Source organism: Engystomops pustulosus, chromosome 3 (assembly GCF_040894005.1).
Source record: "Engystomops pustulosus chromosome 3, aEngPut4.maternal, whole genome shotgun sequence".
NCBI classification, from domain to species: domain Eukaryota; kingdom Metazoa; phylum Chordata; class Amphibia; order Anura; family Leptodactylidae; genus Engystomops; species Engystomops pustulosus.
In genome coordinates, this window is record NC_092413.1 from 210208922 (window position 1) to 210330817 (window position 121896).

At 46.3% G+C, this 121896-nt stretch overlaps 1 protein-coding gene across 4 annotated transcripts; it reads right to left on the bottom strand.

Moving 5' to 3' along the window:
- Nucleotides 1-65615: 65615 nt before the first annotated feature.
- Nucleotides 65616-118396, bottom strand: CD2AP (CD2 associated protein). Of its 4 annotated transcripts, XM_072143701.1 has the most exons (18): nt 118122-118394; nt 97705-97865; nt 90290-90443; nt 88941-89041; nt 86772-86892; nt 83664-83860; nt 83469-83556; nt 83255-83349; nt 82141-82239; nt 81783-81819; nt 81180-81242; nt 80083-80242; nt 71168-71310; nt 68271-68392; nt 67024-67110; nt 66561-66763; nt 66237-66300; nt 65616-65790 (listed from the first exon to the last, which is right to left on the bottom strand). In XM_072143701.1, the coding sequence occupies exons 1-18, from the start codon at nt 118123-118125 to the stop codon at nt 65749-65751; spliced, it is 1941 nt and encodes a 646-aa protein (XP_071999802.1). In that variant the 5' UTR covers nt 118126-118394; the 3' UTR covers nt 65616-65748. The 4 variants fall into 4 exon arrangements, 3 of the variants coding, with proteins under 3 accessions (XP_071999802.1, XP_071999804.1, XP_071999803.1); XM_072143703.1 differs by lacking the exons at nt 97705-97865; nt 118122-118394 and adding an exon at nt 93964-93993 and having other exon boundaries at nt 65617-65790; XM_072143702.1 differs by lacking the exons at nt 97705-97865; nt 118122-118394 and adding an exon at nt 93869-93953 and having other exon boundaries at nt 65617-65790.
- Between the last annotated feature and the right edge of the window lie 3500 nt (nt 118397-121896).

Below are 121896 nucleotides of genomic sequence, written 5' to 3' on the forward strand. Positions count from 1 at the left end.
AACTTTACCGTATAGTACCGTAAGTGTACCCTGTGTGTATCCCGGTAAAGATTAGAAAGACGGTGTGCCCCACTGATCGAGACCTTGGGGAGAGAGTCATTTGGGGTCATTTACTAAGGACCCGAATCGTGTTTTTCCGGCGGGTTCCGTGATTTTTTCCATTTTGCGCGGATTGTGGCGCATCGGCGCCGGCATGAACGCAACGGAAATCGGGGGGCATGGCCGTACGAAAACCCAACGGATTCGGAAAAACCGATGCATTTAAAAAAAAAGTGTCGTTGGACACGCACTTACCTGCACTTGGCCCGGCTCGGTGAACTTCAGTGCATTCCGAGGAACTTCAGCGCAGCAGCAACAGCTGGTGGACGTCGGAGGAACTACCTTAGTGAATCCCGGCAGAACCTGAATCCTCCGCAGAGAACGCGCCGCTGGATCGCGAATGGACCGGGTAAGTAAATCTGCCCCATTCTGCCATTGATCATCTGTTATCTCTCCAGTATCTGATTCCCATTTAGCGCGGACCCTCAATGGATATTAATGAAGAAATCTCTCCCTAATGTGGAAATAATGCCATGAGATGATCCCCCTAGTGCAGTGGTGGCAAACCTATGGCACGGGTGCCAGAGGTGGCACTCAGAGCCATTTCTGTGGGCACTCAGACCATCACTCCAGGACAGAGTTCACCAAATAGGACCAAATCCGCCAAATTTTCCTGCAGTCCCAGGCAACTTCTCTATTTTAAAGCGACACTTCATTGGCTGTTTGGAAGTGAAGGAAAAGTGAGAAGGTGTTGACAGAACTGCATTATCTTTTGAGGTCATCCTACTGGACCCACTATTCTTCCTCTACAGAGAGACCCTGGAAAGATGCTACAACGAGAGTCTGAATTTGCTCTCCTACCTTCAACTGTATTGGTGGCCTCAGGTGGCCGATACGAATGAAAGATGTGGAAGAACAGGTAGCAATAAGTTACTGCTTAAAATGTCATGCTGGCACTTCACTGTAAATAAGTGGATTTTGGTTGTAGTTTGGGCACTCTGTCTCCAAAAGGTTCGCCATCACTGCCCTAGTGTCTCCTATTGTGCTTACCATGTGTTATACTGGGATAATGGTGGCCTTTTTAATTGATACAGGCAATCCCCGGATTATGTACAGGATAGGTTCCATAGGTTTGTACTTAAATTGAATTTGTATATAAGTCAAAATTATATTTTATAATTGTAGTTCCAGACAAAAAAAAAAAAATTGCCCCAGTGACAATTGGATTTTCAAATTTTTTTTACTGTAATGGGACCAAGGATTATCAATAAAGCTTAATTACAGACACCTTACAGCTGATCATTGCAGCCTGGGACTATAGTAACATCCAGAGGGGTCACCAGAGGTCACAGGGGGCAGAGGGGTCCATCTGTAACTAGGGGTCGTCCTTAAGTAGGGGACGGCCTGTATTGTGCGTTCCTGCTGCGTAATCATATGACGAAGTTGGAGGTATTGATAAAATTCTCTCTGTAGTTGTTCAAATGTCTTCAATATTGTCCCATCAAAAAGATTGTTCATGTATTTAACTCCTCTACTAAGCCGTTGTGTAAAGGGTTCAACTTTGCCTAGTTTTGGGTACAATGGGGCTCATTTATTAGGCGTCGTGCTGCTCACTTTCGTCGGACTGTTCGCAAAAAATTGTGATAAATGTTCCCCTATGACTCTGTGTGTCACAGTGGGCCGGCTCAGTGTTAAGGGGTTCTGAACTGTGGGTCTCTGGATATGTTGGGGGGATCTGATGTATAAGAGTCCTGGTCTATCTATCTATTATCTATACATTATGTAATATCTATGAGCTATCTCACAGTAATCTATGGGCCAGATATATCGCTGTTCTGTGCCTAAGTGTAGTAGTTGCGCCTAAATTCGGGCGCACTGTTGCGCCAGAATTATCACAAGCTACAACCATCTGTGATAAGATAATTTCCTGCCTCTTATTAATCACTTTACTCTAACACAGTTTAGGCGCAATTTTGGTGCAGTTTAGGCGCAATGTTAGATTCGGGCACTTACATGTGATCCTGCTACAAGCTCCTCTCTGCTTCTCCCACATCCCAGAATGAAGATAACACTCACAGCAGCACCCAGGTGTGTGACACCCAGCACCCAGTGATCTCCTCAGCAGGGGCTTCTCCTGGAGGGGATCCCCCAGTGCTGGTCTCCTGCTGCACCCCTGTAATTCTGGCCAGTGTCCCCCTCAGACACCAATGTGGTCATCCTGCTACACGGGACACTTGTCTGTACTGTCTGCAAAATCCTGCAAACTTCTCTTCTCTCCTGCTCTGAGCTGAGGCTTTTGCAGATTGTTTGTAAATAGAAGGTCATGAACTGTAAATAAAGGCTGTAGGTCCCGTCAGTAGTATCTGTAGTATCTGTAGTGTCTGTAGTGTTTCTAGTGTCTGTAGTATCTGTAGTATCTGTAGTGTCTGTAGTATCTGTAGTGTCAGTAGTGTCTGTAGTGTTTCTATTCTCTGTAATGTCTGTAGTGTCTGCAGTGTCTGTAGTGTTTCTAGTGTCTGTAGTGTTTCTAGTGTCTGTGGTATCTGTAGTGTCTGTAGTGTTTCTAGAGTCTGTAATGTCTGAAGTGTCTATAGTGTTTCTAGTGTCTGTAGTGTTTCTAGTGTCTGTCGTGTTTCTAGTGTCAGTAGTGTCTGTAGTATCTGTAGTGTCAGAAGTGTCTGTAGTTTTTATAGTGTCTGTAATGTCTGCACTGTCTGTAGTGTCAGTAGTGTCTGTATTGTTTCTAGTGTCTGTAGTGTCTGTAATGTCTGCAGTGTCTGTAGTGTCTGTAGTGTCTGCAGTGTCTGTAGTGTTTCTAATGTCTTGTAGTGTCTATAGTGTCTGTAGTGTCTCTAGTGTCTGTAGTTTCAGTGGTGTCTCTAGTGTCAGTAGTGTCAGTGGTGCCGGTATTGTCTGTAGTGTCAGTAGTGTCTGTAGTGTCTCTAGTGTCTGTAGTGTCTCTAGTGTCTGTAGTATCTGTAGTGTCAGTAGTATCTGTAGTGTCAGTAGTATCTGTAGTGTCTGTAGTGTCAGTAGTGTCTCTAGTGCCTGTAGTGTCAGTAGTGTCTGTAGTGTCTGTAGTGTCAGTAGTGTCTCTAGTGTCTCTAGTGTCTGTGTTGTCTGTAGTGTCAGTAGTGTCTCTAGTGTCTCTAGTGTCTGTGTTGTCTGTAGTGTCAGTAGTGTCTATAGTGTCTCTAGTGTGTGTAGTGTCAGTAGTGTCTCTAGTGTGTCTAGTGTCAGTAGTGTCTGTAGTGTCAGTAGTGTCTATAGTGTCTCTAGTGTGTGTAGTGTCAGTAGTGTCTCTAGTGTGTCTAGTGTCAGTAGTGTCTGTAGTGTCAGTAGTGTCAGTAGTGTCTGTAGTGTGAGTAGTGTCTGTAGTGTCAGTAGTGTCTCTAGTGTCTGTACTGTCTGTAGTGTCTGTAGTGTCTGTAGTGTCAGTAGTGCCTGTAGTGCCTGTAGTGTCAGTAGTGTCAGTAGTGTCTGTATTTTCTGTATTGTCTGTAGTGTCTGTAGTGTCAGTAGTGTCTATAGTGTCTCTAGTGTGTGTAGTGTCAGTAGTGTCTCTAGTGTGTCTAGTGTCAGTAGTGTCTGTAGTGTCTATAGTGTCTCTAGTGTGTGTAGTGTCAGTAGTGTCTCTAGTGTGTCTAGTGTCAGTAGTGTCAGTAGTGTCTGTAGTGTCAGTAGTGTCAGTAGTGTCTCTAGTGTCTGTAGTGTGAGTAGTGTCAGTAGTGTCTGTAGTGTCTCTAGTGTCTGTAGTGTCTCTAGTGTCTGTAGTATCTGTAGTGTCAGTAGTATCTGTAGTGTCAGTAGTATCTGTAGTGTCTGTAGTGTCAGTAGTGTCTCTAGTGCCTGTAGTGTCAGTAGTGTCTGTAGTGTCAGTAGTGTCTCTAGTGTCTCTAGTGTCTGTGTTGTCTGTAGTGTCAGTAGTGTCTCTAGTGTCTCTAGTGTCTGTGTTGTCTGTAGTGTCAGTAGTGTCTATAGTGTCTCTAGTGTGTGTAGTGTCAGTAGTGTCTCTAGTGTGTCTAGTGTCAGTAGTGTCTGTAGTGTCAGTAGTGTCTATAGTGTCTCTAGTGTGTGTAGTGTCAGTAGTGTCTCTAGTGTGTCTAGTGTCAGTAGTGTCTGTAGTGTCAGTAGTGTCTGTAGTGTGAGTAGTGTCTGTAGTGTCAGTAGTGTCTCTAGTGTCTGTACTGTCTGTAGTGTCTGTAGTGTCTGTAGTGTCAGTAGTGTCTGTAGTGCCTGTAGTGTCAGTAGTGTCAGTAGTGTCTGTATTTTCTGTATTTTCTGTAGTGTCTGTAGTGTCAGTAGTGTCTATAGTGTCTCTAGTGTGTGTAGTGTCAGTAGTGTCTCTAGTGTGTCTAGTGTCAGTAGTGTCTGTAGTGTCTATAGTGTCTCTAGTGTGTGTAGTGTCAGTAGTGTCTCTAGTGTGTCTAGTGTCAGTAGTGTCAGTAGTGTCTGTAGTGTCAGTAGTGTCTCTAGTGTCTGTAGTGTGAGTAGTGTCAGTAGTGTCTGTAGTGTCTCTAGTGTCAGTAGTGTCTGTAGTGTCTCTAGTGTCTGTAGTGTCTGTAGTGTCTGTAGTGTCTGTAGTGTCAGTAGTGTCTCTAGTGCCTGTATTGTCAGTAGTGTCTGTATTTTCTGTATTGTCTGTAGTGTCAGTAGTGTCTCTAGTGTCTCTAGTGTCTGTGTTGTCTGTAGTGTCTATAGTGTCTCTAGTGTGTGTAGTGTCAGTAGTGTCTCTAGTGTGTCTAGTGTCAGTAGTGTCTGTAGTGTCAGTAGTGTCTGTAGTGTCAGTAGTGTCTGTAGTGTCAGTAGTGTCTGTAGTGTCTGTAGTGTCTGTATTGTCTCTAGTGTCAGTAGTGTCTCTAGTGTCAGTAGTGTCTCTAGTGTCAGTAGTGTCTGTAGTGTCAGTAGTGTCTGTAGTGTCTGTATTGTCTCTAGTGTCAGTAGTGTCTCTAGTGTCAGTAGTGTCTCTAGTGTCTCTAGTGTCAGTAGTGTCTGTAGTGTCAGTAGTGTCTGTAGTGTCTGTATTGTCTCTAGTGTCAGTAGTGTCTCTAGTGTCAGTAGTGTCTCTAGTGTCAGTAGTGTCTGTAGTTTATGCAGTGTCAGTAGTGTTTGTAGAGTTTCTAGTGTCTGTAATGTCTGCACTGTCTGTAGTGTCTGTAATGTCTGCAGTTTCTGTAGTGTCTGTAGTGTTTCTAGTGTCTGTATTATCTGTAGTGTCTGCAGTGCCTGTAGTGTCTGTAGTGTCTGTAGTGTTTGTAGTGTCTGCAGTGTCTGTAGTGTTTGTAGTGTCTGCAGTGCCTGTAGTGTCTGTAGTGTTTGTAGTGTCTGTAGTGTCTGTAGTGTTTCTGGTGTCTGTAGTGTTTCTAGTGTCTGTAGTGTATCTAGTGTCTGCTGAGCTCTGGTGCTGGGGATAAGCTGCTCTGCACAAGAGCTCAGTGCTGCCTCTCAGTTTACGCCACCTTCGGGCTGGAGTGTTTTTGTGCCTGAATAAAAATTCGCAAATGATGAATGATTATTAGGCACAGGAAAACATCTGGATTGGTAGGATAAATGAGGGAAAGCTGGCTCTTTTTGCTGCGCGGCTAGCAGCTCTCATATCTATCTATCTCCTATCTATCTCCTAGACATGATTCATACTGTTTGGAGATGCTGCTGGTGTTGGTTCCTGTGGGAAGAACCTGATGATTTTTTCCCTGTTAGGCTGGAGCTTAATCTCCCTGATTCTTTATCTGTAATATGTATCACACTATCTCTAATTCCACTTTCCTGTGAGGCGGGTGGAGAGGGCAGCGCACAAGACCCTCACCAGATTCATATTTTCTCCAAACACAAGTGCGTCTTATTCCCATTATACACACGTAATCCAATTGTGTTCTATGACTTCAGCATCCAAACTCATAAAGAATTAAAGGGACTCCATCATCTCCGGGACTTGTCTTTTCTCATTACTCCGCATTGTGCTGTATTTCTGAATATTTACACTACTAGATGTTACTGTAATAATAGTAAGAATAATCTCTATTTATATAGCACCATCATATTCTGCGCAGACATTCATGTGGAACAATAGGAGTGAGGGTCCTGCTCACAGAAGCTTACAGACTATGAGGATGAGGGGTGACACAAGAGCTTACAGTCTATGAGGATGAGGGGGTGACACTAGAGCTTACAGTCTATGAGGAAGATGGTAGACACAAGAGCTTACAGTCTATGAGGATGAGGAGGTGACACAAGAGCTTACAGTCTATGAGGATGAGGGGGAGACACAAGAGATTACAGTCTATGAGGATGAGGGGGGACACAAGAGCTTACAGTCTATGAGGATTAGGGGTGACACAAGAGCTTACAGTCTATGAGGATGAGGGGGAGACACAAGAGATTACAGTATATGAGGATGCGGGGTGACACAAGAACTTACAGTCTATGAGGATGAGGGGGGACACAAGAGCTTACAGTCTATGAGGATTAGGGGTGACACAAGAGCTTACAGTCTATGAGGATGAGGGGGTGACACAAGAGCTTACAGTCTATGAGGATGAGGGGGGGTGACACAGGAGCTTACAGTCTATGAGGATGAGGGGGGGTGACACAAGAGCTTGCAGTCTATGAGGATGAGAAGGAGACACAAGAGCTTACAGTCTATGAGGATGAGCGGGTGACACAAGAGCTTACAGTCTATGAGGATGAGGGGTAGACACAAGAGCTTACAGTCTATGAGGATGAGGGGTGACACAAGAGCTTACAGTCTATGGGGATGAGGGGGGACACAAGAGCTTACAGTCTATGAGGATGAGGGGGTGACACAAGAGCTTACAGTCTATGAGGATGAGGGTTTGACACAAGAGCTTACAGTCTATGAGGATGAGGGGGTGACTCAAGAGCTTACAGTCTATGAGGATGAGAAGGAGACACAAGAGCTTACAGTCTATGGGGATGAGGGGGGACACAAGAGCTTATAGTCTATGAGGATGAGGAGGTGACACAAGAGCTTACAGTCTATGAGGATGAGGGGGTGACACAAGAGCTTACAGTCTATGAGGATGAGGGGTGACACAAGAGCTTACAGTCTGTGAGCATGAAGGGGGGACACAAGAGCTTACAGTCTGTGAGGATGAGGGGGTGACACAGGAGCTTTCATTATATGAGGATGAGGGGGTGACACAAGAGCTTAGAGTATATGAGGATGAAGGAGGGATGAGGGGGGTGATGTAAGAGGTATAAGAGCTTGTATAATGTTCCAGCCATTCTTTATAAGGGAAAAGAATAAAATTATTTAATAAATAAAAATTCTGTTGCTTGAACCAGTGAATGTGACTGCAGAGAAGCCTGGAGATTGGTATATACCTGGTGTTTGCCGGATAAGAGACGGAAGGAGGACACGGGATTGGTTAGTAAAGAGAGAGTTGAGTCTCATTCAGTTAGTAAGTGTGATAGATCTGTCTACAGAGATGGGTTTGAGCATGTTTGAAAGTTTGGGGATTGGGTATTAGGCTGATAGACCGGGGGAAGGTAATTCCAGAGAATTGGTGAAGCTTGGAAGAAGTCCTGCAGGCTGAGTTTGACAGAGTGAGAGGTTCGAATTAAGGAAAAGAATAATCTAAGATCATTGGCAGATGATCACGAGTTAGGCTGAGATGAGAGAGGAGACGTAGGGAGGTGCAGCATTGTGCAGAGCTTTGTGGATCATTCACATCATCAATTGGGTTTCTCCCTCCTCCCTTTACCCCCCTACTGATAATGCCCCTTTTCGACATTCACATCAAACCCACCCCGATGGCGATACCATCTGGATAACTGTCTGCAGTTGCCTTCCTGAAAGCGGGAACTGATGGAGGATTTGGGAGTCAGAGTAATGGACACCAAATAGTTAACAAAACCACCTATTGGTTTACTAAGGCAAGAGAAGGGATCATAGCGCTTGCACTTTATTCTGAGCTGGTAGAACCGACCCAGAAAATCAATCACTGCAGTTGACTGCATTGAATCTAAAATAATTCTCCTGTACATCTTGGTAAGAACGGCTACTGTCCACCTAGAACACCAGAAGAAGATTAATTTTTTATAGTTGTCATATACATCAGCACAGCCAGAACAATTCCGACTATTAAAAACCAAGATCAGTAAATTATAAAATATAAAAAAAAAATCTAAAGAGTGATGCCAGAAACAAGAAATTGATCAGAGGTTGCGTTTATCACCGAACAGTAACATGTTCAGCACATCCTGCAAAAAGCAAGCGCCCATTTAACCTGATCAATGGAAATATGTCGTGTCTGTATGACTTTTTATCTTATTTTTTTCAAAAGGATGGATTTGTCTTTGAAAAAAGGGGATTTACACAACTTTAAAGGAAACCAACCATTTGATTTGATGCATTATGAAGCAAACATACCCTGAGACTGCTGTAGCTACACTGATGCAGGATCATATATTGCTTAATCCCTGAGCTGAGTGGTTTTGCTGATACAACAGATGTAACATTATGATAATGAAGCTCTGTCGCTTCTATGGCTCCTTCAGTGCTTCTCCTAGCCTTTGAGTTTTTCTCTGCGGGAGAGGATGATGCAATCACTCTTCTCCCTGCCAGACAGAATAATCAATTGCTGCACCATCCCCCAGCTGCTGTGTATGAGTGATCCAGCTCAGGTTGATTAGTCACTTCTTGACTAACCTCCATTTGTAATTACAAGTTCATTGTCTAATGTGTTGATCTAGGCAGCCAGCCTGCCCCAGCTTTCCCAAGCTCCTGAATATTATAATTGTTTTTCAGCAAAACCACTCGGCTCAGGGATTACGCAAGATATGATCCTGCATCAGTGTAGCTACAGCATTCTCAAGGTATGTTTGCTTCATAATGCATCAAATCAAATGGTAGGTTTCCTTTAAGGCCAAATCTGGGAGGCTTAAAGGAAAAACAATCAGGAAAACACTGAGGTATTCCTGATGGTATATATCTTTAAGTCTACTAATCCCTTGATTGCCTTTACCTACACTTTTAACCCTAACGATCTATCTAAAAACATTATTGATCCTTTATGCTAATGAACCTCAGAGGCTACTGGGGCATGGAGAAACCTGGCCGAGTGCCGGTGGCTAAGGCTACACCCCGCCCCAGTAGCCTCTGAAGTGTTACCTCCATGCGCGGACCCGCGGTGCTATTCGATTATTCTGCCTTTGCCCCCAAATGTTCAGTAACTTCTTACTCTTTTCGGCACTGAGTCGAGTTACAGCATATGGGTGGGCACAGGCTTAACAGCTGTATTGGGTGGCTTCCAGAAGTAAGACTTCAGAGACTACAGGGGTGCGGAGTAACCTTAGCCCCCCGTGTTCGGCCAGGCTACTCCATGCCCCAGTAGCCTCCGAAGTTCACCTGCATAAACGATAGATAAAGTTTTTATTTATTTAGGTTTAGGGAAAGGGTTTCGGTAAAGGTAGGGTAGGGCTCAGTAGACGGAAAGGAATCTGTCATCAGGAATACCGCAGCTAGTGTGATCCTGATGGTAGGTTTCCTTTATGTAGATTTTTTAGGTTTAGTTTCTCCTTGTAGGTCTCCTTTAAGATAAGTTATCCTTAGATGTTATTACTTGGGGGTGACATATAAATAACGGTAAGAGCGTGATGCGTGTGCCCTGCCAAGGCCGCATCAGATGAGATACTAATGAATCTCTGGATAATAAGAGAGAGGGTCGATAACGTAACGTGGCAGGACTGACAAGAGCTTCCTTGTTGGCACCATCATATGACCATCACTTAGAAGCCATATCTAATGATGAATTATCTCAGAATAAGAAGGGGATTATTTATCTCAGTCCTGCAGCGGAGAGATCTCTGGATTTCATCTGAATTCATTCACTGTTGGGCGTATTTGCTGAGTCGACACATTTATTGTCAACCACCAAAGATTCACCCAAGATCACTCCATGAAGGTCTCCATCCTCCACCCACAGAGCCCATTCTGCACAATATACACCTCATGGGGGGCAAAAAGGGGCTTTAGGAAAGTTAAAAAGTCATACTCAGCAGTGCCCACATAATATAACCAGATCATCTTCCTAGTCTAATATCCACTGAACCTTACGTGGTCTTCAAATGTTGTTACGAGATAAGAGACCCAACTCCCAAATCAGCCCACACGTAAAATCAGCATTGTGTAGGGCATTTCCAGACATAACTTTCCGGATTTTCAGCGATGGGTCATTTTAGAGGAAATAGAGTTTTTATCATTATGCAAATTAGTTTCTTGGTGCATTAGGGGTGGAGCCACATCTTACAGTGGGCCCTCTTTCTTCTTCCTACAAGTTATTTCACCAGGCTAGGTTATTCAATGTGTATAAAGTGGTGCAGGGTAATAAAAATAAGGTGCACCAGCTGTTGTTACCCCGCAGGTAACCCGAGGCTGTCTCGTTTTATACCATCTATTACAATGTGCAATTTGCACATTGTAATAGATGAGGTGTAAAATCTCCATATACTGCCATACAGTAGTATGGTATATGGTAGGATCAATCAGACAACCTAGGATTAATGTACCCTAGGTCTGAAACGTACCCGAGTCTGAAAAATAGGCCAAAAAAAAAATTCAAATAATTCAAATCCCTTTCCCTGGAACTGATAGAAATAAACCGAAAAAAAAAATCATAAACATGTTAGGTGTATATTACTTTTTTTCCCGTTATTTAACCCCACAATGGAAAATAGCTGAACAAATTCTAAAAAAAACCCACTTTTTTGCCAGTTTGAAAAAAATAAAAAAAAGTCAAAAAAAAGTGATCAAAAGTTGCAAAAAAAATTACACAGCTCCGTACCCCGAAGTATGAAAAAGTTATGAGCACCAGAAAATGGCAAAATGAAGAATTTTCTATTGTACAGGAGGTTTTAATTTTTATAAATAACCTATAAAACCTATACAAATACAATGGGGCAGATTTACTTACCCGGTCCATTCGCGATCCAGCGGCGTGTTCTCTACGCTGGATTCGGGTCCGGCCGGGATTTATTAAGGTAGTTCCTCCGCCGTCCACCAGGTGGCGCTGCTGCGCTGAAAAGCATCGGAACGCGCTGGAGTTCACCGGCTCGGGCTGAGTGAAGGTAAGTGCAAGCTCCGCAACAGATTTTTTGTTTTAAATGCAGCGTTTTTTCTGAATCCGTCGGGTTTTTGTTCGGCCGCGCCCCCCGATTTCCGTCGCGCACATGCCGGCGCCGATGCGCCACAATCCGATCGCGTGCGCCAAAATCCCGGGGAAATTCAGGGGAAATCGCCGCAAATCGGAAAGATTCGGGTAACACGTTGGGAAAACGCGAATCGGGCCCTTAGTAAATGACCCCCAATATCTCCATAATCGCACCGACCCGAAGAATAAAGTAGACATGTCATTTGGGGTGCACAATGAAATCCGTAAATCCCAAACCCAAATGTACCGCAAATGCATTTTTTTCACCAATTTTACTGCATTTGTAAAAATGTTTCCCGCTTCCCAGTACACGGCATGGAATATTAAATACCACCATTTTGAAGTGTAATTTGTTACACAGCAAACAAGCCGTCACACAGCTCTGTACATGGATAAATAAAAAGTTACAGATTTTTGAAGGTGGGGAGTGGGGAATGGAAATGCAAAAACGAAAAAGGCCCTCGACGTTAAGGGGTTAAGCACTATGCATTTTTTTAAAAGTTTTTTTTTTTTTGGTACAGCCATATGGGGGCTTGTTTTTTATGTGACAAGTTTTTTTTTAGATGACATTTGTTATGTTAGCGTTTTTTGGCTAGAGAGAAACAATTCCATCTTTGTTTTTTTAATGTGGAGATTTATCAGGGCTTGTGCAAAAGCTTTCTGGCATACACGACATGATATAGGCACGGTTTCTAGCGTACAGCAAGTTATTGTGCCTGTTTCCCCAAATCTGTCTATTCCACGGTTTGTGTAAGGAAAAGTTCTAAAATTTTCTAACATACATTCTGGGGCAGATTTACTTACCCGGCCCATTCGCGATCCAGCGGCGCGTTCTCTGAACAGGATTCAGGTCCAGACGGGATTTATGATGGCAGTTCCTCCGCCGTCCACCAGGTGGCGCTGCTGCGCTGAAAATCATCTGAACGCACCCGAATACACCGAGCTGGACCAGGTGAAGGTAAGCGCTTCCCAAGCGACACATTTTTGTTTTTTAAATGTGGCGGTTTTTCCGAATACGTCGGGTTTTCGTTCGGCCACGCCCCCCGATTTCCGTCGCGTGCATGCCAGCGCCGATGCGCCACAATCCGATCGCGCGCGCCAAAATCCCAGGGCAATTCAGGTACAATCGGTGCAAATCGGAAATATTCAGGTAACACGCCGGGAAAATGTGAATCGGGCCCTTAGTAAATGACCCCCTCTGTATCAATCCCTCATGGTTTTCTAGATCTCTGCTTGCTGTCCTGCTATAGGAAGCTTCTATTTTTACTCTGTCCATGTGATGTGATGTTACACAGGTGCAGGAGCTATTATTATCACAGAGAGTAATAAGAACTATGTGATAATAATGGCTCATGCACATGGACAGATTGGGGCTCATTTACTAAGGGTCCTGCGGCCGTGATTCCGTCAGGTTTTCTTGAATATTTCCGATTTGCGCCGTTTTGCGCCGAATTGCCTTGGGTTTTTGGCTTACGCATTCGGATTGTGTCGCATCGGCTTTCACGCGACAGAATGGGGGGGGGGGCATGGCCGTCGGACAACCTGACGGAATTCGAAAAACCGCGGAATTTAAAAACCGTGTCTTGTGTCGCAATAGATGCACTTACATGCACCGGGAAGAAGAAGGTGAACTCCGGCGAACCTCAGCGCAACAGCGGCACATGAAGGAAATAGGACGCACGACCTTAGTGAATCCCGGCAGACCCGAATTCTCGTCAGACAATGCGCCACGGGATCGCGACTGGACCGGGTAAGTAAATCTGCCCCATTCTCTCCACTGGAAGTAAACATAGACGCAGGACAGCAAGCGGAGATCTAGAAAACAATGAGGAATTGATACAAAAAGTATATTCGAAAATTCTATAACTTTTCCTTACACAAATATTTCCTGAAAGTGGACAATCCCTTTAACACCCTTTACATGCTGTGGGCAAAACTCTGATGGCGGGTGTTAAGATTCAGGTCGAAACTTTCGGTCAAGGTTTGGCCAAACCCATTGGACTTGAATAGGGATGGGTCCGCTCATCAATAGTAATTATGACTGGTAATATTACCTGTTATTATTTCTATTATTATTAATTATTCATTAAATTGTAATAAATTCTAGAATCCTTGTCTAAGTGCAAATTGGGTTAAACTAGATACAAATCTGTGAATACTAAAATAAGTCTTTATCACTAATCTAACAAGATACGTCAGTCAGGCAGAACAATAAAACTTCAGTTTCTGCTACGATTGACCTATTTTATATGGGTGAGCTTTCTTTACATTGAGGCCAATAGACACAATAATGTTATTTTTCCCATAAAATATGTCTTTTTTTTTTTGGCGGTCCATTGAAAATTTCCCTGCAGTCATCCCACAGTCATATGTAAGGTCCTCACTGTCTGCGCTGTCAATAGTTCACAGAGGAGCCCCCCGGCTGGAGGACACAGACCCTCCTTGTGTTACGTGTTATATCCCGGGAAGATGTTTTTCCTACAGAAACTGGAAAAAACAATCACTTGTCATCAGATAAGACGTTCGCCTCGTGTTCTTCCTCTCATGGTCTATCCATCACAATTTTGCTAATGGTCATAAATAGGATGCACAAAGATGTGTCCAAAAATTTACATAAAAATTATGGGGCCAATTGTATCACTAGTTTTTTCTGTTGTTTTTGTGCCCTTTCATTCAGGCGCACCGTTTTTGCGCCATTTTTGCGATTAACCGCCAAACTAGCCGCGCAGCAAAAATAACCAGCTTTCCCTCATCTATCTTACCAATCCAGATGTTTTGCTGCACCTAATGATATTCATCACTTGCAACGTCTTCATTTAGGCGCAAAAACGGGCGCAAAAACACTCCAGCCCCAAGGTGGCGTTATCTGAGAAGAAAGCTCTGAGCCCCTTTGCAGAACACTAGAACATATAATAGATACATTAGATACTCTGCAGACAGGAGCTGCAGACTCTATTTACAGTTCATCACCTTCTATTTACAAAACATTCTGCAAACTCCTGAGCTCAAAGCAAGAGAGAAGAGAACTTTGCAGAATGTTGCAGATACTACAGAAATGTAATTCTGCTCAGTATCACCAGTGTATCTGAGGGGGGATACTGTGCAGAATTACAGGGGTGCAGAAGGAGATCAGCACTGGGGGATCCCCTCCAGGAGAAGCCACTGCTGAGGAGGTCACTGGGTGCAGGGTGTCACACACCTGGGTGCTGCTGAGGAGATCACTGTGTGCTGGGTGTCACACACCTGGGTGCTGCTGTGAGTGTTATCTTCATTCTGGACTGTGGGAGAACCAGAGAGGAGCTTGTAGCAGGATCACACGTAAGTGCCCGAATCTAACATTACGCCGAAACTGCACCAAAATTGCGCCTAAACTGTGTTAAAGTAAAGTGATTAATAAGAGTCAGGAAATTACCTTATCACAGTTGGTGATAATTCTGGCAAAACAGTGCGCCAGAATTTAGGCGCAACTACTATGCTTAGGCGCACAAAAGTGATAAATGTGGCCCATGGTTTTCTCAATAGTGAACACATTGGGGCAGATTTACTTACCCGGTCCGTTCGCGATCCAGCGGCGCGTCCTCTGCGCTGGATTCGGGTCCGGACGGGATTCATCAAGGTAGTTCCTCCGCCATCCACCAGGTGGCGCTGCCGCGCTGAAAAGCATTTGAACGCGCTGGAGTTCATCGGGCAGCACCAAGTGAAGGGAAGCGCGTCCCAAGCAACACTTTTATTGTTTTAAATGCGGCGTTTTTTCCGAATCCGTAGGGTTTTCGCTCGGCCACGCCCTCCCGATTTCTGTCGCGTGCATGCCGGCGCCGATGCGCCACAATACGATCACGGGCGCCAAAATCCCGGGGCAATACAGGGGAAATCGGCACAAATTGGAAATATTCGGGTAACACGTCGGGAAACGCAAATCGGGCCCTTAGTAAATGATCCCCAATGGGGCATACTTACTTACCCGTCTGGAGGAGTTCACCGAAAGTGCATTGTCCGTGTATAATGCATTGTGACGCGACTCACTAAGATCGTGTGTCCGATATCCTGCATGTGTCACTTCCCCCGCTCAGGTCCGACAGAGTTCACCTTCTTCCTGGTGCATATAAGTGCATTGGATTGCGACACAATTTGAAAGTTAAATCCTGAGCTCAGTCCAAATCAGTTCATCATCCGATGGCCTACCCGCATTTCCGTCGGACTTCCCGACATCTTCCGGATTTGCGCCGCTGTGACAGAGATTTAGCAGGGGATTGTGTCGCGTGCAAACAGATTTTGGCGTAGCTACACTGCTTTCATGAGACAGAAATGGGCGGACGATACGACTGATTAAGACTGAGCGCAGGATTTAAGTTTCAAATTGTGTCGTAAGTTAATGCAGTAACATGCACCGGGAAGAAGAAGGTGAACTCCGGCAGACCTGAGCGAAACATGCAGGATATCGGGCGCACGATCTTAGTGAATCGCGGCACAGGGCATTATACACAGACAATGCACTTTCGGGAACTCCAAGGGACCGGGTAAGTAAATGTGCCCCAATGTGTCTGAGGGGCGAGAGTATTTGTTCTTGCCGCTTATCCTGACCTTGGTCCAGCTTATTCTTTATGACTAATTTGTGCCTGAGCGATACCTTATTACTGTCACTCTGTGCCTTTACCCCATCTACCTGCCAACACTCGCTAATAGAAATGTATCTGATTGTAGCAACTTGGGAATTCCCTGTGGGTGCTATGTGGGTGCTATGGGTGAAGGTTCCCTAGACTTGGCTTCCTGGTTAAGTCCTTGGCCATTTCTCCTGCAGGTCAAGCGCTCCTTGTCCTCCCTTGCCTAGTAATAGAGAGGTGACCATTTGTATAAGCCCCAATTCTCCACCACATTGCATAGAACTTAAGAATAGCAAAGCTGGTGCACAGCGTCATGACAGCTACGCAAAATGTATGTGATGTATAATGTGTCCTTCAATGTGTCATTCACATATGGAATCCACTTTACTTGCATCTCTGGATAGAAGAAACATTAGCCGTCCTTGGTAATACAATATATGTTTTAAAGTGGGCATAATAATAATAATAATAATAATAATAATAATAATAATAATAATAACAATAATATTTCAACACAGAGTGATGTCAACTAGGTCATCCTGGGAAAAAAAGTCCTTAGAGTACTTGTAAAATTATGCAAATGAGCCAGAAGGGCTCCTGGGGGTGTTACCAGAGACCCTCTGTGCTGCGGCTCCACAGGCTGTTACAATGTGTGAGGAGCACCCCCACTGCCTGAGATTACATCAGGTAGAGGGGTGGGGGAATCTAAGGGAGAAAGGAGGAGTGTTTGACAGTCTAACAGCCTGTGAAGCTGAGGCGAGCTATAGAATGGTGCCCTCTATGCCCCATCCCGTAGTAACGTATCAGGTTATTTTTTAGTAAGTGGGTTCTCCACACTCATGCTGACATCAGGTGTGAAGAGACATTGGGCCACATTTATCACTTGTTTTTTCTGTTGTTTTTGCGCCTTTTCGTTTAGGCGCACCGTTTTTGCGCCCGTTTTGCGATTAAACGTCAAATTAGCCGCGCAGCTAAAATAACCAGCTTTCCCTCATCTATCATTCAATTCCAGATGTTTTGCTGCGCCTAATGATATTCATCACGTGCGACTTTTGCATTTAGGCGCAAAAACGGGCGCAAAAACACTCCAGCTCGAAGGTGGCGTTATCTGAGAAGAAAGCACTGAGCCCCTGTGCAGAAGAGCTCATTTCTAGCAGCAGAGCTCAGCCAGACACTGGAACATATAATAGATACATTACGTACACTGCAGACACTAGAACATATAATAGATACATTACATACACTGCAGACAGGAGCTGCAGACTCTATTTACACTTCATCACCTTCTATTTACAAAATATTCTGCAAAACGCTGAGCTCACAGCAAGAGAGAAGAGAAGTTTGCACAAGTTTGCAGATAATACATACAAGTGTCCCCCATGTAATTCTGCAGTGTCTGAGGAGGATGCTGGCCAGAATTACAGGGGTGCAGCAGGAGACCAGCACTGGGGGATCCCCTCCAGGAGAAGCCCCTGCTGAGGAGATCACTGGGTGCAGGGTGTCACACACCTGGGTGCTGCTGTGAGTGTTATCTTCATTCTGGGCTGTGGGAGAAGCAGAGAGGAGCTTGTAGCAGGATGACATGTAAGTGTCCGAATCTAACATTGCGCCTAAACTGCGCCTAAACTGCGGCTTAACTGTGTTAAAGTAAAGTGATTAATAAGAGGCAGAAAATATACTTATCACAGATGGTTGTAGCTTGTGATAAATCTGGCAAAACAGTGCGCCTGAATTTAGGCGCAACTACTACACTTAGGCGCACAAAAGTGATAAATGTGGCCCATTATTTCTAAGTAGCAGGTCCTGCTTTGTAGCAGATAACTGCACCTGTGATGCTGCCCCCTATCTTGCTGCAGGTGGTGCTGCCTGAGGCAAGTGGCTTAACTCGCCTCATAGCTGGTGCAATCCTGACAGCTCCTAACCCACACTATCCGCAGAATCAATTCCTGGAGTCCAATACAGTAGCCAAGAACCACCTTGAATTGGAGCACCATGTAATGGTCGAGAATACAGTTGACAAATCCATAAATTTACTAAGCTCAATGTTGGGTTCATGAACTTACAAACTTTCTAAACTTATACCAAACTATAACTTTCTGACCCCAGCTCTGCATGCGAACGTAACATGCAATAAATAGGTAATAATAGTATCAACACCACGTGAAGGAAAGCAAAGTCACTATAACCCGAGGCTCGGAATGATGACATTGACATATTACCGGCAGATGACACATAATTCATACGGGTGTCAGACGTCTATGAAGAACGTTCTATAATCCTACAGGGAGGGACACAACGAAGACAAAAACCGATGTAGAACTTTTGGCAGATTCCACAAATTTAAAGGACACCCACCATCAGAGAAGACACCTACAAGCTCCTGAGGAACCTTCTTCTTAGAACTTCCTTTATCATTACCCTGTAAGCCTTGATTCCATCCATAAAGAGTTATAGAAATTATGCTAATCAGTCTGAGGTGCTCTGATTTGTGTCACTGCCGCGCTCCTGAACGCCTCGGGTTATCATTTATTTACTCTCCCTGACTTGTCCTGGTCCGTTATGTCACCATCTCAATGTGAATGGACCAGGAGGCACTTGTAGAGTAACGGGGGAGTGGATAAATTATAAGCTGAGGCGCTCAGAGACGTTCCGGTAATGTAATCCAGAGCACCCCAGACTGATTAGCATAATTTCTATATCTCTATATCGCCGAAATAGATATTTAAGAAGAAGGATTCCTCAAGAGCTTGTAAGTAGGACCAGCAGTAAACCTGATGGTAGATGTTCATGGAGCCATGAAGCCGGGGCATCATCCTACTGAAATAGCCAATACTACTCCCATAAGGGGCGTAAATACAGTGGGAGCAGCTGCTGCAGGGCCCACAGTACCAGGGGGCCCGACCACACTAAAGAATGGAGGATGTGCACTAATACATACATACTGGGGATCATTTACTAAGCATCGCGGATCGCACTTTTCTCAGACTGTTCGCCGTTTTCAGGGATTACACAACTTAGACAGGTGTTTAACAGGTGCCTGCGCTCGGATTGTGTAGCATGTGATCGGAGTTTTGCGCCGGCTTCCATGCAACACAAATCAGGGGGCGGGCCGTCGGACAATCCAACTAAATTTGGACTGAGCAGGATTTAACTTTCAAATTGTGTCGCAAGACAATGCACTTACATGCACCAGGGAGAAGAAGGTGAACTCGGTGGGACCGGAGCGGGGAAGAGACACATGAGGGATATCGGGTGCACAATCTTAGTGAATCGCGGCACTGGGCATTATCGTCGGACATTACACTTTAGGTGAACTCAGTTGGACGGGTAAGTAGATCTCCCCTATTATACTACACAGCTCAGATGTATGTACGTGTGTAATAATGAATAAGTATATAAATATATGTGTGTGACTGTATAAACTTCCGTGTATACAGATATGCTATGGGGCCCAGCTAGCTACACCCCTGACTCCCATAGTAGGTGGCAACCCCTCACCAGACCAGCCCGTCTTTTCTTGATTCTCCATGGCTGGTGCACATTGCAGGAATTTTCGGCAGTGAAATGAGGTCAGCGTGAGCGTTACGACTCATCTGTGGCCGCGCAGCCCGGTACAAACCATTGCCTCTGGCTGATTACGTGTTTATTTTGACCCAAAATAGTGAGGGGTTAATATGATATTTTATTTTCCAGTTTTTCTCCAGTTTGACCTTCATCATAAACAACACTAAATATTAATACCGACGTTTATTGATTTCTTTCGACTTTAACACAATCTCACTGCTATTGACTTTAGCACTTTACGCTCCTTCACCGGACAAGACCATTTACACATTTCTGGCTCAATGAATCAGGACTTTCCTTGGGGGTGACATCAGACGAGTCCATTGTGACAGGAGAAGACGTCAATAGCGCCTTAAACTTCTTCCCTATTAATTAATTTATTCTCTTGACCGACTGTCTGAAGCCTCTAATCAGAACCACTAAAGGAATGTCCTTATATATTATGATAAGTAAATTATAATTATAGAAGGATCTCCAGTTACGGAGTCACCACACTTGGAGTAAGACCTACAAACATGAGATTATCCTGCAACATCAGAAGGACACTGTCAGGATTCATGGGTAGTTGACCCACTGAACCAACATGGACGATGACATAGGCCGACACCTGAGAGCGGGGTCTAAGTGGCACCAGGTCTTCACCAGAGCTCGCCGCAAAGCAGGTTGGCTGCGGTGTGGTACTACCAGGTTGCTCCAAAGGGCCATCACTGGAACACGACCGGGTGAGACAGCCAGCCTTGGGGGTCCTATGGACCAGAGAGAGGCACGGGTACACTGCGACCCATGGCATGGGCCGTAGAAGTACCCGTGACAGACACAAGGAGCTTCAGGCTTATAAATTATTCCATGTACAAACTACTTACCAAATCTTAGTTTTTATCTGTTCACTACTGGATAACTATAACAAAGTCAGATGTGGTCCAATGTGTTACCTAAGTGGTTTGGCTTTGGGCAAATTTGGGGCAGGCAGTTTAAGCAAGGGTTGGCAATAGGTCAAGAGCCCAAACGAAGTCGAAAGACGGTAGCAAAAATATTGTGGTGTTGACCATTAACGGAAACCTTTGGACAACTTTTCAATGAAGTTTATGTGAGTCTTTACACCCAAAAGTTTCCTAAATTTTCAGCGTATATATGCTGTATATATATATTACAAATTCTGAGCATACTTTCCTACCACCAATCTTGTATATCCCTCCTGTTGTCCTTTCTATGCACTTGTGGTCCATTGAGATATCACAGTAGACTTCTCAGCAGCTTGGCTAATAAGACGGGTAGGATGACATACAACTGGGGGCAGGACAGTAAAACCAACTCTAAGAACCCACCTTTGTACTCAAGACAAAGGCCTCTACCACCTGTTACCATTTGTAATTTTAGGTCCATCAGGCTCAGCACTGGACCATATGTGAAGCAGCCTGTGAAGCAGATCATCTCCTACTTCACCAGTTGGCTAAATGACTTGAATTCCATCAGCTCAGCAATGAGCTTCAATAATAATGTGATAGATGATGGGATAAACCATCAAAACTAATATTTAGCACCTTGCTATGAAGTCCAAGTGAGGTATATAAATCGATGAAGATATCTATACGGTCTAGCACATCTCTACTGACCTCTCTATATAAGGTCTCAGTCATGTCCTCAATGACCTTGAGCTTGGTCCCCTGTAGATCAGCCATAAGACCATAAAATATTCCCATGGAGTAGAGATCACATTATTCGTTTGGTTCTACCAGTCAGATGGAGTATTCCTGATTGACTGGCTCTTTACGACAAAATTATGAGAAATTAGCTGTAATAAAAAATTGGGAGAAAATCAATAGGAATTTATTGAGACGTATACTGAGGTAGAGAAAGGTGAAGGCTGTAATGATCTTCAGATGATCTTCATAGATGAGATAGATAGAAAAACTACTGAAACCATATTCTTCAAGGGAACCTGTCATCAGGAGCCCTTTATCTGGCTCCCCCATGTCCCCATAGAGAATAGTGTGCACATTGGCAAATAGTTTTTATATTTTTTCCAAAATAAGATAAGTTAGATGAAAGTTTATCTTTCTGTATGCAGAGCTGTGTCCCTAGTCCCATGGGAGGGGCCAGTGAGGAGTGTCCTCCCCCCCACCCTCGGGAAACTGTTCCATCATCTATCAATTTCAAATTTAAAAAAAACTCCCATGACCCCCATTTCCCTCCCCCATTGCTTCCTCCGTCAGGGCGTCATACATGTCTGCCCCCCTCCTCACTGGCCCCTCCCGTGGGACTAAGGACACCGCTCTGCTTAAAGTTTTACTATAAAAACACTTTGGCAACGTGTATCCTATTCTCTATGGGGAGAAGGGGAGCCAGAAAAGGGCTCCTGATGACAGGAGGACCCCTAAGGACGCCTATTTGTGAACACCCCAGGGAAATTGATTCTCATTAACCCTATGATCTAACCTACATGCTAGAGACTTACCAGCTCTGGAAGTAACACTCTCCCCCTCCCCCCACGTGTTGCCTCTTAGAACAAATGAATGTCTAATAGATCTGCTGCTGGGTCCATTCATGACAACTCGCGGTGCTGATGCTTGGATGATACAGATGTGGCTCCTGGCTGAAATATAATTTGCTCTTTCTGTTCTTTTGGCAAGAATTCAGCCCATAAAATGTAAAGAGAGAATGTCATCACGCCACATGCCATCACTGGTGATGAGCCTCCTGGTAAGAAGAAGTCATGAAGACTTCCATCCAGTCTGGTGTGAAATGTAAAACTGGATCCAGGCAAAAACAGTGATGGATGATTTACATAAGAGGTTCTGAGCTTAAACATTGTTTAAACAATAATGGATACATGTAACTAAATGGAATACATTCAACAGTATTATGGAATTCCCAGAAATTTACCTTGTATCAAGAACCGGAACATCCACTTGAGAACCGACTCGTTGGGGCACATTGATCATATGCCGGCGCTAAGTACACCGACGTATGAGTGCACATTCTGAGTGCACGTTCTCTCCCAGTATATATGTATAACACTACCTCCAGTATTTAGGTAGTCCAGCACATACCCCCAGTATATAGGTGGCCCAGCACTTGCTCACTGTATATAGCTGACCCAGAACACTCCCAATAAATAGATAGTCACCACACATGTCCCCTGTATATAGGTAGCTCAGCAAATGCCATCAGTATATAGGTTGTCAAGCACATTCCCTTAGTATAAAGGTGGCCCAGCACCTTCCCCAGGTATATATGTAGCCCAGAAGAGAGAGACACCTATACCAGGAGTGCCCCAGGGGGATACCTTCTACACACGCCTTCCCCCTTCTTGTTTGTTTCACTGTGCCAGCCCAGATAGGTGCAAATGAGGTCTACAACAGAACCCAAGCCGCCATCATAGCAAGCCACTCCAGGTTCCTATGCCCAGGATATTGCCCCACTATATAGGTAGCCCAGCATATGCTCCCAGTATATATGTAGCCCAGCACATTCCCCTAGTATACAGTATAAATGAAGTCCAGAACATGCCCCCAGTTTATATAGCTCAGCACATGCACCCAGTATATACAGTAGCCCAGTACACTCCCACCAGCATATAAGTAGCCATCAGATTCTCTCCCAATACATATGTAGTCTAACACATGCACCCAGAATAAAGGTATGCACAGCACTTGCCTACAGTATATAGGTGGCCCAGCACATAACCCCATAATATAGGTAGCCCAGCACATGTGACCAGTATATAGGTGGCCCAGCACATAACCCCATAATATAGGTAGCCCAGCACATGTGACCAGTATATAGGTGGCCCAGCACATGCTCCCAATATATATATATATATATAGTCACTACACATGTCCTCAGTATTGAAGTAGCCCCGTACACTGCCCTCAGTATATAGGTAGCCCAGCACATGCCGCCAGTATGTAGGTAGTCCAGCACATGCCCCAGGTATATAGGTAGTCTCCAAACATGCACCCAAGGAAAAAGGTAGCCCAGCACTGTCCCACAGTATACAGGTGGCCCAGAACATGTAGGTCTTAAAGAAGCACATACAGTGATTACTATTGAGACCCAGTGTAACAGGCTAAAGCATACCTCCCAACATTTGTGAAAGGGAAAGAGGGACAAAATGGCGGCACGCGTAGCGATCCCCCTAAGCCACACCCCAATCACTCCCTGGCCACGCCCCAAATTTTAGCCATATTATAATAATAAAAATCATCTCAATTAAAAAAAAAAAAAAATGATCCTCATTGGGATTTGAACCCAGAACCTGCAGTGTCCATGTACAATAATGACACAGTGCCCCAACCAACTGCGCTATAATCTCAGCACTTAACAAGGTGGAGAATTTTGGTAACTAAGAACTATGACTAATGTTACACTGTGACACAGATCTAATGCTTTGGTATATAGGGAGGGATCTTCTCAGAGATTATTGTGATTATTGAGACTATTATTATTATTATGGGGATTATTATTATTACTATTATTATTATTATTATTATTATTATTATTATTGAGATGATTATTATTATTTTTACTATTATTAATAATCATCTCCATAATAATAAAAATAATAAAATTTATAATAATAATAATAATAATAATAATAGTCTCAATTACAATAATAACCCCTGAGAAGATCCCTCTCTATATATCAGTGCATTAGTCTGTGTCACAGTGTAAATGGCAGATAACACTTCTTAGTTACCAGAAATCCTCAGCTCTGTATCACTGGGCTTATAGCTCAGTTAGTTAAGCTTCTGTCTATGGTGCAGAGGGTCCCAGGTTTGAATCTCAGCTTGGCCAAAACTTTATGTAATTTAATTATATAAATAGCTTGTGTCTGGGGAAGCCCTGGAGACCATATATGGACAGATACTGATCTGACCTGATGACGTGGTCCCTGCTCTCTCTGCTAAGCCCGACACTTCTCTAAAAGGATTCCCTGCCCGATGTCTGCTCTGGGGAACCCTAGGAGATGCAGTGACCATATATGGACAGATGCTGATCTGACCTGATGACGTGGTCCCTGCTCTCTCTGCTAAGCCGACACTTCTCTGAAAAGGATTCCCTGCCCGATGTCTGCTCTGGGGAACCCTAGGAGATACAGTGACCATATATGGACAGATCTGAAGCTGATGACGTGGTCCCTGCTCTGTGCTAAGCCCGACACTTCTCTGAAAAGGATTCCCTCCCGATGTCTGTAGAAGCCATTCTGTACTGTGAGTTCTGGCTTTCAAAGTATTTACTATGGGGACACAGCGCCGGGACACAGCGGGACCTGGAGGAAAAATCCGTGACAATCTCATAGCTGCCCGTGACGCGGGGCAGAGGTAAGAAAAACGGGAAAGTCCCGTCAAAATCGGGACGGTTGGGAGCTATGCTAAAGTATATCATCATACCAGGCTATGCTTAGGCTTAAACTGGCCTCTACATATCATTTAGGTAAATGTAGTGTAAACATCATGTTTGAATTGAATTAACATAAACGCAGTTTAGATCACTGTGATGTTACCTTATCGTAAACACATGTTTACACAAGTAAAACACATTCCCATAAACATGCTGTAAATACTGTGTTCACATCAAGTTTACATAAATCTAACATGGTGCATTAAATCATATTAGGCTTAGGCTGTTTTATAACCCGGGATGTATATGGCCTACACCAAACTATAGGTATAATCTGGGACATGCTTACTTTGTAGTGCTACTCTGGGGCTACTCCCCCAATTGTTGGCGGCATAGGTAATCACCTACCTATGTCTACCCCTCATTCTACCCTGGGGACCAGGGTTTGGCAAGAAAACCAAGGCTCCCATCAATACAATTATAAAGTGAAACCCTTTTAAGGTAGGACTGGGTATATACATTATATATATATATACAGCTGGCGTTCTTGCATCCGTCACATCACACGATTTGTCACCTTTTATGGGGTCTCGGTGTTCCCCATCTCTATCCATCTATTACATCTGAGCATGATGCAGGCTAGATCAGAACCCCCGGGGGAAACGAGCCGGCTCCATCCTAACACTATAGTCAAGCGGAGAAGGGAAACAGAACAGTTTTAGCAGGAGTCCCATCAGCAGTGTAATGTGCCGAGCGTCTGCTCCATCTTCACGTAGCGTCTGAAGGGTGTTGGTGTAGATGTAACACTTCCACAGTGACGTCCATCCCTGACCAGCGGAGACATCCAAGCAGTGACCTTGGAGGTGCATCAGTGTGAATAATTACATCTCATGCATCTTTTTATGCCCCATTTACAATTATATTATCCTCTCCCCGATTCCTGGAGTTTTCCATCACGGACAACATAATAGATGTCATTGTGATGTGCACTGTCTGCGGTACTACATGGAGGAAACCACAAATACATCTAATGCTGCTCCTGGAAAAGACCATCTTCATCTCATAACATGCAGCTTTCTGACCACGTTCTAAGATAAGAAACCAGAATTTCGTTCTTTCATGTGGTAGAAGAGTGTAAGATCCTCCTCTCTCCGTGCAGCAAGGATGTGCTCATCACAATGTGTCGCTGTCACTGCCCTCTACCTGAACTACATGTCCTGTACTGCTCTCTACCTGTACTACATGTCCTGTACTGCCCTCTACCTGTACTACATGTCCTGTACTGCTCTCTACCTGTACTACATGTACTGTACTGGCCTTTACCTGTACTACATGTACTGTACTGCCCTCTACCTGTACTAAATGTCCTGCACTACCCTCTACCTGTACTACATGTCCTGTACTGCTCTCTACCTGTACTACATGTACTGTACTGGCCTTTACCTGTACTACATGTACTGTACTGCCCTCTACCTGTACTACATGTCCTGTACTGCTCTCTACCTGTACTACATGTACTGTACTGGCCTTTACCTGTACTACATGTACTGTACTGCCCTCTACCTGTACTAAATGTCCTGTACTGCTCTCTACCTGTACTACATGTCCTGTACTGCCCTCTACCTATACTACATGTACTGCCCTCTACCTGTACTACATGTCCTGTACTGTCCTCTACCAGTACTACATGTACTGACCTCTACCTGTACTACATGTCCTGTACTGCCCTCTACCTGTACTACATGTACTGTACTGCCCTCTACCTGTACTACATGTCCTGTACTGCTCTCTACCTGCACTACATGTCCTGTACTGTCCTCTACCTGTACTACATGTACTGCCCTCTACCTGTACTACATGTCCTGTACTGTCCTCTACCTGTACTACATGTACTGCCCTCTACCTGTACTACATGTCCTGTACTGCCCTCTACCTTTACTACATGTCCTGTACTGCTCTCTACCTGCACTACATGTCCTGTACTGTCCTCTACCTGTACTACATGTACTGCCCTCTACCTGTACTACATGTCCTGTACTGTCCTCTACCTGTACTACATGTACTGTACTGCTCTCTACCTGTACTACATGTACTGTACTGCCCTCTACCTGTACTACATGTCCTGTACTGCCCTCTACCTGTACTACATGTCTTGTACTGCTCTCTACCTGCACTACATGTACTGTACTGCCCTTTACCTGTACTACATGTACTGTACTGCCCTCTACCTGTACTACATGTCCTGTACTGCTCTCTACCTGCACTACATGTCCTGTACTGTCCTCTACCTGTACTACATGTACTGCCCTCTACCTGTACTACATGTCCTGTACTGTCCTCTACCTGTACTACATGTACTGCCCTCTACCTGTACTACATGTCCTGTACTGTCCTCTACCTGTACTACATGTACTGCCCTCTACCTGTACTACATGTCCTGTACTGTCCTCTACCTGTACTACATGTACTGTACTGCTCTCTACCTGTACTACATGTACTGTACTGCCCTCTACCTGTACTACATGTCCTGTACTGCCCTCTACCTGTACTACATGTCTTGTACTGCTCTCTACCTGCACTACATGTACTGTACTGCCCTTTACCTGTACTACATGTACTGTACTGCCCTCTACCTGTACTACATGTCCTGTACTGCTCTCTACCTGCACTACATGTCCTGTACTGTCCTCTACCTGTACTACATGTACTGCCCTCTACCTGTACTACATGTCCTGTACTGTCCTCTACCTGTACTACATGTACTGCCCTCTACCTGTACTACATGTCCTGTACTGCCCTCTACCTGTACTAGATGTACTGTACTGCCCTCTACCTGTACTACATGTACTGTACTGCCCTCTACCTGTACTACATGTACTGTACTGCTCTCTACCTGTGCTACATGTACTGTACCGCTCTCTACCTGTACTACATGTACTGTACTGCCCTCTACCTGTACTACATGTACTGTACTGCTCTCTACCTGTACTACATGTACTGTACTGCCCTCTACCTGTGCTACATGTACTGTACTGCCCTCTACCTGTACTACATGTACTGTACTGCTCTCTACCTGTACTACATGTACTGTACTGCCCTCTACCTGTGCTACATGTCCTGTACTGCTCTCTACCTGTGCTACATGTCCTGTACTGCCCTCTACCTGTGCTACATGTACTGTACTGCCCTCTACCTGTACTACATGTACTGCCCTCTACCTGTACTACATGTACTGTACTGCTCTCTACCTGTGCTACATGTCCTGTACTGCCCTCTACCTGTACTAGATGTACTGTACTGCTTTCTACCTGTACTACATGTACTGTAATGCCCTCTACCTGTACTACATGTCCTGTACTGCTCTCTACCTGTACTACATGTCCTGTACTGCTCTCTACCTGTACTACATGTACTGTACTGCCCTCTACCTGTACTACATGTACTGCCTTCTACCTGTACTACATGTCCTGTACTGCCCTCTACCTGTACTACATGTAATGTATTGCTCTCTACCTGTACTACATGTACTTTACTACTCTCTACCTGTACTAAATGTACTGTACTGTTCTCTCCCTGTACTACATGCATTGTACTGCTCTCTACCTGTACTACATGTACTGTACTGTTCTCTCCCTGTACTACATGTATTGTACTGCTCTCTACCTGTTCTACATGTACTGTACTGTTCTCTCCCTGTACTACATGTACTGTACTGCTCTCTACCTGTTCTACATGTACTGTACTGCCCTTTACCTGTACTACATGTACTGTACTGCCCTCTACCTGTACTAAATGTCCTGTACTGCTCTCTACCTGTACTACATGTCCTGTACTGCTCTCTACCTGTACTACATGCCCTGCACTGCTCTCTACCTGTACTACATGTACTGTACTGCTCTCTACCTGTACTACATGTACTGTACTGCCCTCTTCCTGTACTACATGTCCTGTACTGCTCTCTACCTGTACTACATGCCCTGCACTGCTCTCTACCTGTACTACATGTACTGTACTGCTCTCTACCTGTACTACATGTACTGTACTGCCCTCTTCCTGTACTACATGCCCTGTACTGCTCTCTACCTGTACTACATGTACTGTACTGCCCCCTACCTGTACTTCATGTACCATACTACTCTCTACCTGAACTACATGTACTGTACTGCTCTATACCTGTACTACATGTATTGTACTGCCCTCTACCTGTACTACTTGCACTGTACTGCTCTCTACATGTACTACATGTCCTGTATTGCTCTCTACCTGCACTACATGTACTGTACTGCCCCCTACCTGTACTACATGTACTGTACTGCTCTCTACCTGTACTACATGTTCTGTACTGCCCTTTACCTGTACTACATGTCCTGTACTGCTCTCTACCTGTACTACATGTACTGTACTGCCCTCTACCTGTACTACATGTACTGCCCTCTACCTGTACTACATGTCCTGTACTGCCCCCTACCTGTACTACATGTCCTGTACTGCTCTCTACCTGTACTACATGTACTGTACTGCCCTCTACCTGTACTACATGTACTGCCCTCTACCTGTACTACATGTCCTGTACTGCCCCCTACCTGTACTACATGTCCTGTACTTCCCTCTACCTGTACTTCATGTCCTGTACTGCTCTCTACCTGCACTAAATGTCCTGTACTTCCCTCTACCTGTACTATATGTACTGCCCTCTACCTGTACTACATGTACTGTACTGCTCTCTACCTGTACTACATGTACTGTACTGCCCTCTACCTGTACTACATATCCTGTACTGCCCTCTACCTTTACTACATGTAATGTACTGCTCTCTACCTGTACTATATGTACTGTACTGCCCTCTACCTGTACTACATGTACTGTACTGCTCTCTACTTGTACTACATGTACTGTACTGCCCCCTACCTGTACTACATGTCCTGTACTGCCCTCTACCTGTACTACAAGTACTGTACTGCCCCCTACCTGTACTACATGTCCTGTACTGCCCTCTACCTGTACTACAAGTACTGTACTGCCCCCTACCTGTACTACATGTCCTGTACTGCCCTCTACCTGTACTACATGTCCTGTAATGCCCTCTACCTGTACTACATGTCCTGTACTGCTCTCTACCTGTACTACATGTCCTGTACTGCTCTCTACCTGTACTATATGTACTGTACTGCCCTCTACCTGCACTACATGTCCTGTACTGCTCTCTACCTATACTACATGTCCTGTACTGCTCTCTACCTGTACTATATGTACTGTACTGCCCTCTACCTGCACTACATGTCCTGTACTGCTCTCTACCTATACTACATGTACTGTGCTGCTCTCTACCTGTACTATATGTACTGTACTGCTCTCTACCTGTACTACATGTACTGCACTGCTCTCTACCTGTACTACTTGTACTGTACTGCTCTCTACCTGTACTACATGTACTGTACTGCTCTCTCACTGTACTACATGTACTATACTACTCTCTACCTGTACTACATGTACTGTACTACTCTCTACCTGTACTACATGTACTGTACTGCTCTCTACCTGTACTACATGTACTGTACTGCCCTCTACCTGTACTACTTGTACTGTACTGCCCTCTACCTGTACTACATGTACTGTACTGCTATCTACCTGTACTACATGTACTGTTCTGCCCTCTACCTGTACTACATGTACTGTACTGCTCTCTACCTGTACTACATGTACTGTACTGCCCTCTACCTGTACTACATGTACTGTACTGCTCTCTACCTGTACTACATGTACTGTACTGCCCTCTACCTGTACTATATGTCCTGTACTGCTCTCTACCTGCACTACATGTACTGTACTGCTCTCTACCTGTACTACATGTCCTGTACTGCTTTCTACCTATACTACATGTACTGTACTGTCCCCTGTACTGCTTTTTCCTTGCTCGTAGGGTTCTACCTCTATTGAAGCAGATCATGCAATTTCTACATGGTCTGATTGCTTTGGGGCTTGATGTGCCTCTGCCTACATCCTCTCCTGGACACAGACAGATAGATTGTGGCGTTTGTTTCTCTTCCTTTCTCTCTGTTGCTGTGGTACAACCTTCTGATGATATTTTTTCTCTCTCTCTCTCACTAAGCTCTGGGGTCACTCCTATCTGAGAACATCCTTCTTAAAGTGTCGTCTTCATCTCAAACTGTGAACAGCATGATAAGGAGGACTGTCTAAACTTGGACATGTGTAATTGAAAAAAAAAAAAATTTAGGAAAGGTCACACTTAGTTCAAATATAAAGTCCAAATTGCATTTTAGGTCCATTGTGAAATTTTATCCATAAGCCAAATACCCCTCACTTTTTGTGACTAGGGTGTGGCCAGGTCCAGCACAATACGGACCTCCATGTATGTCCATGTCCCTCCTTAGTGACAGTGTATATTAGGACAGCCGCCAGTGCAGACTCCTTCAGAAGACCCTATCATCTTGATGTGTAAAATGGGAGACAGACACAAGGTAATTATCGTCTCGGGTTCATCATAGTATTGGCGTAGTATCTTGCTAATTAAAAACTGCCTAGTAGTGCAGGACCTATTATGGACCGGACCTCCATGGAAACACCATCGTACTCACGTAGTAGTGACAGAAGTATCTGCTAATTATACATCCAGGCCTTCTCTTCATATGGATCTATAATGGTGACGTCATCTCCTCCGAGGTCACCCGAGGTGAAGAAAGCTGGAGGGGCAAATGGATTTTAAAGGACACAAAACTAATAGGAACCACAGGTTTGTATTATGATGTTCTGCAGCAGCTGAGGCTTTGATTGTGAAGTTCCTCAGCAGGTACAGTGTGTATGATGAAGTTCTCACTCCAATTACGTGAAAATATATATTTTTTATTTTCAGACATATCAGATCACAATTTTGAAGTTCTGCAGCAGCCGAGGTGTGTGTTGTGATGTGCTGCAGCAGCTAAGTTGTGTATTGTGATGTTCTGCAGCATCTGAGGTGTGTACTGTGATGTTCTGCAGCAGCCAATGCGTGTACTGTTATGTTCTGCAGCAGCTGAGGTATGTATTGTGATGTTCTGCAGAAACCGAGGTGTGTATTGTGATGTGCTGCAGCAGCTGAGTTGTGTATTGTGATGTTAAGCAGCAACTGAGGTGTGTATTGTGATGTTCTTCAGCAGCTCAGGTGTGTATTGTGATGTTCTGCAGCAGCTGATGTGTGTACTGTGATGTACTGCAGCAGCCAATGTGTGTACTGTGATGTTCTGCAGCAGCTGAGGTGTGTATTGTGATGTTCTGCAGAAACCGAGGTGTGTATTGTGATGTTCTTCAGCAGCTCAGATGTGTATTGTGATGTTCTGCAGCAGCTGAGGTGTGTGCTGTGATGCGCCGCAGCAGCTGAGGTGTGTAATGTGATGTTCTGCAGCAGCTGAGGTGTCTACTGGGATGTTCCGCAGCAGCCGAGGTGTGTATTGTGATGTTCTGCAGAAGTCGAGGTGTGTATTGTGATGTTCCGCAGCAGCCGAGGTGTGTATTGTGATGTTCTGCAGCAACCGAGGTGTGTACTGTGATGTTCTGCAGCAGCCGAGGTGTGTATTATGATGTTCTGCAGTAGCTGAGGTGTGTATTATGATGTTCCGTAGCAGCTGAGGTGTGTATTGTGATGTTCTGTACAAGCTGAGGTGTGTACTGTGATGTTCTGCAGCAGCTGAGTTGTGTACTGGGATGTTCTGCAGCATCTGAGGTGTGTATTGTGATGTTCTGCAGCAGCTGAGGTGTGTACTGTGATGTTCTGTAGCAGCTGAGTTGTGTACTGGGATGTTCTGCAGCAGCTGAGGTGTGTTCTGTGATGTTCTGCAGCAGCTGAGGTGTGTATTGTGATGTTCCGCAGCAGCTGAGGTGATTTGTTCTGCAGTAGTGCTCTTTACACACTATATGGAGGCAGCTTTTGGGCGGTTGCTATGACAATTTTCCTTTCTACATATTGGATTCTTCTCCTCTATGAATAAATACATCCTCTTCCCGCGGCTGGAGGAGATAATTTCCCGCTATCTATATTAGCGCAGGGGAGGACCAGACACAGATAAGCGGCTTTACAAATAAGAAACTCCAAAACTGAGCGTTCATAGAATCGGATGGAAGGATATTAACCCTTGATTTGTGTAATAAAAGGTGCCAGAAACTTCCAGAAAACAGTCTTATATGTGGAAAAAAACTTCATATGGACACTGGTACGAGGGGTTCTACTATATGAGCATGCACACTGCTTACTGTATTATTTAGGCCTTACATAGCGGTATTATATGTCACCTGATAAGACGTGTCCTGCTATGGGAAGTAAAATATTGCTTGCTACATTTTATAAGCATTGTACAGCAATATTATATAGGCACGGACAGGGGCGTAACTAGGAGAGGCTGGGCCCCATAGCAGATTTCTACATGGGGCCCCCTGTTCCCCCAAAAAATATATACATATTTAGGCAGCATTCACATAAACGTGTGCCCGCCAGGCTTTAGCGTGGCAGGCACATGTCTGGCGCGCTGGAGAGGAAGAGAGGTGATCGCGGCTCACCCCTCCCCTCTCCATAGAGAATACAGCCGCATGGCCCTTCTTACAGCCATAGATACGCTCTCTTCCTTTTGCAGCCACGGCTCGAAACAGTGAGTACTCATTGTACTCACCGTACCGAGCCCAGGCGCTATAGACGCCTATGTGGGAAGTATATCCGGCAGCAAATTTGCAGCCAGATATACGTCCCTCACACGTTCTTGTGAATGTACCCCTATGCAGACATGTTTATACAATTACACACATTTATACACTGATATATACATACATTTGTATACTTATATACAAACACAAAAATTCTACACTCATACTTGCACCTATATACATACAAGTATACACTTATACAAGCACATTTATGCACTCTGTTACACTGTATATACAAACTCATAAAATATATACACACATACTGTATATAAACATCACACATACTGCTTACACATTATATACTATATATTCAACACACATACAGTATACACTGACTATATATACACATACATGTAGTATAAAAACGCCATATACACACATGCTGCATATACATATAGAATATACACACATACAGCACACACACACTCAGTATATACAGCATATACATACATACCATATACACAGCATATGCAAAAACACACATACATCATATATGCGCATATATATATGTTTATATAAATATGTGCGTGTAGAAATAAAGTAGATGCATATATACACATATACACAGTATATACTCCAGGAAAATACAAACAGCACACGCAATATAAAATCACGTATACAGACAGCACTCCAAGACGTCCAGCATTGGGTGAAAAAAATGTTCTTCTTTATTCCATGCTTGAAAAAGGCTCCTAACGAGCCGAAATGTGGCCGTACTTTGTTGTACTTGGAACATGGAATAAAGAAGAACATTTTATTCACCTAATGCTGGACGTCTTGGAGTGCTGTCTGTATACGTGATTTTATACAGTATATACACATATATACAGTATATACATATATACACATATACACAGTATACACATATATACAGATACACAGTATATACATATATACTCATATACACAGTATATACATATATACACAGATACACAATATATAAACAGATATACATATATACACACATATTAATACATATGTATATACTTACCTATGTTTTGGGGCTGTATGGGTGACCACCCGGCCGAGGCTTCAGTTGGTTGTTCTGGCGGGTAGGTTGGTGATCGGATGGGTGCTTGTTCGCCCACGGGAGGTGGGTTTGGGGGATTGGGATACACTCTGGGGTAGTCAGGCTTGCTGGGCCGCGTGGGGGGGGGGGGGGGGCGGGGGATGTCGGCCGGCAGCTTGTTCGGCCGTGCGGGGGGGGGGGTGTGTTTCGGGCGGGCACTTGTTCAGGCACCGGGGTGGGGGGGTTTGTTAGTAGGACGACTGCTTGTTTTGCCGCGGGGGGGGGGGGGGGGGGGTTGTATAGTGGGCTGTAGAGTGGGGAGGTGGGGCATCCGTCCGCTCTGTCAGCGGCCGGCTCCAGCATGCAGGGGGATGGGCGGGAGGTCACCTGTGCCGGGGGGCGGTCACCTGTACCATGGGGAGGGCGGGCGTGCGGCTCACAGAGGGAGGGGGTGGGTTTACGAGTGGACAGAGAGGTAGGGGCCCGGGGGCACAATATGGCAGACAACGACACTACAGGGACACACGGAGTCCGTGCATCCCCGGGCCCCTTAACCTCACGGGCCCCGTAGCAACCGCTACGGCTGCTACGGTGGTTGTTACGCCACTGGGCACGGAAATGTAGGTTGAATTACAGACGTTTATAGAGGTATTATAGCGGTATTACACAGTATGAGCCTTATAGGACAGTATTATATTGGGGGTTTTAGTATATGATCTCTCAGATTGCTTGCCGTATTATATGGGCATCATATAGCATTATTATATGGTCACTCGTGCGGCAGGATCTATTATATATAGCACTAGCATTGCTTGCGGTATTATATAGGAAGACATATTGATTCGGACATCATATAGCATCACTATAGGGTCACTCATGTGGGGTGTTCTATAATATGAACACTTATGTCACTTACACATTCTATTCTATTATTATAGTAGTGACAGGCGGTCCCCTACTTAAGGACACCCGACTTACAGACGACCCCTAGTTACAGACGGACCCCTCTGCCCTATGTCCTCTGGTGACCTCTCTGGATGTTACTATAGTCCCAGGATCAGCTGTAAGGTGTCTGTAATGAAGCTTTATTCATAATCCTTGGTCCCATTACACCAAAAAATTTAAAAAATCTTATAGAAAAATAAAAAGTCTAGACCTACAATTATAAAATACACAGTTACGATTTACATACAAATTCAACTTAAGAACAAACCTAAAGAACCGATCCTGTACGTAACCCGGGGACCGCCTGCACATGTAACACACATGTTTCTGAAATTCCCAAGATCAGACAATCCTCCCCTTGGGCTGAGATGGATAGATTTTTAGAAATCCTGGCATCACCCCACTATATAGTAGGTGCCCTATAGGCCCCATTCACAAAAAAAGGTAAAAGAATCTCGCAACAAAGTCATGCGCCTTGAAGAAGATACAAGTGATAAAAGCGTTAAGAGACTTCTGCCGGGAGCTCGCTGGGAATTGTATCCATTTTCACTTTTTACCGTCATCGTTTTGTAACAATTTTTTTCCGTAGTATCTCATCCCTCAAATATATTACAGTGTGAGACTAGAGGGGTCTCTCCAACCATTACTGCCAGTACAAGCCCCCACGGCTCTCTCATGAACAGTATACAGGTTGTATTCTGCAAGATTCAGCAGTATTACCCTTCTGCAGGATCTATTGTTCCTAGTTCCTAGTTGCCATATACAGTAGCTGGAGACTGGAGACAAGCTGCTATCCTGTCCCCCATACACTTCACACTGAGGGGGTCATTTACTAAGTGCCCGATTCACGTTTTCCCGACGTGTTTCCCCGAATATTTCCGATTTGCGCCGATTTTCCCTGAACAGCCCCGGGATTTTGGCGCACGCGATTGGATTGTGTCGCATCGGCGCTGGCATGCACACGACAGAAATCGGGGGTATGTGACCGAACGAAAACCCGACGGATTCGGAAAAACCGCCGAATTTAAAAAAAAAAAAGTGTTGCAGGACTCGCGCTTACCTTCACTAAGTATAGGCCGGTGAACTTCAGTGCATTCCGTCGGGCCTCGGGAGACTTCAGCGCAGCAGTGCCACCTGGTGGACGTCGGAGGAACTACCTTAGTGAATCCCGCCCGGACCCGAATACACCGCAGAGAACGCGCCGCTGGATCGCGAATGGACCGGGTAAGTAAATCTGCCCCATAATGTAGAGGAAAATCTAAAATCTAGTCCTTAACTATCTCTGTCTCTGCCTGTCTCTAAGAGAAGTACTGACCTGTACTTACTTTAATAAAGCCCATGGGGAGAGATAGCAACTTACTATTAGCTCCAGTAGCCTGTGTCTCTGCCTGTCTTTCTATTACTCAGATACATCAGGAGCATATATAATTATCGAGAAGTCCTGACCTGTACTTATGTGATCAAATCACATGGGGTGAGATAGAAACTTACCATAATCTACAGCAGCCTCTGTCTCTGCCTGTCTCTCTCTCTCTATAACTCAGACACATCAGCAGGAGCATATATATCATTATATAGAAGTACTGACCTGTAATCATGTGAATAAAGCACATGGGGTGAGATAGAAACTTACTATTAGCTCCAGTAGCCTGTGTCTCTGCCTGTCTCTCTAAGTCCTGACCTGTACTAATGTGAATAAATCACATGGGGTGAGATAGAAACTTACCATAATCTACAGCAGCCTCTGCCTCTGCCTGTCTCTCTCTCTATAACTCAGACACATCAGCAGGAGCATATATATCATTATATAGAAGTACTGACCTGTAATCATGTGAATAAAGCACATGGGGTGAGATAGAAACTTACTATTAGCTCCAGTAGCCACTGAGAGTGTGTAATTCGTCACTAACTCAGGGTCATCAGCAGGATCATATAAGACTTCATAGAGAAAGTCCGACCTACAAGCAACAAAAAAAAGAGAACTACAGAAAATGTATGCAAGAAGTGGAGTGCGGAAATCAGCTCAGCATTTATAGGACATGTGCTGCAGGTAGAGTAGAATAGAAGCTCGGAGACACGTGAACCCGGGCCGGTCCAGATCAAGATGAAGAGAAAAATATAAAGATGGTCTCCAGCGAGATAAAATCAAGAACTTTTAATGGAACATCTTAAAACAAGTGCAAAAAAGTAGAAATAATACGACCACTGACGCGTTTCGGGCGCCTAAATCGTCCTTAGTCAATGGCAATGTCTTTTTGCTACTTTTTTGCACTTGTTTTCAAGATTTTATCTCGCTGGAGACCATCTTTATATTTTTCTCTTCATACAGAAAATATATGACCACCAGAAAAGTGTCAAAAATATTCACAATCTTTGTAATACACATTACAAAAAAGCAGTAAGGATGGGAAGGGAGGGGAAATTTAAGATAGAGTCACACAGTTATAAATAAGGAGCTGACCTTTCTTCCTGATTCTATATTCATAGTATGGAGAATATAGTAGGAGAGGATAGTCACCCCCCACCCCCAAGATAGCAAAGATGGTTCTGTTTCTATATAGTCATGTGATGTAGTGCTGATGCAGCATGGGATTAACAGAAAAGCATAGAGGAAGAGGATGCAGGAACTATAGGAATTCCCTTCCCTGACTGTAAACTCATGGTATAGAGAATATTGTTGGATAATAGGGGATAATCACTGTGCTCTGCATGTAACAGAGATGGACCAGTTCCTAAATGGTCATGTAATGCTGTGCTGAGGCATCATGGGATCGATAGAAAAGCATAGAGGAAAAAGTTGCAAGGGAAGCATAAAAAGACAGAGAGTAAACATTGGTTGTGGTAAGTACAGGGCTAGAGATGAGCGAGCACTAAAATGCTCGGGTACTCGTTATTCGAGACAAACTTTTCCCGATGCTCGAGTGCTCGTTTCGAGTAACGAGCCCCATTGAAGTCAATGGGAGACTCGAGCATTTTTCAAGGGGACCAAGGCTCTGCACAGGGAAGCTTGGCCAAACACCTGGGAACCTCAGAAAAGGATGGAAACACCACGGAAATGGACAGGAAACAGCAGGGGCAGCATGCATGGATGCCTCTGAGGCTGCTTAATCGCACCATTATGCCAAAATTATGGCCAACAGCATGGCCATGACAGAATGAGGCTAGATAGCATCTAAAACATCCAATAATTGACCCTGACACTATAGGGGACGGCATGCAGAGGCAGCGGCAGCAGCGGCAGGCTAGAGAGTGGCATGGCGACATACCCTAAATGGACTCAGGCTTCAAACCAATGGGTGGCAGAGAGGAACCAAAGGAGGTGAGCAAGAAGCGCTCAAATAATATCGGTACATGATAAAAGTTTGCCAGTATATTTTGTGGATTACACAGCAGGGTGGCGACAAAGTTAACATGGAAGCCATGAAAACAATCCAAAATTCTGCCTGACACAGCTCGTTTGATAAGGGGACCATGTATGGAGGCAGTGAACTAGTAGTAGATTAAAGGTGCTGCAGTTAAAACTATGTTAGTTGTTTCTTGGCATGGAGCTGGCGCTCCGCTGCCAGGCGAGCTTTCGCCAATCCAAGCCCCTGTCTCTAGGCTACTCCCCAAACAGCACTTCTAAGAACCTTTTGTATAAGATCAAGTGTAGTAGTGTTCTTATAAGTTTAGGATATGGCGGGTGAGGGGAATGTAAACAGATGCGCAAGAAGCGCTGAAATAATATCCGTAAATGGTAAAAGTTTGCCAGTGTATTTTATGGATAACACAGCAGGGTGGCGACAAAGTTAACAACTTTGATGTGGAATCCATGAAAACAACCCAAATTTCGGCCTGACACACCTCGTTTGATAAAGGGACGATGTATGGAGGCAGCTATATGGACGACTTTTGGAGGTAGCAATGGAGACAACGTGTGGAGGCTGCTATGGAGACAATTCAATTTGGATAGTGCCTGTATGTGGCAGTCCAAAAAAGTTTTCAAACCAGAGGAGCAGGTAGGTGGCCCTCCATAAAAATGGAATAGATTGAGTGCCTGTATGTGGCAGTCCAAAAAAGTTTTCAAACCAGAGGAGCAGGTAGGTGGCCCTCCATAAAAATGGAATAGATTGAGTGCCTGTATGTGGCAGTCCAAAAAAGTTTTCAAACCAGAGGAGCAGGTAGGTGGCCCTCCATAAAAATGGAATAGATTGAGCGCCTGTATGTGGCAGTCCAAAAAAGTTTTCAAACCAGAGGAGCAGGTAGGTGGCCCTCCAGAAAAATTGAATAGATTGAGTGCCTGTATGTGGCACTCCCAAAAATTGTTTAAAACAGAGGACCGGGTCGGTGGCCCTCCATAAAAATTAAATGCATAAAGTACTATAGCTAGAGCCAGTGGGCCCTGTAAAAAAATAGCCAGTTTCCTCTGCTTTACTGTACAAAGAGGAGGAGAAGGAGGAAAATGAGGAGGAGGAGGAGTGGATAAATTATTCAGGTTGAGCTTCCTTCACCTGCTGGAGATTGGAAATTAGGAGAAATCCAGGCTTTATTCATCTTGATAAGCGTCAGCCTGTCAGCGCTGTCAGTCGACAGGCGTGTACGCTTATCGGTGATGATGCCACCAGCTGCACTGAAAACCCGCTCGGACAAGACGCATGCGGCAGGGCAGGCAAGAACCTCCAAGGCGTACAGCGCCAGTTCGTGCCACATGTCCAGCTTTGAAACCCAGTAGTTGTAGGGAGCTGTGTGATCATTTAGGACGATGGTATGGTCAGCTACGTACTCCCTCACCATCTTTCTGTAAAGATCAGCCCTACTCTGCCGAGACTGGGGACAGGTGACAGTGTCTTGCTGGGGTGACATAAAGCTGGCAAAAGCCTTGTAAAGCGTACCCTTGCCAGTGCTGGACAAGCTGCCTGCTCGCCTACTCTCCCTCGCTACTTGTCCCGCAGAACTACGCACTCTGCCGCTAGCGCTGTCAGAAGGGAAATACTGTTTCAGCTTGTGCACCAGGGCCTGCTGGTATTCATGCATTCTCACACTCCTTTCCTCTCCAGGGATGAGAGTGGAAAGATTTTGCTTGTACCGTGGGTCCAGGAGAGTGAACACCCAGTAATTGGTGCTGGAATAAATTCTTTGAACGCGAGGGTCACGGGATAGGCAGCCTAGCATGAAATCTACCATATGCGCCAGAGTACCAACGCGTAAGAATTCGCTCCCCTCACTGGCCTGACTGTCCATTTCCTCCTCCTCCAACTCCTCCAACTCCTCTTCTTCTGCCCATACACGCTCAACAGTGAAGGACTCAACAATGGTCCCCTGTTGTGTCTCGCCAACATTCTCCTCCTCTTCCTCCTCATCCTCCTCCACCTCCTCCGATATGCGCTGAGAAACAGACCTAAGGGTGCTTTGGCTATCAACAAGGGAATCTTCTTCCCCTGTCTCTTGTGAGGAGTGCAAAGCTTCCGACTTCATGCTGACCAGAGAGTTTTTCAACAGGCCAAGCAGCAGGATGGTGAGGCTGATGATGGCGGCATCGCCACTGACCATCTGTGTTGACTCCTCAAAGTTACTCAGCACCTGACAGATATCAGACATCCACGTCCACTCCTCATTGTAGACTTGAGGAAGCTGACTGACCTGACTACCAGTTCTGGTGGAAGTTGACATCTGGCAGTCTACAATCGCTCGGCGCTGCTGGTAAACTCTGGATAACATGGTCAGTGTTGAATTCCACCTCGTGGGCACGTCGCACAACAGTCGGTGAGCGGGCAGTTGGAGGCGGCGCTGCGCTGCCCTGAGAGTGGCAGCATCTGTGCTGGACTTCCTGAAATGCGCACAGATGCGGCGCACCTTCGTGAGCAAATCAGACAGATTGGGGTATGTCTTGAGGAAACGCTGAACTATCAGATTTAACACATGGGCCAGGCATGGCACATGTGTCAGTCTGCCGAGTTGCAGAGCCGCCACCAGGTTACGGCCGTTGTCACACACAACCATGCCTGGCTTCAGGTTCAGCGGTGCCAGCCACAGATCAGTCTGCGCCGTGATGCCCTGTAATAGTTCTTGGGCGGTGTGCCTTTTATCGCCTAGGCTCAGCAGTTTGAGCACCGCCTGCTGTCGCTTAGCGACGGCACTGCTGCTGTGCCTAGAGCTACCGACTGATGGCGCCATGCCCACGGATGGTCGTTCGGAGGAGGAGGTGGAGGAGGGGTGGGAGGAGGAGGAGGCATAGTAGGCCTGAAACACCTGGACCAAGGTAGGCCCCGCAATCCTCGGCGTCGGCAGTATATGACCAGCCGCAGGGTCAGACTCGGTCCCAGCCTCCACCAAGTTAACCCAATGTGCCGTCAGCGATATATAGTGGCCCTGCCCGGCAGCACTCGTCCACGTGTCCGTGGTCAGGTGGACCTTGTCAGAAACGGCGTTGGTCAGGGCACGGATTATGTTGTCTGACACGTGCTGGTGCAGGGCTGGGACGGCACATCGGGAAAAGTAGTGGCGGCTGGGGACCGAATACCGAGGGGCGGCCGCCGCCATGAGGCTGCGAAAGGCCTCGGTCTCTACTAGCCTATAGGGCAGCATCTCCAGGCTTAGCAATCTGGAGATGTGCACATTAAGGGCTTGGGCGTGCGGGTGGGTTGCACTATATTTGCGTTTCCGCTCCAGCATCTGGGGTATGGAGAGCTGAACGCTGGTGGATGCTGTGGAGGATCATGGAGGCGACGATGGGGTTTTTGTGGCAGGGTCCTGGGCAGGGGGCTGACTATCAGCTGACACAGGGGAAGGAGCAGTGGTGTGCACGGCCGGAGGTGAACGCGCTTGTTGCCACTGAGTGGGGTGTTTAGCATTCATATGCCTGCGCATACTGGTGGTAGTTAAGCTATTAGTGGTGGAACCCCTGCTGATCCTGGTTTGGCAAATGTGGCACACCACAGTCCGTCGGTCATCCGGTGTTTCCTTAAAGAACCTCCAGACTTCTGAAAATCTAGCCCTCGCCGCAGGAGCCCTCGCCACGGGAGCTTCACTAGTTGACACATTTGGCGCTGATGCACCAGCTCTGGCCCTGCCTCTCCGTCTGGCCCCACCACTGCCTCTTCCAACCTGTTCTGGTCGAGGACTCTCCTCCGTCTCAGAAGCACTGTGTTCACCCGGCCTCTCAACCCAGCTTGGGTCTGTCACCTCATCATCCTCCGATCCCTCAGTCTGCTCCCCCCTCGGACTTCCTGCCCTGACAACAACTTCCCCACTGTCTGACAACCGTGTCTCCTCATCGTCGGACACCTCTTTACACACTTCTTCCAGTACGTCAACAAGGTCATCATCACCCACAGACTGCGACTGGTGGAAAACCTGGGCATCGGAAAATTGCTCATCAGCAACCGGACAAGTGGTTTGTGACTGTGGGAAGGGTCCAGAAAACAGTTCCTCAGAGTATGCCGGTTCAAATGGCAAATTTTGCTGGGAGGGGGCAGACTGGGGGGGAGGAGGCTGAGGTGCAGGAGCTGGAGGAGTGCCGATTTCAGTGACATGGGTGGACTGCGTGGAAGACTGACTGGTGGACAAATTGCTCGAAGCATTGTCGGCAATCCACGACATCACCTGTTCGCACTGTTCTGGCCTCAACAGTGCTCTACCACGAGTCCCAGTAACTTCAGACATGAAGCTAGGGAGTGTAGCTCTGCGGCGTTCCCCTGCTCCCTCATCAGCAGGTCGTGTCTCACCCCGCCCAGGACCACGGCCTCTGACCCCTGCAGTAGTTGGACGCCCACGTCCCCGCCCTCGTCCTCTACCCCTAGCCCTCGGGTTAAACATTTTGAAAATGAGAGTTATAACTTTAATTTTTTTTTTACCTTTTTTTTGTGTTTTTTTTTTTTTGTGTGTTTTTTAGTTTTTAAAACCAAACGATGCTATCCTATTGCTATGGCTATTTTCTAGCCAAGTATGAAAGCACACTGCTATGCCAGATGAGATGACGCTGAGTTATGAAAAAAATAAACGTAAAATAAAAAGGAAATGGCAGACTGTGCCTAATTGAAATACAACCCCGGGCCCTAATAAATTTTCCCACTTCGGTCTTTGCGATGGATATGTGCGTCACTAAGCGCAAAACACAGTGGTCGCAAGTCTCACTCCAAATTGCTCACAATTTGCTAGTAGATGCACTGAAACAACTACAGCCACCAGCAGATCAACCAGAAATCAAATATATATAACGCTACTGTAGGCGTAAGTAAGACGTTTGGATTCTCCTATGGCTATTTTCTAGCCAAGTATTACAGCACACTACTATGCAAGATGAGATGACGCTGAGTTATTAAAAAAATAAACGTAAAATAAAAAGAAACTGGCAGACTCTGCCTAATTCTACTCAAACCCCTAATAAATTTTCCCACTTTGGTGTTTGAGGTGGATATGTGTGTCACTAAGAGCTAAACACAACGGTAGCAAGTCCCCCTGCTAATTCCTCACAATATGGAACTAGCTGCACTACTAGTGCCAGCAAGCCCAGCCACAAGCAAATAAATAAAAAAAGTATAACGTTATTGTAGCCCTAAGAAGGGCTGTTGGGTTCTTTGAGAATCACTCCTGCCTAACAGTAAGCTAATAGAACAGCCTAACGCTTTCCCTGACCAGCAGCAGCTCTCTCCCTAGCGGCATCCAGACAGAGAATGATCCGAGCAGCGCGGGCAGCGGCTAGTCTATCCCAGGGTCACCTGATCTGGCCAGCCAACCACTGCTATCTACGTGTAAGGGTACCACGTCATGCTGGGTGGAGTGCAGAGTCTCCTGGCTTGTGATTGGCTCTGTTTCTGGCCGCCAAAAAGCAAAACGGCGGGAGCTGCCATTTTCTCGAGCGGGCGAAATACTCGATCGAGCAACGAGCAGTTACGAGTACCCTAATGCTCGACCGAGCATCAAGCTCGGACGAGTATGTTCGCTCATCTCTATACAGGGCGGTCCCCTACTTAAGAACACTCGACTTACATACGACCCCTAGTTACAAACGGACCTCTGGATATTAGTAATTTACTGTACTTTAGTCCTAGGTTACAATAATCAGCTGTAACAGTTATAAGAGGTGTCTGTAATGAAGATGTATTGTAATCCTGGTTCTTATTACAACCCAACATTTTTAAAATCCAATTGTCACAGAGACCAAAACAGTTCTGGCTGGGATTACAATGATAAAATATACAGTTCCGACTTACATACAAACTCAACTTAAGAACAAACCTACAGACTCTATCTTGTATGTAACCCGGGGACTGCCTGTATAAAATAATATAGTTTTCTGTTTTCATGTGGGAAGGTGTAGGGAGGGAATGTTGTGATAACACTGGAGGTGTCTTCTATAAAAAAGTAGGGAGCACTTAGTAAGTGGCACTTGGTGAGAGCTTGTTATATCTGCTCTACTAGGGGAGACTTCCCGGGGATCCAGAACTGCGCTCACTGAGACTTAAATAAGCCAAATCCCCTGTGGTTACAAGTTATATATGCAGTGCGGGCGATCACTAGTCTAGGCATTGCATTGTATCACATAGGACACTGTCACGTGGTCACATCCTGGAGATGTGGTTCCCCTGGTCTGTCATTGGAACAGAGCAGGTTAAATAAAAGTACAAGGGAACCTGTCAGCAGATCTTAACATAAACAAACTACTGCCCCCCTCAGGTAGGGGATGAAATGTCCTTTCTACAAATTGAATGACATCAGCCCCGGCCACAGGACATGACTGGTCTCTCACATGGATCTGCTGGGATCTGCTCCGCTCTTCTTCCAGTCTCTTCCACAGTGCTGTGAACCAAGGATATTCCAGAGGATTTAGATCAGGACTCTGGGTTGTGGACATTTCATTATTTCAATGTTTTCTGTTTCAAGGAACTGCTTTACCCATTTTGCTGTGTGACAGGGGGCATTGCCCTGCCCGAAAATTACTGGATGATTGAGTGAAGAATGCAAGGAAGGAACCACATGTTGCTGAAGGAGGTTCTGATACACATTTGCATTGATACAGTGATTTATCCATAGGAGAAGTCCAAAATCATTTCCCAAACCATGGCACTTTCTCCACCACCTTTCACTGACTTCTTTACACACTTTCAGTCGGTCATTCCCCAGTTTGTCAACAAACATGTTTCCTTTCAGATGCAAATAAATTATACTAGCTTTCATCACTTGGACTGTGGATCCATTCTCCTCTGTCCACACAACTCCACACGCTCCTCAGCAAAGTGAGTCTAAGCTTTTGAATCTTTCTGCAAATGAGAAGTTTGGTCACAGAGGTTTGGGCTTTCAGTCCCAATGCTTTTAAAAGTGGAGACAAAGAGGGTCATTTACTAAGGGCCCGCTTCGCGTTTTCCCGATGTGTTACCCAAATATTTCCGATTTGCGCCAATTTCCCCTGAACTGCCCCGGGATTTTGGCGCACGCGATCGGATTGTGGCGCATCGGCGCTGGCGCGCACGCAAAGGAAACCGGGGGGCGTGGCCGAACGAAAACCTGACGGATTCGGAAAAACCGCTGCATTTTAAAAAAGAAAAGTGTCGCAAGACTTGCACTTACCTTCACCAGGAATAGGCCGTTGAACTTGAGTGCGTTCCGATGCTCTTCAGCGCAGCAGCGCCACCTGGTGGACGTCGGAGGAACTGCCTTAATAAATCCCGGCCGTACCCGAATCCACCGCAGAGAACGCGCCGCTGGATCGCGAATGGACCGGGTAAGTATATCTGCCCCAAAGTGTGACGAGACGGGTCCTAACGCTGTTCAGTGCGGAACTGCTGATGAGTTTGGGATGTTGTAAAAATGCAATATTCTAGAAATCACAGAAAGATCAACTTATTTTACTATGGATGATAATGTCAGTGCTGTGGCCTTCATCTGGACAACATGTTGCCACGGGGTTTCAATCACTTTGGAATGGGGCAACAGTTTTGGAAACTCAGTTTCCAGTTGGGCGCCAGTTACATAGGGGTCAGATAATTTAATTGAATTCAATTCATAGATAATTCAAATTCATAGATACTTTTCATCAATTGATAAAATATATACAGTTATACTGTACATAGTAAGTGAGGATATATGCACATAGGACGACACCGTGACCTGGACATTTAGAAAATTGTGTCTTCTCTTTTGAGAAGCGAATATAATTTCTATATTAAAAAAAATAGACATATGGAGACAATAGATTTCAAAGCAGTTCATAGTAATGTCAGGAGGAGCTGAGCATCAGGTACATATTTCATTAAAATTCATATAATTTCTATATGATTTATACTAATGTACATCACCTGAGTGGTGCCATCTGCTGGGGGCTCACAGACATAACATCACATCTCTCACTATGATGTATTATGATCTGACATTGAGGTCATTGGGGGTCATTTATTAAGGGCCCGATTCGCGTTTTCCCGACGTGTTACCCGAATATTTCCGTTTTGCGCCGCTTGTACTTAAATTGCCCCGGGATTTTGGCGCACGCGATCGGATTGTGGCGCATCGGCGCTGGCATGCGTGCGACGGAAATCGGGGGGCGTGGCCGAACGAAAACCCGACGTATTCGGAAAAACCGCCGCATTTAAAAACCGAAAATGTGTCGCATAAGGACCGCTTACCTTCACCTGGTCCAGCTCGGTGCATTCCGGCGCGATGAGTTTACTTTCAGCGCAGCAGCGCCACCTGGTGGACGGCGGAAGAACTACCTTATTAAATCCCGGCCGGACCCGAATCCAGAGCGGAGAAGCCGCCGCTGGAACGCGAATGGACCGGGTAAGTAAATTTGCCCCATTGTGTAGTGCGGCTCCCCTGCTGGACGCCTGTCACTAATGAGCGCAGACGAGGTGACAATCAATGATTCTGATCAATTAATAATCACATGAGTTAATGTCAGAATCAACAATACACAAGTATCTGAAGAAGAGCAGAAGTGTGTAAAACGCTGGTTGCTGTCTATATTATTAAAAACTATATATTCTGCAGTTCACAATTCAGCCACTAGGCTTAAAGGGGATGTCCTATTTTCAGCAAAAACATATTTCTGTTTGAATAATGAAGACTTATACATTTATATTTTCCAATATACCTTCTGTATGGGTATTCTAGATCTCTGCTTCCTCTCATGCAAAATGAATCTTCCATTTGTTTTACTTCCAGTGGATAGAAATCTGTCCCTGGTCATAAGGGTACATTCACACGCGGTATGCCCGCCGTGCGGGCATACCGCCGTGTGCTGGAGGTGAGGAGGAGGTGACCCCTCCTCCCTCCATAGGAAATAGCGGCACACGGCCGCACATCCGCCGAAAGATAGAGCTTGCTCTATCTTTTTGCGGTGTGCGGCCCAGATCGGTGCCACACATGTGTGGCACCGGATCCCCGCCGTGCCGCTATTGCCGTCTATGGGGACGTACATGCGGCCGCAAATTTGCGGCCGCATGTACGGCCCCGCAGACGGCAGTGTGAATGAGCCCTAAGATAGACAGGCAGGTCCATTAGCTGTTATTATCACATGGCTCTGGTTACTCTCTTGTGCACCTGTGTGACATCACATGGCCAGGGATCTCCTCCTCCTCCCTGTACAATGTCCTCTATATAGATAACACTGACCCATCATTACATCACTACTGACAATAGATGATGTCACAGCTTATCTCCTCCCCCTACTGTACAATGACCTCTATATAGATAACACTGACCCATCATTACATCACTACTGACAATAGATGATGTCACAGCTTATCTCCTCCTCCTCCCTGTACAATGACCTCTATATAGAGAACACTGACCCATCATTACATCACTACTGACAATAGATGATGTCACAGCTTATCTCCTCCTCCCTGTACAATGACCTCTATATAGATAACACTGACCCATCATTACATCACTACTGACAATAGATGATGTCACAGCTTATCTCCTCCCCCTCCCTGTACAATGACCTCTATATAGATAACACTGACCCATCATTACATCACTACTGACAATAGATGATGTCACAGCTTATCTCCTCCCCTTCCCTGTACAATGACCTCTATATAGATAACACTGACCCATCATTACATCACTACTGACAATAGATGATGTCACAGCTTATCTCCTCCCCTCCCTGTACAATGTCCTCTATATAGATAACACTGACCCATCATTACATCACTACTGACAATAGATGATGTCACAGCTTATCTCCTCCCCCTCCCAGTACAATGACCTTTATATAGATAACACTGACCCATCATTACATCACTACTGACAATAGATGATGTCACAGTTTATCTCCTCCCCCTCCTGTACAATGACCTCTATATAGATAACACTGACCCATCATTACATCACTACTGACAATAGATGATGTCACAGCTTATCCCCTTCCCCTCCCTGTACAATGACCTCTACATAGATAGCACTGACCCATCATTACATCACTACTGACAATAGATGATGTCACAGCTTATCTCCCCCCCATTGTACAATGACCTCTATATAGATAACACTGACCCATCATTACATCACTACTGACAATAGATGATGTCACAGCTTATCTCCCCCCCATTGTACAATGACTTCTATATAGATAACACTGACCCATCATTACATCACTACTGACAATAGATGATGTCACAGCTTATCTCCTCCTCCTCCCTGTACAATGTCCTCTATATAGATAACACTGACCCATCATTACATCACTACTGACAATAGATGATGTCACAGCTTATTTCCCCCCCATTGTACAATGACCTCTATATAGATAACACTGACCCATCATTACATCACTACTGACAATAGATGATGTCACAGCTTATCTCCCCCCCCCTGTACAATGTCCTCTATATAGATAACACTGACCCATCATTACATCACTACTGACAATAGATGATGTCACAGCTTATCTCCTCTCCCTCCCTGTACAATGTCCTCTATATAGATAACACTGACCCATCATTACATCACTACTGACAATAGATGATGTCAAAGCTTATCTCCTCCCCATTGTACAATGACCTCTATATAGATAACACTGACCCATCATTACATCACTACTGACAATAGATGATGTCACAGCTCATCTCCTCCTCCTCCTCCCTGTACAATGTCCAATATATAGATAACACTGACCCATCATTACATCACTACTGACAATAGATGATGTCACAGCTTATCTCCCCCCCCTGTACAATGACCTCTATATCGATAACACTGACCCATCATTACATCACTACTGACAATAGATGATGTCACAGCTTATCTCCTCCCTCTCCCGGTACAATGACCTCTATATAGATAACACTGACCCATCATTACATCACTACTGACAATAGATGATGTCACAGCTTATCTCCTCCCCCTCCCTGTACAATGACCTCTGTATAGATAGCACTGACCCATCATTACATCACTACTGATGATAAATGATGTCACAGCTTATCTCCTCCCCCTCCCTGTACAATGACCTCTATATAGATAACACTGACCCATTATTACATCACTACTGACAATAGATGATGTCACAGCTTATCTCCTCCCCTCCTTGTACAATGACCTCTATATAGATAACACTGACCCATCATTACATCATTGCTGACAATAGATGATGTCACAGCTTATCTCCTCCTCCTCCCTGTACAATGACATCTATATAGATAACACTGACCCATCATTACATCACTACTGACAATAGATGATGTCACAGCTTATCTTCTCCCCCTCCCTGTACAATGACCTCTATATAGATAACACTGACCCATCATTACATCACTACTGACAATAGATGATGTCACAGCTTTTCTCCTCCCTCTCCCTGTACAATGACCTCTATATACATAACACTGGCCCATCATTACATCACTACTGACAATAGATGATGTCACAGCTTATCTCCTCCCTCTCCCTGTACAATGACCTCTATATACATAACACTGGCCCATCATTACATCACTACTGACAATAGATGATGTCACAGCTTATCTCCTCCTCCTCCCTGTACAATGACCTCTATATAGATAACACTGACCCATCATTACATCACTACTGACAATAGATGATGTCACAGCTTATCTCCTCCCCCTCCCTGTACAATGACCTCTATATAGATAACACTGACCCATCATTACATCACTACTGACAAAAGATGATGTCACAGCTTATCTCCTCCCCCTCCCTGTACAATGACCTCTATATAGATAACACTGACCCATCATTACACCACTACTGACAATAGATGATGTCACAGCTTATCTCCTCCCCCTCCCTGTACAATGACCTCTATATAGATAACACTGACCCATCATTACATCACTACTGACTATAGATGATGTCACAGCTTATCTCCTCCCCCTCCCTGTACAGTGACATCTATATAGATAACACTGACCCATCATTACGTCACTACTGACAATAGATGATGTCACAGCTTATCTCCTCCCCCTCCCTGTACAATGTCCTCCATATAGATAACACTGACCCATCATTACATCACTACTGACAATAGATGATGTCACAGCTTATCTCCTCCCCCATCCCTGTACAATGACCTCTATATAGATAACACTGACCCATCATTACATCACTACTGACAATAGATGATGTCACAGCTTATCTCCTCCCCCTCCCTGTACAATGTCCTCTATATAGATAACACTGACCCATCATTACATCACTACTGACAATAGATGATGTCACAGCTTATCTCCTCCCCCTCCCAGTACAATGACCTTTATATAGATAACACTGACCCATCATTACATCACTACTGACAATAGATGATGTCACCGCTTATCTCCTCCCCCTCCCTGTACAATGACCTCTGTTCAAATAACACTGACCCATCATTACATCATTACTGACGATAGATGATGTCACAGCTTATCTCCTCCCCCTCTAGTACAATGACCTCTATATAGATAACACTGACCCATCATTACATCACTACTGACAATAGATGATGTCACAGCTTATCTCCTCCCCCTCCCTGTACAATGACCTCTATATAGATAACACTGACCCATCATTACATCACTACTGACAATAGATGATGTCACAGCTTATCTCCTCCCCCTCCCTGTACAATGTCCTCTATATAGATAACACTGACCCATCATTACATCACTACTGACAATAGATGATGTCACCGCTTATCTCCTCCCCCTCCCTGTACAATGACCTCTGTTCAAATAACACTGACCCATCATTACATCATTACTGACGATAGATGATGTCACAGCTTATCTCCTCCCCCTTCAGTACAATGACCTCTATATAGATAACACTGACCCATCATTACATCACTACTGACAATAGATGATGTCACAGCTTATCTCCTCCCCCTCCTGTACAATGACCTCTATATAGATAACACTGACCCATCATTACATCATTACTGACAATAGATTATGTCACAGCTTATCTCCTCCCTCTCCGTGTACAATGATCTCTATATAGATAACACTGACCCATCACTACATCACTACTGACATTAGATGATGTAACAGCTTATCTCCTCCTCCCTGTATAATGTCCTCTATATAGATCACAGTGACCAATCATTACATCACTACTGACAATAGATGATGTCACAGCTTATCTCCTCCCCCTTCCTGTACAATGACCTCTATATAGATAACACTGACCCATCATTACATCACTACCGACAATAGATGATGTCACAGCTTATCTCCCCCTCCCTGTACAATGGCCTCTATATAAATAACACTGACCCATCATTACATCACTACCGACAATAGATGATGTCACAGCTTATCTCCCCCTCCCTGTACAATGACCTCTTTATAGATAACACTGACCCATCATTACATCACTACTGACAATAGATGATGTCACAGCATATCTCCTCCTCCTCCCTGTACAATGACCTCTATATAAATAACACTGACCCATCATTACATCACTACTGACAATATATGTCACAGCTTATCTCCTCCCCCTCCCTGTACAATGAGCTCTATATAGATAACACTGACCCATCATTACATCACTACTGACAATAGATGATGTCACAGCTTATCTCCTCCCCCTCCCTGTACAATGACATCTATATAGATAACACTGACCCATCATTACATCACTACTGACAATAGATGATGTCACAGCTTATCTCCTCCCCCTCCCAGTACAATGACCTCTGTATAGATAACACTGACCCATCATTACATCACTACTGATGATAGATGATGTCACAGCTTATCTCCTCCCCCTCCTGTACAATGACCTCTATATATATAACACCGACCCATTATTACATCACTACTGACAATAGATGATGTCACAGCTTATCTCCTCCCTCTCCCGGTACAATGACCTCTATATAGATAACACTGACCCATCATTACATCACTACTGACAATATATGATGTCACCGCTTATCTCCTCCCCCTCCCTGTACAATGACCTCTATATAGATAACACTGACCCATTATTACATCACTACTGACAATAGATGATGTCACAGCTTATCTCCTCCCCCTCCCTGTACAATGACCTCTGTATAGATAGCACTGACCCATCATTACATCACTACTGACAATAGATGATGTCACAGCTTATCTCCTCCCCCTCCCTGTACAATGACATCTATATAGATAACACTGACCCATCATTACATCACTACTGATGATAAATGATGTCACAGCTTATCTCCTCCCCCTCCCTGTACAATGACCTCTATATAGATAACACTGACCCATTATTACATCACTACTGACAATAGATGATGTCACAGCTTATCTCCTCCCCTCCTTGTACAATGACCTCTATATAGATAACACTGACCCATCATTACATCATTGCTGACAATAGATGATGTCACAGCTTATCTCCTCCTCCTCCCTGTACAATGACATCTATATAGATAACACTGACCCATCATTACATCACTACTGACAATAGATGATGTCACAGCTTATCTCCTCCCCCTCCCTGTACAATGACCTCTATATAGATAACACTGACCCATCATTACATCACTACTGACAATAGATGATGTCACAGCTTTTCTCCTCCCTCTCCCTGTACAATGACCTCTATATACATAACACTGGCCCATCATTACATCACTACTGACAATAGATGATGTCACAGCTTATCTCCTCCCCCTCCCTGTACAATGACCTCTATATAGATAACACTGACCCATCATTACATCACTACTGACAATAGATGATGTCACAGCTTATCTCCTCCCCCTCCCTGTACAATGACCTCTATATAGATAACACTGACCCATCATTACACCACTACTGACAATAGATGATGTCACAGCTTATCTCCTCCCCCTCCCTGTACAATGACCTCTATATAGATAACACTGACCCATCATTACATCACTACTGACTATAGATGATGTCACAGCTTATCTCCTCCCCCTCCCTGTACAGTGACATCTATATAGATAACACTGACCCATCATTACGTCACTACTGACAATAGATGATGTCACCGCTTATCTCCTCCCCCTCCCTGTACAATGACCTCTGTTCAAATAACACTGACCCATCATTACATCATTACTGACGATAGATGATGTCACAGCTTATCTCCTCCCCCTCCAGTACAATGACCTCTATATAGATAACACTGACCCATCATTACATCACTACTGACAATAGATGATGTCACAGCTTATCTCCTCCCCCTCCTGTACAATGACCTCTATATAGATAACACTGACCCATCATTACATCACTACTGACATTAGATGATGTAACAGCTTATCTCCTCCTCCCTGTATAATGTCCTCTATATAGATCACAGTGACCAATCATTACATCACTACCGACAATAGATGATGTCACAGCTTATCTCCCCCTCCCTGTACAATGACCTCTTTATAGATAACACTGACCCATCATTACATCACTACTGACAATAGATGATGTCACAGCTTATCTCCTCCTCCTCCCTGTACAATGACCTCTATATAAATAACACTGACCCATCATTACATCACTACTGACAATATATGTCACAGCTTATCTCCTCCCCCTCCCTGTACAATGAGCTCTATATAGATAACACTGACCCATCATTACATCACTACTGACAATAGATGATGTCACAGCTTATCTCCTCCCCCTCCCTGTACAATGACATCTATATAGATAACACTGACCCATCATTACATCACTACTGACAATAGATGATGTCACAGCTTATCTCCTCCCCCTCCCAGTACAATGACCTCTGTATAGATAACACTGACCCATCATTACATCACTACTGATGATAGATGATGTCACAGCTTATCTCCTCCCCCTCCTGTACAATGACCTCTATATATATAACACCGACCCATTATTACATCACTACTGACAATAGATGATGTCACAGCTTATCTCCTCCCTCTCCCGGTACAATGACCTCTATATAGATAACACTGACCCATCATTACATCACTACTGACAATATATGATGTCACCGCTTATCTCCTCCCTCTCCCTGTACAATGACCTCTATATAGATAACACTGACCCATTATTACATCACTACTGACAATAGATGATGTCACAGCTTATCTCCTCCCCCTCCCTGTACAATGACCTCTGTATAGATAGCACTGACCCATCATTACATCACTACTGACGATAAATGATGTCACAGCTTATCTCCTCCCCCTCCCTGTACAATGACCTCTATATAGATAACACTGACCCATTATTACATCACTACTGACAATAGATGATGTCACAGCTTATCTCCTCCCCCTCCTTGTACAATGACCTCTATATAGATAACACTGACCCATCATTACATCATTGCTGACATTAGATGATGTCACAGCTTATCTCCTCCTCCTCCCTGTACAATGACATCTATATAGATAACACTGACCCATCATTACATCACTACTGACAATAGATGATGTCACAGCTTATCTCCTCCTCCTCTCTGTGCAATGACCTCTATATAGATAACACTGACCCATCATTACATCACTACTGACAATAGATGATGTCACAGCTTTTCTCCTCCCTCTCCCTGTACAATGACCTCTATATACATAACACTGGCCCATCATTACATCACTACTGACAATAGATGATGTCACAGCTTATCTCCTCCCTCTCCCTGTACAATGACCTCTATATACATAACACTGGCCCATCATTACATCACTACTGACAATAGATGATGTCACAGCTTATCTCCTCCTCCTCCCTGTACAATGACCTCTATATAGATAACACTGACCCATCATTACATCACTACTGACAATAGATGATGTCACAGCTTATCTCCTCCCTCTCCCTGTACAATGACCTCTATATACATAACACTGGCCCATCATTACATCACTACTGACAATAGATGATGTCACAACTTATCTCCTCCCCCTCCCTGTACAATGTCCTCTATATAGATAACACTGACCCATCATTACATCACTACTGACAATAGATGATGTCACAGCTTATCTCCTCCCCCTCCCTGTACAATGACCTCTATATAGATAACACTGACCCATCATTACATCACTACTGACAATAGATGATGTCACAGCTTATCTCCTCCCCCTCCCTGTACAATGTCCTCTATATAGATAACACGGACCCATCATTACATCACTACTGACAATAGATGATGTCACAACTTATCTCCTCCCCCTCCCTGTACAATGTCCTCTATATAGATAACAGTGACCCATCATTACATCACTACTGACAATAGATGATGTCACAGCTTATCTCCTCCCCCTCCCTGTACAATGACCTCTATATAGATAACACTGACCCATCATTACATCACTACTGACAATAGATGATGTCACAGCTTATCTCCTCCCCCTCCCTGTACAATGACCTCTATATGGATATCACTGACCCATCATTACATCACTACTGACAATAGATGATGTCACAGCTTATCTCCTCCCCTTACTGTACAATGACCTCTATATAGATAACACTGACCCATCATTACATCACTACTGACAATAGATGATGTTACTGTTTTTTATCACCTCCTTTTGTACATAGAAAATAACATTTTGTTAGGATTCCATTTTATATGGGAAAACACTATGTTTTTCCAAACTAAGAAGAAAAAAGGATGAGGTGGGTCCGAGTGTCTCAGCAAACATTAAGGACCTATTCACATGATGACTACAACATGTTACTAGAACTTAACATGGAAAGTCCTTGTCTGTCTGTGATCCGAAGATCAAAGTAAATTGGGGAGAGCCACATTACGCTGATCTAAGTGACAGGAACTCCTCAAGCAGAAGAAGTCTTTAAGCAGTGGCCAAGTGGAGTCTTGACCTTGGATACCATCAAAGGAGATTAGGACATTACTAAGCATTAGGTTCTAGTACTTGAGTGTGATGGACTGGACACTCTCTGACAGCGGCACACGTCTGACCGCATGAGCCATAGGTTACCATGAGTTCTTCTAGTTTTTTTTAACCACAGTGTTGTGTCTCATGGAGGCTCCTGCTAATATTAAACATGGATCCAGTTGAGGTTGGCCTGACCATGGGTGGTGTAAACAGGTAGTAATGGCTAGAAGATCTGTAAGGTCATGTGTCCTGGAGTTGGGCCATAAATTTAACTCTGGAATTCTTTCCATAGAGATCTGATGGGACTCATCACCCCATTGGGGAACCTCAGGTTTCCAGGTATTTAGGGCCTGTAACACTCAGGATCCATTATACTGTATATAAAATCCCTTAGTTTTGCCGCCTGGCACAACACCCCCACCAAGTGTCGAGAACAGGCTTGTTGTTGTAAGTGTTTAGTCTGACTCTTGAGATTAGCGTGTCTCCTGAGATGTCTGGAGATCACAGTATGCTGATCTAATGCAGCATAGCCAATCCGGCTCACAAGAGATACTTGCCAGCCAAGCTGACCACTGGTCTAGGCTGGGATTCCTGTGAGACAAACACTTTTCATCTGGAATGGGTTGTCAGCCAGGTAACTGCTACAGTTCTTTCAATAAAGGAAGCATGATTTTCAAGATTCCAGTTTGCTGTGTGGTTCACTGGGCGACCGTTAACATCATGGGCCTCACTCATACAATTTTCGCGTATCCCCCCACTCTTCTTGCTTCTCCTTGCTGGCCCGGATGGATGAGGTCTTGCCTAGGACAAAAGGCTCGCACCTGCGGCCTGGCTGCCATCAAGCCAACCACTCCTCCATCTGTCCCCATATAGGGGCACATCTACTAAGGGTCCGAACACCGCATTTTCGTCGGATTTCCCGACTTTTTAACGTTTTGCCCTGAACTGCCCCAGGCTTATGGCGCATGCAATCGTGACACAAATCGGCGGCGTGGACGTTGGACAACCCGACTGATTTGGACAAACCGCGGAATTTAAAAACAAATTGTGTCGCAAGATCAGCACTCACATGCACCGGGAAGAAGAAGGTGAACTCCAGCGGACGTCAGCAGGGGAAGCGACACATGCAAGAAATTGGACGCACGATCTTAGTGAATAGCGGCAGCTCCGAATCCTCGTCGGACATTCCGGATCAGCAGCGTCAACGGGACGGGTAAGTAAATGTGCCCCATAGTGTCAGCCCCGGTTGGGCATGTTGCACATGTTCATGGTTAAGGTCAAGTTCAGTCCGACAAAGGTTGGGTATTGAGAGAGATTGTGTACCTCAAACATTCTGATTACTGAACCAGCCCCGGGGTCATACTACTCTCTAGGACAGGGATCTGGAACCAATAAAGTGGAAACTGATTCAGTGTCTTAAATTCTTCAAGAGTTGGGAATCTAGGTAGGACAATGCATGTGGAGCTCTTGATCATGGGATGGACGGCTAACGAACTGTAGAGTATGGTAACTGGTTCCATGGTCATGCCATTCGTTCCTTCCAAAGTTGGAAATTTAGGAGGGACCATGTGCCAGGACATCCCAAATTTGAAAAAAAAGCTGGAAGCACCATGACGACAACTGGATGAGGAGCTTTTACATCTTAAATGGGTTTGTCATCAGGGATGAATAAAGGAGAGGACAATGGATGATGTCAGGGATGATGGTGGTGGTTGTATCCAGCAGTGGGGTGTAAACTAACTGCAGAATCAAATTAAGTATAATTAAAGGGACTCTCCACTTCCATCTGGCCAATCACAGCCATGCCTATTTGCTTGGGGCATAACGCTGCCTGATTGGCTGCTCTGCAATCCATCAAGCAACATGTCCAGATAAGGCCGAGCTGCCGAACCGAGGAGGCAGGATCTTAAAGGGAAACTACCACCAGGATGAAGAACTTTATTCAAATGAGCACGAGGGGCTCCAGGCTCCATAGATGATAATAAAGCCTGGAGCCCCTCAGTCTTTCATCCTAGTGGTAGATGCCCTTTGGGTCTGCTCACCACACCATGACCATGCACAATAGACCACAATGGCGGCCATGAGCTGTCATGTGCATGAGCCCTTAGGGTTCACATATTTTGTACTTTAATGGCCTACAATTCTAGAAAAAGTTTACGGGAAACGTGTTTATGAGTGGCTAAAAATATGTCGGTACATGACGTTCTCCTTCCGATGACATTCAGATCATATTTAGGAATCGGTCATGTGGAAATGTAGATCATTCTGAAGCACAAGTGCAGCGATTACGGGAGACGGGAGGAGGATGGGGGGGTGGGTGAGTCAGACGTCTCCTACTTGTCACATACTTTGCTTTGGGGACTTGGATCTTGGCCGATGGAGGATGAGGAAACGTGGAGGGGAAAGAGCACCACAGGTTTCACATCATATCCGGATAAGCGGAGGCGCTAATGGTCTATCCATTAAATTTCCCACCGCGACAGCAGCTTGAACTATGACATCACACGCAGCATGGCGCCTCCCACACACGTCTACGGGAGACAAGATAGTAATGTGCAGGTTGCAGTCAGGAGACGTAACCCATCTATAAGTGTTACACGTTACATTGTGTCCTATAGACCGTGCGGTGGTGCCCCCCCCAGTGATTGTGACACAGCTACCCCTCTCCGTACACTGCACCTACCGGACAGCGAGCAAGACGCTGCAGATGGCGGTACACCGGCGCCATCTACAGGTGGAGAGCAGCAAAGGCACAGGAAACTCCTAATACTGAACATCTATTTGTGCTTGTTGAAAGGTGATATATGTTAACCCCTTAACCCTTTCAGGACCTGGCCCTTTTTTGTTTTTTCATTTTCATTTTTTACTCCCCATGATCAAAAATCCATAACTTTTTTATTTTTCCATGTAAAGAGCTGTGTGACGGCTTATTTTCTGCGTAACAAATTGCACTTCATAGAGATGGTATTAAATATTCCATGCCGTGTACTAGGAAGCGGGAAAAAAATTCCAAATGCAGTGAAATTGGTAAAAAAACGCATTTGTGCCGCCTTCTTGTGGGCTTGGATCTTACGGATTTCACTGTGCGCCCCAAATGACATGTCCACTTTATTCCTTGGGTCGGTACGATTACGGGGATACCAAATTTGTATAGGTTTTATAATGTTTTCATACATTTAAAAAAATTAAAACCTCCTGTACAAAAATTTTTGGGGGGAATTTTGCCATCTTCTGGCGCTAATAACTTTTTTATAATTTGGTGTACTGAGCTGTGTGTGGTGTCGTTTTTTGCGGATTTTGATGATGTTTACAATGTTATCAATTTTAGGACTGTACGACCTTGTGATCACTTTTTATAGAATTTTTTAATTTTTTTAAATGACAAAAAAAGTGCCATTTTCGAATTTGGGCGCGATTTTCCGTTACGGGATTAAACGCAGTGAAAAACCGTTATCATATTTTGATAGATCGGGCATTTTCAGACGCGGCGATACCTAATGTGTTTATGATTTTTACTGTTTATTTATATTTATATCAGTTCTAGGGAAAAGGGGGTGATTTGAGTTTTTAGGGTTTTTTATTATAATTTTTTTTTTTTTAACTTTTTTTTACTTTTAGTACTTTTCAGACTCCCTAGGGTACTTTAACCCTAGGGGGTCTGCACGATCCTATCATATACTGCCATACTACAGTATGGCAGTATATGGGGATTCTACTCCTCATACATTACAATGTGCTGATAGCACATTGTAATGCATGGGTTAACCAGAAGTAGCCTCGGGTCTTCGCGAGACCCGAGGTTACCATGGCGACGGATCGCCGCTCCCCGATGACGTCACGGGGAGCGGCGATCCTCGAAAAGATGGCGGCGCCCACGCGCCGCCATGCTTTTGAGGCCGCCGGCAGCATTGCCGGCGGCGATCGAGGTGAAAGCACCTCGATATGCAGCAAAGACTTACCGGCTATGGAGAGGGCTCAGCGCGTGAGCCCTCTCCATGCACCCGCGGCCGACCCGTGACGTGCTATTACGTCACGGGTCGTGAAAGGGTTAAGGACGTAGAGGGTTTTTTTTGCTCATTTTTTCCGCTTTCCACCATAACGTTATCATTTTTCTGTGCACAGAACTGTATGATGTTATTTATTATCCCATGTCGTGTACTGGGAAGCTGGAAAAAAATTCCAAACCTTGAGAAATGGGCCAAAAAAAAAAAAATATGCATCACGTTCTTGGGTGCTCAGTTTTTACGACTTTCACTGCGTGCTCCATATAGCACGTCTGCTTTATTCTTTGGGTTGGTACAATCACGGTGATACCAAATTTATACAAGTTTTGTGTTTTAATACATTTTCAAAAATGTAAAAATTTTACAGAATTTTTTTTTTTCCATCTTCTGAGGCTAATGACTTCTTATAAGTTTAGGATATGGCGGGTGAGGGGAATGTAAACAGTTGCGCAAGAAGCGCTGAAATAATATCGGTAAATATCGGTCATTTTTTGGAAGACGAGTCAACGTTTCCACTCCAGAGGTCTGTGCGACCTTTTGGTCACTTTTTATTACATTTTTTATGTGATATAAAATGGTGTAAAAGTAGCAGCGTACGGGGTTAATCTGAGTGAAATGCATTCAGTTTTTTTCCGTCAGGATGATGTGCAGAGTGTACATCCATGAGCAAAAAATTTGGGGGGGGGCGTTACCAATTGCAATGAAACAGAGGGAAAAGTTTTAAGGGGTCCTAATACTTTCTGCACCCACCATGGATACAATAACAGAACCAAGTTGAACAGTGCAATTTTTTTTCTCTCAGTAGTCACCCTTTGCAATGTCTAATCGTATGAAATTACAGCAGTGTCCATGGACTTCTACACCTCCCCATCTTTCATGGAGGCTGCTGTGATTTCATGTGATCAGATTTATACATGGGGTAGACTGTGCAAATGTAACAGGACCTTGGATGACATCACCTTAGATGGTCACATGACATGAAGTCGCCAATGGTGTAACACAAGTCTCCCAAAGTTCCACAAAGCAGTTCTGTAGCAGTGAGACCTGTCAATCAGGAACAAGGAGGTTGTGCAATGCAAGTCACCACTGAATATGCAGGGCCTCGTTGGACTCAGTGTCATTGCACTCATATCAGGTGATTTGCATAAGTTTACAAACTGATTTTTAAAACATTGCAGCTATGGCTACTACATACCACCAAACTGTATGGCACCTGCAGTCCTTGAATACCCCTCACTTCTTGTCAGCCCCTCGGCTTTCTGTAGTGCCCGTGAATACCCTCTTTCTTAATCCCCATTCTAATTTAATCTAAAGAGCACAATTCTCAGTTCAGTCATTCTGCAAATAGTTTAACCATTAGAGGGGGGCCTTATTAGCGGAATAACTACCAAAAAAAAACCTGCACAAAAAGGTCAGGGGTAGCTACTGTACCTATCAAGGGCGAAAGAAAAATCAGAAAAATCCACCGTGCCATCCTCGTGTTAATAAATGAATGAAAATGAGCTGCAATACCGCACACGGCCTGTAGATGAGGGTGGCGCTGTTCTAGAATTTAAAAAAAAAAAAAAAAAACACATTTAGCAAATCAACTTCAGAACACAATTCATTTATCAGTAATGCAGAAAGACACAGAGGGGCAAGTGCAGGGGATTTAATGAAGACTCGAGACGATTTTTTTGGAAAATTCAATCATTTTATTAACTGCCCTGAAAGCATTGCATTATATTACAGCACCTGTAAACAGTCCATTCATATGCAGCTTTGTGGGATCTGGAATGTTCTCGAAACGGAATTTCATGTGGCACCTCCTCCCGTGGCTGGAAACATTATAGCAGCTTACAGAGAATCACCTCCCCGCCCCCATTGCACTTTATCGGATTTATTGCTACATGAAGATCATCATCATCATTACTGGACTGATTGTCTACATGCGGACCTGGGTCCAGAACCGGCCTGAGCTTTATAAAAAGAGATGAGCAGCTTGGGACCTGACTAGAGCACTACAGATCCCAGCAGGCTAAGGCTGCTGATACTTGTAGTCCCTCTCTGGTTTACCGCTGGTTAGCTACAACCACAGCTAGTGGCCCATATAAGCCACAATGGTCACATCTGAACCTGGAAAAGCAGAGGATTGCTCAGATTTTAACTACAGAGCATAAGCCCAGTAAATACAAGTCCATAAAAGTGAATTATTTTTCTGGAATGACAATTTTATAATATATTATATCAGCTTTGGTGCAGCCACCACTAGAGGGAGCTCATGAGCTCATTGCATACAGTTTATACATTGAACTTTATGATACTGCAGTATGCGATAAGCTCCCTCTATTGGTGGCAGCAGGAATACAACATTTCATCATGACTTTGCAGAGAATTTTGAGGTTGGACCATAATATTGGGTGACAGTCATTGCCATATAATAATTTTCTCAGATTCCTGAATGGTGATGCAGCCATGTTGGAATATGATCAAATATTTTGGTAATTTTACCGAGAAGCGGCTGAAAAAATTCAATGCGGGACAGAAAAGGGCGACTCATAGCCTTGCCCTTTTAAGGGAATAGCCTTGCCCTTTTAAGGGAATAGCCTTGCCCTTTTAAGGGAATAGCCTTGCCCTTTTAAGGGAATAGCCTTGCCCTTTTAAGGGAATAGCCTTGCCCTTTTAAGGGAATAGCCTTGCCCTTTTAAGGGAATAGCCTTGCCCTTTTAAGGGAATAGCCTTGCCCTTTTAAGGGAATAGCCTTGCCCTTTTAAGGGGACCTGACATTTCTCATGTGTCTTGTCTTCCCCATGAATTTACAATCCTGGAGTAACTTCTCAAGATTGTGCCATTCCACTGTTATTCCTCCGTGAAATTTACAATAAATAGACACTGGGATCTAACCACATCTGGGGAAGGTGGACATTGTCCAATGAGAGCTGACAATACTAGATATGAACCTGCCCTTTTGACAGAAGGACTTTCAATTTCTTTCTAAATTTCCAGTAGGAATAACAGAGTAACGATGGACAGCAGAGTTATAAGAAAGACAATTATTTAGTTCCCAGATTTTGGATAAGCGCTGCCGATGTAAGAAATATAAAAATACAACAGACGAGACGCCGATCACCGACACACAGACAATCATAAAGACATCAAGACAAATTGCGAAAACCCCAAATATTTATCCAGTTTCTTGAAGTTTTTTTTTTTTTTATATTAAAATACACATATTTCTAGATCTTAAAGAAATTAACAGGTTTACATGTTTTCCTTGGGGAAAGGGTTAAAAATCGTATAAAGTATTGCATAGTGTGGAGTCTCTGATCGGGGGTGGAGGGGATGGCGATGGCTGGAGTGAGATTTCTAGGTGAATTCGGGAATAATCCAGTTTAAGTGCAATGCTACGATCGATCTTATGTGGATCGAGTGCACTCCGCAGGGGTTGGGTGTACTGTAAGCAGGGGCGGGGCTACACAACATGCAAATTATCTAGTTCCAGCAGGAAGGCGTAACACTCCAGCCCTAGACACTGTATCAAATCCTCATCGATCTCTGCTTGCTTTCATGCAACAGGCATCCTCATTGTTAAAGGGGATGTACTACAGACACCTTAAAGGTGATGTGCCTAATTGATTTGGGGGTGGTCTGACTGCTGGGATGCCTCGTCATGTGATTGGGGGCCCTGTATGGAAAGGCAAGTTGTATAGTCCAGCTACAGCTTCATCCATTCTCTGGTAGTAACTCCGCTATCTGTGGCTGCCCGGCAGAATCAAAAAAGAGGAAATGCATTCAAATAGGTGGATTCTGCACCGACTCTTGTGTTTAGAGGGTATCCCAACATAAGCACCCCCCCAAAGACCAAGAGACAGATCACTGATACTTTGTTGCAACCTTGTCTCCATCGTACAACGACCAGGCCAGAACTTTTAACCCAAGGGGGGCAAATAACGGATGCTTACATTAAGCCACAGCAAGCAGAGATATTTAAAAAAAAAAAGAAAAAAAAAAAGTGAGAGATTGATACAAAAATGGTAAAAAAAAAGTCCTTTTAGGACTCGTCACCAGTCCAGGAGAAGCGGGTCTGTGTGCTGGTTGTATTTCGGGGACTCTCAGCATCGCATAATTTGACGCGGCTGTGAATTTAGGGGGTCATTATCTAAACCCACCTGTAACGGATGCAGATTGGCCACGGATTGTAGACAGAGGTGGTGACTATCGACACATTGACTATTTTTGTCAGACCCTTTGGTGCTTCTGAATACGCGCAGACATACTGCGCCCCCATGTGGCGACATATGGTGGCACGATTTTGCACCCATTCGTCACCACATAGGTTAACCCCGGTGTGCCACCTACTTAGAGCACACTCCTCCCAAAATGCACCCATCCACAATCCCTTGTATACATCCTAGTGCAAGTCCAGGTATATACACACACACATATATATTTATATACATATAGAATTTTAAAAAATGCATATATGAGATGCTTCCGACATCCAGTATATTAACATAGAACTATGTCATAGAAATCCAATTATACACAGCTTTGTCATTAATACCTTAGCCGCGCGCAGGCACAACCGGGACCGATTCCGGGTAAGAAAGCTAAAATATACAAAAAAAAAAAAAAATCTATATATTTCCCTTTCCAAGTGTAGGAAAATATCGGCTAGCGATGATCTAAAGGCTACGGGAGCCCCTGGATAGGACTATATTACAGATCATTTGTAAAGGACATCCCCTCATTTAGAGTATAGACAGGTTTTTTTTTTTCTTTTTCGTGTTTTTTTTATATATATATATAAAATTACAACTATAAGTATCTCATAAAAGTCTGATACACAACCCCCCCTCTCTCTCTCTTTACATACAAGTTCAGTAGTATATTCAAGCAAACCCAGTTCTGCGCGGGAGGGTCGCCGATCCAGCACAGGAAGTTAAGGCCCCTTTTGTCTTATTGGCAAAAAAAAAATTCCAAAAAAATAATCCAGGAAAATAAATCGTCTTCTGGGAAATAGGAAAATCCGTGTAAGGTAATGGGGTTTAATCATGCCGCAGGGAATGTGGAAAAGACAGAAAATATCCGCATGGGACTAGAAAGTCTGAGGTCGCAGAGGACGAGGGCCGGAGTCTCACGATAAATGGATGGCCTTCTTCAGCTTGTCGATTTCACTCTGCAAGGCAAAAACAAACAGTAATGAAGGGTTAAAACTTGTCAGGTCCATGAGGTCATATAGAGCTAGGGGTGGGGGATCCGCGGCACGGGTTAAAGGTCATCAAGCAGCCTTTGCTTTGGTGGAGGTGGCCGCAATGTAATACTAAATTCTACCTATAGAGGCCACTGCAGGGAAAGTGTCTGGACTTCCAGAGATTTCCCTGGTGATGACAGCCGATTAATTCTGGTTTCTAAAATCAGAATCCTACATAGCTTAATGAAATATCATAATATAGATAGATAGATAGACAAGTCGGCAAGGTCAGATAATTGAGGGGAGGAGCCAACTATGACCGATACATTAGCAGCAGGACATAGGAGGATCTGTATACAGAGCCGCTCTAACTGCACAATATGGAGGTTCCTAAACCAATTAGATGGCTCCTGGGGTAAGTTTCCCCTTACCTCTAAACTGCTCCGCAGCATCCGCTCCTCTTCTAGGTCTCTCTTCATTTTATCCAGCTCATTTCTAGGGGTGGGAGAGAAAAGACCAATTAGATTCAGGAAACATTGCAGATCAAAGAGGACGAACGCCATCAACTCCAACACTTTGCATCCTTTGATGAGGTGTGCTTCTATCCCCCACTGGCTGCTATATACATTATATATACTGTGTATATATAGCAGCTGGCACCAGGTGTATACGGCAAGAGACAGCCCGATGACGGATAGCTTATAGAGGATAGATAGATGATAGATACATAGATAGAACATAGCCGGCCCAGGTACCTGTGTTCTTTCCGGAGCGCGTCCACTATGATGAGCAGTTCGCTGATCTGGGCTCGGAGCTCCTCCACCTCGCTCTTTTTTCCATCCAGAACATCAAGCTTTGGTTTGGTGTCCACAATGACGGGGCTCAGGGGTGCAGGACTGGGTTTGGACACGATAGACACGGGTGTCAATATAGGCGTGGAGGCTGCGATCACTGGCGGCTGAAAGAAAGGTACACGGGTACATTAGAAAACATTTCACCTTGATGTGATGGGGTCTGCAGGAGGTGGCGCTGGTGCGCAGGGGGTGGAGTTATTGTAGCAGTCCCGGTGATCACATGATCAGTGGGTTTGGGAGCAGGTAGCTATGTTGTAGCTTCCTGCCCCTTGTACACAGCATTGAGCATTGTCCTTACACACATAAGGACCGGAGAGCGGCTGATGTCTGTAGTAACAGGCGGGGAGCAAGTATCACTCAATACCTTCTTCACTTCGGGCGTCAATGGTTTGGCACTTTCCTCCTCTTCCTCACGATGTACCTTTGGTTCCTCAGTCAAGTCTTTAGTTTGCTACAAGTAGTAAGAGGGCATCCATTAGCAATGGCCGAGTACCATAGACATTATTGGTAGTTGCTAGACCTGACCCTTATGCGGGGTGGACACAAGGCTGGAAAGGTAAGGGTAACCAGCTGGGATGAGCGGAGATCAACTGCTCTTTCCTTGCACCGCCATCCAGCCTAGGGGAGGTCACATTAAAGGAGCACTCCAGTCATGGCGGATTCATTGCCGAGCGGGTGGAGAAGGACTCCAGGTTCTAGGAACACAATGAGAATGAGTCCTGCTCCTCCCTTCAGGCCCTGTACCGTGCATTATACAATGGATTAGCTGTGACTGGATTGTTCCTTTAAAGGAACAGGAGTTGCCTGAACTGTCCAGACAGGACTAAACAACCTGAGCTGGATGATTCGTGCACAGCAGCTGGGGGATGGTGCAGCGATTGATTACTTCTGTCAGGGACAACAAAGTGATGCCGTGTTCTCGGCTTATGCTGGGCAGGACAAGGCTGGAGCAGTGCATAATTAGGGTAAGAGGAGAGCACCGGATCTTTAATTTTATAATTGTATTTCAGCAAAACCACTTAGTTTAGGGATTAAACAAGATATGTTTCTGCATCAGTGTAGCTACAGAATTCTCAAGGTACAGTATGTGTTCGGTTCATAATGCATAAAAGCAAATGGCAGATTTCCTTTAATCCTTACACAGGCAGTTTTACTCCTAGGAGAAAGAAAAAAAAAAAAAAAAGGCTTATGCATATAAATACACATGAGACTTTTCTCCTCTCTCCCAAGCTCCTTCACTGCTGCTTGCGGCACTGATGCTGCGGTCATGCAAATGGAGCTTTGTGAGTACAGGCAGCTGATGCTGCGGTCACATGACCTTCTACAGATGCTGCAGTGGTATGTAACCCTGCCCGTTCCTGCACACATTACCATCAGGGGGATCAGGGAACTGCACCGACAACCTGATCATGCAACAAGGAGCCTATATACCTAGTCCCCCGTCACGGCACTCACCAAATCTAGCGCTTATACTGAGCCCAGTGCTCGCATTGGATCACAGGGATTCTCAGAACAGATGAAGGTGAAATGCATGGTGGGAAGATGTCCCATCATAATGGGATACGCGATCTGTGTGACATAACGTACACAACGCACTCCCTGCGTACTTACAGTATGCACACCGTTGAAGCGTCCCGGTGGTCTCTTTCCGGCCATCTTTGGTCTGCTGGCAGTGGGGTGGGACAGGTTCTCTGAGGTAGGGAGCACATCGTCAAAACTGTTTTCGGAGTGAGCTGCAAACGTAAGCAGAGCACAGAGATTACCCCCTCTGCAGTGAGAAGCTGCATGATGGGGGTTTTGTGGCCCCAAAATTGTAATCTTTGCCCTTAGGCCATTCACAACTCTTAAAAGGGAAAATTTAAAAGTTTTTTGTTCAGGAGAAAGAGGTGTAATAGCTGTAATGCCGATACATGTAGTCACCCAGCTCTCCAAGAATCAGATATATAAAGTGTAAGAAAACCACCATGAGGGCGCAGCTATGCAGAGAGGATGTGAAAGTAGAAAGACAAATGCAAACTTTAAGGCATTTTGTACACAGAACTTTTTGGATGTCCAAATAGTGTTCCAGTTTTATACTCCCATGAACAGATGTGGTAGAGGTAGGACCCCACTAGTAGTAACATGAGAGTAGATTCCAGTGAAGTAATGGGACAGGGTTGAGCTGCAGTACCAGTCACAGCCAGTGGACCGGAGTGGTGCTGGTCCCGAATTAATAATTTCACCCATGCCCTTAAATATTGGGTACATTGCCTATAGAGCAGCTCTCTTCTCTACCACCTAAAGCAAGCGTGCGCCTTCCCAGCAGCTACAGCCAAGCAACAGCGCAAGCGAGAGTCAACGTCTGCACAAGGGCGGCCATGCTAACAGCTTGCCAAGGAGAATTACAGAGGAGGGGAGGAAGGTGGGAAGGGATAAGGGGTGCGGGATCTGTGTCTAGTAACAACCCCAATCACCATAGACAAAGACTTGTGGTGCGCTGCTCCAAAAGTACTGGTAATTGCCGGGGATGTGCACTCGTGGATCGGCCGCTGATACCAACTAGGATATAGGTAAAGCCCATTTTCACGAAATGAGTCAAGTGCACAGGGGTAGTGTCACTTCAAAAGCCTCCCGTTCTTCTGTTCTATAGCACATAGAAACATGCTACTGGTGTCATGTTAAAGATACGATTCTTGTCTTTCAGAACCCATCAGGCTTGTGGTTCTATAAGCTACAGAACTGGTGATACAGGCAGCTAAACGGCATCTACCACCAGGACGAAAGACTGTGCAGCTCACATTTTAGTCTATGCCCTTAGCTCCCTCTATCTCGGGGTCTGTAGATAAAGTCACAAGTGTGAGGAGACCTGTAATATTTCATGACACCAGAAGCAAGTTTTTAGGTGCTATAGAACAAAAGATGGGGGCTTCTGAAGTGACACTCCCTCTGCAGCCTCTAAACTTGACTCATCTCAGGAAAAATATGACTCTTTACCTAGCTTTAAGATTTAAAAAAAATAAATAAATCTTCCCTAAAGTCATGGTGGAGATTGGGAAAATAAGCAAATGGGTGAGATTTTACATAAAAGAAGGAATTCTAGAAAGGACATTTCATCCTCTACCTGAGGCGGCTGCTATTGTACTGGTAAAATCTGGTGACACGTGCCCATCAGCTATCCCATAGCTATCCTGGCAATAGGTCATGGTACATCCCAGTTATCAGTGACCATTCTATGGTGACCCTCGGGATCACAGACACATCCCGCAGCAATGACCCTCTAATTCATCTAAGCAAACGGAGGACTCCGGCGAGAGAACATGATCTTACCAAGATGGAGGAGAAGGGTAGGGGAAGTTCCTGATACGAAAGAAGGGATACATGGCAAACAGGAGAGGAAACAAAATCTGGAAAGAAAAGTCAAGGAGAGGAATGTCTAGAACAAAGATCGTGAAACCAAAAAAATTACTTGGCAAAGCAAAAAAACATCAGAAGAAAAGAAGAATCTGGACATGCAGGACGCAGACTGATGGAGGAGAACCTATCCAACCTGGAGGCGCGTGGTCATGTTATGTAGGATCTCCACAAGCCCCGCCTTCTGAGTGGCTGCAAGACAACCAGCTGTAGCAGCAGCCGGCCCCCTCATCTTCTGAGGCTCCCTCTACAAATCTTCCACAATTCAAACCTCTGCTGGTATTTACTTCCTGTTCTCGACAGACAGGAAGTGACCACTCAGCCAATCACTGGCTGCAGCAGTAATGGGCGGGCACTTCCTGTGCGCTCAAACGGGAGCAGGAAGTTAAGACCAGCAGAGACGGGTGAAGCCACGGCAGTGACAACGGGGGTGGTTACAAGGAAAGCACAGATTTTTATATCGTTTTATTTATCAGTGTTTTTTAGGTTATCACCCCAGACAATTTTTAATCCCTCCCACCCGTAGAGATGGTAACCAAACTCCTGACACCTGACTTCCCCAATAAATTAGATGCTAAGGCCTGAGAAGGGCAAATCGACTACCCTATATTTGAGGCCTTATCTTGTAATGGACTCCCCAGCGCCCTCTGTAGGACAACTGATAAAATGTGATTTAATAGACACCACACAAAATTAATCTGCCACGCATTGTGTTGGGTCCTACCCCATCTCAGAAGGTGACAACCTACTATATAAGTGTAACCTACCTGCGGCTCCAGGTGAAATGCTCATAGTGAGTGTGCATGCATGCCAAAAACCTTAGCAAGAAGAGACAGATGAGGCGCATGCTCTCCTCCATGTGCGAGCCACGGTCACATGAAGCATGCAGACAGAAATAAGAACCCGGAGGAGTCAAGCATCGGGTGTTATGGATGAGGGTAAGATCACTGGGGCAGTACAGGGCTGGGGTATTTGTAATCCTCCAACATCAGAGGGTGCGGCATGAAGAGAGCAGTGATGGTAAACACGTCCACTCCGCACACAATGGTCATGCACAAAGAGACGGGCATCCTCCAAGGCTCCACATGAAGACATCCACCATATCTCCAGTTACATACCCTGCTCTCTCGGGCTTTTCACTGCACTCGGTTCCAGCTCTGCAGATTTCGGTCGACTCAGAATATATTCCAGATCCATTTTTGTTTTACCGAAAGGCTCAGGTTCAGACTTTGGTCGACTGAGAGGGGAATCTCCATTAGGCCTAAAAATAAAGTATATTGTCATGTATGTGCACAGTGACTGCACCAGCAGCAGAACAGTGAGTGCAGCTCTGGGGTATAATACAGGATGTAACTCAGGATCAGTACAGGATAAATAATGTCATGTATGTACACAGTGACTGCACCAGCAGCAGAATAGTGAGTGCAGGATGTAACTCAGGATCAGTACAGGATAAGTAATGTCATGTATGTACACAGTGACTGCACCAGCAGAATAGTGAGTGCAGCTCTGGAGTATAATACAGGATGTAACTCAGGATCAGTACAGGATAAGTAATGTCATGTATGTACACAGTGACTGCACCAGCAGCAGAATAGTGAGTGCGGCTCTGGGGTATAATACAGGATGTAACTCAGGATCAGTACAGGATAAGTAATGTCATGTATGTACACAGTGACTGCACCAGCAGCAGAATAGTGAGTGCAGCTCTGGAGTATAATACAGGATGTAACTCAGGATCAGTACAGGATAAGTAATGTCATGTATGTACACAGTGACTGCACCAGCAGCAGCAGAATAGTGAGTGCAGCTCTGGAGTATAATACTGGATGTAACTCAGGATCAGTACAGGATAAGTAATGTCATGTATGTACACAGTGACTGCACCAGCAGCAGATAGTGAGTGCATCTCTGGTGTTGCTCGTTACCTCGTTATCTCTCTGTTGCTGTGAGAGGCTGTGTGCTGCTGCTGCTCCTGAGCTCCAGGGAAAACCACCTCCACCTGGGGCCTGCTCTCTCCTCTCCCAGGGAGGGAGTGGGTTTCCAGGCATGAGCCAGGGCAGCAAGTCCCAGGCTCCTGCTTCCCGGTCTAGGCCGGCGGGAGGCAGGGGTAGCCAGGAACCGGCCAGCGCTGCGGAAGCCTTGGGGGTAAGAAGATCTGCAAGGAACAGCAGCAATGCTGCTCCAAGTACCCCCAGGCCAGCTAAGGCTTCAAAAAGCAGCAAGACCTCAGAAAAGATGGATACCTCGGGAAAGCTGGGTACCTCGGGAAAGATGGATACCGCAGGAAAGCTGAGTGCTCAGGGAGGTGAGGCTGACCTCAGTGAAGAGGGCTGGGGAATGCTGAGGACCCGGGAGTCTATTTCCACCTATGCCTCCCGGGCTCTGGGCCACCTCTCTGAGTACGAAGAAGCCAGCAAGACGGTGAGGAGACTGCGGGAGGAGCTCCGGTGCGCCCATGCCAGGGCAAGCTCTGCACCAAGGAGGAAGAAGGACCAGATTATGGCAGAGATTTCCAGGCTCCAGACTAACATCCAGGCCTTGGAGGAGAGGAAGGCTTACCTGCTGGAGAGGAGTGGGCCATTTAAAGAAAAAATTCTTAATGATGAGCGGTTCCGGGAGATGGAGGAGGAAAAGCAGAGGCGGCTGATGGGGCTTCAGCCAGAGAGTCAGACGGAGGAGGAAAGTCCGGTACCGTGCAGTGGGCCCCCTGCAGGACAAGCGGCCATGTCATCTGCCTGCGGTTCTGCCGGCCCGGGTGAGGATAGTGACAGCCACCAGGGAGGGGCGCTGATGGAGGAGATCCGACGGCTCGAGTCCCCTGTGCACCTCCAGGACTTTACTTTTGGAGACGATCTGCCGGAGGATGCACCGGGGGGCAGCAAACCACGAAAGAAGAAGACCAAATCCGTGGAAGTGGTGAGTCTAGTCTACAGCCCCCTCCCCGTAAAACCCGAGTCGGCCGCAGGGTCAGCTCACTGTGCGAGCCCCGTTACCCAGCCCAGCGCGGGTCCTGCAGTGGACTCAGTGCCAGGGAGCGGGGAGATTACAGGTGTGACATCTGATGTGGCGATGGGCTCCGTCTCTGTTTGTGGTAACAGTGGGGGAGCAGGGGAGGCATCGGCCGCGAGGCCGGACAGTAAGGGCGGCTCGGCAGTGGCGATACCTTCGAAATCCAGTGCTGTGGTGCGTCCCCCAGTGGGAGGGGGGGATAGCCCGGCACTGGTGGCAGCTTCCGGTGCCTCGGCGCCTCTTCATGCTGTTGCCGCTGATCACTTGGTGGTGGGGCGGCGGCAGTGTGGAGGGGTCGCTGAGGCTGAGGGCTCCGGACCTCCCAAGCCTAAAGTCCTATTTTGTGTTGGTGTTGGAGACAGTCTGCAGAGGAGTGCTGAGGAAGGTGGGGATCAGCGGTGCCACATACCGGCCAAAGATCAGCGGCGACTCCTACCTTCCTCTAAGAAAAGTAAAATAACATCTGCTACCGATGATGTGGAGGGCACAAGTGTGACACAAGTTGGGGTCCCCTCTGGGCGATGCGCTGCGGGGGGACCCCCGTCCCTTGTGCCTGAAGATGCGGAGGTGGTCATGTCTGCTAATGTTGTTGCTGGTCCAGCCAGTGTGAGTGGAGTCAGTAAAGTTGTGGTGGATAATGTGAATGGTGTGAGTGGTGGAGAATCTTTTCCAGCTTTGGGGGTGAGTGATGGAGTGACTGGGGGTGTGAGTGGCGCGGCTGAGTGTAACATGCAGGTGGGTAGTGTTAATGTGGTGGGTGCAGGGGTTGGTCCGGTTGCTCCCCCAGTGGCGGCCCCTATTAAGAGCTATGCCAGTGTCGCTGCTGGGGGAAGTAGGGGTCCATCATCCTCGTCTCTGGGCTCTGGGGACTGCTTTTTGCAACGGCGCCTCCTGCAGGCCTTACAGAAGGGAGAAAGGACGATCAATGTAGCGGGGCAGGAGGTTGATTTGTCGTTTTGGATAGAGAGGCACGGCCTGTCTGCCTTCCGAGAGCAAAGAGGCAGGGAGACACCATGGTCGCTCCCGACAACCGGGCCGGGTGCTAACCGTAGGAATGTGGTGCGTCTTCGGTGGCGTGGCAGTGATGTGTGTCCCCCTCGGGCACGGGTAGTTGAGCTGCTGCTGAAGATGGATTTCAAGGCGGCTGACATCTTTGCCTTGATCCATCCCTATGGTACATCTGAGTTTGATATCAGCTTTGTTCGGCCGGAGGGGCTTGAGCTCTTCTGGTCCAACTATGAGCTGAGATACAACGAGCCCGAGTGGCGGGACTTTGCTGTGCAAGCAGTGTCCCGCCAGAGCGAGGTCAAGAAAGTGACCGTTCTTACCCGTAACGAATCACTATCTTGCTTTGACATCATGACCTGGATGAATCGTTAAGGAGAGGTACTGGGAGTACCTGAGAAAAATCGAGACGAGTTTGGTATCTGGTCAGGGGCCTGGACCTTCATGGTGAAGTTGAGGCGTTCAGGTAACTCAGTCGCCCACATCCCTTCATCAGCCTTCCTGGGGAGGGATCGGATCCTGATCTTCTACCGGGGGCAGCCTAAGCTGTGTCACAGGTGCGGTGACCCCACACATTTCAGCGCAAACTGCACCGTGCAGAAGTGTGCGTTGTGTGGGGGTGTCGGCCATCTCGCTGCATCCTGTACAGGGCAGATTAGGTGTAACCTGTGTGGTGATCTCGGTCACCCGTACAGTCGTTGTCCTCTTTCCTTCGCTAATGCGGGCTCAGCCTCAGCGGATGAAAGCCATGAGGCTGAATCTGCTGGGGAGGGGACTAGCAGAGGCGGAGGAATGGAGGGGCCAGGGAAGAAAGACAGGAAAAAGACGCCTGCCCAGCTAAGGCGTCTAGAGAAGCGTCAACAAGAGAGAGAGCGGGGGGAGTCTCGGGCTGCTGGGACAACCTCTGGCGCTATCCTGGAGACCACACCTGTCGCTGAGGCCCCAGGGGATGATGTACTGGATGAGGAGGTCAGGAGGATCGAGAAAGAGGAAGGTGCCACGTCCTCAGACTCCTCCCATTATGAGAGTATGGACGAGGATAATAGGGCGTGGCTAGAGGAAAAGCGTAAGCGTGGCGCCAAAAAGAAGAAAAAGGGTAAAAAGAAGGGAGGTGTAAGATCTTCTCCCTCCCTGACTAAGGTACCCAAGGAAGGTGCAACCGACCCCCCGCTGGTCGAACTTTCAAATCGTTTCCTGGCCCTGGATGGAGCCTCTCCTGCCGATGGAGGGGCTGAGGGTGAAGGGCCAGAGGTGGCGGAGCCTGCAGGGGGTGCCGAGTCTCCCCCTGGGGAGTCAGGGTCCTCAGGAGGGGAGACTGGCCCAGAGTCTGGAGACGAGGATGAGGGGGCAGGTCCTGGATCTGCCCCTGAAGCATCAGAGGTGCGGGAGATGGACACCACAATATGTCTAAAAAGGGGGTGTTCATTTCCCGAGGGTGGTGGTAAGATGGGTAAAAAGAAAGCCGTCTAACTCAATCACTCATGATGGCGGCACCCACTCCGTTGACGCTGGCGTCCATTAATGTCGCCAGCATTAAGTCTGATGCGGCTAGATTTGCGGCCTTTGATTTTCTCGGCCGTGTTGAAGCCGACATTTTATTTTTGCAGGAGACCAGGCTGCCAGATTTGGCGGCCGTGTTTAAAGCTAAGAGGGAATGGAGACACGGGCCTTCCTATTGGTCTCTTGCGGCCGAGCCGTATAGCGGAGTGGCGGTCCTTTTTACCGCTCCGGTAGAATGCCGACGAGTTATTGAGTTAGAAATGGGGAGGTGCCTGATCCTGGATGTCCTCATGAAGGGACAAAAACTTCGTCTTATTAACATCTATGGTCCCCAGTCCAAGTGGGACAGGAAGTGTCTCTTTATGAGGATCAAGCCCTACCTTTTTACAAGTCGGCAGGTGGTCTTTGGAGGGGACTTCAATGCTGTCACGAGGTCCCAAGATAGGGGAGGTTCCAGAGACAAGCTGACTTATGATAGCGTCGCTCTTAATAGCATAGCTAGTGAGGCTCGCCTGGTGGATGTCCACATCCGGCACACCCCAGGCCACGCGGGGTTCACCTATTATAGGGGTAGCTGCAGGTCTAGAATAGACAGGTTTTATTTAAAGGAGGAAGCCATTTCTTCAGCAGTGTCCGTTGTTGAGGTGGAGTTCTCCGACCACTGTTTAATTTTGTTTTCTCTGAATGTTACAGAGACCCCCCGGATGGGAAGAGGCTACTGGAAGCTCAATTAGTCTCTCCTGGAAGAAGCGGAGATCAGACAATCCTTTGAGGACTTTCTGCAGAGCCAGGTACCATTGCTGGGCCTTTGTAGCAGTAAGTCAGAGTGGTGGGAGATGCTCAAGAAAAGGGTGGCGAGATTCTTCCGCCAGCTCTCGAGCCTCAGGAGCCTGGACAGGTACCATCTGTATCAGGGCCTGAGGAGGAGACTCGAGCATCTCGTCTCGACTGGAGGTAGTCGTGAGGACATCTCCAGAGTGAAATCCTTGCTGAAGAGGTGTCAGTACGATAGACACGCATCTTTGGATTTTGAGAGGGATTACGGGAAATACCGCTCGCCCGACCCTTACAGAAACTGCAAGATGTCAGTGAATGGTAAAGTTGTCACAGGACTGGTTGACAGTACGGGATCCCTGAAAAGGTCCAGATCAGGAATTCTGGAGGTCGTCAGATCCTTCTACTCGCACCTCTTGGGCAGGAAAGATCTAGATCGGGATGTGATGTCGGATTTCCTGGCTGAAACTGTCCCTGAGCCAGGAGTAGACCCCTCTCTTGATATTTTGACAGAGATGATCAGGGAAGAGGAAGTCAGCCGGGCGATTGAAGGGCTCGCCCTCAAGAAATCGCCGGGTCCGGATGGCTTAACATCCGAGTTTTATAAGACCTTTAAGGACACCTTGGTTCCCCTCTTGACCGAGGTATATAATGAGTGTCTTTCCTCGGGCGCTCTGCCGAAGTCAATGCGGAGGTCAGCCCTGATCATCCTATCAAAGGGTAAGGACCGATCTCGTATTGAGAACTGGCGTCCCATAGCGCTTCTCAATACGGACAGAAAGGTTTTGGCAAAGGTGCTGTTTAATCGGCTGGTGCAGTTTGCGCCCCGGCTCCTTTCGGGGACCCAGCACTGCTCTGTTCCAGGCCGCAGTACATTTAGTGCTGTGCTTTGTGTCCGGGAGGCAGTGGAGCAGGGCAGGGCTGGTAACTGGAAGGGGTACTTGCTGTCCTTGGATCAGGCAAAAGCGTTTGATCGGGTTAACCACGAGTACCTCTGGTCTGTCCTTCTGAGGTATGGCCTGCCGGGGGAGTTTGTCAATTGGCTGAAAGTTTTGTACGCAGGGGCAGAGAGTTTCCCGCTTGTGAACGGTTGGATTGGCCGCTCTTTTGAGGTCGGGTCTGGTGTTCGCCAGGGTTGTCCTCTGAGCCCACTTTTATACGTGTTCGCGATTGACCCATTCCTTAGGAGGGTTGATCGTGGGCCGTTGGTGGGAGTCGGGATGGATCGGGCAGCACCGGAAGCCACTCTAAGGGTGGTAGCGTATGCTGATGATGTCACCGTTTTCGTGTCCTCGGGAGGGGAGGTGCAATGGGTGATGTCAGAGGTTGACCGCTACTCAGAGGTTTCTGGGTCCAAGATCAACCGGGATAAGTGTGAGAGTCTCTGGCTGGGAGAGGGGGATCCAGGCTTTGATCTCCCGGACACTCTTCCAGGGCCCCAGGACTCCGCCAAAGTTCTCGGCATCGAATTCGGCCAGGGGGATTACCCCATGCAAAACTGGGACGGCAGGCTTAAGATCGCCGCTCAGAAGGTGGACCAGTGGAAGGGTTGGTCTTTGACCCTCAGAGAAAGGGTTAATCTGATCAAAACTTACCTGCTCCCGTTGCTGATATATCTGGGCAGTGTGTGCATGTTGCCAGAACCCCTCTGGACTCGGGTCTACAGTCTGTTCTTCCAGCTGTTATGGGGGAATAGGCTGAACCTTATCAAGAGGGAGGTTACTTACCGCACGAGGAGACAAGGAGGGTTGTGTATGGTCAACCCTGTGGTGTTCCTAGTGAATACCTTTCTTAAGATCAATGTAGCAAACCTCTGGAAAGAGGGGGCTCCTCCGTGGGTATACTCCTGCAGGGGATGGTTTCGGCCTTTCTTCCAGGAATGGGAGACAGGAGGGCAAGTGAAGGATCTTCGCACACCGCATGGGCATCTTCCGGCTTACGCTACCCCGGTTCTGAAGGTGATTCGCCGGTGGGGTCTGGGAATGTGGGAGATCAGGACCATGTCGAGGAAAGTCCTTGACAAGAGGGTTCTGTTGACCCATTTCCAGAAGCCTCTGGCCCTCAGGGATTGCCCAAGTCGGGATCTGGGGGTGGGTTTGAGTTTATTGAATTCCATCAGGATCCCCTTGAAGTTTTGGGACGTGACTTGGCGCTGCTTCCATGGAAAGCTGTGTGTGAGGGACAATCTGAAGTGTAGGAGCTCTGAGGAAAGGGGTTGTCCCCGGGAGGAGTGCGGTGGCCTGCTGGAGAGCATGGACCACTTCCTGCTTCAGTGCCCCTTTAACACAGAGGTGTACAACCGGGTGGGTGTTTCCATCCATTGGCCCGGGTTGGCCGGTCTCTCCTATGCGGAGTGGGCCTATGGAGCATTCAGAGGCCTGGGTGGCTGGGACCGCTGCACGTTATTCCTAGTGGTCAGGTACCACACGTGGAACGCACGGTGTTTAGTATCGACGCAGCGTAAAATCCTCCCGGTGGATGAGGTGGTTAGGAACATTCTGGGTGACCTGGTGAAGGTGCGCTCTCTGGAGTATGAGAGGCTGGGCACGGGGAGGGCCTCTCTCCTTTGGAGGGGGTTCTCCTTTAGTGTCCCTTAGTCTGTCATCTCCTCTCCTGGTGTTGGGCTGATGCTGCACTGTAGATTTTTTGTTTTGTGTTCTGAGGTTATAGTGATGTTGGGCTTGCAGGCGCCGAACCTGGGCTTTATGTGGTTTGTATTTATGTTGTTGAGATTTTGTTTGTATTCTGTTTTCTTTATGTTGTGTTGTAAATACTGTATATATTTGTATATATTGTATATAGTGGGGTTTGGGATTAGTGTTAGGTTGGGAGGGGGGTGATGGTGATGGGAGGGGGGTGATGGTGGTGGGATTTACGAACTGACCTTGGACTCTATGACCCTGGGCACTGGTCTGGACTACTTAACGCAAACTTTGGACGTTAGACCAGTGTCTGGGGGGAAGGGGAGGGTGCGGGCGAGGGATTTAGTTTAGTGTAGTGTTGTGTGTATTATGTATTATATATTTAAAAAAAAATAAAAAAACGGGTGTGGGATGTGGTCTGTGTGGGGTGGTTTGTTATTAGAGGGTGTGGGGTGGGTTTATGTATATTTATAGTCATTTTTGTTTATTTGCGGGTGTGGTTTGTCTTATTGTTTATTGGTTTGGTTTAGGTTGTGATAATCGGTTGGGTGGGGGTTGTGGTATTTGGTGTTCATTCATTTCGGTGTATTGTAAGTTATTGTTTTTACTAGGTGTGAATGGGGCTGGACCAGCAGGTAAGATATTGTATATAGTGTATATTATGTTTTGTTTGTATTGTTATGTTTTTTACTTTTATATTAAATAAAAGATCTACAGGATGTAACTCAGGATCAGTACAGGATAAGTAATGTCATGTATGTACACAGTGACTGCACCAGCAGCAGAATAGTGAGTGCGGCTCTGGGGTATAATACAGGATGTAACTCAGGATCAGTACAGGATAAGTAATGTCATGTATGTACACAGTGACTGCACCAGCAGCAGAATAGTGAGTGCAGCTCTGGATCTGCACCATACATTAATGACAGATCGCGTAACAGGTTTGTTACAAACCTGTTACAATGTATCAGTAATAGAAGTGAGGCCAGTGAGTGCATACAAGTCTTCCTACACTTATACATTGCAGCAAAACCTCAGCTGTGAGAATGATTTTGAGATTGTGAGTGTACATAATAGGTGGGACATTTGTAACCACTTACTTGGATGGCGGGGTAGAGAAGGCTGGCTTTTCGGGCCGTTTCGGTGGGATACAGGCGGGCTTGGATAGGCTATTGGACTTGTTTACAAGGATGGGTTTCTTGGGAGGTACCTGAGGAGCTGCTGGTTTGGAAGGCTTAGCCTCCAGGGATGGCTTCTCATCTGTAACGACAGGAGGAAATCATAGGAGAAACTCCAGGAGACGCATGGAACATGTTAGACTGGAGCCAGTTTATATCTCAGGATATTATAGACTTGAGTTTCCTCACACTGCTGTGCACTTAGCTCTCTCTATTTTGCCGCTCTACCCCCTCTGCTCTAGCTCTGTGTAGCACTGCATAATCTGTGTGTGCTATATAAGAATTATTATTATTACTACTACAGCACTTACACAGGGGGCAGTAGAGGGCATGCAGCTTAAAGGGATAGGGCCTTGCTGAACGGTGGAGGTCTCAGTAATGAGACCCCCCACAGATCAGGATCTCTGTCAGCTTCAGAGATTAACAGGGGAAGCCCTGGTATGTGCAACCAGCTGCTCTGCTCATCTCGGGTGGCAGAGGGGTACATGGGACCCACCATTATTATGATCTGTTGGGTGGGGGGGCGCTCATCACAGAGCCCCAGCGATCAGCAACTTAGTCCCTAGCCTGTGGGTATGGTTCAACTTGTTGCGTAGGATAACCCCTTTAATAGAGAAAGCATAGTACAGCAGTGTGAGGACACAGCGCCCATACATTGACTTCAGCTACAATCCTGGAATAATAATCCACACATCACCTCTGCTACAAAATTTAAATGCAAAAAGGTATCCACATAGGTGTAACTAGCACAGCCTGAAGCTTTGTTAAAAGATAATATGCTGGTTACCTCCAAGTCACCACTAGAGGGACCTGCTGTTTGTCAATTTACTTCAATGTATAAATGTCTACAGGGAGGGCCCTCTGGTGGTGACAGTAGGTAAGCAGGAATTTATGTTTGAAGAGCTCCAGGTCTCCAGTATAATATATAACCGTCACATTTTCCTTCCTTTAATTAGGAATAATTACACAAAACATGCGGATTACATCCCACATCATCCACCGCTGCTCCCACTCCTCACCCTTCTCTTCTGGCTTTGTTGGAGTGAACCTCTTCTCCCCGAGATGAAGCTCCGGTTTTGGCACTAGTGGAACAAGGAAATAAAATTGTGACAAAGCCACAGACTAGGAACATTACTGTAATACGCGAGTTATATTACTGCCCCCTGGTGGGGAGAGAATAATATCTTCTAGCTTTTCCTTTAGGTACTGCTGCTCTGTACACAATATAAGTACAGATAGTGCTGCCTCCCTGTCTCTCCTAGTTATATAAAGACATTTAGTACTCCCTGCCTGTTTCTCCATGTACATAGGCATAGGTAGTGCTGCTTCCCTGTATCTCCAATTACAGGTGGTCCCCTACTAAAGGACACTTGACTTACAGACGACCCCTAGTTACAGAAGGACCCCTTTGCCCACTGTGATTTGCATACAAATTCAATTTAAGAACAAACCTATGGAACCTATCTTGTATGTAACCCGGGACTGCCTGTACAGGAAAGGCAAACTTTGTACACCCTTCTCTCTCTCTATAATATAGGCACAGATTGTAATAAATAATACTGTAATATTACACAACAAAGGTCACATCCAAATATTATAAATAAAATACAAGCGTTACATACCCGGACTTTTCACAGGAGGCGGCGGCTTCTTTGGCTTCTGTAAGAATGGAGATCTCATTTAATTATCCAGTATTAGAGAGGTGTAACATGTGATGCACGAATACAATGGAGCCAATAGAAAATATTGAAAGGTGACATCAAATCTCTCCTTCTAGTGCTCTGTGTATGATATTGACACATATGTGACAAAGCTAGGCCGCTCCACCTCCCAGAGCCCGGCGCGCTAGGCCGCTCCAAATAAACACCACAAAAAAAAAAAGGTGACAATCTATTTATCTCATGGGGGGTACATTGTGTCCATGACCCCTATTTGTATCGGTGGCCATGCGGTACTCCAGGGACTGAAGTGACCACTTACTTCCTTTTCGGAATCTTGGATTATAGCAGCAAAGTTGTCAGGAAACACTCCTTCCTTTCCATTGAGCTCACCCCTCCACCAGCCCGGGTCTCCAGTGTCCTGCAATGTAGAGGAAATGTGCACTTCGGTTTTACTATAGCAACAGAATATCACAAACCTCCAACGTAACACGGCCTAAGGGGTCACTCTGCACTCACTTCTAGGGGTTGTACCAGGTTTTACATTGATCCCCTTATCCAGAGTATAGGGGATGAATGTATAATGAGGGGGTCTCAGCTTCCCCCAGATATGTCCCATAACCCTAATATAGTGAGGATCAAAGAGAATCTTATGCTTTTTGTCTGGTTCTAGTTATTTTTGGTGGAAATAATACCAGGCAAGACCATGAAGGACGCCCCAGTGGGTCTTAAAGGACACCTGTCATCAGGCCTGTCACTAGTCCTGTCACCTCTACCTGTTGGAGCAGCTCACAAGGATCCCATCCCAGCCTTTATCTAGTTATTTCATACATTAATCATTGTAAAATCATCTATTTCTTATCATGTGAATGAGGCTGGTCACATGGTCAGAGGCAGTGATGTCACCCCTGTTACCCCTCCCCCTGCTCATGTATGTGTGTAATGTATAGTAAAGCATGGCTAGTGTGTCTGCTTTATCTGCTGACATGCTGCATCCTCCTAATATACAGGTGAGAGACACAGACATCAGCTACACATGAATCTGACATGTTCTGATGTAACATGGCTGCCTGGAGCTGCTGTATCTCTCCTATACACACACACAGGCTGCGGGGGCGCCAGTACCAGGAAGCACATCATTATACAGCCTCACATCATTATACAGGCTGTCAGTCAAGCACTGGGGGTGTGGCTGTGCCTCCCACTCATGAATAGAGTGGACAGCTTGAATATGCTAATGCTTCATTGGACATTTCACAGGTCATTTGCATACAGCTTTAGGACCTCATTGCTTAGGTTTACAGGCATGTAGAGGGACAATGAAGGGATAGAGGCAATGCTCTCTAATGGCAGATTATGAAAATATATTTAGTTTAGGGGGGTTATTTTGCATGACGGGTTCTCTTTAATATTGTCAAGTGGATGAAAACACTTACTTTACTTATCAGGTGGATGACGTCGCCCTCCTTGAAGCTCAGCTCATCGTCATTGGTGGCCTCATAGTTGTAGAGCGCCCGGCACGTCTCTTTGGCTGGGAAGGTAGAGAAGAATCAGTATGAGAGCTCCTACTTCCCAAAGGTCAAGGGAGGTCATAAAGGAGATGCCCGTATATACGGATGCCATAATCCATCACATAGAGAGAAGACCTACCTTTAGGTTTGCTGTCGGTTTCTGTCCTGGGTTGTTCCGAACTTCTCGTGCGAGTGACTTTCGTGGGTGGTGTTGCAGTGGGTGTAGGCTGGAAAAAAAGTAAAGGAAAAAAAAAGTTGCTTTATTACCCCCCCAATGTTTCGGAACATTCTAATACTTTGAACAGAAGAAAATCCATTGCATCCCTGGCGTTACCTTGTCAGGCTTTCTCACTTCCGTCTCAGGGTTGGGGATCCGCGTTTTCAGCCTCACAGAACCTTCTTTGAAGATATCCCCGAAGCCAACCCCCATGACTTTCTTTGGCTGCGCCACGGACAGAGGAGGCACTTCGGAGTTAATGGCTGGAGATAATATGGGAGACGCTGGAGAGGCAACGGTGGCGGGTGCTGGTTCTGCAGGAATACAGAGAGGACACGTGAGGCGGACGTGATGACGGCTGGTGTGATGGATGCCACTCAGACGGATTGCTCAGATATTGGCCAGACATCTGGCAGATGGGTCGTGCAGCCCTGGCTGCTATGTCACGGTGTGTGCGGCCTGTGATCCGGCAGCAGAAAGTGCATTAAGCGCCATCTGTCATCTAGAGGCCACTAGACGGGATTCTGTAGGACGGTACAATTCACCCATTGCGTTAATCCTGATGCACAAGGCGGCAGGTGCGGTCATAGAGCTGCGCCATATGTTACACTCTCACTAAGAGAGAAATTGCTGCAATTTCATAGCTGTCCATGCCCCCAGCAAAACCTCATATACATGGAGGGCATGGGGACCACTCCTGCTCTTACCTAGGTATACAGCATACCAAGGATGGTCTCTACAGGGAACAGGATACATACAGCAGCCTATGGAGTCGAGCTGCAGTACCAGACATGGACAGGTGTGGTGCTATTCCAGGAAGAGAGCAGCCACGTATGGCGGCACATGATTTGCTTTGCTTTGACACTTAAACAGTTAACACCCGAGATCATCATCATCAGTGCGGGAGTTAAATCTGGGCCACCCCTGTAACACCGGCGGCCCCCAGCAATGGCTCGGTGTGCCAGGCCCGGGAGCTGTATACCAGGTAGCACACAGCAATGACAAGTTAATGAGTGACGTGTGGAGTCATTAGCAGGCGGCGGCTCTGCACACACTGCCCCAAACTACTGGGCAAATATTTGGACACGGAGCCAGGGAGAACGTAAGCTTCCAGCCTGATGCAAAACATATGTAATGACTACATGAGGCTGATATCCGGCCACGTGCACCCAGGCGCTCCGAATACATCACAGCCCGGAGTCACTACTTCTACTTCAAAGTGGGGTGTGAAAGGGTTAAACACACATCCTGCAAGGAATAAGGAAGGCGGAAAGCACGAGACAAGGAAGAACTTCCACTTCTTCCTACAGAATCCAATCCTGATCCAAGAAACTGCATCAAAATCTGCACATAGCCCTGTGTGGTCAGTCACCCCTAGTAGTGATAGGAGGATACACTGCCCCCTGCTGGTGTGATGATGTGGGGAGCCATGGTATAGGACAGTCACCCCTAGTAGTGATAGGAGGACACACTGCCCCCTGCTGGTGTGATGATGTGGAGGGCCATGGTATAGGACAGTCACCCCTAGTAGTGATAGGAGGACACACTGCCCCCTGCTGGTGTGATGATGTGGAGGGCCATGGTATAGGACATTCACCCCTAGTAGTGATAGGAGGGCACACTGCCCCCTGCTGGTGTGATGATGTGGAGGGCCATGGTATAGGACATTCACCCCTAGTAGTGATAGGAGGATACACTGCCCCCTGCTGGTGGGATGATGTGGGGGCCATGGTATAGGACAGTCACCCCTAGCAGTGATAGGAGGACACACTGCCCCCTGCTGGTGTGATGATGTGGGGGCCATGGTATAGGACAGACACCCCTAGTAGTGATAGGAGGATATACTGCCCCCTGCTGGTGTGATGATGTGAGGTCCATGGTATAGGACAGTCACCCCTAGCAGTGATAGGAGGACACACTGCCCCCTGCTGGTGTGATGATGTGGGGGCCATGGTATAGAACAGTCACCCCTAGTAGTGATAGGAGGATACACTGCCCCCTGCTGGTGTAATGATGTGGAGGGCCATGGTACAGGACAGTCACCCCTAGAAGTGATAGGAGGATACACTGCCCCCTGCTGGTGTGATTATGTGGGGGCCATGGTATAGGACAGTCACCCCTAGTAGTGATAGGAGGATACACTGCCCCCTGCTGGTGTAATGATGTGGAGGGCCATGGTACAGGACAGTCACCCCTAGAAGTGATAGGAGGATACACTGCCCCCTGCTGGTGTGATTATGTGGGGGCCATGGTATAGGACAGTCACCCCTAGTAGTGATAGGAGGACACACTGCCCCCTGCTGGTGTAATGTGGGGGGCCATGGTATAGGACAGTCACCCCCAGTAGTGATAGGAGGACACACTGCCCCCTGCTGGTGTAATGATGTGGAGGGCCATGGTACAGGACAGTCACCCCTAGTAGTGATAGGAGGTTACACTGCCCCCTGCTGGTGGGATGATGTGTGGGGGCCATGGTATAGGACAGTCACCCCTAGTAGTGATAGGAGGACACACTGCCCCCTGCTGGTGTAATGATGTGGAGGGCCATGGTACAGGACAGTCACCCCTAGTAGTGATAGGAGGTTACACTGCCCCCTGCTGGTGTGATGATGTGGAGGGCCATGGTATAGGACAGTCACCCCCAGTAGTGATAGGAGGACACACTGCCCCCTGCTGGTGTGATGATGTGGGGGCCATGGTATAGGACAGTCACCCCTAGTAGTGATAGGAGGACACACTGCCCCCTGCTGGTGTGATGTGGGGTCCATAGTATAGGACAGACACCCCCCTAGTAGTGATAAGAGGACACACTGCCCCCTGCTGGTGGGATGATGTGGAGGGCCAAGGTATAGGACAGACACCCCCCTAGTAGTGATAGGAGGACACACTGCCCCCTGCTGGTGTGATGATGTGGAGGGCCATGGTATAGGACAGTCACCCCCAGTAGTGATAGGAGGACACACTGCCCCCTGCTGGTGTGATGATGTGGGGGCCATGGTATAGGACAGTCACCCCTAGTAGTGATAGGAGGACACACTGCCCCCTGCTGGTGTGATGTGGGGTCCATAGTATAGGACAGACACCCCCCTAGTAGTGATAAGAGGACACACTGCCCCCTGCTGGTGGGATGATGTGGAGGGCCAAGGTATAGGACAGACACCCCCCTAGTAGTGATAGGAGGACACACTGCCCCCTGCTGGTGTGATGATGTGGGGAACCATCTACCTGTATCTTCAGAACTTTCTTGGCTTTCCCCATCATCTGACAGCTCCAGTTCTTTCACAAAGTTTGATGGGAACAGGCCCGATCTCCCGTTACTGGTCCCGCTCCACCATCCTTCTTCAACCTGGACAAAAGACACAACAGATGAGCACCGCAGTCTGAGGAAACGCCACAAAAACTACCCAAAACGCCACAACATCAGAAATGTACGTGCAAAGGGTAGATGCAGCAAGGGTTAAAAAGACAGACAAGTCATTAGCTGGGCGTGCAAGGGGTTGAGTAATAAACAGTTTTACAATTTTCCAATATACTTTCTGTTTAAATTCCTCACGGTTCTCTAGATCTCTGCTTGCTGTCCTGCTATAGGAAGCTTCTATGTTTACTTCCAGTGGATAGAAATCTGTCCCTTGTCATGCGATGTCACACAGGTGCACGAGCCGTTTGAATCACACAGCTCTGATTCCTCTGTGCACCTGTGTGACATCACATGACCGGGGTCAGATTTCTGTCCCCTGGAAGTAAATGTAGAAGCTTCCTATAGAGGGACAGCAAGCAGAGATCTAGAAAACCATAAGGAATTGTCACAGAAAGTATATTGGTCCTGGAGATCTGTGTAATTGGTTAGTTTATGGCGTTAGTAAAAGGTGAATTTATATTTCAGTGCACTGGGGGATGTCCTCACACTGCTGTGCTCTTAGCTCTGTGCAGCAGAGCCCCTTGCCCTCTGCTTTGAGTAAAAACTGTAGCAGACATCTGACTGAATACTACAGCAGGCACTCAAAACAGAGGGAAGGGCTACAGAGCAGCAAAATGCAGAGAGCTTGGAGCACAGCAGTGTGAGGACATGCCCCTACAAGCTACAACACTGAAATATAAATGCTTTATTCATAGTTCTGCTGCTACTTACACCACACACAAAGGTACGGCTACACCGCTCTTCAGGGACAATACCCAACACTGACAGCAGAGAGCACAGCAGTGTGAGGACATAGAGATATGAACACAGATCTGGCCTGCTGTCTACACGGTCAATACAGGCAGTCCCCGGGTTACGTACAAGATAGGTTCCGGAGGTTTGTTCTTAAAGGAAACCCGTCATCAGGTCTGTGTCACTTGTCCTGTCACCTCTACCTGTTGGAGCAGCTCACAAGGATCCCATCCCAGCCTTTATCTAGTTATTTCATACATTATTCATTGTAAAATCATCTATTTATTATTATGTAAATGAGACTGGTCACATGGTCAGAGGCAGTGATGTCACCCCTGTTACCCCTCCCCTCTCCTCTCCCTGCTCATGTCTGTGTGTAATGTATAGTAAAGCATTGCTGGTGTCTGTGCTGCATCTGCTGACATGCTGCATCCTCCTAATATACAGAGACACAGACATCAGCTACACATGAATCTGACATGTTCTGCTATACCATGGCTGCAGCCTGGAGCTGTTGTATCTCTCCTATACACACACAGGCAGCACATGGAGGAGCCATAATACCATTATACAGGCTGTCAGTCATGTGTATAGGAGTATCTCATACACACAGAGACTGCAGGGGGCGCCAGCACCAGGAAGCACATCATTATACAGCCTCACACCATTATACAGGCTGTCAGTCATGCACTGGGGGTGTGGCTGTGCCGCCCACTCATAAATAAACTGGACAGCTTGAATATGCTAATGCTTCATTGGACATTTCACAGGTCATTTGCATACAGCTTTAGGACCTCCCCCTTAAGTAGGGGACCGCCTGTAATCGTGTCTGCCCATTATGTCAATTAGTCCTGTATTAACTGCATAATTATAATACATTCCCGGTGATGGGGCAGGACACTAGGTTGTAGCTGGAATACATGGCCGCTCCTGCATAAGAAGCCGACACTACAATCCTCACACGGAGACACATGTGGTGTATTGTGATGTGACCGCCCCATGTGCTGTACATTACCCCTCACACCTTACTATAGGCACGGATCCATCAGTACGGACACCTCCCGCAGGGCCCTCACCCCCCCCCCCCCCCCCGATGTAGTATACATAATCACCCCAATAGGGGGTCCCATTCCTTTTAATCATCCCTACAGAAACTGATTGTTCCTACAAATCCTGGTCCCAATATTTGCGCGTGTAATGGGGCCGTGACCCCTACTACATGCCCGTAGCCCGGCACCCCTCACCTCCTCAGTGATGTCCAGGATGGCCCCCACTTTCAGCTCCAGCTCGTCCTCGTTCTGGGGCATGTAGTCGAATATTACTTTACATTGTCTCTTCTTGGATTCTGGAAGGAAAAGTAGTGGAAATGATGAGACTCTGCACCTCCTGCAATGTGATGGTGACGTCGGCGTCAGGTGGGAGGGGGGGTCATTCGGTTTTTATAACACAAATATTAAAGGGACCAAATTTCATCTGAAGCACAACTTCTGGGTTACATCTAACAGTTTCTTGCTGCTTGTATGACCCCCTTTGAAGGGAGGGGGGGGGGGGGGGGATATTGAGCAGCCTCCTCAGGTAGGGGATACAATGTCATTTCCAATTCCCTCTTTTGAGTGAGAAATCCCAAATTTCACAAAAAAAAAAAAGTCCGGCTAATGTGACTCTTCTCATCCCATTTTCATACGAGACGGGTCAAGTTTACTGGTTGCAAGGGAAGGGTCACTTCATAAGCCCTATGTTCAGTTGTATAGCACCTAGAAACATGCTAGTGGTGTCATGTTAAAGAGGAGAATCTCATCTTTTACCTTCCATCAAGGTGATGGTTCTGTGAGCTACAGAACTGGACATACAGACAGTTAACCAATAGGCGAGAACTGGATCTCTATCTGCAGCTTACATTTTCCAGCTATGTCTTTAGCTGCCTGTATCTCTGGTTCTGTAGCTCACAAAGCCATGAGCCTCATGTAATCTGAAAGATGAGATTCCCATCTTTAATATGACATAACAAGCATGTTTTGAGGGGCTATAAAACAGAAGATAGTGGGCTTCTGAATCAACACTACCCCTGCAACCAATTGATGCAAGAAGAGTCATATTTGCTTAAACTTGGTAAAACCGGTGAGATTTCACATAAAAGAGGGAATTTCATACCGGTACTGAGGGGGCCAGTAGTTTAGTTAGGTAAAACCTAAAGTGATAACTGTGAATAGACAACACATAGCCCTTCTCCCAGCACTGAATGATGGGTGTCCCCTATGCTAGTACAGGTCCTGAGGACATTAGGATAGTAGTCATACCCCTCCCACATGACACTGTAATAGTGTAATAGTGGGGGCCGCGCTCTGTTGCACCCCAAATGAACAGAGCAGCTGATGGCACACGGCCTGCACCCCCTGTGCATCTCTATGGCACATTCAGACTGCTACCAGTACCATAGACAGTGAATGGGACGGCAGGACGCAAATCTGACCATACAGGGTATAACAGGCCCTGATCTGTGGGGGGTCCTTTGAAAACTTGATAAGACTGTATAACCCCTTTAAAGAAAACTCCTGAGCTCCCTGCATGTAGTGAGGTGACAGAGGTGCCTTACTTTTCTTCAGGGATTTGTTTGGAGGCGGCGGTGGTGGTGGTCCGATCCCAGGAACCCCGATCACACTCATCCTCTGCACCAGGCTGGCCACATTCCCAGACTTTTCCCTTTTAGGCGGATTCTCTTCCTTTGGTTCGGCATCCTTCTTTACTTCCTATGGGGAAAAAAAAGAGAAGAACATTAGCGCAATATAGAGCAGCGGAGAGCAGACCCAGTGTCATCTTGTTACGTGCTTAGCTCAACCACTAGAATGTTTCTAGGTGCTATAGAACAGAAAATAAAGGCTTCTGCCCCTGCAGGCGCTAAACTTGACTCATCTCATATGAAAATGAAAAGGGTCATATTTGCCCAAGTTCGGCAGAGATTGTTTTTACAGGTAAAAATATGCAATTTCACTTTAAAAAAAGGGAATTTTAGAAAGTCCATTTCATAACCTGACCTGAGGGGGCTGGTAGTTTAATGGGGTAAAACCTGTGACTGGTTCCCCTTTAAGTGAAACACAAAGGGGCTTATTTGCTAAGGGTCCTTCGGTCACATTTCCAACGGGTTTTCCGAGTTTTTGGGGATCGCGCTGCTGGGACAGGCATTCAGAAGGGGATTGTGTCGCATGCGATCGGATTGCGTCGCAATCGCGCCGGCTTTCATGCGACAAATCGGGGAGGGGGGGGGCGGGCAGTTGGACGATTTGACGGATTCTGACAAACCGCAGGATTCAACTTAAAAATTGTGTCGCAATCCAAGCACTTACATGCACCGGGAAAAAGAAGGTGAACTCCGGCGGACCTGAGCGGGGAAGCGACACATGCAGGATATCGGGCGCACAATCTTCTTGAATCGCCCCAAAAATTACTACCAGCTACAGCAGACCGTCTCTCCTCTCCATAGACTTCTATGTAATCTTACACTGACAGTCTTGGTAGGGTCAGAGGTTACGGAGGGAACGTTAGATCAGACAGGCGAGGAGGGGCAGAGCATAAGAGTGGAATGAAGATCTTACTCCCGAGTTACCCTCTACATTTCTAATAAACTTTACATTTTATTTGTGCAGAATGTTGAGAAAGCTGGATGTTTCGGCCGACTCTCTGGCCTGTGCCATGCGACCACTACCTAAAGGGGGCGCCCTTTAACACGGAGCCCCTGAGGTCATCATTACCGGGATGCACTTTTGGTGAAAGCACAAGTCTAAAAATAGAAGCTGGAGTGACCAGATGTGGGGGGTAAGTGATCCCTATCAGGAGGCGCAGGAATGTCAGGAATGCGGGCGGCAGGTGACAGCTTGTCCCGGCAGCTGCGCAGTGTGAACACCTACCCAGAAACGTGCAGCTCCCATTCACCAGAACTAAGAACCTTATAGTCAAAGCTCAGAAACTGGACCTTATATAGGGGGAGCAATGGGCAGACATCCGGCATAACCCCCTATATAGATGCACCATCCGATCACCGCAGCCTGAGGCGGCACTACCGACAGCCTGTACTCCACTCACTTGTAGGCCGCCCCTTTCATAACCACCAGTGGGTCCTAGCAGGCAGAAACCCCCCAATCAGACACATTAGGAGCGTCTTTTGGGTAGAGTAGACCTGGGATGATCAGACGGAGGTGAAGGAGAAGGCAGAAGTCCCGGGTTTGGCTGGTGCGTTCTAGTAAAACCAGTGAATACGGTCATTAGCGGGTAATTACAGCTTTACGGCCGTCCTTAATAACCCACAACACACCCCGGACCTCCCTGCAGAGGACGCTCCTCTCCTGGACACCTGCCAGAACCTGTAATCATCAGAACCAGAAATTTCCTCATATACTGTCGAGACCTGCTGCCGCCTGCCGAGAAGTCCACCCACAAGGATTAGCGCCATCCGGGGGCAGACCTGTGGGATGTGCTGCCAGCTCCTCTGAGCTTCCTATACACATGCATGCTCAGATCAGTCATCCAGCCACAGGGGAGTAACCACCGGGCCTTGGGTACATCAGACTAGTCTCTATTGTATACTGCTAGTGGCAGGGAGTCTACAGCCAGGGTAGTCTCTGCTAGTGCTCCATCTTTCTGCAGCGCCTCCACAGGCTCAATAGAGCATTACACATCCACAGGCCAGCACGGAGGCCCTTATATTTTCGGATTTGCTATAAGCATGCACTCCCTAATGAATTCGGCCCATCTCTGTAGACTGACTGAACCCTCATCTACTGACCTTGGTGGCAGAGTTGTTGCTGTTATTCATGAGAAGCAAGCAGAGTTACGATCCACGTGTAATGAAAGGGTTTGGTCCCGTCATAGGGTGTACAAGGTGCGTTGACATTTATAACCTACGTAATGCAAGTCCGTCCTGATGAATCATGGACCCGCAGACACCGTCCGTCACTACTGTCCCTGATGTACCTGCCCTTTAATAGGTGGGGGCAGGGCACAGCTAATTCCTGGGTTATCTCAGCCTCTGGTATATGATCTCATAAAACCCTGCTCATTAACGCCTGACCTCGAGGGCTGGGGATCAGGATCACGGGGTCAATGATAAGGATTTAGGATTAAAGGGCGACTGCACAATACACTCACCATCAATACTACAGCAGCGTAGTGCACGAGGGGCTTCTACAGGAGCTTCTTCATAGCGTCACCTCCCCAATATGTTACCATCAGGATCTTCTCTTCCTCTGTACACCCTCCATAGACTATGGCGAGACATAGGAGGGCGACAACATGGAGAGGTTCCTGTGTCTCACCATAGTGGGTGCAATGCATCACGTGACAGGTCCTCTTTACCACAGTGTCCCAAAGCAATCCAGGAAGATGGTTGCACGAAGACTACGTCACATCCTCCAAATCCTCAGCCCAATACTAAAAAATAACCAGGTATAACTAGCACTGACAGAGGAGAGAACACGTCTTATGGTCAATGGAGCACGTCCGTGTTGTTCCCTCCAGCTACGTTTGGCTCTTCTCCACTAGAGCTCAGCAATGACAATGGATTAGATGCGTCACAGAAGTTGTAAAACATGGCTGCTCCAAAAACAGCGCCACACCTGCACATGTGGTCAGTGTGGGTATTGCAGCTCGACTGTATATAGATGATTGGATGCAATACCACAAACTTTCCATGGTCAGAGGAGAAGAGGTTTTTGGAAGAAAGCAGCCATGTCATTCAAGGGCTCGGCCTGCCGCTCCGTTCATTAGTGAGAACAGGATCCATTTTATGGATTTTGGGGGTCCCAGCAGTCAGAACCTCAATTACTATCATGTAGATAGGAGATAACGATATAATATAGGGGGGCACAGCCTCATATGTATAGCGATAGAATAGCCAAGGCACAAAAAGTCAAATTGGGGGCTGCACCCCCTTATAAAGACCCCTCTGTAAGGAGCGAACGGTGGACCCTCAGCACCCGACAAAATACATAACAAGCAGTGTAGCACCCGGCACCCAGACCTCTGGTAAGGACAGTGATTATGTATCACCCGGCACCAGCTCCCAGACCTCTGGTAAGGACAGTGATTGTGTAGCGCTCAGCTCTGCTACATAAGTCCACGTCTGCAGAGAAGACTTTGGAGCTTCAGGTTTGCCCCCCTGCCCCAGGACGCGGCTCCTTACCGTTAGGTCCCGCATGACTCGGACTAGGTCACGTCCTGACGGATAATGGACCCCATTGTATAAACATATTCCCGGGTAATGAGAGGATAACTCACCGGGGCCAGGGACATGCTCCTCCGCTGTACACACCCTGCAGCCGGGGGGAGGGGTCCGCGTCAGGACAGGACTTGTCTGCAGGTAATAATCTGCACTGATAGGAATACACATGGTACTACAACTCCCGGCAGCCAGTGCGGATGCTGAGACTTGTAGTTCTACAGGTTACCCTTATACACTTTATGTAAACCAAGACCCTGCACTATACAACACGGTGTCAGGTTAGGGTTAGGTACATGGAATTGGAGGATTATGGATTCTAGCTCCATGCAGGACCCTCTAAACTTTATTGGTCCAGGGCTGCATTGATAAACCGCTCAACTTCAGGGGGCCGCATCCGTATAACTACCCTATAACTACCCTATATCTGCCAAACACCCACAGCACAAAGTACCACCCCAGAGAAGCAAGAACTGCATTCAGACAATAACTAATACACAGCCCAGACCTGGCAATAAATACAGTGCCCAAACCAGGAAAGTAGCAGGGAACCCAGAGGAGACAAAAAAAAAAAAAAAAAATATAATAATAATAATAATAATAATAATAATAATAATAATAATAATCATAATAATACTGGAGACCCCAGAGGAGACAAATAATAATAATAATACCAGGAGCCCCCAGAGTAGCCAAAATAATAATAATAATAATACTGGAGACCCCAGAGGAGACAAAATAATAATAATAATACCAGGAGCCCCCAGAGTAGCCAAAATAATAATAATAATAATACTGGAGACCCCAGAGGAGACAAAATAATAATAATAATACCAGGAGCCCCCAGAGGAGACAAAATAATAATAATAATAATACTGGAGACCCCAGAGGAGACAAAATAATAATAATAATACCAGGAGCCCCCAGAGGAGACAAAATAATAATAATAATAATACTGGAGACCCCAGAGGAGACAAAATAATAATAATAATACCAGGAGCCCCCAGAGGAGACAAAATAATAATAATACTGGAGACCCCAGAGGAGACAAATAATAATAAAAATAATAATAATACTGGAGACCCCAGAGGAGACAAATAATAATAATACTGGAGACCCCAGAGGAGACAAATAATAATAATAATACTGGAGACCCCAGAGGAGACAAATAATAATAATAATACTGGAGACCCCAGAGGAGACAAATAATAATAATACTGGAGACCCCAGAGGAGACAAATAATAATAATAATACCAGGAGCCCCCAGAGTAGCCAAAATAATAATAATAATAATACTAGAGACCCCAGATTACAGCATAATACTGGACACCTCAGAGCAAATAATCAAACGGGACATCCCCAGAGTACATAAACAATAATCCTGGACACCTCAGAGCAAATAATGCTGGAGATCTCCAAAATAGACAAAAAATACTGGAGACCCCAGATCAGAAAAAAACAAAACAATGAAGACCTCAGAGCAGACAAAAAAAAAATTAAACACTCGCACCACATAACCTTCTTCTCTGATTCGGGCGCTGCTCTCTTAACCTGCCACAAACCACAATTCGGAGCGGCTCCCAGAGCAGGAGAAGACCCTGTAGTGGAGGGTACAGGACGAGTCCTCACCTGGGTTCTCTACTGCTCCGGGTTTTTAACTCTGTCACCTAAGGACCAGAGCGGCCGGCGATGACCCAGGCGAGTATTTGTCACATGTCCCCATCACAGCCCGGGCTCCTCACCAATGATCAGTGATAGAAGTGACCACTGGTTACTATTTGTGCTGCCGGGCAGGAGGGTGCAGGCGCAGGTTGTGTCCTCCTGTTCTAGAACCAAATATACTCGTAACACATCATCTTTCCCCTGTGTCACTGCAGGTACAAGTATCTTTCCAAGACTACTTAGACTGGATGCAACTGTAACAAACACTCTGCTGTCATAAGCAACAGGTATGTACAGGCCTTCCAGCCCCTGGATGTAAATGAAAATGTATTTTGTTCAAACAGCAAGCAAAGATCTTGTTCAAAACAAAAAAAATATAAATAGATATAAGAACTTTTGTCTGGGGTGACACAATCTACACCCAAGACCTTGTAGGGGAAATAGGCCTGAAAGTTAATAAATATGTATTTATTTATATGCTAAGGAGCATTTTGGTGCACCACGGGCGTGGCCATGAGGCTTGGTGCACCCTCTGTTGTCCAGTTTTACAAGTGGAGCAGGGAACCGGATGATAGAGGCACTGAGTAATAGAATTGGGCTCCAGTGTGCACCAGAGCTGGAGGCCACACCCATAGTGCACCGAAATGTTTGCATATATATGTTAAAATCTCATTGCAGTACTGTGTGGGTTACTAGCGGGTGGGCTGCAGGAAGGTCCAGGTGATCTGGGGGCAGCTACCCAGAGCAGACGGACAGAATCTTATGCCAGGAACTCGCAGGAATGTTCCAACATTTCTTATCTGATAAACTATTCCAACAATGCCGAGCTCTTCCTGCAGCGTCACCGGGCTCCTCCGGCCCACACAATAGAAACCCACCTCACCCCCAGCACAGCCTGACCACATGAAAGAGGGGGGGACCCCAGGTCACCCCGAACGCTTCCACAGCAAGAGGGCGCTGCAACCAAATACTTCCCTATACCTGCCTGGCATGCAGATTGCCTCAACTACCCCAAGTAGTAATCCTGTAATCCTTCCACTCCCCTAGTTCACCAGGGATGGTTACATTACTACCACCAGATGAGACCACCAGCGGGACACTTAACCGGTCCACTACCCTGACCACAAATAGGTCATTGATTTACCCCTCTACTCAACTAGACCACCAAGGATTGTAACAATTATTCCATCCACTAGTCCAAAGCTACTTGAGACATGCACTAACCGCTCCACTCCTCTAGCCCACCAGGGATAGTAAAAAAAAAATAAAATAAAAAATAAAAACCCCTCCACTACCCCAGTCCACTAGGGAAGGATGTAGTACAACTTCCTGTACACAATAACGCACAAGATCTGAATGTATCCCTCTTCTCCCATAGACCACCAGGAATAGCAACAATATTCCCTCCACTATTCCAAAAGCCACTTGAGACGTCCACTATCCGACTGCTACCCTCTAGACCACAGGGACTTTAGCATTAAAGTCTCAGCTGTCCCAGTTAGACAATCATCTGCACTGCCCCCCGCTCCACTAGACCACCAGGGCTGGAAGCATTATCCTCTATACTAGCCCAGGCCAGCAGTGACACATCTCCTAGCCTATCCACTTCCCTAGATAGAGAATGGCCTTGCTTTAACGGCGGGGATTCGAGAAACCTCAGATCCCTACCACTTAACAGTAAGTAATATGACCAAGAGAGACCCTAGTAAGATGGAAGGAGATGGTCTTCAATGGTTTGGTCAGCAAGCACCCACTTAGAAGTCTAATTCTGCAATTAAGGCAAGAACTTTAAGATAATATAGATTTTAGAGAATCCACTCACATCCATTTGTAAGGCCAATCATCACTAGAGACGCACATTATAAAGATAACCCGGGACTACGCGCCCTGTGCATGTGACCGCAGACATCTGGACGACATATTTCCCTGCTCCGAGGATTAATCCGCGTCGTCCCCAAAATTCCAGAGGTTTTATCAAGTCTGAGTAAGGTTGGGTCACACGGATGATGGGAACATGGATCAGCTCAGCGCAGGCACCGGATCAGCATTGCCCCGGATGTCGGCTCCGGAGGGATGGCTGGTTATCAGCTGACACCCGAGGGGGTCATCCCCGGACATATCGGACTAAGTATCTTACCTTAACAAAGTTATCGGGAAAGGCCCCCCGCCTGCCGTTGATCTCCCCCTCCATCCAGCCCTCCTCCTCCAGCTTCTTGACATTCTTGATGATGTCCCCCACCCGCATCGTCAGCTCGTCCTCGTGTACTGCGTCGTAGTCATATTCCACCACGTATTCACCTGCAAAACAGACAGATGGGGAGGTGAGAAACTGGGATCCATCTACTCTACCCAACATCATATATTCATAAGCGAAGTCACCGAGCATTAAGTCCAGGGCGATCCTAGTTATACAGAGAAGCAGTAAAGTGAGGACATGCTGCTCGGCATCCCCTGCACCCTAGTTGTACAGAGAAGCCGTAAAGTGAGGACATGCTGCTCGCCATCCCCTGCACCCTAGTTGTACAGAGAAGCCGTAAAGTGAGGACATGCTGCTCGGCATCCCCTGCACCCCAGCTATACAGAGAAGCCGTAAAGTGAGGACATGCTGCTCGCCATCCCCTGCACCCCAGCTATACAGAGAAGCCGTAAAGTGAGGACATGCTGCTCGGCATCCCCTGCACCCTAGTTGTACAGAGAAGCCGTAAAGTGAGGACATGCTGCTCGCCATCTCCTGCACCCCAGCTATACAGAGAAGCCGTAAAGTGAGGACATGCTGCTCGGCATCCCCTGCACCCTAGTTGTACAGAGAAGCCGTAAAGTGAGGACATGCTGCTCGGCATCCCCTGCATCCTAGTTATACAGAGAAGCAGTAAAGTGAGGACATGCTGCTCGCCATCCCCTGCACCCTAGTTATACAGAGAAGCAGTAAAGTGAGGAGATGCGGCTCGGCATCCCCTGCACCCTAGCTATACAGAGAAGCAGTAAAGTGAGGACATGCTGCTCGCCATCCCCTGCACCCTAGTTATACAGAGAAGCCGTAAAGTGATCAGACGCTGCTCGCCATCCCCTGCACCCTAGTTGTACAGAGAAGCAGTAAAGTGAGGACATGCTGCTCGCCATCCCCTGCACCCTAGCTATACAGAGAAGCCGTAAAGCGAGGAAATGCTGCTCGGCAACCCCTGCACCCTAGCTATACAGAGAAGCCATAAAGTGAGGACATGCTGCTCGCCATCCCCTGCACCCTAGCTATACAGAGAAGCAGTAAAGCGAGGAAATGCTGCTCGGCAACCCCTGCACCCTAGCTATACAGAGAAGCCGTAAAGTGAGGACATGCTGCTCGGCATCCCCTGCACCCTAGTTGTACAGAGAAGCCGTAAAGTGAGTACATGCTGCTCGGCATCCCCTGCATCCTAGTTATACAGAGAAGCAGTAAAGTGAGGACATGCTGCTCGCCATCCCCTGCACCCTAGTTATACAGAGAAGCAGTAAAGTGAGGAGATGCGGCTCGGCATCCCCTGCACCCTAGCTATACAGAGAAGCAGTAAAGTGAGGACATGCTGCTCGCCATCCCCTGCACCCTAGCTATACAGAGAAGCCGTAAAGTGAGGACATGCTGCTCGGCATCCCCTGCACCCTAGTTGTACAGAGAAGCCGTAAAGTGAGGACATGCTGCTCGGCATCCCCTGCATCCTAGTTATACAGAGAAGCAGTAAAGTGAGGACATGCTGCTCGCCATCCCCTGCACCCTAGTTGTACAGAGAAGCCGTAAAGTGAGGACATGCTGCTCGGCATCCCCTGCACCCTAGTTGTACAGAGAAGCCGTAAAGTGAGGACATGCTGCTCGGCATCCCCTGCATCCTAGTTATACAGAGAAGCAGTAAAGTGAGGACATGCTGCTCGCCATCCCCTGCACCCTAGTTATACAGAGAAGCAGTAAAGTGAGGAGATGCGGCTCGGCATCCCCTGCACCCTAGCTATACAGAGAAGCAGTAAAGTGAGGACATGCTGCTCGCCATCCCCTGCACCCTAGCTATACAGAGAAGCAGTAAAGTGAGGACATGCTGCTCGCCATCCCCTGCACCCTAGTTATACAGAGAAGCCGTAAAGTGATCAGACGCTGCTCGCCATCCCCTGCACCCTAGTTGTACAGAGAAGCAGTAAAGTGAGGACATGCTGCTCGCCATCCCCTGCACCCTAGCTATACAGAGAAGCCGTAAAGCGAGGAAATGCTGCTCGGCAACCCCTGCACCCTAGCTATACAGAGAAGCCATAAAGTGAGGACATGCTGCTCGCCATCCCCTGCACCCTAGCTATACAGAGAAGCAGTAAAGTGAGGAGATGCTGCTCGGCATCCCCTGCACCCTAGTTATACAGAGAAGCAGTAAAGTGAGGAGATGCGGCTCGGCATCCCCTGCACCCTAGCTATACAGAGAAGCAGTAAAGTGAGGACATGCTGCTCGCCATCCCCTGCACCCTAGCTATACAGAGAAGCAGTAAAGTGAGGACATGCTGCTCGCCATCCCCTGCACCCTAGCTATACAGAGAAGCAGTAAAGTGAGGACATGCTGCTCGCCATCCCCTGCACCCTAGCTATACAGAGAGGTCATCACCAGCCTCCATCACCCCCCAGCTGTAGGCACCCAAGAGTGACTCCGTCTCAGAGCTGGAAGACGATCACACGTCCCGGATCCTCTGTTCTGACTTCAAAGTGACACCGAGCGTTTCCTCTATATAAGGAGAAACACACGTAGAAAGTTCTGACAGACCCGCAGCACATTGTATGTCAGGAACAGAAGGAGGAGCAGCCATACAACACCCCCTCCCCATAGCTCACAGATAATACTGAGGTGAGGAGACTGCACAGGAATGGGTAAAATGAGCTTCCTCACAATGGAGCCTGCAGTACACAGGGAACCCGTCAGCCCACAGGACCCTGCACTGTCCCTGGAGAGAGAGAGTTGAGGAGGTGGTTGCAAAAAAATGCATTTATATTCCAGGAATATGGAGCATGTCCTGACCCTGCTGTGCTCTGTGTTCTCTGCATTCTCCATTGGCCCTTCCCTCTTCCGAGAGACTGCAGGAGTGTCCAACCAGAATCCTACAACAGTTTATATGGAGGGCAAGAGAGGAAGGGCTGCAGGGAAGTGCAATGCAGAGAGCCAAGAGTACAGCAGTGTTAGTGTAATCACACCGCATCCTCTTCTCTATCAACCGTGTTCTAGGTCATTGTACTGCAGCCAGCGTGAGGTATTGTCTCTGGCGAGCAGCGTAATCATACTCAGGTGTCCACACACTGCTGTGCACTGTGCTCAGCCCATTTTATATATTGTCCTTGGAAAACTGCCATACCACCTTTGTGTGTCATGTTAGTAGCAGCAGGACTGTGAACTATGGATTTGTATTGTACTATTATAACTTCTTCAAGTGCACTGGGGGCGTGTCCTCACACTGCTGTGCTCACAGCACTGAAAAGATCTCTCCTCAGTTAACCTGTATAAAAATGGTAGCTAGTTTCTGGTTGAATACTACAGTGGCCAATCAAAAAAGAGGAGGGGCTGTGGATAAATTCAACGCAGAGAACTAAGCACAGCAGTGTGAGGACACAACCCCAGTGCATTTAGCTAAAATTCTACAATTACATACCTGCTGCTACTAACAGCATACACCAAGGTCTGGTCACACAGACCTCCAAGATCAAAACCCAAGTTGTGCAGCGCACAGCAGTGTGAGGACACACCCCTCATGCACTTGGTAAGGTTGCAATCTTACAACACAAACCCATATTTCACAGTCCTGCTGCTACTAACAGGATACATAAGGGTACAATAACACAGACTACAAGGGACAACATCTAACACGAGAGCACAGCAGTGTGAGGACACAACCCTTAAACATTTAGAGAAATTGCAATCATACAATACAAATTTCACAGTCCTGCAGTTACTATTATAACACACATCACCACTCCAGGGACAACAGTTAAAACGGGCTGCAGAGAGCACAGCAGTGTGAGGACACCCTGTGACAATACCTCACACTGGCTGCAGAACAATAACATAGAAGGTAGAGATTATAGGGGAGGACGTGCCCGCTGGTGCCAGTCACACCGGGAGATGTAGATGTGTAATTAACACAAAAGCAGAACCCTGCACCCGGGAGACTCAGCCAGTTTCACTTCATCCAACTTTATACGTCTCGGCAGGTTTGCAGCAACGACAATGAGAAAAGCAAAACATTCGGTTTGCATTTCTGGTATGCAGCTCCCATGCAGAGTAATGACCCCCACCAGTGACACCTCCTGCAGCCTTAACCAATGTGACAATGACCCCCCGGCACTCGTCACACTATGGAGGGAGTGAAATGTGGCAAAACGTACGAGATTATAGTAAAACGATTAAAAAATAGCAGCGAGGAGACGATACACGTCAGCGAGGAGACATGTGCCGCTCAGCTGGGGATGTATCCAGAGAAACCAGGAACACATCATGCACCAATATGTCACCTAAAGCACTTCCCTTAAAGGGGAGGTCTAGTAAATTCTAAAAATAACTCAAAATAGGGTGAAAAGTGACTCACCTGGTAAATCCCCTGATGACACCAGAGCAGTCACCTGACTACAAGCGAGTTTCCTTAAAGAAGTTGTCCGGGATTAGAAACCTATGACAACTTTATTCGTAACACAGCGCCCCCACTATCCGTAGGTTATGCATGATATTGCAGCTGTAATCTGAGACTTGCTCCGGTGTGATTTATCTCAATGTATCACCCATCTATATGGACGTTAGTTGGGCGAGTCACCTTTGCTGAGGTGCGTGTGGACAGAGGAGGAGAAGTGTCCACTGTTCATTTTAGGGATGAAATAAAGTTTAATTTATTTGGATTAGTTTGGAAACATTACATTTTTAAACAAACTAAACCCAAAGTGTGTAAAGAAATCAGTGAAAGGGGTGGAGGAAGTGTCAGGGTTTGGGGAATGTTTTCTGCAGCAGGAGTTGGACCTCTCATACAACTACAAGGCAGAGAGAATGTAAGTATCAGAACCTTCAACAACACGTGGCTCCTTCCTTGTGTTCATCAATCAGGACAATGCCCCGTCACACAGCAAAACGGGTAAAGTGGTTCCTTGAAGCAGTCCTGATCTAAACCCAATAGCAAAACCTATGGAAAATCCTTGGCCAAGAAACCCACAACAGTCACTGAACTGTGGAAGAGACTGGAAGAAGAGCAGATCCCAGCAGATCCGTTATGTCTGACAAAGTAAAGTGATCGCACATCGTTCTCCAATGTTCATCTCCAGTACAGATACAAGATGACAAGTCCAAAAGGCTGAAGTCTACCACTGCAAACTGGTTCCCCCGAGAGGAGAGCGCAGGGAGGATCAGGGTGTGGACGCATCAGCATCGCTAAAGGGAATTTCCAGGAGTATCTGTGGTCATAATGACCACAAACCACAGAAAGATAACTACTACTGCCAATAGATAGGGTACCAGAGGAGTCACTGTATACATATATTACACTCCAGAGCTGCACTCACTATTCTGCTGCTGGTGCAGTCACCGTGTACATACATGACATTACTTATCCTGTACTGATCCTGAGTTACATCCTGTATTATACTCCAGAGCTGCACTCACTATTCTGCTGCTGGTGCAGTCACTGTGTACATACATGACATTACTTATCCTGTACTGATCCTGAGTTACATCATGTATTATACCCCAGAGCTGCACTCACTATTCTGCTGCTGGTGCAGTCACTGTGTACATACATGACATTACTTATCCTGTACTGATCCTGAGTTACATCCTGTATTATACCCCAGAGCTGCACTCACTATTCTGCTGCTGGTGCAGTCACTGTGTACATACATGACATTACTTATCCTGTACTGCTCCTGAGTTACATCCTGTATTATACTCCAGAGCTGCACTCACTATTCTGCTGCTGGTGCAGTCACTGTATACATACATGACATTACTTATCCTGTACTGATCCTGAGTTACATCCTCTATTATACTCCAGAGCTGCACTCACTATTCTGCTGCTGGTGCAGTCACTGTATACATACATGACATTACTTATCCTGTACTGATCCTGAGTTACATCCTCTATTATACTCCAGAGCTGCACTCACTATTCTGCTGCTGGTGCAGTCACTGTGTACATACATGACATTACTTATCCTGTACTGATCCTGAGTTACATCCTGTATTATACCCCAGAGCTGCACTCACTATTCTGCTGCTGGTGCAGTCACTGTGTACATACATGGCATTACTTATCCTGTACTGATCCTGAGTTACATCCTGTATTATACTCCAGAGCTGCACTCACTATTCTGCTGCTGGTGCAGTCACTGTGTACATACATGACATTACTTATCCTGTACTGATCCTGAGTTACATCATGTATTATACCCCAGAGCTGCACTCACTATTCTGCTGCTGGTGCAGTCACTGTGTACATACATGACATTACTTATCCTGTACTGATCCTGAGTTACATCCTGTATTATACCCCAGAGCTGCACTCACTATTCTGCTGCTGGTGCAGTCACTGTATACATACATGACATTACTTATCCTGTAATGATCCTGAGTTACATCCTGTATTATACCCCAGAGCTGCACTCACTATTCTGCTGCTGGTGCAGTCACTGTGTACATACATGACATTACTTATCCTGTACTGATCCTGAGTTACATCCTGTATTATACTCCAGAGCTGCACTCACTATTCTGCTGCTGGTGCAGTCACTGTATACATACATGACATTACTTATCCTGTACTGATCCTGAATTACATCCTGTATTATACTCCAGAGCTGCACTCACTATTCTGCTGCTGGTGCAGTCACTGTGTACATACATGACATTACTTATCCTGTAATGATCCTGAGTTACATCCTGTATTATACCCCAGAGCTGCACTCACTATTCTGCTGCTGGTACAGTCACTGAGTACATACATGACATTACTTATCCTGTACTGATCCCGAGTTACATCCTGTATTATACCCCAGAGCTGCACTCACTATTCTGCTGCTGGTGCAGTCACTGTGTACATACATGACATTACTTATCCTGTACTGATCCTGAGTTACATCATGTATTATACCCCAGAGCTGCACTCACTATTCTGCTGCTGGTGCAGTCACTGTGTACATACATGACATTACTTATCCTGTACTGATCCTGAGTTACATCCTGTATTATACCCCAGAGCTGCACTCACTATTCTGCTGCTGGTGCAGTCACTGTATACATACATGACATTACTTATCCTGTAATGATCCTGAGTTACATCCTGTATTATACCCCAGAGCTGCACTCACTATTCTGCTGCTGGTGCAGTCACTGTGTACATACATGACATTACTTATCCTGTACTGATCCTGAGTTACATCCTGTATTATACTCCAGAGCTGCACTCACTATTCTGCTGCTGGTGCAGTCACTGTATACATACATGACATTACTTATCCTGTAATGATCCTGAGTTACATCCTGTATTATACCCCAGAGCTGCACTCACTATTCTGCTGCTGGTACAGTCACTGAGTACATACATGACATTAGTTATCCTGTACTGATCCTGAGTTACATCCTGTATTATACCCCAGAGCTGCACTCACTATTCTGTTACTGGTGCAGTCACTGTGTACATACATGACATTACTTATCCTGTACTGATCCTGAGTTACATCCTGTATTATACCCCAGAGCTGCACTCACTATTCTGCTGCTGGTGCAGTCACTGTGTACATACATGACATTATTTATCCTGTACTGATCCTGAGTTACATCCTGTATTATACTCCAGAGCTGCACTCACTATTCTGCTGCTGGTGCAGTCACTGTGTACATACATGACATTACTTATCCTGTACTGATCCTGAGTTACATCCTGTATTATACTCCAGAGCTGCACTCACTATTCTGCTGCTGGTGCAGTCACTGTGTACATACATGACATTACTTATCCTGTACTGATCCTGAGTTACATCCTGTATTATACCCCAGAGCTGCACTCACTATTCTGCTGGTGCAGTCACTGTGTACATACATGACATTACTTATCCTGTACTGATCCTGAGTTACATCCTGTATTATACCCCAGGGCTGCACTCACTATTCTGCTGCTGGTGCAGTCATTGTGTACATACATGACATTACTTATCCTGTACTGATCCTGAGTTACATCCTGTATTATACTCCAGAGCTGCACTCACTATTCTGCTGCTGGTGCAGTCACTGTGTACATACATGACATTACTTATCCTGTACTGATCCTGAGTTAATAGTCATGTATACACAGCGGCTGAGTTAGCTCTCACATACTGGTTATATCATGTGCAGTAGGACATCAGACAGGACGTGGAGCCTATTACTACATGAATAGTGGCTCATTGTGATCACAAGTTTTTTGCTACCATGAGACCAGGGCAGTCCTGATCCCAGATAACACTTACCTTCTACACCCCCCTAGTATAGCATGTGTACAGACAGTAGGGAGGTGGCCAAACGTACAGTCATCTCATACACACAACCTTCTACCTCCTGCCCTTCCTCCATCACCTGTGATAGTATTTTCTTGCTGTAAAGTAGGTCACGGTTACAGACAACATACAGCGCTAATAATACCGCCATCCCCCGCACATTGTGGCCATTGTCTAGCTGTGTCTTGTGACCCACATGTTACACACCTTCACCTGGGATGTGTTTACCTGCTGTGCCCAACCCCGGAGCCAGAAACCACAGGCATGTCCTACTGCCCCTGCCCCAAACCAGGGCATCTGTACCAGACTAAGAGATCGTAACTCCAAGGGTAACAAACAGAACAGACCGAGGAGAGTGGGATTTTTGGTAAATTTGGAAAACCATTCCTATCAGTAATAAGTGCTGCAACCTCAGGTTCCTCCTTATCTTCTGTAGCCTTTGTCCTCTCTGCCAAACAGGTGTGTGGTCTATAAAGCGGAGCGTCCGCACGGGAACCAGGTAAATACCAGTGATGACCTCACATCTTCCAAAGTCTACACTGTACACATCAGAGCAGCTCCCCTCCAGTGTGGTGTAGTATATAGAGGATGTGCAGGCTCCCCTCCTGTGTGGTGTAGTATATAGAGGATGTGTGGGCTCTCCTCCTCCTGTGTGGTGCAGTATATAGAGGATGTGTCGGCTCTCCTCCTCCTCTGTGGTGTAGTATATAGAGGATGTGTCTCCTGTGTGGTGTAGTATATAGAGGATGTGTCGGCTCTCCTCCTCCTGTGTGGTGTAGTATATAGAGAATGTGTCGGCTCTCCTCCTCCTGTGTGGTGTAGTATATAGGGGATGTGTCGGCTCTCCTCCTCCTGTGTGGTGTAGTATATAGAGGATGTGTCGGCTCTCCTCCTCCTGTGTGGTGTAGTATATAGAGGATGTGTCAGCTCTCCTCCTCCTGTGTGGTGTAGTATATAGAGGATGTGTCGGCTCTCCTCCTGTGTGGTGTAGTATACAGAGGATGTGTGGGCTCTCCTCCTCCTGTGTGGTGTAGTATATAGAGGATGTGCAGGCTCCCCTCCTGTGTGGTGTAGTATATAGAGGATGTGTGGGCTCTCCTCCTCCTCCTGTATAGTGTAGTGTATATAGATGATGTGTCGGCTCTCCTGTGTGGTGTAGTATATAGAGGATGTGTGGGCTCTCCCCCTCCTGTGTGGTGTAGTATATAGAGGATGTGTCGGCTCTCCTCCTCCTGTGTGGTGTAGTATATAGAGGATGTGTCGGCTCTCCTCCTCCTGTGTGGTGTAGTATCTAGAGGATGTATTGGCTCTCCTCCTCCTGTGTGGTGTAGTATATAGAGGATGTGTCGGCTCTCCTCCTCCTGTGTGGTGTAGTATATAGAGGATGTGTCCGCTCTCCCCCTCCTGTGTGGTGTAGTATATAGAGGATGTGTCGGCTCTCCTCCTCATCCTGTGTGGTGTAGTATATAGAGCATGTGTCGGCTCTCCTCCTCCTCCTGTGTGGTGTAGTATATAGAGGATGTGTCAGTTCTCCTCCTCCTGTGTGGTGTAGTATATAGAGGATGTGTCAGTTCTCCTCCTCCTGTGTGGTGTAGTATATAGAGGATATGTAGGCTCTCCTCCTCCTGTGTGGTGTAGTATATAGAGGATGTGTGGGCTCTCCTCCTCCTCCTGTGTGGTGTAGTATATAGAGGATGTGTCGGCTCTCCTCCTGTGTGGTGTAGTATATAGAGGATGTGTCGGCTCTCCTCCTCCTCCTGTGTGGTGTAGTATATAGAGGATGTGTCGGCTCTCCTCCTCCTCCTGTGTGGTGTAGTATATAGAGGATGTGTCAGTTCTCCTCCTCCTGTGTGGTGTAGTATATAGAGGATGTGTGGGCTCTCCTCCTCCTCCTGTGTGGTGTAGTATATAGAGGATGTGTCGGCTCTCCTCCTGTGTGGTGTAGCATATAGAGGATGTGTCGGCTCTCCTCCTCCTCCTGTGTGGTGTAGTATATAGAGGATGTGTCGGCTCTCCTCCTCATCCTGTGTGGTGAAGTATATAGAGGATGTGTCGGCTCTCCTCCTGTGTGGTGTAGTATATAGAGGATGTGTCGGTTCTCCTCCTCCTGTGTGGTGTAGTATATAGAGGATATGTAGGCTCTCCTCCTCCTCCTGTGTGGTGTAGTATATAGAGGATGTGTCGGCTCTCCTCCTGTGTGGTGTAGTATATAGAGGATGTGTCGGCTCTCCTCCTCCTCCTGTGTGGTGTAGTATATAGAGGATGTGTCGGCTCTCCTCCTCATCCTGTGTGGTGTAGTATATAGAGCATGTGTCGGCTCTCCTCCTCCTCCTGTGTGGTGTAGTATATAGAGGATGTGTCGGCTCTCCTCCTCCTCCTGTGTGGTGTAGTATATAGAGGATGTGTCGGCTCTCCTCCTCCTCCTGTGTGGTGTAGTATATAGAGGATGTGTCGGCTCTCCTCCTGTGTGGTGTAGCATATAGAGGATGTGTCGGCTCTCCTCCTCCTCCTGTGTGGTGTAGTATATAGAGGATGTGTCGGCTCTCCTCCTGTGTGGTGTAGCATATAGAGGATGTGTCGGCTCTCCTCCTCCTCCTGTGTGGTGTAGTATATAGAGGATGTGTCGGCTCTCCTCCTCATCCTGTGTGGTGTAGTATATAGAGCATGTGTCGGCTCTCCTCCTCCTCCTGTGTGGTGTAGTATATAGAGGATGTGTCGGTTCTCTCCTCCTCCTGTGTGGTGTAGTATATAGAGGATGTGTCGGTTCTCCTCCTCCTCCTGTGTGGTGTAGTATATAGAGGATGTGTCGGCTCTCCTCCTGTGTGGTGTAGTATATAGAGGATGTGTCGGCTCTCCTCCTCCTCCTGTGTGGTGTAGTATATAGAGGATGTGTCGGCTCTCCTCCTCCTCCTGTGTGGTGTAGTATATAGAGGATGTGTCGGCTCTCCTCCTCCTCCTGTGTGGTGTAGTATATAGAGGATGTGTCAGTTCTCCTCCTCCTGTGTGGTGTAGTATATAGAGGATATGTAGGCTCTCCTCCTCCTGTGTGGTGTAGTATATAGAGGATGTGTGGGCTCTCCTCCTCCTCCTGTGTGGTGTAGTATATAGAGGATGTGTCGGCTCTCCTCCTGTGTGGTGTAGCATATAGAGGATGTGTCGGCTCTCCTCCTCCTCCTGTGTGGTGTAGTATATAGAGGATGTGTCGGCTCTCCTCCTCATCCTGTGTGGTGTAGTATATAGAGCATGTGTCGGCTCTCCTCCTCCTCCTGTGTGGTGTAGTATATAGAGGATGTGTCGGTTCTCCTCCTCCTGTGTGGTGTAGTATATAGAGGATATGTAGGCTCTCCTCCTCCTGTGTGGTGTAGTATATAGAGGATGTGTCGGTTCTCCTCCTCCTGTGTGGTGTAGTATATAGAGGATGCGTGGGCTCTCCTCCTCCTGTGTGGGGTAGTATATAGAGGATGTGTCGGCTCTCCTCCTCCTGTGTGGGGTAGTATATAGAGGATGTGTCGGCTCTCCTCCTCCTGTGTGGGGTAGTATATAGAGGATGTGTCGGCTCTCCTCCTCCTGTGTGGTGTAGTATGTAGAGGATGTGTCGGCTCTCCTCCTCCTGTGTGGTGTAGTATATAGAGGATGTGTCGGCTCTCCTCCTCCTCCTGTGTGGTGTAGTATATAGAGGATGTGCCGGCTCTCCTCCTCCTCCTGTGTGGTGTAGTATATAGAGGATGTGTCAGCTCTCCTCCTGTGTGGTGTAGTATATAGAGGATGTGTTGTCTCCCCTCCTGTGTGGTGTAGTATATAGAGGATGTGTCGGCTCTCCTCCTCCTGTGTGGTGTAGTATATAGAGGATGTGTGGGCTCTCCACCTCCTGTGTGGTGTAGTATATAGAGGATGTGTGGGCTCTCCACCTCCTGTGTGGTGTAGTATATAGAGGATGTGTGGGCTCTCCTCCTCCTGTGTGGTGTAGTATATAGAGGATGTGTCGGCTCTCCTCCTCCTGTGTGGTGTAGTATATAGAGGATGTGTCGCTCTCCTCCTGTGTGGTGTAGTATATAGAGGATGTGTCGGCTCTCTTCCTCCTGTGTGGTGTAGTATATAGAGGATGTGTCGGCTCTCCTCCTCCTGTGTGGTGTAGTATATAGAGGATGTGTGGGCTCTCCTCCTCCTGTGTGGTGTAGTATATAGAGGATGTGTCGGCTCTCCTCCTCCTGTGTGGTGTAGTATATAGAGGATGTGTCGCTCTCCTCCTGTGTGGTGTAGTATATAGAGGATGTGTCGGCTCTCCTCCTCCTCCTGTGTGGTGTAGTATATAGAGGATGTGTCGGCTCTCCTCCTCCTGTGTGGTGTAGTATATAGAGGATGTGTCGGCTCTCCTCCTCCTGTGTGGTGTAGTATATAGAGGATGTGTGGGCTCTCCTCCTCCTGTGTGGTGTAGTATATAGAGGATGTGTGGGCTCTCCTCCTCCTCCTGTGTGGTGTAGTATATAGAGGATGTGTGGGCTCTCCTCCTCCTCCTGTGTGGTGTAGTATATAGAGGATGTGTCGGTTCTCCTCCTCCTGTGTGGTGTAGTATATAGAGGATATGTAGGCTCTCCTCCTCCTGTGTGGTGTAGTATATAGAGGATGTGTCGGCTCTCCTCCTCCTCCTGTGTGGTGTAGTATATAGAGGATGTGTTGTCTCCCCTCCTGTGTGGTGTAGTATATAGAGGATGTGTCGGCTCTCCTCCTCCTGTGTGGTGTAGTATATAGAGGATGTGTGGGCTCTCCACCTCCTGTGTGGTGTAGTATATAGAGGATGTGTGGGCTCTCCACCTCCTGTGTGGTGTAGTATATAGAGGATGTGTGGGCTCTCCTCCTCCTGTGTGGTGTAGTATATAGAGGATGTGTCGGCTCTCCTCCTGTGTGGTGTAGTATATAGAGGATGTGTTGTCTCCCCTCCTGTGTGGTGTAGTATATAGAGGATGTGTCGGCTCTCCTCCTCCTCCTGTGTGGTGTAGTATATAGAGGATGTGTCGGCTCTCCTCCTCCTCCTGTGTGGTGTAGTATATAGAGGATGTGTGGGCTCTCCTCCTCCTGTGTGGTGTAGTATATAGAGGATGTGTGGGCTCTCCTCCTCCTGTGTGGTGTAGTATATAGAGGATGTGTGGGCTCTCCTCCTCCTGTGTGGTGTAGTATATAGAGGATGTGTCGGCTCTCCTCCTCCGTGTAGTATATAGAGGATGTGTCGCTCTCCTCCTGTGTGGTGTAGTATATAGAGGATGTGTCGGCTCTCTTCCTCCTGTGTGGTGTAGTATATAGAGGATGTGCCGGCTCTCCTCCTCCTCCTGTGTGGTGTAGTATATAGAGGATGTGCCGGCTCTCCTCCTCCTCCTGTGTGGTGTAGTATATAGAGGATGTGTGGGCTCTCCTCCTGTGTGGTGTAGTATATAGAGGATGTGTCGGCTCTCCTCCTCCTCCTGTGTGGTGTAGTATATAGAGGATGTGTCGGCTCTCCTCCTCCTGTGTGGTGTAGTATATAGAGGATGTGTCGGCTCTCCTCCTCCTGTGTGGTGTAGTATATAGAGGATGTGTGGGCTCTCCTCCTCCTGTGTGGTGTAGTATATAGAGGATGTGTGGGCTCTCCTCCTCCTGTGTGGTGTAGTATATAGAGGATGTGTCGGCTCTCCTCCTCCGTGTAGTATATAGAGGATGTGTCGCTCTCCTCCTGTGTGGTGTAGTATATAGAGGATGTGTCGGCTCTCCTCCTCCTGTGTGGTGTAGTATATAGAGGATGTGTCGGCTCTCCTCCTCCTGTGTGGTGTAGTATATAGAGGATGTGTCAGCTCTCCTCCTCCTGTGTGGTGTAGTATATAGAGGATGTGTCGGCTCTCCTCCTGTGTGGTGTAGTATATAGAGGATGTGTGGGCTCTCCTCCTGTGTGGTGTAGTATATAGAGGATGTGTGGGCTCTCCTCCTGTGTGGTGTTGTATATAGAGGATGTGTCAGCTCTCCTCCTCCTGTGTGGTGTAGTATATAGAGGATGTGTCAGCTCTCCTCCTCCTGTGTGGTGTAGTATATAGAGGATGTGTCAGCTCTCCTCCTCCTGTGTGGTGTAGTATATAGAGGATGTGTCAGCTCTCCTCCTCCTGTGTGGTGTAGTATATAGAGGATGTGTCAGCTCTCCTCCTCCTGTGTGGTGTAGTATATAGAGGATGTGTCGGCTCTCCTCCTCCTGTGTGGTGTAGTATATAGAGGATGTGTCAGGACTCAAGCATAAAAACTAATCATGGATGGAATGTATTTATGACGGTGCAGAGACATTGTGTAACCAGCTCAGTGATGCAAGACCACACATGGGAGGATCATAGTGGAGAAGTCATCCTACACTACAGACGCTTCATAGCTGGACCTTTACGGTCAGTGGAGGGTAGCCAGGTTACTCAGGACTCTAGTAGCAGTAGAAGAGGGTGTTGGCCATGTTATTGGGGCAGTCATAAGAAGTGACAGCTGGGTATGAAGGCATACAGTACATACAATACAGGAACCTACAGCACAATGAAACCACAACAGCAACATTACAGGGTTGTGATGATTCTGTAGGAGACAGTGACCCCCAGTAAGGAATGAACTATACCCAGGATCTCCCATATTTCGCTGGAGTGGTATGATAATCCTCACAATGAGACAAGATCAACTAAACATCGGTGATTGATTTGTCTTCCTCATACGCAGCAAGTTATAACAACAAAAACAATCCCCCCTGCAGGCAAGGCGGACATACCTCCCATCCAAGCTACAGGTTACCTCCTCTATGTACAACATTCTTACATTTAGGTACAGCGACCCTAAACAACAACAACTTATGTTATATGCATTAAAGCTCTCCAATGTATCTCCATTTTATACATTGTATATACAGCAACTTAGCTGGCCAGCGTCTCCGTGGTAACAGACTACTCAGAAACACTTCGTAGTCAGACCCCCTTTTCCATCTGTTCTCTTAGTCTTGCTCAGTTTGCTACAGGACTTTACTGAGTTAATTATAGTAATAGCCTATTATTTATCTTTAACTGGAGACCGTCCGACACCCAAACTCTGCACCAATCAGCTGATACTGATCCAGAAGCAAAGTGTGAACATCGTCCTAGAGAATTATAGACAGTAGTTATTACTCTCCGCTCACATCCCACTTTATCAATGTACAAATTGGTCTGAAATATGCATTTTTCATTCGCTATGGCTTTCCACTCCCTGTGTATACAGCCCATGACGCGTTGTACAGTAATTAGCGGGCACTTAAGCATCACCTTTAATCCTCGGCATAACCCTTTACATCTAGATATCATCTTCAGAAAGTATCAGGCAACTTGATCACTACGTTTCCTGTACAGACCTTGAGCTATTCCCAAGAATCCCAGCTGCTGCTTTCCTGTTAGCTCTCAGACGTGACGTCACATCCTACGCGCTGCGGCAGCGTCCGGTGCCAGATGTGACAGACACACCAGGGGGAGCAGCGCTATACTAGGATGGAGGAATCAGGAGCAAAAAGTACACAATCCTACAAGGGCGGAACAACAGCCAACTGTCCACTATGAGACATTGATACATTTAAAAAAAACTTTGTAAACAATTGCTACTTTGTATTTACAGTTACTGTACGTTTCCACAGTAACAGACTACAAACACACCCTGCAGTCAGGTTTTTCACATCCATCTTCATCCCCTTAATGGATGACAATGTCTGCAGCAAGCCAGAAAAAAACCCAAAATCAATTAGGGATATTCTCATTAATCTAATGGTAACGTAAAGTAGGCGACACCCCGGGGACATTACTGATTGCAGAGGATTGAACTTCATGGAGACATTACTCCATTGAGGAAAGATTTAGGTGCTTATCACCAATGAACATCCAAAGGGGTTGCCAAAAGCCCCATTATTTTTGAAATAGGGCGAGGAGGTCAAATAGACATGACCCACGCACACACACAAATTCTTCTTTACCGCAGTCTATATACAACATTGTACTGCAAGACTGACTCTCAATGGGAGGATATTGACTCTGCAACTTGCTTTCTGGCTTGCTGTGTGATGCCTACAGGTGGTTTCGGGTACAGGCACAGCACCTGCAGGTGACGTCACCCCTTGTAGATGGCAGAGATCTTTCCTGCCCGTCACGTGGAGGAAGCGAGCGTCGCCTGCAGAGCGTTAAAGGGTTAGACTGCGAGAGAACAACAAACAGCCCTGCACCTGCAGGCACCTACCGTCCAGGGTAATGAGGCGAGCAATCAGGGAATAGAATAAGGTGAAAACAAATAGTAGACAATGCGTATGCAAAATTACCTCCCCTCCAATAAAAAGAAAGCTTGCCCTTTAGTGGACAATAAGTCGTCACACTGCTGTGCTCTGAGCTCTCTGTATTGAGATGCTCCAGTGCCTCGAGTGAAACGGGAGGAGTTGGGGGCAGTTCAATGCAGAAATCCAATTGTCAAGCAGTGTGAGGACAACCCTTCCCACTGTATTTAGAAAAGCTATCTAATAAAAAAAAAAAAAAAAAGTTAGATTTTACACGTCTCCAGGGACAATACTCAACAACGCCTGCAGACAGCACAGAGCACAGCAGTGTGAGGACACGTCCCCATTGTACTTGGAAAAGCTGCAATTCTGGAACATAAATCCATATTTCCTAAGTCCTGCTGCTAGTTATGATTACAGATCTATCTAGGAACAATCCTTAATACTGGCTGTATGGCATGACAAATATTGCTGACTGATTCCCTTTTAAATTTCGCTTCTATCTATTTGCACCACAGGAAGCCCAAATTTGAGGAAGAAAATGTAAAATGATTGCAGAAAAGAGATGGGTGTAAGCAGTAACTGTGAGCTGAGAGATGGAGCACTAGGAGAGCACTCGGCGGGAGCATGGCCAGGGCACCGCTTCCCATCTGGAGCAACATGGAAACAACAGACTCTTATTCTTGTGACCCATGAGGTCCCATCAACGAGACCTAACTTCCTATTACTGGAGAAGCCCTTTAAATCTTGGAATACCCCCTGGTGCCAGAGCAACCAAAGAAAAAAACTGGACTTGTACTGCTTCAGGCTTGTGGTGGTCTAACATTCTTACGGACAGAAGTGCTTAGGGACACAGGACACATTTCAGCCCAACATCATTGGAGATGCCACTACTTGTACATCAGAAAGGCTCTGCAATGGCCACCGATTGGCCGAAGTGGATCACCTGACCCGCCAACAGCACTTCTGGACATACCGCCAAGAATTCCTATATGACTCCTTTCATTTTTAACCTTAGACACAACGCCATAAGTATGAACGTGGCTGTGCCTGGTATTGCAGCTCAATTTACTTTAAGGAATGAATATAAGGCTTAAAGGGATACTTGCTGATTGGTGGGGTTCTCACTGGTGGGACCCTCACGGATCATGAGTACGGGGACTGGTGTACCCCTGTTGCATTGCAAAATAAAAGTGTGTCAGGTCAGCCATGCGCTGCCCTAACATTCACCATCTTTGGGGCGGACAGAAGCGGAGGTGGAGTACGTCCCCCTGTTATCGAAGTCAGCACCATAGAGATAAACAGAGCAGCAGGGAGCGTGTGTGACCGGCTGCTCTGTTCATTTAGGGTGCAAACATCTCATGACCGGGGGTGGGGACCCATCACTAACACCCCCCACCAATCAGCAAGTTAGTCCTTATGTAGTTTTTTGTGACTGGACAACCCCTTTAAAATTGGAATTTGTGGCTGGTCCTTGTATGGATTCAGAAAGCCAAAAAAAGTAATGAGGCGGCACATTCCTGAGACGCAGAAGAACAAGACCATGAAGCATCTACTTCTCCGAGAATCCGTCTGACCCCCCGGGGCAACCCCTGCCAATCCTACACCAACAACTGCCCGATATATGAAGCCTCTGTATACCCAGGTGTGAGCAGGGGCAGGTGGGCACAGCGGGCAGACGGGCACAAGGGGTGCACAATACGGCAACAACATTCCCCTTCCCAGCGATCACACAGGCGGACGCTCCGGCATCATAATCCAATGTTTGGCCGGTAAACATAATCCCGGGAGCAGCTGTCTCCTGGAGAGACGGCCGGGACACCGCACACTGTTTAGTAAATAGAGGATGAATCCCGGGGCTGTCACTTCCCGCTAATCACAGCCGGATCCTTATCTGTAGTGTCCAGGCCTGTCCTCCGAGGCTCCGGATTATAGGATCACAGGCCGGAGTGCAAACAATCATATAGAGCCAGGAATAGAACACCAGGACTGACACAGGAGGTGACCAGGACTGATCAAGCATATACTACTAGGGCCTGATACTACTCATAAGCCTTAAAGGGATTGTGTATGTTATATCCTTTCCACAGGATAGGGGGATAAGATGCTGATCCCAATTTCTGGAATGACTCTGGGTCGTCTTGTAGGAGATTTGACTTCCAACCCACGGAAAGGGACCCTCGTTCTTGATAACTGATCCCTCCACCTTATCCTGTAGATAAGGGACAGCAGGCAAACTCAGGACAATCCCTTTAAAGGGATGACCATTAGCCACAAACAGCGCCACATCTGTCTATGGCTTGTGTGTGCTAGTGCAGCAATACCAGACTCCACCTGCAGAAAGATATGGCGCTATTTCTGAAGGAAAGCAGCTGCTCCTTCCTCATTCTGAACATCCCCTTTAAGTTGTTTGCGTACAAATTCCAGTCATCAATCATCTGCATTATTTGGGAACCCTCCTCCCCCCTCGGCTGGTGAAGAATGTGCCGGCCCCGGTGCGATGTATGGGATCATTCACAGCGCTCACCTTCCTTGTTTATAGAGTAAACTCTGCGGAGATGTAATGGGGCACGGCTATAGGGGACGGGGGCGCCATTACCCGGAGTACTACAGGGCGGCACACATCTCTGTGCATGGAGGAATACGCTGCAGATCAAGTCGATTCATTAATCACGTTAAAGGGGATGTACAAGATTAGAACAGCACAGCACCACTCCTGTACACAGGACACTTTTGGTATTGCAGGTCTTCCCTTCAAAAGAGACTGCGCTGCATTACCAGACACAACCTATGAAGAGGTGGTGGCGCTGTTTTAGTAAAGAAACAACAATGTTCTTATCCCAGACAACCCCTTTAACTTACCTGCAACTACTGAATCCGAATGATGAAAAATCCATGGATTTCCACAGCGGAATCTGCAATGTCAAAGAGTTTTGGGATTTCCGTAAACCAGTTCATACGCTCCGGAAAATGATCTGCACAGATTTTTCACGGAACAGACGGATCCGATCAGGGGGGGAAACGGGTCCAGATGGCAGCACACGGCGCCGCACCCTTAGTGTTAGACTTGGAGCTCTGCCACACACTCTCCGCAGTGTGAACATATCCTTAGGGTTTCCTGAAGTAAACACTTAGACATCTCTGACCTGAGGCAGCACTACAACCCTCAGTCGGCCTGCAGGCTAGGAGTAGTAGTAGTATCCGGACGGCTACAGCTGTTGTTACTTAGACAACATCCCCCAGCATGCTCCTCATCTACCTGAGTTGTAGTTGCGGTGAAGATAATGCAGCGTCTTCCCAGTAAGAACCAGTACAGCAGGAGGAGGAGGAGGTGTCACCTTTACCACAGATCCTGCAGGACTATCACTCCCATCAGATCAATCTATACAATATCTGACTAGAGGGAGGGGGGAGGTGACAAGAGAGTGAGAACAAGGCTCAGGGGGGCGAGTTATTAGTGGGTGTCACAGCACCCCAGTATTTGGGTCCATAGAAGCAGGAGCTCAGCACCGGTTCTGGTTCTGAAAGGCGGTCCCACATCACCTGTGTACTGTCACCACAACACACTGGTCCACGTCTAGGAGTCCATTCACACCAACAGTTAAAGGGGAAGAGTTGACAGGAGGAGGTTCTTAGGGGCCTTAAAGGGATCCACCACATCCCACAGAACTTCATGGAGACCTCTAGGACCTGGCACTACTACAGGGTGGGGGGCGCCCGGTCACGTGACCTCCCCAGGTGTGTCTCTCCCCCCTCCTCCCCGCATGCCCCGGGTCACACTCACCCATGATGCCGCTTCCAGGGTGCGGGGATAGTCGGTCCCTCTCCGGCCTCTCGCTGCCCCTCAGCCCATCAAAATCCGTCCCCCGCTCCTCCCTCTCCGCCGGGTGTGTCACGTGATCCGCCGCCTGTGACACAGCCGCTACCTCCGCCAGCCAGACGGCGACTGAGCCCTAGAACGCCAGCTCGCAGGAGCCCCGGCGCGGCTCACGTGACGCGGCGCAGCCAATAGCGGCCCGCCCCCTGAGTCCCGGCTTCTGCTCTCCACACAGGGAGACTCCGGCCTGCCCGCTGTTACCTGGTGCGCTGACGTCACCGAGCGCTACGTCATCACTGCTCAGCCTGACACCACATCCTGGTCACTGCCCTGCCTGCCGGCTCCTCACACACAGGAGCAGCGACTATATCACAGGAGCAGTGTATATACTGACTATAATACTGTATATAACACAGGAGCAGTGTATATACTGACTATAATACTGTATATAACACAGGGGCAGTGTATATACTGACTATAATACTGTATATAACACAGGGGCAGTGTATATACTGACTATAATACTGTATATAACACAGGAGCAGTGTATATACTGACTATAATACTGTATATAACACGGGGGCAGTGTATATACTGACTATAATACTGTATATAACACAGGAGCAGGGTATATACTGAATATAATACTGTATATAACACAGGAGCAGGGTATATACTGACTATAATACTGTATATAACACAGGGGCAGTGTATATACTGACTATAATACTGTATATAACACAGGGGCAGGGTATATACTGACTATAATACTATAACACAGGAGCAGTGTATATACTGACTATAATACTGTATATAATACAGGAGCAGGGTATATACTGACTATAATACTGTATATAACACAGGAGCAGTGTATATACTGAATATAATACTGTATATAACACAGGAGCAGGGTATATACTGACTATAATACTGTATATAACACAGGAGCAGTGTATATACTGACTATAATACTGTATATAACACAGGAGCAGTGTATATACTGACTATAATACTGTATATAATACAGGAGCAGGGTATATACTGACTATAATACTGTATATAACACAGGAGCAGTGTATATACTGAATATAATACTGTATATAACACAGGGGCAGGGTATATACTGAATATAATACTGTATATAACACAGGAGCAGTGTATATACTGAATATAATACTGTATATAACACAGGAGCAGGGTATATACTGACTATAATACTGTATATAACACAGGAGCAGGGTATATACTGACTATAATACTGTATATAACACAGGGGCAGTGTATATACTGACTATAATACTGTATATAACACAGGAGCAGTGTATATACTGACTATAATACTATAACACAGGAGCAGTGTATATACTGACTATAATACTGTATATAATACAGGAGCAGGGTATATACTGACTATAATACTGTATATAACACAGGAGCAGTGTATATACTGAATATAATACTGTATATAACACAGGAGCAGTGTATATACTGACTATAATACTGTATATAACACAGGAGCAGGGTATATACTGACTATAATACTGTATATAACACAGGGGCAGTGTATATACTGACTATAATACTGTATATAACACAGGGGCAGGGTATATACTGACTATAATACTGTATATAACACAGGAGCAGTGTATATACTGACTATAATACAGTATATAACACAGGAGCAGGGTATATACTGACTATAATACTGTATATATCACAGGAGTAGGGTATATACTGACTATAATACTGTATATAATACAGGAGCAGGGTATATACTGACTATAATACTGTATATAACACAGGAGCAGGGTATATACTGACTATAATACTGTATATAACACAGGAGCAGGGTATATACTGAATATAATACTGTATATAACACAGGAGCAGTGTATATACTGACTATAATACTGTATATAACACAGGAGCAGGGTATATACTGACTATAATACTGTATATAACACGGGGGCAGTGTATATACTGACTATAATACTGTATATAACACAGGAGCAGGGTATATACTGAATATAATACTGTATATAACACAGGAGCAGGGTATATACTGACTATAATACTGTATATAACACAGGGGCAGTGTATATACTGACTATAATACTGTATATAACACAGGGGCAGGGTATATACTGACTATAATACTATAACACAGGAGCAGTGTATATACTGACTATAATACTGTATATAACACAGGAGCAGGGTATATACTGACTATAATACTGTATATAACACAGGAGCAGTGTATATACTGACTATAATACTGTATATAACACAGGAGCAGGGTATATACTGACTATAATACTGTATATAACACAGGAGCAGTGTATATACTGACTATAATACTGTATATAACACAGGAGCAGTGTATATACTGAATATAATACTGTATATAACACAGGGGCAGGGTATATACTGAATATAATACTGTATATAACACAGGAGCAGTGTATATACTGAATATAATACTGTATATAACACAGGAGCAGGGTATATACTGACTATAATACTGTATATAACACAGGAGCAGTGTATATACTGAATATAATACTGTATATAACACAGGGGCAGGGTATATACTGAATATAATACTGTATATAACACAGGAGCAGGGTATATACTGACTATAATACTGTATATAACACAGGAGCAGGGTATATACTGACTATAATACTGTATATAACACAGGAGCAGGGTATATACTGACTATAATACTGTATATAACACAGGGGCAGTGTATATACTGACTATAATACTGTATATAACACAGGAGCAGGGTATATACTGACTATAATACTATAACACAGGAGCAGTGTATATACTGACTATAATACTGTATATAATACAGGAGCAGGGTATATACTGACTATAATACTGTATATAACACAGGAGCAGTGTATATACTGAATATAATACTGTATATAACACAGGAGCAGTGTATATACTGACTATAATACTGTATATAACACAGGAGCAGGGTATATACTGACTATAATACTGTATATAACACAGGAGCAGGGTATATACTGACTATAATACTGTATATAACACAGGGGCAGTGTATATACTGACTATAATACTGTATATAACACAGGGGCAGGGTATATACTGACTATAATACTGTATATAACACAGGAGCAGTGTATATACTGACTATAATACAGTATATAACACAGGAGCAGGGTATATACTGACTATAATACTGTATATATCACAGGAGTAGGGTATATACTGACTATAATACTGTATATAACACAGGAGCAGGGTATATACTGACTATAATACTGTATATATCACAGGAGTAGGGTATATACTGACTATAATACTGTATATAACACAGGAGCAGGGTATATACTGACTATAATACTGTATATAACACAGGAGCAGGGTATATACTGACTATAATACTGTATATAATACAGGAGCAGGGTATATACTGACTATAATACTGTATATAACACAGGAGCAGGGTATATACTGACTATAATACTGTATATAACACAGGAGCAGGGTATATACTGAATATAATACTGTATATAACACAGGAGCAGTGTATATACTGACTATAATACTGTATATAACACAGGAGCAGGGTATATACTGACTATAATACTGTATATAACACAGGGGCAGTGTATATACTGACTATAATACTGTATATAACACAGGGGCAGGGTATATACTGACTATAATACTGTATATAACACAGGAGCAGTGTATATACTGACTA

What these genes read in the sequence shown, in the direction of transcription:
- CD2AP (XM_072143701.1), bottom strand. An exon ending in TTCCCGATAACTTTGTTAAG is followed by an intron (nt 90,444 to 97,704) that starts GTAAGATACTTA and finishes TTTTCCCCATAG; the next exon opens with GAAGTAAAGAAGGATGCCGA. An exon ending in GCTTCAACGGTGTGCATACT is followed by an intron (nt 67,111 to 68,270) that starts GTAAGTACGCAG and finishes TACTACTTGTAG; the next exon opens with CAAACTAAAGACTTGACTGA.